Consider the following 144,179-nt stretch of genomic DNA (forward strand, 5'->3'; position numbering starts at 1 on the left):
ACTCAATGTAGCTCTAGAGCCGCGGTTTGCTGACCCCGATAAGGACAAATGCTCGATGACGTTTTTGTCACGCCTGTAAATCTGGTTTTATGTTTGATCATGTTTTGTTTTGTTTTCTGGACTCTTGTTCCGTTTTTTCACTTCCTGGTTTGTTTTTGTTACCATAGCTACTCATTAGTTTCCACCTGTTTCCCCAAATCACGCCCGATCATCAGCCTCTCACACCTGTTTCTAGTTACCACGGCCACTATTTATGTCACTTGCTTTCTGTTTATCGTTCTGGGACTTTTCTGTCATGCCGGAATTAGTAATAAATAAAATGTACTTACATTCATGCCTGACTCGTCCCACATCATCCTTGCATCGAGGAAGCACAAACAACCACAGTTCCGGCATGACAGTTTTGCTTTATGGCGGCCAAGTTTTTAAACCCAATCTCGCCCCAAATTTTACACAAACATGCTTATCAGTCCCCAAATTTGGTAAACATTATAAAGTTAAAAGCAGGGTGTTTTGGCTATGTGCCGCCATGTGGTACATTTGTCACAGACATTATTGAAACACAGTAAGGGTGCATGTTTTGGTGACATTTCACATTTTTGTGTGCACTTGTTCAGGAGTAGAACAGGGGTTTTTGGTTTTTTTACACAAACGCATAGAAACAAGTATTTAGAAAACTCCAACTTTTACTTTTGGGATATGATAGACTTTTATTTATCCTATAACGAAGAAATGATGTTGTTACAGTGCTGGTTGTCACGTTTTGTAACAGAAGTACAACGTAATGAAATACTACATACTGACATGTACAGATGAAAGATGAAATAAAACAAACACGAATATTTGTGTACATTTTTTGATACTGTTTTTTTATTTATTTTAATCTTTTTATTGACATCCAGGATCAGACATTTATATCCATTACATCATATTCACATACGTTTGTACATCATATAGCTGTAGTCTGCCCTAAATGTCAAAATATTTTTGTTTATATCCCAAACATACCACCCCCTGACCCCCCCTCCCCCACCAAAAAAAAGAAACAGCAAAAAAACAAAGTAGTATCTACAAATACATCAATTAAACAAAAAATAAATAATAATACATTGATTATAATAATAAACAGAAAAATATAAAAAATATAAACAGATGTACATATGTATATATATGTGTGTATATATATATATATATATATATATATATATATATATATATATATATACATATATACATGTATATACACATATATATATTAGAGCTGTGAATCTTTGAGTGTCCCACGATTTGATTCAATATCGATTCTTGGGGTCACGATTCGATAATATATCGATTTTTTTTCGATTCGATTCTCGATTCAAAAACGATATTTTTCCGATTCAAAACGATTCTGTATTCATTCAATACATAGGATTTCAGCAGGATCTACCCCAGTCTGCTGACATGCTAGCAGAGTAGTAGATTTTTTTTTTTTAAGCTTTTATAATTGTAAAGGACAATGTTTTATCAACTGATTTCAACAATGTAAATTTGTTTTAACTATTAAACTAACCAAAAATATGACTTATTTTATCTTTGTGAAAATATTGGACACAGTGTGTTGTCAAGCTTATGAGATGCGATGCAAGTGTAAGCCACTGTGACACTATTGTTCTTTTTTTTATTTTTATAAATGTCTAATGATAATGTCAGTGAGGGATTTTTAATCACTGCTATGCTGAAATTATAATTAATATTGATACTGTTGTTGATAATATTCATTTTTGTTTCATTAGTTTTGGTTTGTTCTGTGTCGTGTTTGTGTCTCTCAATTGCTCTGTTTATTGCAGTTCTGAGTGTTGCTGGGTCAGGTTTGGTTTTGGAATTGGATTGCATTGTTATGGTATTGCTGTGTAATGGTTTGTTGGATTGATTAAAAAAAATTTAAAAATTAAAAAAATTTAAATAAAAAAAAGATCAATTTAAAAAAAAAAAAGAGAATCAATTCTGAATCGCACAACGTAAACGATTCGATTCGTATTCGAATCGATTTTTTCCCAAACCCCTAATATATATACATATACACATATATACACTCATCCATATACACATATAGATAAATACACATATTTATATTAATTTATATATTTTTTACTATATGTAAAAATGTATACAAATTTTATATTTATTGATTTTTACCATTATTATAATTCTGTGTTGGTCAAAAGTACCAGAAAAAACACAATACATTTGAAGGTACAGATCCTGCTTTTTATTGAACAATATTTCCCATACTGACTCAAAAATAAGACAACCTTTGAAACACTTATCCAGCATCTCGAGTTGCCAGGCCACAGGTATGTGTGTGACAGGAAGAAAAGCTTGTTCGAGAAATCCATTGCTCTGCATGTATAGATTTCAGGACTACAAACTTCTTCTTTATGGTGAAAATAATTGTATTATATTTGGATTGTTGTATCAAGTTGTTTATCGCTAATGCTAATTATGCTAATTGTTTTTTCATCATCATAACAAAACATTCCAATATTTTTTGTTAACGCCACTTGTGTGCGTCTCTGCTCAGGTTGTACAAGCTGTGCCAGCCTCCGCCCCCTGATGGTGACCCATGATGCATTGCAGCCACAACCAAGTGCGTTGAAGATTCTCTTTGTAGTATTCATGAAGGAGCTACGTTTTTTTTAAACATATAAATATGTCCAGAGTAGGTGCCTCAAGTGTAAATAGAATTGTAGGTTTTTCAAAAAAAATATTTTACCACTGTACTGTGTTCTTGAATTACACTTAACGATGGAGGGACTCATTTAGGTATTGCATAATATTGGCTGACTTTGACATTTTATGGTATTTTCTGTCATACCGTGATACAAAAATGCTACATTCATGATTCCTCCAACATCTTCACTTCAAGTGTAAATATTTCTCTGTTATTTTTTTATTGTTTCTAGCAGTGTATCAGTATTCTTTTTTTGTTTTCTACACATAGCGTTGCGCAATTATTTTTACATTACTCAGGTGGTCTTCTTGTATTCCATAAATATTGGATATTACTGTATATGGTAGCTCATAACTATGCAAACTAAAAACAGTGTCAATAAGCTCCAGTATAACACATTAAAAATGGTTGGTTTACTTGGTAAACATGGAACGTGTGTAAAACTATATATATATAAATATATATATTCAAATATCAGCCAATGAATGGACACCCTTTCTGATTTTCGTTTTTGCATTAAACGAATGTAACAATGTTTATATTGTAGCTGACGTGTTCAAATATCACAAACAGCTCTCAGTATGACTGCAGCCATAACAATAATTAACATATAAAATGGAACCTTGATTTACAAACCTTTCTATTTGCAAACTTCAAGGTTAAGTCAATTGATGCATCCCTGTGTGTGAACCATGTCTCTGTGTACAAATGCTTCATTCATTCATTTTGAGTTCCACCTGCAGGCAAAAAGCAGGGCGTCACTTGCTGTGCGGACACTATAGTCACTTCTCACTGCTTCAGCGTGTGTACTTTTTCTGTCTTTTTTCGCCTTTTGACAAGATTTCTCCATTTGCTAACTCAACATGAGTCCCAAAAAAACCATACCAGGTCAGACAGAAGGAGGGAATCGCTTTGGAGTTAAAAAAAAAAAAAAGGGGGGGAATGCATTAAAGTTTAAAGTTAAAGGCCTACTGAAACCCACTACTACCGACCACGCAGTCTGATAGTTTATATATCAATGATGAAATATTAACTTTGCAACACATGCCAATACGGCCTTTTTAGTTTACTAAATTGCAATTTTAAATGATGACGCCTTTGATGACGCCTGTTTGTGACGTCTCGGGTTGGAGGGGACATATTATCCCAACACCACTTACGGCTAAAAGTAGTCTCTTTTCATCGCGCAATTACACAGTATTTTGGACATCTGTGTTGCGGAATCTTTTGCAATTTGTTCAATTAATAATGGAGACTATAAAGAACAATGCTGTTGGTGGAAAGCGGTGGAATGCAGCTGCCTTTAGCACCAAAAAACAGCCGGTGTTTCTATGTTTGTTGTGAAGCTTTAACACAGAGCGGTCAAGCAAACATGTTTCTCTACGTCAACCAGCAAGTTTTTGGATGGGAAAATTGTGATATTAAGTCGGCTCTTACCGGAGACTTGAGTGGATTACACAACCCCATCCTGCAGCTCAAAAAGGCAGCTGTGATCTTGGCTTCTCGGCTTCTCTTAGACACACTGGCGTTCACCGCAGCCATCTGACTTTCAGGTATGACTTTATAATCTCACTAAAATACTATTAACACAATAAACAGATAAGGGATTTTCTAGAATTATCCTAGTAAATGTGTCTAATCACATCTGAAACTCTCCCACTGCCGCCGTCTGGAGTCGTCACCTTTTCTTTTCTATATCTTTTTTTCCTTTTTTCTTTTTTATAGTGCTTCACTCGAACTTTCCTCATCCACGCTCAAATTAATGGGGAAATCGTCGCTTTCTCGATCCGAATTGCTCTTACTGCTGGTGGCTCACATTATAAACAATGTGAGGATGTGAGGAGCATTCACACCGGTGACGTCACGCGCACATCGTCTGCTACTTCCGGTACAGTTAAGGCTTTTTTATTAGCGACCAAAAGTTGCAAACTTTGTCGATTTTCTCTACTAAATCCTTTTAGCAAAAATATGGGAATATTGCGAAATGATCAAGTACGACACATAGAATGGACCTGCTATCCCCGTTTAAATAAGAAAATCTCATTTCAGTAGGCCTTTAAAGCAGTGGTCTCCAACCTTTTTGTATCCGCGGACCGGTCAACGCTTAATAATTTGTCCCGCGGCCCGGGGGGGGGTGTCCTTTTTTTTTGTTTTTCTTTTTTTTTTCTTCTTTGTCATGAAAAAGGGACGTTTTGTCATGAAAAAGGGAGTTTTTTGTGGTTGGTGCACTATTTGTAAGTGTATATTGTGTTTTTTATGTTGATTTAATATAAAAAAAATAAAAAAAACATTTTTTTTTTTTTTATAAAAAATTCTTCTGTGGCCCGGTACCAATCGGGCTACGGCCCGGTGGTTGGGAACCACTGCTTTAAAGTACCCATGATTGTCACACACATACGAGGTGTGGTGAAATTATGCTCTGCATTTGACCCATCACCCTTGATCACCCCCTGGAAGGTGAGGGGAGCAGTGAGCAGCAGCGGCGTCCGCACCCGGGAATCATTTTCGGTGATGTAACCCCCAATTCCAACCCTTGATGCTGAGTGCCAAGCAGGGAGGTAACGGGGCCCATTTTTATAGTCTTTGGTATGACTCGGCCGGGGTTTGAACTCAAGACCTACCGATCTCAGGGCGGACACTTTAACCACAAGGCCACTGAGCCGGATACTATATTGACGATATATTAAAGGCGCTCACAAGTATGGAAGAATCGACAAAGCAAGCTTAATAAATACCACAGGAAATTTTAATTGTGATTAGACCGGACTTGTCTGGGGGGAAAAAGTGCCAAAGCAGATTTTATTTAACAGCGGAGGAGAAGAGCTACCTCTCGTTCAGCAGTGCCTCTGCCAGAGCACACATACACACGCCACTTTCTGGCCAGCTCCTCCTTGGTTGATATTAATGTGAGTGGATTTTACTATTTTAAATGTTTATTATTGTAGCAATAAGGATTTTTTTTTCTGATTGTTTGTGAGTGCATCAAAGTGACTTCTGTGTGCGTGCGTGTTGGCAGAGCAGTGCATACAGCAGCGTGTTTTTGTTTTGGCTTGTTAATGAAGAGAAAGTTGATCCATCATTGTCTTATGTTTGTTTATCACGTTCAAAGTGTTCAAACCTTCACTAAAATGTATTTTTTAAGTGTGAAAGCTATTATGAGTGGCCCTGTGGTTAGAGTGTCTGCCCTGAGATCAGTAGGTTGTGAGTTCAAACCTCGGCCGAGTCATACCAAAGACTATAAAAATGGGACCCATTACCTCCCTGCTTGGCACTCAGCATCAAGGGTTGGAATTGGTTTTTAAATCACCAAAATGATTCCTGGCCACGGTTGCCGCTGCTGCTCACTGCTCCCCTCACCTGCCAGGAGGTGGAACAAGGGGATGGGTTAAATGCAGAGATTAAAGGCCTACTGAAACCCACTACTACCAACTACGCAGTCGGATAGTTTATATATCAATGATGAAATATTAACATTGGAACACATGCCAATACAGCCTTTTTAGTTTACTAAATTACAATTTTAAATTTCCCAGGAGTTTCGTCTTCGAAACGTCGTGTAATGATGACGTGTACGCAAGACGTCACAGGTTTTTAGGAAGTATGAGCGCTGCGCACACACGCAGCTAAAAGTAGTCTCCTTTAACGGCATAATTATACAGTTTTTTGGACATCTGTGTTGCTGAATCTTTTGCAATTTGTTCAATTAATAATGGAGAAGTCACAGTAGCAAGATGGAGTTGGAAAGCTTTAGCCTTTAGCCACATAAACACACGGTGATTTTATTGTTTAAAATTCCCGGAGGTGAAACTTTCCTATGGATCAGAGAGCGGTCAAGCCAACATGGATCCCTACCAAATGTCAACCAGCAGGTTTCGGTGAGAAAATTGTGGTTAAAAAGTCAGTTCTTACCGGAGAAAAGCTGAGCTTGTGCCGTCCATAGCTGCCGTCGACTCCCCTGAGACACTGCCCGTCAAGACACCTGTGCAGACACTTTCAACTATCAGGTATTATTTAACTCACTAAAACACTAGCAACACAATAGAAAGATAAGGGATTTCCCAGAATTATCCTAGTAAATGTGTCTAAAAATATCGGAATCCATCCCAATGCGATCGTGTTTTTTTTTTTTCTCTAGTCCTTCGCTATCAATATCCTCAAACACAAATCTTTCATCCTCGCTCAAATTAATGGGGACATTGTCGTTTTCTCGGTCCAAATAGCACTTTTTGTTGGGAGGCTCCCATTAAAAACAATGTGAATATGTGAGGGGCCATCACACGTGTGACGTCATCGTCTGCGACTTGCGGGAGAGGCAGGGCTTTTCTCTTAGCACCGAAAGTTGCGAACTTTATCGTGGATGTTCTCTACTAAATCGTTTCAGCAAAAATATGGCAATATCGTGAAATGATCAAGTATGACATATAGAATGGACCTGCTATCCCCGTTTAAATAAGAAAATCTCATTTCAGTAGGCCTTTAATTTCACCACACCTAGTGTGTGTGACTATCAGCGGTACTTTAACTTTAGCCATATTTACTCCCTCCCCCCAATCATTGTGGCGCCCCCTAAAACTGCCAGGGTTCACTTTCTGAAATGGTTGTTAAAAAAATTATTGAACTTTTTAATGATATTCTACTTTTGTTAAAATGTAATGGCTGTAATCATAATAATGACCAAAAAAAGTAAATGGATGTATTGACTTACATTGAGTATAATAAGCAATAATGATATGAATGAGTGGGGCTGCAGTGTGGATGCATTACTGGAGGGAGGGAAAGAGGGAGGGAGGGGCACCAGCCATCCACGGGGGGGCGGGAAGACTTGGAATCTCCGCCGCCTGTGAGCTTTCACTCCGCGGGAGAAAGCAAGCGAGCCAGCCGGCAGGCAGGAGGGGGTCCCGGGCCGACTGTCTACCGCCATGCGCCGGGCTGCTGTCAGTCTTTAGCAGGCAGCCGCTCTAAGGAGATGTGCGCAGGACGGAGGACATGTTCTTGTCACCATGTGAAGCGGCCTGAAGGACGAAGGACAGCGGCTCACTGGACCATCTCATCCCGCTGAAAGGTGTTCAGAGAGGGGGGCAGACCGCCTCCTCACTCCCCTCATCACTTTCCCCATGGCGTCTCCGCAACAGTCCAGGATTCAGTCTTACCTGGAGAAAAACAAAATTGGACCTTTATTCGAGGTGAGTAACTTCTGAGTGCACTATATTCATCTTGTGGTAGTTACTCTTATGTCACCGCTAATTGCTTATTGGCTGAAAAAACAACTAACTCCATTTGAAAAATCCTCGTCATCATCTCTGTTGAAAATGCGTCTGTGTGAACTTACTGTATGTGCACTTGTACTCAAGCAGGCTGGTGCCTTGCTCAAGAGCTTACTTTTACGAGCACCTGTACGACAGCCAAATTTAATTGCAAAATGCATTCAATATTGTTATCAATATTAGTAAATGTATTTCAGGTACATAGCTTCTTATACGTATATATACATAATGTATGTATATATATGTATGTATGTGTGTGTGTATATGTATGTGTCTGTATATATATGTATGTATGTATGTGTGTATATATATATTTGTATGTCTGTGTAAAAGTTTATATAAGTATGTGTGTGTATATATGTATGTGTGTATATATATATGGTGTATATATATATATGTATGTGCATATATGAATGTATATATACATATATATTTATGTATGTGTGTATATATGTATGTATGTGCATATATATACAGTATATATATGTGTGTGTATGTATATATATTGTATATATACATTATGTATGTATATATATATGTATATGTATGTACGTATACGTATGTATATATATGCATGTGTGTGTGTATATGTATGTCTATATAAATGTATGTATGTGTGTAAATGTGTATGTATGTGTACATATGTATGTTTGTATATACATATGTATATATGAATGTATATATATACATATATATTTCTGTATGTGTATATGTATGTATGTGCATATATATACAGTATAAATGTATGTGTGTATATATGTATATATACAGTATATATGTATGTATGTATATGTGTATGCATATACTGTATATATGTGTATGTATATGTGTGTGTATATATATATGTATATATATATACATGCACACATAATATAAATGTGTGTGTGTGTGTGTGTGTGTGTGTATATATATATATATATATATATATATATATATATATATATATATATATGTGTGTGTATATATATATATATACAGTGGGGCAAAAAAGTATTTAGTCAGCCACCGATTGTGCAAGTTCTCCCACTTAAAATGATGACAGAGGTCTGTAATTTTCATCATAGGTACACTTCAACTGTGAGAGACAGAATGTGAAAAAATTCCAGGAATTCACATTGTAGGAATTTTAAAGAATGTATTTGTAAATTATGGAGAAAAATAAGTATTTGGTCACTTCAAAGAAGGAAGATCTCTGGCTCTTACAGACCTGTAACTTCTTTAAGAAGCTCTTCTGTCCTCCACTCGTTACCTGTATTAATGGCACTTGTTTGAACTCGTTATCTGTATAAAAGACACCTGTCCACAGCCTCAAACCATCAGAATCCAAAATCCACTATGGCCAAGACCAAAGTGCTGTCGAAGGACACCAGGAGAAGTGTAGACCTGCACCAGACTGGGGAGAGTGAATCTACAATAGGCAAGCAGCTCGGTGTGAAAAAATCAACTGTGGGAGCAATTATCAGAAAATGGAAGACATACAAGACCACTGATAATCTCTCTCAATCTGGGGCTCCATGCAAGATCTCATCCCGTGGGGTCAAAATGATCATGAGAATGGTGTGCAAAAATCCCAGAACCACACGGGGGGACCTGGTGAATCACATGCAGAGAGCTGGGACCAAAGTAGCAAAGGTTACCATCAGTAACACACTACGCCGACAGGGAATCAAATCCTGCAGTGCCAGATGTGTCCCCCTGCTTAAGCCAGTGCATGTCCAGGCCCGTCTGAAGTTTGCCAGAGAGCACATGGATGATACAGCAGAGGATTGGGAGAATGTCATGTAGTCAGATGAAACCAAAATAGAACTTTTTGGTATAAACTCAACTTGTCGTGTTTGGAGGAAGAAGAATACTGAGTTGCATCCCATGAACACCATATCTACTGTGAAGCATGGGGGTGGGAACATCATGCTTTTGGGCTGTTTTTCGGCCAAGGGGACAGGACGATTGATCCGTGTTAAGGAAAGAATGAATGGGGCCATGTATCGTGAGATTTTGAGCCAAAACCTCCTTCCATCAGTGAGAGCTTTGAATGGTTGACCAAATACTTATTTTCCACCATGATTTACAAATACATTCTATATATATATATATATATATATATATATATATATATATATATATATACCCATTACCTCCCTGCTTGACCGCTGCTGCTCACTGCTCCCCTCACCTCTCAGGTGGTGATCGAGGATGATGGGTCAAATGCAGAGAAAAGCTTTGCCACACCTAGTGAGTGTGTGACAATCATTGGTACTTTAACTTTGACTTAATGTGTTTGTACAAACGTACATATATGTGTGTGTATATATATATATATGTATGTATGTATATGTATATAAACTTGTATAAGAAAAATAGCAATCCATTAAAATTGTATACATTATATAAACTATGTTATATTAATCATATTTGGGCCGTTTGACTGAAAATAATACATGTATTGTTTTGTTGGCCTTCTGGTCACGAGACTCTCACTCACGTGCATGCACAGTTTTATGAATATGACTAGCTGGATTTATTTGCTCGTATAAAATTTCCACACAAAAACATTAGGACCACTTGTGTGCCGACTCAGGAGTCCCACACTGCCTCTGCTTTTCTCTTTATGCTGCTTCAGGGACCGTTCTAGAGTTATTTACTCTTTTTTTTCGATCGTTGTGTGTTTTGATTTATTAAAAGTGATCAAACAGCTCCATCACGGTGACACACAAGCTGCAGCTGTGTGTGTGAAACCATCATCACACGACTCAAAGTGCTGACGTGACACTTTGCTGCATTTAGCTGGTAGCAGCACAACACAACACACAATACACACTACAGGAAGCGCATGCTAAGCAGATGTGAGAGGAGGGTGTTTTCAGCACCATGGACAGACACACACCCACACCCTGATGTTCATTTAATACTCATTACACACACACACACACATTAGCCCAGTGTTTGTTTTTCCCCCCTCCATCTTCATCGTCCACCTGTCCAACTTCTATCATTTATTTTAATCGTAAATGTGACGCAGGACATCCTTATAGTCAACTGTGAATACAAAGAGTGCACTTCCTGCCTGCAACCAGCAGAGGCACTGTAGAGTCTGCCTAAAATGGCCCACGGTGAGTTTTGTTTTATACTGTAGCCTTTAAAGGCCTACTGAAACCCACTACTACCGACCACGCAGTCTGATAGTTTATATATCATTGATGAAATATTAACCTTGCAACACATGCCAACACGGCCTTTTTAGTTTACTGAATTGCAATTTAAAATTTCCCGCGAGTTTCTTGTTGAAAACGTCGCGGAATGATGACGCGTACGCATGACGTCACAGACTGTAAGGAAATATTAGCGTTGCACCAAACACGGCTAAAAGTCGTGTCTGTTCATGGCGTAATTACACAGTATTTTGGACATCTGTGTTGCTGAATCTTTTGCAACTTGATCATTTAATAATGGAGACTATAAAGAACAATACTGTTGGTGGAAGGTGGTGGATTGCAGCTGTCTTTAGCACCGAGACACAGCCGGTGTTTCTTTGTTTGTTGTGAAGCTTTAACACAGAGCGGTCTAGCGAACATGTTTCTCTACATCAACCAGCAAGTTTTTGGATGGGGAAATTGTGATATATATCTTACCAGAGAAATCAATGGATTATTCGTCGTCCTGCAGCAGCTGCTGAAAAGGCAGCTGTGAGCTTGGCTCCTCGGCTTCTCTCTGAGACACTTCGTGTTCACCGCAGCCATCCGACCTCGAGGTATGTTGTTACAATCTTTTAAAATCTCACTAAAACACTATTAAAACAATAAGCAGATAAGGGATCTTCCAGAATTATCCTAGTAAATGTCTCTAATTACATCTGAAACGCTCACACTGCCGCCACCCGGAGCCGTCGCTTTTTTATTTATTTATTTATTTTTTTTTCTAGTCCTTTACTATCAATATCCTAATTGACGAATCTTTCATCTTCGCTCAAATTAATGGGGAAATTTCCGCTTTCTCGGTCCGAATTGCTCTTACTGCTGGTGGCTCCCATTAAAAACAATGTGAATATGTGTGGAGCCCTGCAACTCGTGACGTCAAGCGCACATAATTCCGGTAAAGGCAAGGCATTTCTGTTAGCAACTAAAAGTTGCGAACTTTATCGTGGATGTTCTCTACTAAATCCTTTCAGCAAAAATATGGCAATATCGCGAAATGTTTAAGTATGACACATAGAATGGACCTGCTATTCCCGTTTGAATAAGAAAATCTCATTTCAGTAGGCCTTTAACAGGGAAAACAACCAATTAAGTACCGCACGCCTGTATCGATTGGGGACATCTCTACGCTGCTGATCCGCCTCCGCTTGAGATGGTCTCCTGTGGACGGGACTCTCGCTGCTGTCTTGGATCCGCTTTGAACTGAACTCTCGCGGCTGTGTTGGAGCCACTATGGATTGAACTTTCACAGTATCATGTTAGACCCGCTCGACATCCATTGCTTTCGGTCCCCTAGAGGGGGGGGGGTTGCCCACATATGAGGTCCTCTCCAAGGTTTCTCATAGTCAGCATTGTCACTGGCGTCCCACTGGATGTGAATTCTCCCTGCCCAGTGGGTGTGAGTTTTCTTTGCCCTTTTGTGGGTTCTTCCGAGGATGTTGTAGTCGTAATGATTTGTGCAGTCCTTTGAGACATTTGTGATTTGGGGCTATATAAATAAACATTGATTGATTGATTGATTGATGAAGTATTGTTTTTCCATTTAAAAGGAGAATTCAATTTAAAAATGTCAGTCAATCAACCAACATTGGAAAATATTCAATCAAACTTAATTTATAGAGCGCTTGCCACCTCATCGCAGGGCCAACTAATTACATAAAAGTATAGTATGAATGACTTAAATTAAAATTAATAAATAATACTATGTAAAGCCACATCAGATAGGTGTGTCTTAATAAGCTTGCTCTTAAAAACATAACTTTCTGTGCATTCCTGAGGTCGTATGGCAAGCTGGGGGCCATAATGGTGGGAAGATGCTATCCCCTGTGACTCCGGCTTTTTTTACGCCGCACACCAAATCTGATTTTTTTTGGCCACCAAGTGACACAGATCTGATTATTTTTTGCCAGTGTAAACGCTCCAAAGTGCTTTAGAGCTGATTTTTAGCATCAGATCCAGGCCACATCAGGAGTTAGTATAAATCCTATTGGAATCTGATCTTTTTAAATGTGATTTGAGTCCAAACGCAATGTCACCCAAATGTAACTTTTTCGTTAGCTTTGGGCGAGCTACGCCAGCGGAAAATGATACGTTATCACAGCATCCAGTTTCGGTTAGAAAAGTATATTTAAGACTACCAACTTTTCGGTGCATCACTTGTCAATAGTGCACAAATAATAGACTATATGTAACATTTATTTTGTTTGGTAGTAGTAACGACTACCTTTGTTTTCACTCTATCGAAGTGCGTGTGTCGGGGCCACATTGGGGCCACGTTGGGTCCTGTGCGTGTTTACATTGGAGTCTGATAAAAATCACATTTTACTTGCAGGGTAAACAGTCAGCTGTAAAAAATCAGATCTAAAAAAAAAAATCTGATTTGGGCCACTTTGGCCTGCAGTGTAAACTTAATCTTTGTGTCCTGACTTTTGGAATAATCAGGAGACGAAACCCGCAGGATATCAGGGTCCGCGAAGGTTTATGAGGTCAACGCAAATCTGAAAGATGCTAGAGATGGGAATCTTTGGGCAGCTCATGATTCGATTACAATTCAGGAGCTACGATTAGACAAAAAATGTATTATTGATGCACATTTAATTTAGGTATGTTGATGGAGTTTTACATTTTGTTTTGTTTATTACTTGCAACTCTTAAAAACTGTGAATTTGTTATAAGAAAGAGTTAAATTAATTTCCATCACATTTATTAAATTACCGTTAATGCAAATGTGTGCAAATCTGGAACATAAGTGCCGTATAATAAAAGAGCAAGTTGGATTTCTTGGTGAGGTCTCGCTGCAGTCAGCCAAAAATTATAACTGTCAGCATTACTTAATTTACAATGAATAAATCGATTATTGACGTTTACTAAGGGATTTTATAATCGTCCATGTCCGAATTGCGATGCGTCTAAAAATGCATTTCCCCCACCTCTACCCAACACCATAACAAACCATAAGATTAACCCTAAAATCAACCCTGAAGCACACAATTAATTGACCTATAACAAATTACAAAGTTGGGTATCATCATTTTTGGAAATGTTTTATCGAGATTTTACCAACAGGAAGCTTGCACTTTGTTTAGGTTCAAACACTGATGACATCTATTAAACAAGACAAAAGGCAAGGAATCAAACAGAGACAGAACTCAATTCGGACTCAGATCTGAGGAGAGACATGGCCTCTGTACTTTCTGTACAGTCCTGCACCCCACTCTGACAAAAAAAGTTTACATCTTATTTTATTTAGATATTCAATGATTACGCAACAACACGTCACAACAGAAATGGGGATTATGTAAACAGTTATTGTTTTCGGTCACATTGAAGACAAAAGAAGAAGATGCCTCAGGCTTGGGCTCGTCCTGGATTCAGCTTCGGCAGGTGTTTGAGGACAATAGATAACTCCTCCCGTCTCATTCCAACGTACACAGCGGAATTTTACAAGACTTTGCTTGGTGCAACAAAGACATCTCTCATCTGTTCACTGGAAACTCAGAGTGGAAAGTTTTTTGATAATTTATACACAATTTTTCTAATACACTGGAATTGCATTATTGCATTGGTTCCTACACAGAGCCCTGTGGAACTCCGTGACTCTGCTTATACGGGGTGTTTTCAATCAAATATTTTGCTGCGTAGTAAACACAAGTAAGACCTCCAGATCTCTGCTTTGTCGAGCAGGGTCTGCAGGGTCTTCACAGGCTTTCTCTATTTTTTCTATGTGCGCTCTCTCGCTGCGATAAGAAGGCCATCAGGCAACATCATCGCAAAAAGAGCCGAGTGTATTCATTGTGGTTTGTGTATGTGTTTGTCTGTTTTATAGTTAATAAGATGAACGATGCCAATTAGCAGTAAACTGAGAATGATTTAGATGAGAAAGCCCTGCTCTCTTCCTAGTATTGATGTTAGGACTTTGTGCGTAAATCACTTTGCCTGTAGATTTATTTTAGGGCCTGATTAAGTTCTTTTTTTTAACAGTTTCTTTAAGTCTGGTTGACACTTTAAAAAATATGCAGGGAATTATTAGAAGTTTTATTTTCGTCTAATAAGAATGTACTTAATGCATACATATTTGGTTCTATCACATTATTGTTTATAATCCCCATGTCGTTGTACTGTTGTCCTCAGCAAGAGGTCATAATAGTTAGCTCTAAAACTGTGAATACATGTTAAATTAAAGGGAAGGGTGAACATTATTTTTTCATCCGTTATGTCCTTTAACTATGCCACCCATCCATCCATCCATCCATTTTTAACCGCAGATTAATGAAAATAAACATAACATTTTCATCAGGCGATATCATGGTCAGCTATATTTATTAGGACCCGTCTTCGTCTACATGGCTGTGTTGATTACAATAATAATCCACGAACAATAGTAAGTTTTATATTTTTTGATAATTTTGGACAAAAAGTTTAAATACTCCTATGATTATATGTTTAGGATATTTTTTTTTAAATAACAGTGACTTTAATTCAAGCGTTTTATTGAGGTTAAGGGGACAGCTAACAAGTTGCTACCTAGTAACTCGGACAAACCGACTCAGCGAGAAAGTATGTCAAGTACGTCATACAAAACTAATGCAATATAATTTGAGAACTTAATGATACTTGAGGGGCCGATTAAATGTTTGTAATAATTCTGTATGTATGACCTACACTTTTTTTTATGGTCACGTTCCCTGATACTCATACTGCATGTTTGGTATCAATTTGAAACCAGTTCAATACAGGTTCACATATTGTCGATACCGATACTTTAAAATGCTTATAATTTTGCCTTTAGTGTGTTAATCATAATCATTGAGTTTATTTAGAACATGAACACACTTACAATATGATATTATGGTGATTATGACGCAAAGATTTTAAGCACTCATATAGCTTGCCAACAAACTTATTCGCAAATCATTTATCAGTGTTCATAACAAAACAATGTCAACAATATTCACCCTTTGCCTTTTATTGCTTACAATATTCAGGGTGAAGTAAAATTGCAAAAAAAAAAATCTAACTAGATTTAATCATCTCAACAATGTAGTGTTGTCCCGATACCAATATCTTGGTACCGGTACTGCTACCGGCACCACAATGTATTCGTAAATAAAGGGGACCTCAAAAAATTGTATGAATAGCTTTATTTTAACAAAAAATCTTTTGGTACATTAAACATATGTTTCTTATTGCAAGTTTGTCCTTAAATAAAATAGTGAACATACGAGACAACTTGACCTTCACTAATAAATAAGCAAACAAAGGCTCCTAATTTAATCTGCTGACATATGCAGTAACATATTGTTATTTTCCCTTCTATTATTTTGTCAAAATTATTAAGGACATGGTGGTAGAAAATACATTATCAATCTGCTTGTTCATTTACTGTTAATATCTGCTTACTTTTTCTTTTAACATGTTCTATCTACACTTGTTAAAATGAAATTGTTTATTCTTTTGTTGTTTGATACTTTACATTAGTTTTGGATGATACCACAAATTTGGGTATCAATCTGATACCAAGTAGTTACAGGATCATACATTGGTCATATTCAAAGTCTTCATGTGTCCAGGGACGTATTTCCTGAGTTTATAAACATAATATACATTATTTCAAAACAAAAAAAGATGTTGTGATGCCAAAAAATATTGATTTAATCATTGTAGTATCGACTACATAAGCTCCTGTAATTGGTATCATTACATTGAATGTTCGGTGTAGAGCCACCAATGGCGTTTGTTTACATTGTGACGCCGGTGAGCTACGGTGTGTAGTGAAGCATGTCTAGCTATTCCTGGTCCTGCACGGATGATACTTGTGAAAAACTTAACTTTATTTGTCACCATGAAGGCGAGGATTAGTGATTTAGAAGTAGCTAAAACACTGCCAACCATGGCTGGACTTTAGCCACTAGCTAGCTAGCCATGTCTTAAAGCACCTCTTCATGATGGTGTTTCAATGTTATAATGTCACCTTTATCGTTAGTTTTTAAGCCAAAGTGCGCATGTTCTCCCTTTTCTGTCTATACACCTTGTCTGCTTGTAAGTACTCCGTGTGTGCGCGTGCTGCGGAACATGCTCGTCTGCCCGTAATCCAGAAATGACATGACGTGACGACGACGACGGGTAGAGGACGGTGTAGTACCGAATATGATTCATTAGTATTGTGGTACTATACTAATACCCGTATACCGTACAACCCTACAATGTAGCAATATGAACAACACAACCAAAAATTGAAATATATTCAGTAGGGCTGCGAATCTTTGGGTGTCCCACAATTCGATTCAAAATCGATTTTTTTTTTTCAATTCAACACGATTCTCGATTCAAAAACGATTTTTTTCCCAATTTAAAAAGGTTCTCTATTCATTCAATACATAGGATTTCAGCAGGATCTACCCCAGTCTGCTGACATGCAAGCAGAGTAGTAGATTTTTGTAAAAAGCTTTTATAATTGTAAAGGACAGTGTTTTATCAACTGATTGCAATAATGTAAATTTGTTTTAACTATTAAGCGAACCAAAAATATGACTTATTTTATCTTTGTGAAAATATTGGACACAGTGTGTTGTCAAACTTATGAGATGCGATGCAAGTGTAAGCCACTGTGACACTATTGTTCTTTTTTTTTTTTATTTATAAATGTCTAATGATAATGTCAATGAGGGGTTTTTAATCACTGCTATGCTGAAATTATAACTAATATTGATACTGTTGTTGATAATCATTTTTGTTTCACTACTTTTGGTTTGTTCTGTGTCGTGTTTGTGTCTTCTCTCAATTGCTCTGTTTATTGCAGTTCTGAGTGTTGCTGGGTCAGGTTTGGTTTTGGAATTGGATTGCATTGTTATGGTGCTGCTGTGTATTGTTTTGTTCGATTGATTAAAAAAACAACTAAAAAAACTAAAATAAAAAAATCGATTAAAAATAAAAGAGAATCGATTCTGAATCACACAACGTGACAATTGCGATTCAAATTCGAATCGATTTTTTTCCTACACCCCTAATATTCTGTATGGCTTGGACATTACTGACGTCAATTCTGGCTCACGCCCCGCCCATTAAATATGCCTTGTGGCCAAGCTGCCAGTGTTCTTAATGAGTACTAAGCGCATTTTGGAATTTCTGAAAGAAAAAAAGCCCTATGCTTTTGTTATTTTCGGCTGTACGAATCCTTCAAATTGCAAAAAGGATAAACGTTTCTTCACAGTTCCTCGTGAGGTAATTAACAAGGTAGGAAAATGGGTTATACTTGTACAGCGCTTTTCTACCTTTTTTATTTTTTTTAACTGAAAGCGCTTTGACACTATATCCACATTCACCCATTCACACACACATTCACACACTGATGGCGGGAGCTGCCATGCAAGTCGCTAACCAGGAGCCATCAGGAGCAAGATTGTGTCTTGCTCAAGGACACAACAGACATGACTAGGATGGTAGAAGGTGGGGATTGAACCAGGAACCCTCAGGTTGCTGGCACAGCCACTCTCCCAACGGCGCCACACCTCAAGATTTTATGAAGCCACGATAAAAAGCAGCTCACACTCCAAGCCAAGTGAGCAGAGTCGAAGAATGCATGAGTTTGCAGATACCACTTCATTAAAGGTTTGTTTGACGTATTTTTAACGTTTATTATTTCCCATTTAAGTATTATCTTGACATTTTTTGTATTTTCTAAACACGTTTGCTACAAGTGTTTCGAAAAGCACAAACTTGGTGTATCTAAATAAATGAAAGCAAATATCAGAATCAGAAATACTTTATTAATTCCAGAGGGGAAATTACAATTGAGCAAAACGTAAAATACTTAAGCATTTACCAAAGGCAATAATCATAAATGAAGCTTCCAGCACATACACAATGCTGACATATATAGTTACATTTTGATAAAGACAGGGAAAAACACACTACCCGTCAACGGCAACAGCAGCATCAGGAGACCTGAAGATTAATCCTTAAATGCAACCTTGCTTGAGCAAAAAACAGTGCATACTTATCCGAGATAGGTTTTATACCAATTTCCTTGACCCAGTCACACAGAAAGAAGTTGTAGACCTCCATGCTTTTCCAAGTTTGTATCTGTTTTGTCGTGTAGAATGGTAACTGGAGCACAATAGTTCGATATGTCTGAGAACGCGACCGATGTATAATCCTGGGGATTATTATAGGGCTCTTTGCCATTGCATAGTTAGATTTTTTGCTCGTATCTGCTTTCTGCAGGAAGATTTAGGCTTCCTTTGTACTCAGTTTGCGCACTGCTTGCTGTACAACAGCTATTTTCACTTCGTTGACCACCACTGGTTTTCACTTCCGAGAAGAAGTCACATGACTGAATACAAGCGATAGAACCAATATGTATGTATTGATACTATCGATATTTAGATCGATGTACCACATTTGTAAAGCTGGCCCATCTTATTATTGCAATTATTAAGATAAAACCTGTTTTTTTCTCCAAAAATACATTTTTTGACTAGTGACATCATCCAGCTCCCACATCTTGTAATAATCTCCAAAAACTTGTTGTAAATGTTGGTTCTGTGTCAATCAATCAATCAAAGTTTACTTATGTAGCCCTTAATCACAAATGTTTCAAAGGGCTGCACAAGCCACAACGACATCCTTGGCTCAGATCACACATCAGGGCAAGAAAAAACTCAACCCAATGGGAACAACGACAAACCTTTGAAGGGACCCCACCCTCTTTTGTTTAATTGTTTTCCTGTAAAAAGTTAAGGTGGTATTATTATTAAATAGGTGTTGGTGTCGAGCAGGACGGATAATCAGCAATTCCCTTTTCTTTGCGTTAAGATGAAAAAAGTTGCTGGACGTCTATTGTTTAATTTATTTAGACAGGCCCCGAGGTTACTACAATCTGGCGTGTTGGTCAGGTATAGGGGCATGTATAGTTGGGTGTCATCAGCATAACAGTGAAAGCTAACATCGTATTTGCGTATGATGTCACCTAGCGGCAGCATGTGGATGCTGAAGAGTGCAGGGCCAAGGACCGAACCCTGGGGAACTCCGCACGTTACCTTAATGTACTCTGTGGTCACGTTGTTATGGGAGACGCACTGTATCCTGTCAGTAAGATTGAACTTAAACCAAGAAAAGGCTAAGTCTACCATACCAATGCGGGTTTTGATACGTTCTAATAGAATGTTAATATCAACAGTATCGAAAGCAGTGCTAAGATTAAGTATCAGCAACATGGATAACGCATCAGCATCCATAGTTAGCAATATATCATTAGTCATTTTTGCGAGGACTGTCTCCGTAGAGTGATTTGCCCTGAAACCGGACTGAAAGGGTTCACAGAGATTGTTAGATGCTTAGTGTTCATTTTGCTGCTGTGCAACAATATTTTTCAAGGATTTTTGAGATAATGGAAAGTGGGACATTAGCCGAAGTTTACAATGAGGTCAGGATCGGGGTTAGGTCTTTTAAACAGAGGGTGAATGACCGCTTTTTTGAATGCTAGGGAACAGGAAAGTGATAAGTTAATATTTAGCACTGAAGGTTCTAATATTAATAAGTTTCCCATGTAGTTGGTCGAGTAAACATGTTGTTTGTTTTGTCCCATTTACAAGTCGCAAGAGTTCCCCTAATGTTATTCTTTCAAACAGAGAGATATTATTTTGGAGGGCAATATCCGTCGTACATACGTTCGTTCCTCCGTTAATAGAACCCAGTTGGAGCTGGGATGGGTTATCTTTAATCTCCTTTCTAATCAGTTAAATTTTCTTAGTAAAAAAAATCATACTGTACTAAACAAATATTTAGGATAGTTTTTATTGAGGCGGATGAGATTGGAGTAGTAATTAGTTTTAGCTAAAGTAAGTGGGTGCTTATAAGATATTAAATTGTCAATCCATGCTTGATGGAAATCCTCAAGTTTAGTCACACGCTATTTGCGTTCCAGCTTTCTACATGATAGTTTAAGAGGTCTGGTTTCTTCTGTAAATCAGGGGGTAAATTAGGGGCCTTTTTTGTCTTTAGCTGTGCTATACCATCAATGGCGTTGCGCAGGGCATAGTTAACGTTGTTAGTGAGGTTATCGATAGAGCCCACATCATTTTGGAATGGTGCCATTACCAAAGGCAGTAGGCCATCAAGAATCATATTTGTGACCACATTAATGTTGCGGATGCTAAAGCATTGGTTATTAGTAGCTTGTTGACAATGAGTCAGAACTTAAAATGTTATCAGGTAATGATCGGACATTACTTTAGTGTATGGGCGTGTCAAACCTTTGAAAGTGGTGATACTCCAGACAAGGACTAGGTCGATCGTATAACCATTGCGATACGTTTGTTCATTTATTATTTATATTAAGACCACAGCTATTAATTATAGTTTCGAGCACCATCCACGGAGGGTCTGACGGGGTATTCTTATTGATATTAAAATCCCATATTATAATTATGTTATCTGTGTGCATCACTAGATCACTGAAAATTCAGAAAATTCGCTGATAAAGTCGGAGTGGGCCCAGGGGTGGCGATAGATAACGATATAGAGAGGAACGGTTGTGACAGATCTCATAGTAAGCACCTCAAATGATTTATGTTTATTACTTAGGTTAGGACTAAGGTTAAGGTTTTCATTATATATTCGTGCGACCCCTTCACCCTTTTTAAGTGGACGGGCAATATGTGTACCCGTATAGTTTGGAGGAGATGCCTCGTTAAGCGGTAAAAATTAATCTAGCTTTAGCCAAGTTTCACTCAGACAAATGACGTTAAAATTGTTGTCTCTAATGCTCTCATTTACTAATGATGGGAGATAATGTTCTGATGTTTAAAATAGTGGGCTGTGTTGAGGCATTTTTGTTAATGGTATCTGTAAGTTTGATAATAATAACGTTACGTTTATTTCGTTTAGTGCGCCTTAAATAATTTCGATCACATCTAGGAATTGATATGATGGTGATCTTGAGATTATTTGCTTCGAGCTGCGATAGATTTAACGCATCATAATTTGCCACCTCAATAGAATGCATGTTCTCCTCTGGCACAGTCACTACAGAAAAGGATTATGTGAGTTATGTATTATTCCACGAGAAAAGCTGGTTATTATACCACAAGCCTGGCGCTGGTTAGATCTAGCTTAACTGACTCCTCACCTGGACTAACAGACACTGTAATTGTGTCCGAGCTTGCGTGTAGTTAGTCAAGCTTTACTCAGATAGTAGTTTATATTTCTGGTAAGAGTGATGGCGTCTTCCCGGTTAGGGTGAAGGTTGTCCCTCTTCAGCAAGCCCGGTATGCCCCATTAAAAAGGGACAATTATCTACCTTAGTCCCTGTTCTCTACAAAAGCTAGCCAGCGACTTGTTAAGCGAGACTAATCTGCTATACCTCTCATCATTGACTCTTGCAGGTCTGTGTTACAAATTTTTGTTGTGCAACTATGATATTTGTATTTTTATCAACGTGTTATTAATTATAACCAGCTCCTTCCACGTGGTCAAAATCTCCCCAAACTCGTTCCAAACGTTTATGCTACATTTCTGCCGGTTTGTGCTGCAAAACGCTTTCGTGTACCGATGTGGATCGGAGCCAGGTATCGATAGATATGTCACTATCCATCCACACATCATTATGAATGTGAATAATATTAAAACACTAAAACATTAAAACACTGTTAAAACTGTAATATTTGACAATACACTTTTGGTACACACAAGCACAAACCTAGCACCAACTAATAGGACACATTTTAGGAGATTTTGACAACGTGGGGGAGCTCGATGATGTCACTAGTCTGAAAATGTACTTTAGAATAACTTGAAAACTGTAATGGCTCAAACAAAAATGTTTACAGCACAAATGACTGGCAGTCTTATTTTTATATTTGCAATGGTAAGGGGGGCCATCTTCACATAGGTAGATCTGCCAGCACCTATTGTCTATCATTCTACAATTGCATGCAAATATTTTATTGCTGCATATGTTTTCATGCTGTTGTTTTTAATTAACATGTAACAGCCCTAGTTTAATGCCGGTGGCGTTTCAGTCCAAGTAGTTATTTTCCCCCACTTTTGCTGGATAAAATTTGGTCCTGGGGTAGGTTGTATCACTTTTTTTCGTAGGTGTGGGTCTGACAGCGACGCTAAAGAGTCATTACAAGCAGTCAAGGCAGCTGAGCACACAGCCGGAGGCCAGATGCATCATGGGAGAGTTTAGAGCGAGGATGGCGAAAGAGAGCCGGTCTAATCCGAGGAAGGCTACCAGTGGGACAGGAGGAGGTGATTTGTGGGAAACAGCCAGAGAGGACGGCGGCTGCATGCTAATACTTTTACGAATGACCTCAACACACCGACTGCTACGCAAACAAGGACCTATATTTGGTTTGTGTATATTTGACTATAGAGATATTTACTGCACTGTGATTCACAGGGTAAAGCTGTGACCATCATAAATGTTCAAAAGGTAACCTTTTTTGCAAAAAGCTAAAGCCAGTCCCAGCCTATTGCTTATATATCACCATAAGTGCTGTGTATGATAAATTACATTATTGTTGTATTTAAAAAAAAAAAAGGTTAAATTAGAATAACGGTCAGAAAAACAGTATTATTGGTGTTTTTGTGGTGCTTGCGTTGTAGTTTTATTACCCTCGCATGAATCTGAAAGGTATCACATTTTTCTTCTTCTAACGACCTTTCATCGTTTTTCCCCTCCACAAACGTCTTCATTGAAGTGCGTCTCAGATTAAAAAATGGCTGCTCTGACAAGCATCTATCATCCGGTGCGAATGAAAAGATTTGTCGTCTCCCTTTAAATAACCAACACGACCTGTCGCGATGTCGCTGCAATGACAAACAACAGGTAAAGAGACAATATAGTGGTGGCGGGAACGCTGATATCAGTTCTGTAAGCTGCGTTCATTTTTTCACACAAGGACGAGTCATGATGAGAGCATGTCTGCGTTTTATGGCTCTAGACTTTGTGCGCTCGTGACAAGAATAGAAATCAATCATTTCTATCAATCAAGAGGGCTACATAAAAGACAAGTGAACCACTACTACACTGCCAATGTTGAAGGGAGACTAACCTAATTGGGAGTTGTGAATAGAGCATTAAAAGTGGACATTTTCCCCCAATCCAACTGCATGTAAGTGAGCTCTGTGAACCACTACACTACCAGTGACCAATGTAGACTACACCCTGGACTGGGAGGATTGAGTGGCAGTACTCCCACGCCAGCTGTGTGAACCATTACACAACCAATGGCAAAGGTAGACCAGTGCAACTGCAATTTTTGGTGTTGGGTAAGTAAATAATAGTAGTTTAGGTGCTCCAAAAAATTCATTAACATCTGAATTGCAATTCTCATTATTCCGATTCCAAATTGATTCCTAATGTTTAAAAATGTATTTTATTTTTTTGACAAAACAATTTTAATATATTTTTCTAAACATTGTATCTATTTTTAAAAACATTGTATCTATTGTAAAAAAATGTTTTTAGGCCATCTCCCTGCTTACTATCCATGCATGTACGTCATATGTCAGCAACCAAAAAGTTCTGTAAGTTGTAACCTGTTTTGAAAAGGTTTCATTACAATTATAATACCAAATAATATATATTACGAGAATCTCTTTGAATCTAGAATCGATTTTGAATTGAATCCTCACTCTGATCGCAAGGGAGCCCAAAGATTCCCATTTCTCGAGAGTAGTGTGGTAAACACTGAACCGTTACACTACCCACGGGAAAGGTACACCAGTGCTACTTCAATTTGTCTCGTAGTAAATAAATGAGGGTAAATAAACAAGAACACAGTTTGGTTAAGACTGTAGACTACAACTTGGATTGATTAGGGCATTGAATCACTCCCATGGTTGCTGTCTTAAAGTCTGCTATGTGAACCACTGCACTACCAATAGTAGGTACAGTAGTTTAGTAGACCACGTCCAACTCTGGGTAGTGTGGAAATCAATCTCCAATTGGGTTTGTAAAAACTGAGCCCAGTCTATCTGTGCAAAAGTCAGCTATGTGAACCACTACACAATCAATTTGGACACCATCTTTCAGTATAATTAAGGAGAAATGAGTTGGTGAGTTGCTGTTCTGAATTCACACCCTTTGCTTGTCTTTTCCACCTCATTGCGGACTTACGAGGCAGCTATGTGGCGGGTCACGGCGTCATTGAGAGTCTTTGTCAACCACTGGGGGCTTCCAATACCTCTTGGCTGGCGGACAGATATTCAATTACGCCTCAAAAAATGTGTGTGCGTGTATCGCCTGAGGGACTGTGGCCGTAAAGCACACATCTTGGTAACCTAATGGCGGCTTCTGGAATCAAAATAATTGATTTTGGTCATGTCAGTTAAAGCATGTGATCATCACATAGCTACATGTTTATTATTGTATGGTATTTATTGTCTGCTCTCACGGTCCATGGTGAAGGACATGGATGTACTAAGGTGCATCGGCTTCCTCGGTCACACAGGATGTGCAATCAATGTACGCTGGCACGCAGAATCGTTCTCCTCTTACAGTACAGACGTGGGCAGCATTTAAATGACCGGCTTTTGCTGTTTTTAACCACTCCTTCTGGCGTTACTGTGTCACAGGGACAGTTCTTCCATCTTTAAGGAAGTTGCTTCAAATACAAGCTTCATCAAATTGTCTGGACTATGAGTGATGGTCTATTTGGTTTTATCAGAGGACTGACATTTCTCAATCCCCAGTGTTCTTCCGTCTTCGTTTTGTGTAAAATATGACAAGTACATCTATTTTCTATATGGCTGGTCCTCATAGGAGTCACGAGGGAGGAGGAGCCTAACCCGGCTGACTTTGGAAGCGAGGTAGGGTACGCCCTAGACTGGGGATGGGCGATAGGGTCTAAAATCTATATCGCAATATATATGGTAGCCTCCTTCGAAAATGATATATGACACGATATGTAATTTGGTATGTAAATGATGACAAAAGCATTTCCAAATGAGTTACAAAGTCTCCTAATCTAAGGCATGTGAAATATTCGCGGAAACTCAGAAATCAGCATTTTTAAGCAATCATTTACGTGTCAAAATATCTCTTCCGTGTTTTTAAAATAAAATATCAATAAAAAGACGATGTAAAGAAAATGTTGGTATTTTGGTTATTTTTCAAATTTTAACAAGCCCCGGGAGTGTTCAAATACAAGTAAGCTAGGAGCAAGCGAGGTTGTGAACTGAACGTAATAGTACAGACATGGTGACTATACTGTTCATTACACAGTTTTTACCTTCTGTACCATGAATTGATTAACATGGACCCCAACATAAACAAGTTTAAAAACTTATACAGGTGTTACCATTTAGTGGTCAATTATACGGAATATGTACTGTACTGTGCAATCTACTAACCAAAGTCTCAATATATCAATTAATCTATCTCAGGAAGTCTGTCCGTCGGTGACACTTGCTCTGCTGCCGCTCTGTTGTGTCAGTCGCGTTCTTTGTGGCTTTTATTCATCCTTTCGAGTTACTATGAAAATGTGACACTATGTGCCCTTTTTTTTGTTGCAAACTGTTTCTTAAGTCTGTACAACACTTTGGCCAACTAGGGTTGTTTTTAAATGTGCTATATCAATAAATAAACTGAACAAACTGAACTTAAAGTTGTGTTGCGGCTTTATATTATTGTGTTGTTGTCACGGCGCGGGCTTGAATCCACTTTTATTCGGCTGGTGCTGGTGGCACCTTCGCTGGCAGTGCACTCAGATATGCCCCTGCTCGTGCTGAGCGCAGCACGCCCACGCAGTGACAAACCTGCAGACAATCACAAATCAACGCACATGGTATTGATGAGAGGGAGCGGCATAAAGACCAGCGGACCCGAGGAACCTTTGCCAGAACGTTGATCATCTTCCCAGTAAGCATCACGTCTGGCATTCCCTCCCTTGTGCTTTTCTCGCCTTCTCTGTTCTCTCTCCGTATCTCCATTGTTCATGTCCCTTATGTCTTCAGCAGTGTCTTCCCCTTTATCCGTGATCGTGTTTTGCCTCTCAACATCCATCCGGATTTGTGACTGCCTTCCTTGATCCTCTACCCTTGCTCGGACACTGACTACGCTGCCTCCCTCCAACCCTCGACCCCTTGCCTTTTTATGGAATGTCTTTTCGCCTTGCTCCCTTGATTCGACGAAGGATACATCCAACATTCAGAGACAACAACCCCTGCTAACACTTACACAATTAATACTTCACATCGTCTATACACATTCACTTAGAGTAGCATACACACGCCACCTACTCATTAAAGGTTTAAATAAACCTTGTAAACCGCAGTTCTGCCTTGGTTGTCGCCTCCTTCCCTCCTCAGTACATAACAGTATGTTCTGGCCACAACATGTCGGAACCAGGCGACAATGGCAAGCCCCAGTCCCGGACCCCAGAACGTCTGACCTGGCTATCCTGAGCTCCGTTGTGAGCGAACACCAGGATTGTTTTTCTGCTCTTGATGACAACCTGGAGAGAGCATTCACCCGGCTGCATTCTAGGCTGGACAGCCTATGCCCTGAACCCAGTTCCGGACCCGTGGCACCCCCACATGCTTCCCCAGTTCAGGTTACCTGAGCACTGCACTTTGGAACAGGAACACAGGATTGCCAGCCCTAGACCCTTTGAGGAAGACTTTGAACTGTGTAGGGGTTTTCTGGTAAAGTGTGACTTAATTTTTCGTCACCAGCCCTCCCGCTATTCCACCGATGGAGCCAAAATTGCCTTCATTTTTGCATTGATTTTCGGACCGGCACTCAAGTGGGCTACTGCCGCTGTTGACAAGATCCTGGGTCTGAACTCCGACTACTCTGCGTTCCGTGCTGAATTCCGGGCCGTCTTCGACCACCCCAAGGATGGCGGGGACGTGGCTGGACATTTGCACTCCATCTCGCAGGGCTCACATTCCGTGACAGCCTACACTCTGGAGTTTCGGACCTTGGCGGCGGACCGCGGTTGGGGGGACCGGGCACTCCAGAGCGTGTTCCGTAGTGGCCTCTCTGAGGACATTAAAGACGGTCTGCCCACTTCCTGCAGGGACCTTATCGAGTTAGCCCTCGTATTCGACCAAAGGCTTTCTGAGCGTGCAGCAGAGCGAGTCCTGGGAGCCGCCAACATCCCTTCCAGGAGTCAACATCTGCCCACTTTCAAGACAGAGACTGAACCATACCGTACCCCAACTACCACAATGGCAACCCCTCAGCCCATGCAGTTGGGGAGGACACGGTTGCCCATAGAGGAAAGGTAGAGGATGTACAGGCAGCGCCTCTGCCTCTACTTTGGTCTTGCCGGTATAATTGTCTGGTATAATTGTCCGACGAGACCAAAAGATCAGGCTCACCAGGAGAGGGGATCCTGGTGAGCCATTCCTTATTTCCCTGTAAGGAAGAAAACCCCAACATTCTGCTACCCGCTACTCTGGCCTGGGACAATAGGAACATACAAGTGGAGGCATTTTTTAACTCAGGAGCAGACGAGAGTCTATTGGACTATGAGTTCGCCTGGCAGATGGGCATTCCCTTGGTCCCCCTGGACAAGACACTCCCTGCCCAAGCCCTGGATTGTCGCCTTTTGGGCTCCATCAAGTACCACACGGAGCCCCTTTCTAAGACTTTTTCTGGGAACCACTGGGAGACCATCAGTCTGTGTGTGCTGGAAACTCCCGTAGCCCCACTTGTCCTTGGAAGATCTTGGCTTCGTCACCACGACCCCCACATCTCTTGGACTTCCGGAAAGATCCTGGCACCCTGCCTGGCCAACTGTCTCAGGTCAGCGTCTCCTCCGGTCCACCATTCTGCTGCTATGATTCCCCAGACTGATCTATTCCTGATTTTTTATTCTATTTTATTTTAATTTTTATTTGTTTTCTCCCATTCCCCCCTCTTGTTTACCTGTATCTCACCTTTTTTGTAAGGGGCGCCGGAAGTTGGCAGACCCGTCAGCGATACTGTTCTGTCTCCCTGTAATGTTTGTCTGATCCTGAATGGGATTGTGCTGAAAATTTGAATTTCCCCTCGGGGATTAATAAAGTATGTCTGATTCTGATTCTGAAATTTAAATATGGATCCACCACCAAGTAGTTACAGTTTTTTAAACTGTGTGTTAAGCTAACAATTATTTATGGACTGTGGATGTTATTTTTGTTGAATACTTTGATGATTTTATTATAAATTCAGATGAAATTGCATCATATCGCTCTCTAATGTTTGTGGGCTGAAACATCCCGATGCTCTCCTAACTTGATTCATGTCTTATTCATTGCAGCGCGTCTGTTTTATTGATTATTTTTTATCTGCAGGCAAAGAGTGAGTCAGATGCTACATTTGAATGTAATTACATTTTATGGTAATTTTTTGTATTTTAATTTTTTTAACAGTGTAGTCCGTCCATGCCGACACATTTTATGACCGTGTACTCCACTAATGGACTTTGCTCAGGTATAATTTCTGCAGTCACTCCACTTCTTCTCAGCTTTACTTGGAGTTCGTTTTCACCACATAGAAGTCTTACACTTGAATGCATCTTTAAGGCAGCTGCTGAGGATTAGTACGCCCGCAAATAATAAAGCTGTTTATTTTTAGACGTATTAGTATAGTTTCTTAGCTATTAATGCTGACTTAGCTGACTGTTCTCTGCTTTATCGTAGGAGTTGATGACCAAACTGATAAGTGAGACTCCCGACCATCCAATTCCTTTCCTCATCGATCACTTGCAGACCAAACAGGACAGTCCAGGAAAGATGCACAGAGCTCTTTCGGGCTCGGCGGCACTTTGGGCTCAGAGCTCCCCGGGTTGGTGTACTAGGACACATAGGCTGTACGCATAAATGGTTGCATTGTGTGACTTATCTTTTGCCTCTTTAAAAGAAAGCAAAAACACTCGAAGGGAGCCGCGCCACTGTGAGAAACCGTGGCAAATTCACCCCAAGAAGCCCAAGAAGTCCAAAAGCGACCTCGCTGTGTCCAGTCTGTCGCCGCCCTCACCTGAATCCAAGTCGTGTAAGTTTTAAAGCAGCATCACTAGAAATGTACTGCAGTACTAAACTTATAACTTGTATCTCTGTCACACACCGCTGAATTTAATACCGTCCGTTAATTTGATTTGATTATTTTTAATTGAATTTGGTCAGTGTTTTATCAAGTGGAGCCTCACACGCTGAATCCAGACTCTTTTATTTCCCATTTTAATACTCCATATAATTATTTTCTCATATTTTACACATTTTAATGCATTTTAGTTGGAGATAACCTTTGCTTTGTTCCTTAACTACATTCACTGGCCACAATATTTGGTGCACCTAAGAGCCATGTCATAAAAGTAATTTACTTTATTACTTACTCAGATGCAGATTGTTTTGCACAAAAAGATGAAAATTATATTTTTTAAGGCCATTTCCTTCGGCGCACTTTTGTTTTTTTGATAAGTTTACCTTTATGAAGCACTTCTTTCGGTACTCTATGAAAGCTCTTTTCTATCTCTCTATTTAAACGACTGGAACACCCAAGAACAGAACAGCAATACTCAAACTCTACACTCACTCTTACATGTTTTAATGCAACGCTCAAGCTGCTTGACCATTGTGTAATTTAAGCCGCAAAGAAAAAAAAAATGGATGTGACGTTGCAATCCTATCAATGGATTCTTTTTCACTTTTTGAAAATTGCAGTTTTTAAAAATAGATATAAAGTAATTAACATTTATTTTAACATTGATAAGTTGAATAACTAACATAATACTGTGTTGATATAATGTGGCTCATTATATGTATATATCAAACTTATTCGAATATTTTATTGCATTTTGATGTATCATTCAGTTGATATAAGTAAAATAAGTATAAATAAATTTATATAATTAAAAATATTTATGAATTATTTTATGAAAATAATATTTACATTCAAATCACAGTTCTTATTTATTTGTTAACAAATTTTTTTAACACAAAAGTTTTTATTCTCTTTTGTTTAACAAATAATTTATAATCTGTTTGAATCACTCCAAGAACCGGAACCATATCGTAGGTTGTTGTAAGAAACAAATCGCTAACAATAAATCTAAATGTATATTAGTGCTTTCAAATGCATTTATTTTTATCAGATTAATCACAGTTTGTAATTCGGGTAATCATGATTAACTGATTATATGCATGCCTAATTAAAATTTGCTTAAAACAGAACCCAATATTTGTACACTAATGCAATTTTATGTATGAATGACATCTGGGATTGTTTTTAAATGTTTTACTTGAATGCATGTCATTTATTTGCTCAAAACTTGGTAACAGTTTTGTCCAAAGTTCTTTCAGGCTGTATTTTGCAAATTGGGAAAATTGCCAGCGAGCACGCCAATTTTCAGCAGTAGCCTCACTCATTTTTGTACTGACGTATGCATTGATCGTATAACGGTTAAGGCAAAAGAGCTTGTGCGGTCAAAATATAGTGCATGATTAATCTAATTGTGTGCATGATTAATTTGATATTTTTTTGTGATTAATCACATGAGTTAATTTGTGAATTTTGAGAGCCCTAATTTATATAATTTAAAAATTATGAATTAGAATTAGAAAAATATTGCTGAAAATAAACTTTGCTTGACATTGCAGGTGTACTTAGTACTGCGGCGACACTGCAGTGAGTGAAAACGCTTGAGACGATGAGGTTGGGTCAAATCTGGAGCAAGTAGCACGCATTTGAATAATTTAACATGAAGTCTATTTCAGACTGAGGTCAGTGCATCGCTCACTATCACAGACAGGAAATGAGGGTACAAAAAAAGTGAACATAAGAAGTAATGGACATGGAGACACGTTGAGGCACTTTTTTGCGGAATTCATCCTCACAGATCTACTTGATGTCAAACGCCATTAAAAATACATTTGATAGGTGTTTTGGTGCGTGGCGCTCATGAAAAATGGAAAGTGAAGCGATCATCAGTTTTCTGCATGACTGTATCAGCAACACATCAGCTGTGTGGTCATGAAGACGCCTCTTCTTTAAGTGTAAAAAGATTCTTCTTCAGGTGATGCTCTATAAACTTTATAGGGAATTAGTTCAGCAATTTTAAGGAACAAAACATATATCCTAGAAAATGCTGGCCAGGATGTAAAAAGACAAGCAGGATATTGTCTTGGCATCAACACTTAGAAAATACGTCTCATATTTCTATAGAAGAAACCGGCTGGTTCTTTTAATAGATCCAGCAGCTTATATAATGCAGATGGTTGAGAGGCTGAGCAAAGTCAGTACATAACCATATATGGGTCACTTCACGGCTCCTCTTTGACATGTCAATCAAAGAGGATGCCAGACAATGTTTACCTTGCTCGTGTAGGAGGTATTTGTACCGTTTTTGAAAAGATGCACATTTAACCTCTGCTTCCTCAGTGCCTCAGTGCCCATCCTGGGATTGGAGGGACAGCCGCGACTTTGACGAGCTCAACCACATTTTGCTGGAGAGCAAAAAGCTGGGCCGGGCCCTGGAGAGCCTTTCTCGCAGTGAGTGTCTTTTAATTCATCTTGATGCGCACCACTGAAGCAGCAGCAAATGTCAGTGTAAAGCAAATCCCACGGAGGGTTTAGCAGCTGAGCTCTACAAGATTGTTGGATTATTGTATCTGATGCTTCCCCTTTTAAAGCTTTCTCCTCCTTTTCTTGTAGGTATTGCTGTCTCTGATGACCTAGACCAGGTAAAACGCAACACAGCATCACAAGTTAGCGTCTGCATTTAAATTCCACTCATCTTCTACCATTTTAGAACCTGGGAAGCTTCAACTCTTTGCTACGCCCCAGAGTAGTGGGGGAGTGGATCGGTCGAGCCGATGAAGATGCCGACCCTTTGGCCGCAGAGATGCTGCACCCGCCTCTCCCTCGTAGCAAAAACAATGTCTGTTGGAGCGGAGACGGCCTTCCCATTAACAGGTCAGCAACAGAGACACAATCAATAAGAGCGGCTGTGGATTTCCTGTGTATACCAGTGTTGCTCAAATAGGTGAGGTATCGGAAGGGGCGCCAGCATCAGGGGAGATTTCCATTATTTGTGTCTACGCTTTAGTATTCATGTCAGCGATGCTCAAGCTCATCTACAAGCTCCCTGTTTTTCCCAGTAGAAGTAGTAAGTTGTACTTACTACTCAGTACAAGTAGTAAATACACGTGTACTTACTACATCTACTGTAGTCGTGCCCATAATTAATTAGTGTCCCCACAATATGTGTTTGACACAACATTCAACACCGACTCAGTTTTTTTTCGATCTAGTAAGCATGTGTACTTACTACTGAGTAGAAGTAGTAAGTACCGGCACACGTGTACTTACTACTTCTACCCAGCTGTGTAATAATTACTAGTGCAACCAGTTCAGGGTGTATCCGGCCTCTGGCCTGAAGTCAGCTGGGATAGGCTCAAGCTCACCTGTTACCCTAATGAGGACAAGCAGTATAGAAAGTAAAACAAGTTAACTTTATATGCTGAATTGTGTTTCATTGTATCTGTTAAACCCTATGTAATTGCATTTCTAATCCCCAAAGTATGTGAAAATACCATCTAAACATCACAAATTAGCGTTACGCAGTGGGCAGAGTGGCCGTGCGCAACCCGAGCTTCCCTGGTTCAATTCCCGCCTAGTACCAACCTCGTCACGTCCGTTGTGTCCTGAGCAAGACACTTCACCCTTGCTCCTGATGGGTGCTGGTTGGCGACTTGCATGGCAGCTCCCTCCATCAGTGTGTGAATGTGTGTGTGAATGGGTAAATGTGGAAGTAGTGTCAAAGCGCTTTGAGTACCTTGAAGGTAGAAAAGCGCTATACAAGTACAACCCATTTATTTATTTATTTATTTATACAATTTCAGACGGCCATTTTGAGTATTCCGCTCCGGATGTCGTTGGCATTTTCCGTAGGCTCGGGGTCGGAATACGCCACAAGGGGAGCAACTCTGCACTCTGACCTTATGAGCAGATCACTGACACTGGAAATACACAAACATTGGAAAGGAATGTGCTGTTTATCATTCACAATCTCTATGTAAGCCAAGAACACTAATGGTTTTCTCTTTTTTTATGCATTCATAATCATAAATAGATTTTTTTTTAAAAGTCAACTAACATCCATCCATCCATCATCTTCCGCTTATCCGAGGTCGGGTCGCGGGGGCAACAGCCTAAGTAGGGAAACCCAGACTTCCCTCTACCCAGCCACTTAACTAACAATTGAATCAAATGGGGGCTCCTCTATTTCGCCCAAAAGGCCTCTAAATACCCACCCAAAAAATGCCAACAATTACATATTGTTACCTGAATATTAACCAAATATAGGTGACATTGTTCTTATAAGCGGAAATGCAGACAAACTATTTTTAGTGGTGCATTGATCATATTTTCTTTTAGCCCTTTGGGATGATTGTGAGTCATTCTTTATCTAAACGTGAAGTAACAAAATCTTATCATTCGACATCCTTGTGAGAGCAGACATTGTAGTCGTATTATGTTCGTACTTTGTATTTTTTTTTTTAGCACTTGGCAATACTGCTGTATGATGTTTGTGTTTCACTAAAGCTGGATCTGAAGCACACAGCTTTAAAACATGTAGCTCATCTTCCTTATATTTCAGGCTCAAAAATATCAGGTTCTGGATCATTATTGTTCCCAAAGGAAAACATTGTTGGCTCTCATGAAGTCTGCAAGATTAGCAGTGTTGTTGTTGATGAAGGGAAAGGGGGTCTCCCTAGGTACAACATGGATCACAAGACTGGCATGCTCATTATCTCTCAAACTTGCTCTGGAATCTTTTATTTTGTTCATATCTACAAAACCCAAAACCAGTGAAGTTAGCACGTTGTGTAATTCATAAATAAAAACAGAATACAATGATTTGAAAATCATTTTCCACTTATATTCAAATGAATAGACTGCAAAGAAAATATATTTCATGTTCGAACTGAGAAACTTAATATTTTTTTGCAAATAATCATAAAATTTAATGGCAGCAACACATTACAAAAAAGTTGTCACAGGCGCATTTTTACTACTGTGTTACATGGCCTTTTCTTTTAACTACACTCAGTAAACGTTTGGGAATTAAGGGGACAATTTTTGAAGATTTTCAGGTGGAATTCTTCCCCATTCTTGTTTGATGTACAGCTTAAGTTGCAGTCCGGGGTCTCAGTTTTAGGCTTCATAATTCGCTACACATTTTCAATGGGAGACAGGTCTGGCCTACAGGCAGGCCAGTGTAGTACCCACACTCTTTTACTATGAAACCACGCTGTTGTAACATGTGGCTTGGCATTGTCTTGCTGAAATAAGCAGGGGCGTCCATGATAACGTTGCTCGGATGGCGACATAATTTGCTCCAAAACCTGTATGTACCTTTCAGCATTAATGGTGCCTTCACAGATGTGTAAGTTACCCATGCGTTGGGCACTAATACACCCCCATACCATTACAGTGGTGGCTTTTGAACTTTGCACCTATAACAATCCGGCTGGTTATTTACTTCTTTTGGTCTGGAGGACACAACGTCCACAGTTTCCAAAAACTATTTGAAATGTGGACTCGTCAGACCACATAACACTTTTTCACTTTGCATCAGTCCATCTTAGATGAGCTCAGGCCCAGCGAAGCCGACAGCGTTTCTGGGTGTTGTTGATAAATGGCTTTCTCTTTGCATAATATAGTTTTAACTTGCACTTACACATTTAGCGACCAACATTAGTTACTGACAGTGGTTTTCTGAAGTGTTCCTGAGCTCATGTGGTGATGTCCTTTACACACTGATGTCGCTTTTTGATGCAGTTTTGCCTGAGGGATCAAAGGTCTGTTATATCATCGCTTACGTCCAGTGATTTCTCCAGATTCTCTGAACCTTTTGATGATATTACAGACCGTAGATGGTGAAATCCCTAAATTCCTCAATAGCTTGTTGATAAAAGTTGTTCTTAAACTGTTTGAAAATTTGCTCACACATTTGTTCACAAAGTGGTGACCCTCGCCCCGTCCTTTGTGAATGACTGAGCATTTCATGGAAGCTGCTTTATACCCAATCATGGCACCCACCTGTTCCCAATTGGCCTGTTCACCTGTGGGATGTTCCAAATAAGTTTCTGATGAGCTTTCCTCAACTTTTTCAGTCTTTTTTGCCAATTGTGCCAGCTTTTTTGAAACATGTTGCAGGCATCAAATTTCAAATTAGCCAATATTTGCAAAAAAATAACAAAGTTTTCCAATTTGAACATTAAATATCTTGTCTTTGTAGTCTATTCAATTGAATATAAGTTTGAAAAGGATTTGCAAATCATTGTATTCTGTTTTTATTTACAATTTACACAACGTGCCAACTTCACTGGTTTTGGGGCTTGTAAGACCGCCCACAAAACAGCGCATCCTGACTAGGTTAGAAAGCAGCTTGAAAATGGTTTGTAAAACTTAAACCATGTCACATTTTGACCAAATAGCCACCATTACATGTTATGTAGACCACAAGGAAGTGTTATAAATGTGAAAAAAAATCATAATATGACCCCTTTAAGCAGACTTTTGAATGTGACTGACATCTGCTGCCTGAGGAACTGAATGACTGATTCGGTTATCACATTTCAATAGCTCCATCCAAAATGCTCGCCGCGCCGCCTCTTCTTGCTAATTTTGAATAAAAAACAGTGTCAGTTCATTTCTCCGTTGCTCAAGGCTGAACGAAATGCGCAGCTTTCTATCTAAATATTTCTTCGACCTCTCTCCAGGCATTTTTTGTGCTTTATGTGTGCTAAACATTTAGCTTCCAAATGACGTGTGTGTGCTTGAGAGATATAATTTGTACTCGAGTGTCTGAGTTGACTAATTAGAGGACTATGGGCTATGAGAGCATAAATCATGTGGAAGCCTGAGCTGACGTACATACACTGTTAATCTCATTATCTTCCTTATAATAAGAGGGAGGGTGATGCAGAGAAATCACTTTGTTAGCAGCCTGAGTGAGAAGTTCCCACATTTAAAAACGGCATAGGAATAGCACCCTAATATAGATAATGATCCATTTCATACCTTTTATTATTGTGGCGGATGTTTGGTGTTTCTTACTGTACAGCATATTGTCTCCGAAGAATCATTAGCTGAGATAAAGTTAATACCCTTCTGCCGCTAATCCACATACTCAGCTGGAGGGATCAGGAAATTGATTTCTCTAATAAAGAGTTAATGCACAAGTCAGCCTCCTTAATTGTGTCTGTACGCTACGTCTGATTTTATATTAGATTAAATGAGAGGGAGATAATTCACCTGAAAAGATAGACTCCTGTGGGTAGTGTAAGCTCATTTGTTGTATTACCTTTGATCATTTGCATTTAATTAAAAGCAGACTGATATCGTGCTGTAATGGGTTATAATGGGTTGTTTCTCGTGTGAATAGTAATGGTGCAAGTACAGAGCCTTGTGGTACTCACCTGCCCCACCTTGAACACAAGCTCTAATAACTGCCCTCTCTGTGCTTTTTCTTCCCTGTCCCGGCAGCCTAAAGATAAAGGCCAAGAGCAAAGGGCTAAAAGAGCAGCAGCAGCATCACAAAAAGCTCCTGGCCGCTATGTTGTCTCAGGACTCGTTCAATTCGCTACACAGTCCGACGCCTTTTATCACAGAGGAGGAAATGGAAGATGAGGACGAGGCCATGGAGCTTTTGGGTAATTTGGTTTAACTTTCATGCAGCATTTTCTTGATTTATACTTTCGCCATATTGTACTTAGCAGCCACGACAGATATATAAACCGATTTCTTGGGTTACAAAAGCCTTATTTAGTTATTTATAAGTTCCATTGCTTTTTTTTGTTTTGTTGTTTTCGTCACACCTTTCTCCTTTGTCATCACTGGTACATGCAAATTAAAGCCTTTGATGAAGGCTTTCAAGATCTTTAATTACCGGTATTTTGTCAGTATCTTATCATATGACGACACATTAACCAACAAACTTTTTTTTTGCCTTCAAATGTCACCAATCTCCATTCGGCGGTCCTCTTTTCCGTATCGACCGCCACTCTCAGGACTATAAACCTGATTAAAGTGGGTCCGGCATTTGGCGTGTGGCAGGACACCCACTGGAGGATTTGCAGGCCTCATTTATAAAAAAGGTTCGGCTGAATGTGTGCCACGGATGACTGATGGCCACCGACAGGGAGGGCGATATTTGTGATACTCTATTGATCCTCGAAGGGGAGATTGATGCGCTCTTCGCTGCTATCCTCTTGAGTGCTGCAAGAACATGCATGCTCACTGGCTATGTTTCCTTGCAATGTGTTGACTCACTCTTTTTATTGTATGTGCTAGATTGTTTGTTATTTGCACCTCACTATTTATTTATGTACAGTTACATTTAAATTCCTTGCACAAGATTGCTGGAATTGCAAGTTTTAAAGCGTTTGCACTGGTTGCCCTCTAGTGATGTAAAAGTGCCATTGCAGTTGAGGTGACTAAAGTTTTAATGTATACTTTTAAAGTTGTTAAAATTATACAAAGTATCTATTTAGGATAAAAATAGGTATTTTCAATCTTTTTATAAAGTATTTGTATAATGAATAACCGTCTGAATACATTTTTCAACATTTTCAGGCCTTTTAGATATGAAATAACAACAATCAGTCACCTTTACACTCCTGATATCATATAGTAATGCTGTCTGAGGCTGAGCCAATCAGTGGCCATGATACTAAACAGCATGATCTGATTGGTTTGGTCTCATCTAACAGTACTCTACTGGAGTACTGTTATTTTTGCTTTTTTTTTTTTTGCCATTTTTATGTTTGAACGTGCTTGATTAAGGACCAAAAATTCTAAAATGTGCTTTAAAAGGTTGTAAAAGTATCATAAATAAATCTGTGATGTGGTGAAGCCGCAATATTTTAAATGCAATGGGGTGAGGGATGACTACATTATGTTTTTATTTAATTTATTTGTTTAATTACTAATTTGAATTACATACTGTATTTATTTATTTATGATATTTTGTGCAAATATCAAAAATATGGGATCTTCATAAGTAATACTATACTATATTATAATGTATAATATATAATATATTATTATTATTATATAATAATGTTAAATAAATAAAATAAACATTTATTTGAAATAAAATAAATTTATAATTCTAAAATAAATCTGAATTGAACAGGACAGTTCTTTTTATATAATTTTAGTTTCATCAAATATTGATAATGTGATAAAAAAAAAGATGTAAACAAATTGAATACTACTTATATTTAGTATATGTACAATTTACAAATTACAGTATAAGAAAATTCTCCTCAGGAATTGGTTACCTTGGAAACAGTATCACCAAACAACATCAGTCATATCACCGTGGTACATAAAGAGACAACAGCTGTGGGCTAGTTAGTTTCTCCAGCGTTAAATCTTTCATTCCATTGTTTTAAAAGGCCTGTGATAGATTTCATTGCTGGGCTGAGCGTGAAAGAAATTTCCCTTGTAAAAAAAAAAAAATCTTAACCATGTCTAATTTGACACCCACAAAAGTTGCAGCAGTGCGGATTGATCTGTTGATCAAAGGGTTGCTGGAGTGTCACTCTAAGCAAGTACCTGTAGGCCCCAGAAAGACTGCTGGGACTACACATTCTGCACAGGCCAGTATGTTCTCCTGGCACTGTGCAGTCACCCTACATACAGTAGAAGATGTTAAATAGCACACAAGATGACATCATGTGACTGGTAACACTGGAAGCATTGTGTTAAGTTGCTACAAATAGTGCAGTTAAAGGCATGCATGATAATTAAAACGAACATACACACTATCAGTAACTGCTTAAATCAGGTCAACTTCTACCTACTCCCTTTCGGACACGTTGAATTGTGCGAGTGGCATGTGATTTACTTCATGAAGATTATATTGGTGTCAAATATTTTGATGATTTGTATCGTCTTTTTTATACCCTAATAGGTATTATTTACTCAAAATATTAGCTTCTTTTAATTGTGGTCGCTTATGGTGATACTTTTTTAGTTATGTGATGTTGTGTTTTCATTGCATTGGTTTGACAGTAAAAACAGGAGAAAATAGAATCTAAATAGGTTGAATCATCACAATCATACAGTGGTTTTCCAGGTTTTCCCTCAGACAGCTTTGGTAGAAGAGAACCGTTGTATGTTTACCTATAACCAAACTCATTTATACCTTCATTGGTATTGAACGCCTTTCATTAGCTGCACAGTTTTTTTAGCCGCTACAGTAAAAAAAGAACTGAAAATCTCAAAGGGTCTTAAATAGTCAAAATCCTCATGAATTGGATTTATAAGGTGTTTATCACTGTGATTACCACCACAGGATTTTTTTTCTTTTTAATGTATTTTGAATTTGATGCTATCTTTTGATTGTACACATCAAAAGTAAAAAGGCAAAAACAGTATAAAATCGGTCATTATCCATTGTCGATTCCCTCCGGGTACTCCAGCTTCCTCCCACTTCCAAAGACATGCACCTGGGGATAGGTTGATTGGCAACACTATATTGGCCCTAATGTGTGAATGTGAATGTGAATGTTGTCTGTCTATCTGTGTTGGCCCTGCGATGAGGTGGTGACTTGTCCAGGGTGTACACCGCCTTCCGCCCGATTGTAGCTGAGATAGGTACCAGCGACTCACGTGACCCCAAAGGGACAAGCGGTAGAAAATGGATGGATGGATTATTATTACATATATTTTATAATGTTTATTGATTATACATTTTTATACATAAAAAAGTCACTTAAGATAACTTATTAAAAAAAAAATTATATTTATAGATTGACCCAAAGAGGGAAAAGCGGTAGAAATGGATGGATGCTCTTTTATGTACAGTAGGTGTATCTACTTTTGACCAGTAGAGGGCAGCCTTGTTCCTGTCAGCCAATAATGATGTATTTCTGCTACTTAGTTTTGTTTTGTTTTATTCCCAAAACGCAAGAACCACCGCTCATGTCACTTGACCCAAGTGCGATGACTAATGCGTTGTGATGTCAAACTCTTTCTGTGGCGCCCTCATCTGTGCGGTTAAAGTCATTAAAAAGCTTTTCACCAACTTCAATAAAACTTTCCATAATCTTCTGAGCTGTGATGTGCATCGTCGCCATCTGATTCCCATCACGGCGGCAGACTTGTGCGGGATTAGGGACGTGTCTTTGTGGGCCCCCGTGTGTGACTGTGTGCTGGTGTGTGGTGGAGGGGGGTTGTCATATAAAAGGCTGAGACATAATTAGGTAATATACAGTATTTTGTGATATTGTTTTTATTATAAAGCCAAACAAACGTGTCCGCCGCAACATCGCACATCAAAGTGAGCGTCTGAGTGAGTGGCGGCTGTGTGCTGCAGGCTTGATGAAACACACATGTCGTCTGTACATGTGAGGGCAATTGAAGTGTGATGTATGTACCACTTAGTTGCACAAGCATGTTATCCTGTGTGTGATTGAGGCCCCGCGTTCGCTATACGCTCAATTATTTCCCATAGGTGAGGCGTCCATGCTCCACATGTGAGGTAGATGTCTGACAACGCATCATTATAGAAGGTGTGCATGAAGTTATTTGTGTAGGCTAATTTTGTGAATTGTATGAATTCCATGGAAACTTCCAGTCAGAGAGTAAGATTGATTTGGCTGAGTGATTGCAGTGCAGAATTCCTCAATGCACGGGCCTTTTGTGGGCACTGCATCGCTAGAAAAGTTTCCATTTCTCTAACCCCCCCTGTTTCATTTACCTGCTTTGTCTCATGAGTTGACAAAAGGAGCACGCATGACTGCCATCCTCTTACCTTCACTCCCCCCGTTGCAGTATCCACAGATATTTGTTGTGTCTAGTCCATGTAGCGTTATGGCCGTCACCGTAACTCACTCTTCAACATTCATAAATCCTTAGAAAACATCTCAAATGAACTGTTTAGCAGATGCACTAACATACACTATATCGCTAAATTATTTGGCCACATGCCTTGACTCACAAATGAACTTGAACTGCCATCCCATTCCTAACCCTTAGGGTTCAACATGATGTGGGTCCACATTTAGCAGCTATTACAGCTTCAACTCTTCTGGGAAGGCTGTCCACAAGGTTGCAGATTGTGTTTATAGGAATTTTCGACCATTCTTCCAAAAGCGCATTGGTGAGGTCACTCACTGATGTTGGTTGAGAAGGCTTGGCTTTCAATCTCCGTTTTAATTCATCCCAAAGGTGCTCATTCAGGTTCAGGTCAGGACTATGTCCAGGCCAGTCAAGTTCATCCACACCAGACTCTGTCATCCATGTCTTTATAGACCTTGCTTTGTGCACTGGGGCGCAGTCATGTTGGAAAGGGAAGGGGCCCGCTCCAAACTGTTCCCACAAGGTTGGGAGCATGGAATTGCCTACATTTTGGTATCCTGGAGCATTCAAAGTTCCTTTCACTGGAACTAAGGGGCCAGCCCAACTCCTGAAAAACAACCTCAGATCATAATTCCTTCTCCACCAAATTTCACACTCGGCACAATGCAGTCTGAAATGTAGCGTTCTCTTGGCAACCTCCAATCCCAGACTCGTCCATCAGATTGCCAGATGGAAAAGCGTGATTCATCACTCTAGAGAAGGCTTCTCCACTGCTCTAGAGTCCAGTGGCAGCGTGCTTTACACCCATGAATCCCACGCTGAGTTGGGGTGGGGGGGTTGGTGGTAGCGGGGGTGTATATAATAGCGTCCCGGAAGAGTTAGTGCTGCAAGGGGATCTGGGTATTTGTTCTGTTGTGTTTGTTGTGTTACGGTGCGGATGTTTCCCTGAAAGGTGTTTGTCATTCTTTTTTAATGTGGGTTCACAGTGTGGCGCATATTTGTCACCGTGTTAAAGTTGCTTATACGGCCACCCTCAGTGTATGGCTGTTGATCAAATATGCCTTGAATTCACTCCTGTGTGTATAAAAGCCGCACATGTTGTGTGACTCAACCGGCACGCTGTTTGTGTGTAGGAAACGGCGGACGTGACAACAGTTTATAGAAGACGCTAAAGGCAGCGCCTTTAAGGCACGCCTCCAAAATTGTTGTCCGGGCGGAAATCGGGAGAAATTCGGGTCAATGGTTGCCCCGGGAGATTATCGGGAGGGGCACTGAAATTCATGAGTCTCCCGGGAAAATCGGGAGGGTTGGCAAGTATGAGTATGACGCGTAGTGACTAAAAATGGGCAAAACTAATTGTGACCATTTGGTCAGATTTGCACATTTCATTTCTAACATCTTAAACTTTTAACAATCCGTAAAGAAAAAAAAACACGCCAACTAAAGTCAACATGATTATTTTTATGACAATTGAGTCATCATGTGATCATACTCAGCTATCACAATAGTGGGTGTGCGTGTAAAAACATTATTTAACGACCCCTGAGGCATAAATCACTTGTGTATAGACTGCAACCCGGTATCTTGTATTCTCATGTTGTCTGAAATTGCTCATCTGTAAATAAAAAGAGCAGTCAGCAGGAACACGGTGTTGTATTTCACATGAGATGTCAGCGCAGGACATGTACCCGGTGACCTCTTGAGCGTCTGACATCAGCTTTCGCTTTCCTTCACGCATTTTGTCCCACCGACAAAACGTCTCAGCTGACATGCAGCCGTGTCGACTGTTTGTTTTTCTATATTTCATGTGCCTTTTTTTTGCATTAACGCAGCGACAATCTGGCCCGGCGTGTTTGTTCTTGGCCAAAGATGCGGACACGAGGTTCAAAAGAGATGATGAAAGTGGTCGTGTTGAAAGTTCCCATGACCGGTTAACTACTCACTTTCTCTGGTTCTGCCTCCTTTGGAATGGGGATTGTGACCTCCTGTTTGCCATATGGTGATGTACCTCAGCATATAAAATACTCTTTTTTTTTTTTTTAGGGCCGAAATAATCTTTAATATTCCTGAAATAACAACCGGTAGATCTTTAGACCCGGAATATGACACATGGAATATTACTATAAACATCTTATGTTTGGGTCAACACAGTAATTATAAAGGACAACAATAATTGTTTCATTAATCTTTTATTTTTTTGTCCCCTTCCCCCCCTTTGTTTACCTGTATCTCACCTTTTTTGTAGGGGGCGCCGGAAGTCGGCAGACTCGTCAGCGATCCTGTTCTGTCTCCCTGTAATGTTTGTTTGATCTTGAATGAGATTGTGCTGAAAATGTTAATTTTCCTGAAGGAACTCTCCTGAAGGAATAAATAAAGTACTATCTATCTATCTATCTATCTATCTATCTATCTATCTATCTATCTATCTATCTATCTATCTATCTATCTATCTATCTATCTATCTATCTATCTATCTATCTATCTATCTATCTATCTATCTATCCATCCATCCATCCAACTGTTTATTACTGATCAGATTGAAACATTTTCCTCTGTTAAGTTAACCTTAAGAGTGACCATACACACTTACTCTTAGGATCCAAAAAATATCTACTCATAAGTCAGCAATAAATGTATTTTTCTTTTTACTTTCCAACGCTTGAAGTCTTTTAACAACTTCAGCTGTATCTATTGATATAACGTTTTTATTATTGGTCATGTTTATTATCTTTTATAGCCTTTTTGTCAAAAATTATGTGTTTTTTTTATATGGGGAAAATGCAAAATATGCAATATTTCAAAAAAATAAATAAAAAATAAATAGGTTGCACAGTGGAATATTTGAGGTTAGGTAATTGCAGCTTCGAAAAAGTGACAACATTGATTTTGATACAGTGGCCAAGACAAAAAATATTTTTACTATGCCTCCCGAGCTAAAAATGAAAAAGCTGGCAGGACTTGGTTGAGTTATAGAGTTCCCCCAAGTCTTTTATATATTTCGGCAATATTATATATACCGTATTTCCTTGAATAGCCGCCCGGGCGCTAATTAATTTAAAACGTCTTCTCACTCCTGCTGCTTATTCAAGGCATGCAGTAAAAGTAAGCAGGCAAGTAAGCAGGCGCTAATAATTTTAAAACCTCTTCTCACCCCTGGGCTTACCAATGGCATGCAGTTAAAAATTGAATATGATTAAAAAAAATAAAGTTAAGAAATTATTCTGCGGCCGCGGCACTGTGGTTGGGGACCGTTGTTCTACATCATGTCATTGCCCCCACCTTTACTCCATGCTATCTGCGTGCCAGCAGGACGGAAGCATTTCGCTGCTTTTAATACAATATTGCAATACAAACTTGTTCAGCAGCCATGCCTTTTACACTGAGGGTAGTGATGTGAACAGCTTTGGCACTCTTGCTGGTGTGCGCCCCACTCTGTGGGCCCGCGCCGGGCGGGAGTGGCAGGCGCGTTTCTGGAGAGCATTGGCTCTGCGGCACGTTGTAGGCGCAGCATGGGAATTGCCCGGAGTTCCAATGCATCGGTGACTCTTGGCTATATTATACACGCGCCCCTAACCCCGCCCACCTCAACCAACGCACGGAGAGGGGGGGTTTGTTGCTAGCGGGTGTGTAGTGTGGCCGGGAGTCATGGATGCATGGCATGCTGGGTAGTTGTTGTGATGTGTTGCAGAGCTGATGTTCTCCGAGGGTGTGTTTGTCGTTCTTGTTTGGTGTGGGTTCGCGGTGTGTGGCGTGTGTTGGTGGGAGTGTTGAAGTTGTTTTGTGTTGCAACCATCAGTGTACTCTGTGTGGCTGTGGAACAAGACACCTGGTATACACATGGTTGAAAAATAACCTCCTCCGCCATCTTAAAAATCACGACAGGGGAATCGCTCTCCGTGACGTCATGAATTTGATCCGGCGGTAAAAATAAGCATGCGCTTATAAATTGGGGGAGCGAGTTATACCCGGCAGTATCTCAATGCAGGTGTATGTTACATGCCCGACGACTATTCAATGAAATAAGGAAGCTGCTAAAGATCGTTTTCATTTAATTTCAGTGGTCAGATGGCAGTTTAACTCTTTTACGCTTGTCAATGCTCTGATATTATCTGGCACCATCCGGCGGTTAAGGGATGCATTTACACCAAAACAAACTGTTCTTGTTTTTTAATCGGCAAAAATTTGATTCATTTGGTTTTCACGGAAAAAACATTTTAATATACCAGGTTTATAGTCTGTTTTAAAGAGGAACTTCAATTTTTTTTTAGATTTTGCCTATCCTTAACAATCATGAGAGCCAAGAAGACAATAGTTTTTTGAAGTATTTTTGTATTTTAACTTGTAAAAATCATCTCGTTCTTGATGGTTAGCAATGCTACTAACTGGAGCAATCAATTATATCGCTAAATCACTTAAAAAATGCATTTGAAACCGTCAACAATACTTAATTTATTTTCTGTAACCTGTATAATAACTAAACTGTAGCGACATTGTTATTGTAAGAGCGAACTTTGAGGAACTCTTTTTATCGAGTAATAACACATCGGCGTGCTACGGTATTAGGTGTAAAAGCTATCTACGGCAAGAGATAAGCAAGCTTCTATGTTAGCACTAAACATGTTTGAGTTTGTAATGCGCAACACTGCGATAGGACACCAATCTTTGTACAGAAAAACATGAACAACAGTATGTGTAAAGTTTTAGCCCACGTTCCATATTTTGTTTGTATACAGCTTTTTAGTATGCTGTCTGTCATGATTCACCCATAACATCCTGCGTGTGTCATGCATACTTGCCAACCTTGAGTCCTCCGAATTCGGGAAATGGGGCCGGGGGTGCAGGGTTTAGGTGTGTGTGTGTTGCAGGGGCTGGGTTTGGGAGTAGCGGGGATGTATATTGTAGCGTCCCGGAAGAGTTAATGCTGCAAGAGGTTCTGGGTATTTGTTCTGTTGTGTTTATGTTGTGTTACGGTGCGGCTGTTCTCCCGAAATGTGTTTGTCATTCTTGTTTGGTGTGAGTTCACAGTGTGGCGCATATTTGTAAGAGTGTTAAAGTTGTTTATACAGCCACTCTCAGTGTGACCTGTATGGCTGTTGATAAAGTATGCCTTGCATTCACTTATGTGTGTGTTAAAGCTGCATATATTATGTGACTGGGCTGACACGCTGTTTGTATGGAGGAAAAGCAGACGTAACGACAGGTTGTAGAGGACGCTAAAGGCAGTGCCTTTAGGCACACCCCCAATATTGTTGTCCAGGTGGAAATTGGGAGAAATTCGGGGGAATGGTTGCCGCGGGAGATTGTCGGGAGGGGCACTGAAATTCGGGAGTCTCCCGGGGAAATTGGGAGGGTTTGCAAGTATGGTGTCATGATCTATATGACTTACTCAATAGACAGTTGCATGTTTGTTTTAGCTGGCTGGCAACGTTTTTTCCTGTTTCATTTGGGTAAGGACTCCATTTATGCCAAAATAGCTTGTCTCCAAATTCCACATTTTGTAGTTTCGAGTAACTTTCCCCTCACTCTATCGGCTTACGTCTGCTCCAACGTCTCACTCTTCCTTTGTGCTGGCTTCTAGAAACAGTAGTTCATCCTCTGTTCATTCAGCTTTAAAAAGATAAGCTTGTGAATCCTCATTTGTCCGAAGATAGTAATCTTTGTTGTTTGTTACAGAATCTGCAGTGATTAGAACAGAGGTCTTGGTTTTCGTAGATAGAACACAACGTTGTTGTCAGAAGTCGGAAGTGCGCTGCTATGAAAACGGAACTAAATACGCAGAGGAATTCGTTCTGTCAATTATTAAAATGACCAAAAATATGGTAAATATTACACATAATACATATTGTTAGGAACCTGTCTGTTACTACATTATATATAAACTTGAGTGAGTATGTAAAACGTCAATAGACAGATTTGAAGTTGTTTTAGAGGGCTTTGAAGACTACATACAACGGTGACTCCCATTACACGCATCTTCCAACCATTTATCATCTTTAAAATTCTTTAAAAAAAACAAAACATGTGTCTCTCATGATTGTCAACAATTGGCAAAATTACAAAAAAGTGCAGTTAAGCTTTAAGAGAAAGTGTGTGTACTTTATGTTTGTATCCTATTGTAACAATATTGCAATTATAAACATACTGCAGTTTTTGTAAAAATAAAACAAACCAAAAAAAAACTTGTAGAAACTCTGGGCAAAATTTCAGACATCTAACCTTCAAACTGAACAATCTTATCATATGAGTAACACATGCTGGTTTTGGGAACTACAGGTGTACAGGGGTTAATAGGCTTCAAAACGTATCTTTGTTAATGCCAGGACTTTATTTTTAACAAAAAAAAAAGGCAATGTCTTGATTAGTGACAGACAAACTTCACACTTGAATAAAATATGTTTTTTTTTAAGAGAGAACAAGATTCAGACAAAAAACTAACGTATTCTTTTTCTTTTGCGCTTCTTGTCTTATGTAGAGGACCTGGATGACCTGCGGATGGAAGGCGTGAGCGGCTTGGCACCATCAGGCTGTAAGTTCAGTCAGGGACGCAGCTCCTATCATACAGAACCTCAGGCCAAAGTGACGCTGAACATCTGCTCTCGATGTGCCAGGTACGAAGTGAACACCTGGATGAGCCATTATTACAATTTCAGCCATTTTAGGGTCTGGAGCTACATTTGGGAAACCCTGCAAGTGCAGGCATGGCTTGTTCTCTCGATGCCAGTCTGAGATAAACTGGTATCTGCTGGAAGCGACGCCATGCCGTCATGTGCCTGCACTGCTCGCGTTGTTTGGGGTTCACACTTGTTTGTTTCCTTCTCGGCTTTCTTGCTGGATGCTTATCAGTTAGCTTCCGTGCGCACGCACGCACACACACACTGCAATGTTTTCACAAGTCCCGCAGGAGGATGAATGCTATCTCAAGATTGTTTGTTGGTTGTTTATCAACTTGGGGTTTTTTAGGTTCATCGTTTATGTTTGCTATTGCTGACTATTACAGCTGGATAAAGGTTCAGCTGTATTGTCGTTTCTTTTCTTGTTTGGTTACTCCATTTTGGTCACTCTTTAGTTTGACCACAGAGACAGGTGAAGGGGTCATTTTCTGTGTGTCAGGGCCATTCATGAACACGGGTTTGCATTTTTGTTGCACTTTTGATTTGATTTAGTTTTATTGCATGAATATGTAATAGTTGTTTTAGATGTCACTACAGAAACTATTTACAAAAATAAGCACTATATTATACAATATGATATAAATAAATTGTCACACCCAGGATATCATGTTTTGTTTTGGTCATGTTATGTTTTGTTTTTTGGACATTCAGTTCTTGCGTTTGCACTTCCTTGTTTTCTTGGTTTCCATAGTAACTCATTAGTTTCCACCTTGTCTCCAAGTCATGCCCCGGTCCTCAGTTCTCACACCTGCTAATCATTATCATAGTCATTATTTAAGCCATTCTGTTTCTGTCTTCGTCCTGGCAACTTTACCTTACCTACCGATGTAACTCCACATACTGTATGCATCTGCTTCATGCCTTGCTGTTCGTTTTAGTCCACGCCACGTAAGTTTTGTATTTTTGCCTCAGTGCAAGTTTTGTTTTTTCATGCCACACTGCAAGTGTTTTTGTTTCATGTTTGTAGTTTGTAGCATTTATGCTAGTCTTTTGTTTTTTCATTAGCCAAGTTTGTTTTCCGCCCTCATGCACGCCCTTTGTTTGCCTTTGTATAGTTTTGTTAGAATATTAATAAATATGTACTCACGTTCACGCCTGGCTCGTGCTAACAAAATATCCCATAATCCAAGTCCATGTTTGACATAAATGAAACCATGACATATAATAACTTTAGATTTTTCAAAAAATGAATTACTAAAATTTGATTGGTCACACTTTTTACTTGCTTGCAACATTTGATTTACTCTTAAAAATACCACAATACTTTGACACAAATTCAATTTTATTGTCAGAATGTCATATAGGAGGACATTTTAAAAGTTTTTTACTTGAATGCATGTAATTTATTTGTTTATATTTTGCAAACACTTTTGTCTTTTATCTACCATGAATTGATTTACATGGACTTAAACTCGTTAAAAACGTATTCGGGTGTTACCATTTAGTGGTCAATTGTACGAAATATGTACTGTACTGTTCAATCTATTAAAACAAGTTTCAATCAACCAATCAATCTAAAGTCCTTATCAGGGTGTATTTTGTGGTGACATTAGTCACAGAGACATACCTTCTTATAACATAACAGTGCATAGCTGCGCGCACTGACTTATTTTGTGCACAAGGACGTGGTTTTACATGTTAATGCAATCATTTTTTGTGATTAATTGCATAAGTTAAACAGCCCTAAATTGAACTAAATACATTTAAAAAAATGTCATTAAGTGAAATATATATATATACTGCTAATGGCTAGTGCACAATTTTTTTATTTCACATTATTAAAAATATTGCGTATGAAAACTGAAAAATATTTTTTTTCTCGGTAAAATTCTGAACTATAAGATGCCACTCTTTACTTTGCTTTGAATCATGCGCCTTATAAAAAATTGCGGATAATTTATAGATTTTTTTTCCCTGACGGCCATAATGTTTTTTGTTTAATAGTTTTCATTAAACACAAGCAAACACACTGAAATTGTGTGTTATTGTTTGTGCTATGGCGCTATCTCTTGGACGAGTTCGCTCACTGCTGGTGTTGTGGGTTGAAAATGCACTTTATCGCTGCGTGGAAACATATTCTCATTTTTTATTTAGTGGGTGCAGTTTATACCCGAGCTCTCTGGAATAATTTAGTCATTTATTTATTTTTGTTTTTAATCACACTTTTGCAGATGCAGGTTTAAGAAAATACTTTTAAAAGTACTTGTGCTTTAAGGGTTTACAGTCTCAAACTGAGGAGGTGTTTGTTCAGCCTCTTCTTAAATACTGCTTGATGTGATGTCTCCAACAACCACAGGGGGAATGCTGTCCCATATTGTAATAGCATAGTGGAGAACGCTCCTGTCGAGGCCTTTAGTGTTTGACTTGAGGATTTTGGTAGTACCCTCCAGTTGATGCGACCTGAGATGTGGGCTGGGGGTAGCTGTGATTTAAGATCTGCAGCACAGCTGGGAGTGTGCATTTTATGAAGGGCAGTTATTGCTGCAACTGCTCGTCGATGACACAGCTTGCTGATGGGGATTGAATGACGAAATCACATTAATTTTTTGACTCAATGATATTAAAAATAGTACCTTCTTCATTTAACTGCATGTTTTTAATAATATATATGTGAGATAGGCTCCAATACCCCCCGCAACCCTAAAAGGGACAAGCAGTGGAAAATGGATGGATGGATGTATTTTTATATATTATACTGTATATCATGTGCATGTGCCTCACAATACGAAGGTCCTGAGTTCAAACCCAGGCTCGGGATCTTTCTGTGTGGAGTTTGCATGTTCTCCCCGTGACTACGTGGGTTTCCTCCGTGTACTCCGGCTTCCTCCCACTTCCAAAGACATGCACCTGGGGATAAGTTGATTGGCAACACTAAAGTGGCCCTAGTGTGTGAATGTGAGTGTGAATGTTGTCTGTCTATCTGTGTTAGCCCTGTGATGAGGTGGCGACTTGTCCAGGGGGTACGCCGCCTTCCGCCCGAATGCAGCTGAGATAGGCTCCACTGACCCCCCCGCAACCCTAAAAGGGACAAACGGTAGAAAACGGATAGATGGATGGATGGATGTATATCATTTTTACTCTAAATGACAGATATAACTTCTGTTTTAATATTTTTGATGTCTCTTAAATATTTTTTGTGAAGTTATAAGAACGTTTTACTGGTCAAAAAGACCATTAAGAAGACTAAGAGACAAGGTGGGAGGATTTTAAAGAAGAAAATGTATTTGTAAAGCTTTTTCTGTTTTTATCTTCATGGTAGAGTTAGGAGCCAAGATGGAGGCCTGCAGTGTTGACACTAGGTAGCCACGCCGTAAAATGAATGATTGCTATCCTTTGTCTTCACCTGAAGGCTGCACGGACCTCAAATTTGGGTGCAGGGAAAGAATTTGGAGCAGCGTGATTTACAGTCATGAGAAATCTGCTGCTTTTATCCCTCTCTGGTGTCTGAGCTCAAATTTGTCGGGCCAAAGAAACACAGCTAGAACTTTATTGTTTGTCTTTTGACTCTCTGTATATTCTGCTGTCTTTCACTTTCTAAATCTCTGCATTACAGCTTTAATTTCAGGCCAAACATATCTTTTGTGGACAAAAAAACAAAGGAAAATTCCAAGACAAAAGAGGGGGGAATCTGACTGCAATTGGCGAAGTTTAGTTGTATTTAATTGATTTATTTACAGACTACAGTACATAAAACAGAAATATTCGTCAGTTGCTAGAAACAATGGCTAATAAATATTTACAGCATCATCTTTACAAACACAAATGCCCCCTAGTGGCTGCGGGCATTTAAGAGACATTCATAAAGACCTCCGCCAAGGCATTGTTTGTTATTTAATGCCCCAAAATCGATCCAAAGTTCTTGGAAACACCCTTTACAAGCAAACTAAGCCTACATCTCAGCTCTGTATCATGATAATTTCTTATCTGAAAAACATTCTTTTTTTGTGTGGTCCTAATCCCCCTTGTAGGCCAGATTTAGTTTATTTTCATTGGCCATACTCATCTCGATGATTCAGGACAACTGTTAGTTTGCCATAACTGCAAGGTAGCCATATATCAGTGTCATGTAAACAGACTGATTTTATCTCAGTCAGATGAGGGAAAAATATTTTCTTGACCCTCATCCATCATGTTCCTCCTCGTTTGTTTACGTTCTGTTATTCTGTCTCCAAACATGCAGTCAATGCTTTCAAAGATGCGTGTATTGTGTCTCTTTAGGTTGCAGGGAGACAGTTTACCAGACAGAAGGTCCGCATCTGAACAAGCCGTACCTGACATCACATGTGAGTCACAGACCTTCCACTGAATTCCCTCTCATGCGTCTCATCTTTCTCATGCGTGCGTGTTGTGTCGTCTGTCACCAGCCCCACTGCCCGGGGCGGACATGGCAGCGGCGGGACGGTTGCAGCAGGAATGCGAGGCCACGTCTCAAGTTTTGGGTTCTGTAAGTGCACCGACTACATCACAGCATTAAGATCACTTTACAAGCCATCAATAACTGAGTTAGAATCCCTCATCTCACCCCCCTAAAAAACAACCACGTCAGGGTATTGTTAATTGAGTGAGAGCCAAGCGAAATGATCCCATCTTTTCTGCAATAAGTCATACGTTAATGATATCACTGCTGGGGCGACGTTTTACACAATAGGCCCGCATATTCTTGGGCCATGGGAGTACATGCACCTTTGTTGAAAAGCTCCAGGCATGTAAGTTACACTCAGGGGCCACAACATTAGGTACACATGCACAGTGCGAATAAATCTGTTCCAATGCCAAACATTTTCACATGTTTACTTTCCCTATTCCTGCAATAACCAGTAAATATTAAATTTTAATGACAGCATCACATTAAAGTTATTTTCACACATTTTTACTCTTTAAAGGGGATCTGTACTTTTCGAGGGAATTTGGTCCATCATTCACAATCTACATGTAGAACAGGGACACATATGTTGTTGTTTTTTTAATGGATCCTAACTTGTAAATAAACATTAGTGGCGCCAATTGGAGTTGCTCTATTCTGTCTATCAAGCGCTCTAAAAAAAAACTCCATTATCGTTTTATATACTGTACACGCTTTAAAGGCCTACTGAAATGAGATTTTCTTATTTAAATGGGGATAGCAGGTCCATTCTACGTGTCATACTTGATCATTTCGCGATATTACCATATTTTTGCTAAAAGGATTTAGTAGAGAACATACACGATAAAGTTTGCAACTTTTGGTCACTAACAGAAAAGCCCTGCCTTTACCGGAAGTCGCAGACGATGACGTCACCCGTTGATGGCTCCTCACATCCTCACATTGTTTTTAATGGGAGCCTCCAATAAAAAGAGCTATTCGGACCGAGAAAATTACCATTTTTGCCAATTAATTTGAGCGAGGATGAAAGACTCGTGTATGAGGATATTGATAGCGACGGACTAGAAAAAAATAAATAAATAAAAAAAAGTTTAAAAAAAAACACGATTGCTTTGGGACGGATTCAGATGTTTTTAGACACATTTACTAGGATAATTCTGGGAAATCCCTTATCTTTCTATTGTGTTGCTAGTGTTTTAGTGAGTTTAACAGTACCTGATAGTCGGAGTTGTGTGTCCACAGGTGTTTTGATGCCAGTGTCTCAGGGAAGTCGACGGCAGCTTTATGGACGGCGCAAGCACAGCTGATCTCCGGTAAGAAGCGACTTTTTACCACAATTTTCTCACCAAAACCTGCTGGTTGACATTCGGTCGGGATCCATGTTCGCTGTGATCCATAGTAAAGTTTCACCTCAGTGAATTTTAAACAAGGAATCACCGTGTGTTTGTGTGGCTAAAGGCTAAAGCTTCCCAACTCCATCTTTCTACTTTGACTTCTCCATTATTAATTGAACAAATTGCAAAAGATTCAGCAACACAGATCTCCAAAATACTGTGTAATTATGCAGTTAAAGCAGACGACTTTTAGCTGTGTGTGTGTGCAGCGCTCATATTTCCTAACAGTCCGTGACGTCACGCGTACACGTCATCATTACGCGACGTTTTCAAGAAGAAACTCCCAGGAAATTTAAAATTGCAATTTAATAACTAAAAAGGCCGTATTGGCATGTGTTGCAATGTTAATATTTCATCATTGATATATAAACTATCAGACTGCGTGGTGGGTAGTAGTGGGTTTCAGTAGGCCTTTAAGTATATATGTAATGGAATAACATGCACATTCTTAATAAAATTTAATGTTTCCATATTTTGCTCATTTTAAGCATACATATTAATTGCACAGAGGCATCACAATGTCCACTTTTTCTTTCAACAACAACACTACTATTCATGGCAGACCATAAGAGCCATCAAACACTACTTTCCAATATCTTATGTTTCTGAGCATGATTATAAGGAGGATGACCTAAAAAATTAAGAAGCTGTGTGCTAAACAGATCCAGCTTTAGTGAAACATTAAGCATCATGTTGCAGTATTGCTAAGTGCTGAATAAGAAATAGAAACTGCGAATGTAATAGAACAATTACTTACTGTACAAAATCTGCTCTCACTGGTATGCCTACTGATGGGATGTTCATATCTTCTTATTTAGATGAAGAATTTATCATTATCTTCTCGGATGTTAAAAAAGGTAACCGCAAACGAGCGTTTTTTGTGTGTGTGTGTTGTGTTTGGTATTTGTGTGTGTGTGCGTGCGTTTGTGCGGACTTGTCCCAAAAAAGCAAAGCACTCAAGAAAACTATAAGCACAGCAACATTTCTGTGCCACGCCATACATGCCTTTGCAGCATTTCCACTCTTGTATTAGATTGTACAGGTCTACCTAGGTCCGCGCGACTCACATGCTGCTAATCAAGGCCGTCGCCCTTCAGTTTAATTAACCCCTACAAAAAGCCAGTATTTCTCTCTTTTGTTTTATAATAGGCTGATCTAAGTGTTAGACAAAGCCTTTTATAGCAGTTTTAAACAATAATTTAAAAAAAGAGCCAGCCGAGACGTTACTCCGTGTGCGCAGCAGATGCAGAGAGGCTCCAGACTAACTGGGAGCAGACCGAAAAGCGTCATCGAATCAAAGCGCCAGTCGTCAGAAGTCTGGTTTGGACTTGGCCAGAATCCATCCAGAAATGAGAGCAATACTTTGATTCTTGCACTTCTAATGGCCACATTCTGTAGCTTGAATAGGTTATCACATGTTAGTAGGTTTGCTTACACACAAGGATGCAAACCATCTCCATGTCCTCTGGCCCTCCATAGTATGAGCGCTAATGTGTCCCACATAGAAAACGCAAGTGCAAAGGTCTTCTGTCACCTACTGCAGTGAATGTGGTAGTTCGGACTTTAATTGTGCGTGTAGGCCTCTTTTATTTTGAGTTTAACTGCTGTATAGGGAGTGTGGAAACCATAAAGTGGAGCAATGCCTAATGCGTAGCTATTTTTTAGTAGGGATGTCCCAAGCAACATTATTTTGGCCTCTGATTTTTTTGGCTTCAGATCTGATCAGATTTTGAGTCCTGTTCCAATACTTTGACAATAGATTATAGAAGTGAAAATGTTTCATAGCAAATAACTAAAGTCAACCCAATTACACATTTTTATAAAGCTTATCTTTTTACATTTAGATTTTGCTAGTATTTTGTATAAATCAATAACATATTGCAGTGGTTCTCAACCTTTTTTGAGTGATGTACCCCCTGGGAACATTTTTTTAATTAAAGTACCCCCTAATCAGAGCTAAGCATTTTTGGTTGAAAAAAAGAGATAAAGAAGTAAAATACAGCACTATGTCATCAGCTTCTGATTTATTAAATTGTATAACAGTGCAAAATAGTGCTCATTTATTGTGGTCTTTCTTGAACTATTTGGAAAAAAAGATATAAAAATAACTAAAAACTTGTTGAAAAATAAACAAGTGATTCAATTATAAATAAAGATTTCTACACATAGAAGTAATCATCAACTTAAAGTCCCCTCTTTGGGGATTGTAATAGAGATCCATCTGGATTCATCAACTTAATTCTAAACATTTCTTCACAAAAAAAGAAATCTTTAACATCATTTATGGAACATGTCCACAAAAAAATCTAGCTGTCAACACTGAATATTGCATTGTTGCATTTCTTTTCACAGTTTATGAACTTACATTCATATTTTGTGAAGTATTATTCAATAAATATATTTATAAAGGATTTTTGAATTGTTGCTATTCTTAGAATATTTAAAAAAAATCTCACGTACCCCTTAGCATACCTTCAAGTACCCCCAGGGGTACGCGTTCCCCCATTTGAGAACCACTGACATATTGGACGTATGGTTTCTAATGCTGCATATCATTTTTGTAACAAAATATAGTGACTAGTAGCGATGTTTATCGTTAAAATTGTATTTATCCATCCATCCAATTTCTACCGCTTGTCTTTTTTAGTCGATACCAGAAAAAAAAAAGTGAGTCAGTACTTATTGCATTATACTGTGAGGCTAGACACAACTATGAGCATGAGGGGTGTTGTGATACAACGTTTCCACTTCAGATACGATACTGATATCGGAGCTTTGTGTATTGGCCGATACCGCTATTGATCCTATACAATATCGGCACAAAACAGACGTTCTTTTATTATCTTGACAATATCAATATTCCGTATCGATATCGGTACTCTTGTCGGCACTACAGTATATGCAGTTGGTGTAAATAAAGATGTGTAAGAAATCATTTTCATTACCATTTTTATTCGCACAAGAGATTGTACGCCACCAACATCATGTAACATTTTGCAGCAGGGAAGTCTTTTACATCATATATAATATATATAAAATAAACCAATACAATAAATCAGCATGTTAGGTGGGTGTGCATTTAAGCAAGGTGATGAAATGACATCAGACGACGACTACAGTTTTGTCAGCGCATGCTATCTTGCTTCAGATCAACTTTAGGGATTATTATATTACTTCCATTTTAAAAAAAATTATGAGTATTAATGTTGACCAAATCCTACCTGTGCCTTTTTTTTATTAGATTAGATTAGATTAGATAGTACTTTATTTATTCCGTCAGGAGAGTTCCTTCAGGAAAATTAACATTTTCAGCACAATACCATTCAAGATCAGACAAACATTACAGGGAGACAGAACAGGATGGCTGACGAGTCTGCCGGGTCTGCCGGCTTCCAGCGCCCCTTACAAAAAAGGTGAGATACAGGTAAACAAGGGGTGGGGAGTGGGAGAAAAAAATAGAAGATTAAAATAAAATTAAAAAATGCGTCGCAGCGGCGCTTGTATGAAGAATGACAGCGTGTCATAATTACGAAGGTCAGCTAGTTAAAAAAATACAGATCAATTAAAGGCCTGCTGAAACCCACTACTACCGACCACGCAGTCTGATAGTTTATATATCAATGATGAAATATTAACACTGCAACACATGCCAATAAGGCCGGTTTAGTTTACTAATTTACAATATTTCAAATTTCCCGCGAAGTTTCCCGTTGAAAACGTCTCGGAATGATGACGCCTATGATGTCTTTGTGACGTTATTGGTTGGAGGGGACATATTAGCGCAGCACCACTTGCGGCTAAAAGTCGTCTCTTTTCATCGCGCAATTACACGGTATTTTGGATATCAGTGTTGCTGAATCTTTTGCAATTTGTTCAATTAATAATGGAGAAGTCAAAGTAGAAAGATGAAGGTGGGAAGCTTTAGCCTTTAACCACACAAACACACGGTGTTTCCTTGTTTAAAATTCCCGGAGGTGAAGCTTTACTATGGATCAAAGCGGTCAAGCGAACATGGTTCCCGACCAATTGTCAACCGTCAGGTTTTGGTGAGAAAATTGTGGTAAAAAGTCGCCTCATACTGGAGATCAGCGGAGCTTGCGCCGTCCATGCAGCTGCTGTGACTTCCCTCAGAGACTGGCGTCAACACACCTGTGGACACACCCCTCCGACTATCAGGTACTATTTAACTCACTAAAACACTAGCAAAACAATAGAAAGATAAGGGATTTCCCAGAATTATCATAGTAAATGTCTCTAAAAACATCTGAATTGCTCCTAATGCAATCGCCTTTTTTTTGTACTTTTTTTTTTTTTTTCTAGTCCTTCACTATCAATATCCTCATCCACGAATCTTTCGTCCTCGCTCAAATTAATGAGGAACTTGTCGCTTTCTCGGTCCGAATAGCTCTTGATGCTGGAGGCTCACATTATAAACAATGTGAGGATGTGCGGAGCCCTCACACCGGTGACGTCATCGTTTGCTACTTCAGGTAAAGGCAGGGCTTTTTTATTAGCGACCAAAAGTTGCGGACTTTATCGTGGATGTTCTCTACTAAATCCTTTCAGCAAAAATATGGTAATATCGCAAAATGATCAAGTATGACACATAGAATGGACCTGCTATCCCCGTTTGAATTAGAAAATCTCATTTCAGTAGGCCTTCAATCAATCAATCAATAAATGTTTATTTATATAGCCCTACATCACAAGTGTGTCAAAGGGCTGCACGAGCCACAATGACATCCTCGGTTCAGAGCCCACAAAAGGGCAAGGAAAAACTCACAATCCAGTGGGACGTCAATGTGAGTGACTATGAAAAAACCTTGGAGAGGAACGCAGATGTAGGTGACCCCCCGCCCCCACCCCTCTGGGGGAGACCAAATGGAATGGACGTCAAGTGGGTCTAACATAATATTGTGAAAGTCCAGTCCATAGTGGATCTAACATAATAGTGAGAGTCCAGTCTTTGGTTGGGCAAGCAGGAGACCATCCCGAGCGGAGACAGGTCAGCAGCGCAGCGATGTCCCCAACCGATGCACAGGCCTGGGTCCCGACTCTGCACAACCATCACTTCATCCATGGCCACCGGACCTGTGGGTGTGCGTAGTAGTATCACTAGTCATTCAGTGATAATGCTACTTGGAAGAAGCATAGTTTGTTTTCTGGATTAGTATCTTACACTCCCCCCTCCACTTTATCTCACACTGTGGATAGACAATGTTTCTATTGCAGCTTGTGCTCAAAATCAAGCCGTTGTTCTGCCAAGACATGCACCCTTCTGAAATTCATGAAACTCTGCATGTGTAACAAGAAATCCAGAAATGTAATTGTGTTTCCCTGAGCGTGCATCGCTTTTGAAGGAATCTTTTACATTAGTAAAATCTTTAGTCATGTAAATAAAGACTGGAACCCAGCTGCGCTAAGATCGGTCGGACTAGGAAGCTCCTCAGCCAATCACCGATCAGTTAAAAAAGGCCGATACCTGATGCGATCCAGGACATCTCTAGTATAAAATATTGGTATTAATTGTTTTTAAATAATTTTCTACCTTTATTGCTAAAAACTCCATTCTACATTTTTTGTTTTGAGAAAATGTTATATTGTTTGTTTAAAGAGTAATGTAGTATTAAAAACAAATATTTTTTAATAAGAACAATTTAAATATTAATCTAATAATTTTGAGCATGAAGACCACAGTAAAAAGTAAAAAATAAAAAAACCCACTTTTAATAGTTTTTAAAATGTTTATTTACCTGTATTTTTTATTGTTTTATTTTTCCCCCATTTTATATTTATTTAAAATTTTTGTTTTTTTTATTTAATTGAATTAGTATTGTTTTGTATTTGTATATTTGTATTTGAGTATTTGTACTCAACAAAAAAAAGTTGTTGTTTTTTTTCAATTAGAAGCATATTTTTATTAGTTACTTTTAAAATGTTTTTTTTTATTTGTTCCCAATGAAAAAAAATGCTTCATTTTTCTTAAATGTCTTTTTTAATTGCCTTGCTTTTGAATGACGCTAAGTTCAAAAGGTGTCCTCTATTATATGAGCACATTCAATCATGTGTTTGGAAGTGTAGCGTGCACATTTCCTCGATTTAGGCTGTGAATACTCGGCCGTGTTGGAAAGTAAATACTGTTAATGGTCATTATTATTAGTCTGGCAAGCTCCTTTCCTCTGCAAGTTTCTTTAAGGTGATAAATACCCCATAGACAAATATTTTCCGTAACTAAAAGCCTGACAAATGTATGCTTTTTATCTTTTTGGTGTTAAGTGATGTATTTTAATCTACATTGTTGCCTGACAGATGTAAATAAAGCTTGCCAGGGGAAACTGTTCATTTGCAAAGCAAAAGTGGGAAAAGGAGAGTGAGGCAATGCCTTGTGAATGATAGAAGGCAGACGTTGTCACGCTTTATGTTCAGTTTCCAGGGCAATTTGGCGATACACTGCGTGGCCTTTTTTAAATGTATTTTAAAGTTTGGCACTCGTTTACAATCCACAGAACCACAGCTCGACATGCATGCTGACTCAAGATGCCGTCATAGATTTGTAGGAGCTGTGTTTAAAACATACACAACGCCGTCCATACTGCTTACTGTGCGTGACGCAATGATTGACACATTGGCTTTAATTAAAAGAGTCGCTTTTGTATTGAAGCTGAATTTACTCCTATTACAAGATGACAATCTAGCTAGAGGAACATCAATACAGTAGGAATATTGACAAGAGGGAGAACCCTTCATGTCGCCCCCTCTTGTCACACGCAATGCCACACACGGAGAAGTCAAGAAATATCCCAAGTTAACGCAAAAGAACGGACAGAAACCGCATTAAATGCATTCTGAAGTACTTCATGTCTAATGCAGCAATAACAACAATGGAGTGCACTACTTGGCTCCAACCAGCAGAGGAGCTGTTGGTTCAGTCTCGATAAGATTACTGTCTGAAGAAGTCCAACATGACTTCTGTTTATGCTACAGCTCACACTTGGATGTAATCAGGCATGCAGAACATATACAGATTGATTAAGCCATTCCCTTAAAAGGGAACTGCACTTTAAAAAAGTGTTGTATGTCATTTTTAATCCTCATGTAAGACAAAACACATGTTTTTTTAATGCATTCTAACTAACGGTAGCAAATGTCAGATAACAATGGAGCCAATGAGAGTTGCTCTATTCTGCATACAAAGTGCTCTAAAAATATCCAAAAGCATCATTATTTAATATACATGCTGTAAGTATATATGTTATGTAATAACAGGCACATTCATAATAAAGAACATGTAATATTTACGTATTTTGCTCATTTTAAGCATACTGCGGCGCAATAATTTCACAAATCCATCACAACATTCGCTTTTCCTTTCAACAACAACACTACTACTCCATGGCAGACTTCCTGAGAGACAACAAAGACCACTTTGTGACAAATTGTGGTCCAAAACCTTATCATTTTGAGATCCAAATACCACGCGCTAAACAGCGTATTGCAATCTTTAAAATAACTTGTACCATTAGGGGGCGTGTTGCGTGTGAATACTAATATTGTGTGTACAATTAAAAAGTGGCGCAGACCACCTTATTTAAAGGAATTTTTTGCTTGTACAATCACCACGGAGACACTGAACGTCCATGTTATCATGAATATGCTGTGTTTTCAAACATGCTGCAGACATGTACTACTTTTTATGGGAATTTTATAAGCACTTTTTTTAATTTGTTTTTTTATCTTTATCTTTTTTTTTTACTGCTGAAGGTGCACGAGAGGGAGGCTGTGCTACTGTGCACAAGACACAAAAAATGCATATTGATTGATTGATTGATTGAAACTTTTATTAGTAGATTGCACAGTTCAGTACATATTCCGTACAATTGACCACTAAATGGTAACACCTGAAAAATCGATCGTCATTAAAAAAAATGCTGAAGGACACAAATGCATCAGTGGAATTTGTTTTAAACAGCCCCCCATCGAACTGCTATTATAAAAGAATATTGCTGAATAGACAATATGTGTAATTAATTTTTTGGGGATATTTCAAACATGTTGAGACACACATGTAGGACGGTGTCCATCCTCTGTCTTTGCAGCGCAAGCACCAATCCCTGTGTGCAACTGTCAGTTTGCACTTCCTTTTCACACGTGCTAAACCAAACGCTTTCAAAGTGTTGATGAGCGATGATGGATCACATTGTGTGTGCTGTATAATATATTTGCATTATGTCCTCTCAGTATTGCGGACGCTTTGATGATCAGCATATATTCTGCATATTAATGAAGACCGAGACGCAAAATGGATTGCATGCCTAATTCAGCTCACTTAAGAGACACAATCCACTTTGCACATGTAGATCAGTTTTACGTATGCTATCAAGTTCGCACGTGTTTTAGTACACGCAAACCTTTAGTAAATCAGGCCCAAAGCATCATGTAGCAGTATTGCTAAGTGCTGAACAAGAAATACAAACTATGGACGTATGAACTATGAACAACACCATTGACTGGACTCTCACTATTATGTTAGATCCACTATGGACTGCACTTTCACAGTATTATGTTAGACCCACTCGACGTCCATTGTATCCGTTCTCCCCAGGGCGGACGGGGGTCACCCATATCTGTGGTCCTCTCCAAGGTTTCTCATAGTCATCCTCATTGACGTCCCACTGGGTTGTGAGTTTTTCCTTGCTCTTTTGTGGGCTCTGAACCGAGGACGTCGTTTTGGCTTGTGCAGCCCTTTGAGGCACTTGTGAGTTAGGGCTATATAAATAAACATTGATTGATTGATTGATTGATTGATGAACATAAAAAAACAAGCACTTACTGTGCAATGGCTGCTCTCACTGAGATGCAGACTGATGGGATAGCTTTCCGTTTAGATGAAGAATTATTCAGAATCTTCATGCAGGTTTAAAAAAAAGTGCCGCAAATAAGGTTCTTTTTGTCGGGGTATAAGTTGAATGTCAAAGTTGACCAACTTCTTGGTTTATGGGCACATCCTCAATTATCAAGGTCAGAGGCATGATTCAGAATCTATAATTAACTTTCACCAGCTCAGAGGTGATGCAGCAGCTCACAGGCTCTATATGTCAATATATCAGCATAAGCAAGTTAGCGCTCTGTGATCACGCCGCCGCTGAAAATATCAGTCTGTGTTACCGCTTTTAATAACCGTTTTGCTAATACTTAGTTAATATTCAGATTATGACATTTAAATGGGGTAATGTTGGTATTTTTTGGATGTTTTTAGAGGGTTTTGTAGGCACAATAGAGTACTCTCCCATTACCTCCATTGTTAGCTATCGTTTGCTAGCGTTTTTTTACGACTTAAAACGCATTTGAAAAACATGTGTTCTTGTCTAACATAGAGATTGTAAATGTTAGGCAAGTAAAAGACAAGTATCGATCATTAACTGTAAATCAGTGACATTTTGACCTCGCTGCTGTAATTGTGTAACTGACAGCCTCCAAAGATAAATAAACTAAAGCTATAACATTTATCAAAACACTCATTTTTCCTACTGGCATGACTCCTTGAAATAAATACTCTGCTAGAGTTGATCCCAGGTTGGACGACTGCATGGTACTGCATGTATCTCATCAGAAGTTCAGGTTTAAACGTTGGCATCAGCGCTCTGCCTATTCTGTCTCTTATTAAAGGCTTTGAATGATGTAAGAACTGGGTTCCAGAAGCAGCAGCATGTATCTCATCACAACTTTTATTTCCTACCTGGGCTTGAAGCTCTCACGCGCACTTTCATCTATTGGCTCTAACTGACCCAAAGAATTTTAGGATTAGCGCTGGCTCACATACTCCAGCTCTTCCTGACAATTTCTTGGCAAAGCTAAATGAACTGTGCTGACCTGCATATAAGACGACTCGTTTTTGCGAGACTTCTGTCTTGGGAAATCATAATAACCCATTATATATTCATACCGATGCTTCCCACAGGATAGTCATCTAGTCGTGTTGGTGGGTTGATATAATCATTGAATTGCATAATTCTGGCCATGATGTATTTGCGAAAAGTTTTTGTCTTTTGTTGCTTCTTTTTGTCTGATTTTTTGTGTCACCACTCACAAATAATGATGTCTTAATCAAATAATATTTTTGACTTCCGTTATAATCCAATACTTTGAGTGAAAGGTTAAACACATGATATTTAAAGGCCTACTGAAACCCACTACTACCGACCACGCAGTCTGATAGTTTATATATCAATGATGAAATATTAACATTGCAACACATGCCAATACGGCCTTTTTAGTTTACTAAATTGCAATTTTAAATTTCCCGGGAGTTTTTTCTTGAAAACGTCGCGTAATGATGACGTGTAGGCTTGACGTCACGGGCTGTTAGGAAATATGAGCGCTGCGCACACACACAGCTAAAAGTCGTCTGCTTTAACCGCATAATTACACAGTATTTTGGAGATCTGTCTTGCTGAATCTTTTGCAATTTGTTCAATTAATATTGGAGAAGTCAAAGTAGAAAGATGGAGTTGGGAAGCTTTAGCCTTTAGCCACACAAACACACGGTGATTCCTTGTTTAAAATTCACGGAGGTGAAACTTTACTATGGATCACAGCGAACATGTCAACCAACAGGTTTCGGTGAGAAAATTGTGGTAAAAAGTCGCTTCTTACCGGAGATCAGCTGAGTTTGTGCCGCCCATAAAGCTGCCATCGACTTCCCTGAGACACTGCGCGTCAACACACTCGTAGACACACCCCTCCGACTATCAGGTACTGTTAAACTCACTAAAACACTAGCAACACAATAGAAAGATAAGGGATTTCCCAGAATTATCCTAGTAAATGTGTCTAAAAACATCTGAGTCCGTCTCAATGCAATCGCGTTTTTTTTTTTTCTAGTCCGTCGCTATCAATATCCTCAAACAAATTGTCGTATTCTCGGTCAGAATAGCTGTTTTTGTTGAAGGCTCCCATTCAAAACAATGTGAAGATGTGAGGAGCCATCAACATGTGACGTCATCGTCTGCGACTTCCGGTAGAGGCAGGGCTTTTCTGTTAGCTAGCAAAATTTGCGAACTTTATCGTGGATGTTCTCTACTAAATCCTTTCAGCAAAAATATGGCAATATCGCGAAATGATCAAGTATGACACATAGAATGAACCTGCTATCCCCGTTTAAATAAGAACATCTCATTTCAGTAGGCCTTTAAAGCTTAGCTTATTAAATTAAATTTTACAAAATGAAGTGGCGATTGCAGACAAGGTTCATTATAATATGTTTATGAGGGATGTGCAACTAGGTAGAGCCAAATTTGTTTGTGGCTAGCTGCCTGTTAACATTAAATTGAGTTAATAATAAATGTAGTACATGTGAAATATACCGAGTGACAATTAGGGAATCAATGAAATCAAAATAAGCACATAACATTTTATTGTACAATACAATCAAATGGTTATGAGTATGACCTGTCAGTCCTGGGTTAATCTATCTCTAGCATAGCTTGAGGTCAAATGTTTCATAGAAAATCATCTAAAGTTAAACAAAAACAATGTTAAACAATGTGAAAGCTCAGGTTAGCAAGTATTTTGCTTTTTTTTTCCAGCTTTTTTGAACATTTGCTCCCAAAAGAATAGGAGTATATAAGTCGAAAAGTGTTGTAAAAGTGTTGACAAATTCTATCAAAAATGTTAAGATTGTGTTTATTACTTTATTGCATGTTTTGCTGTTAGCTATTGATGTTTAACTTCTTGATACATGAGTAGGAATGACATTGTGCGTTACAACTTTGTCATTCACAACTAAAGTAAAGTGTTTTATTGGTTTCATGTTTTAATATTAACAGTTATTAACTTATTTTACCAATCAGAATGAAGAAGTTGATCAAGGTTTCATAATGTTTATAGTTTGACCCTGAAACAGATTATTTCTGCGGTGGAGATCGACTTTATTGGTTCCACCAGTGTGCATGTGTTTTTTATAATTCAGGCTTCAATCTTGTGCAGCGTGTGCGGGTGTTGTCTTTGCATGATAACAGCGTCAGATGTGGAGAGACAGCAGTCAGAGCCACATTTACTGCCGTCAGGCTTGTCTCCTAACACCCCGAGCCGCTTTAGGACGAGTCGGTGAAAAGAAAGCCAAAAAAAAAAAGAGCCGAAAGAACTGCTGACAGTCGAGCATCCCGCATTCACCAAACAATCTGCCCTGCGTGCTCCACACTTTCATCTCCGCTCGCTGCGGTTTCTTGTGTTTTTCTAAATCCCATAAAATAATAATAGCCTCCTTTTTTTTCTCGCCCTCAGCAGATACGGCTCAGATATTTCCAGTAATGGCTGAAAATTATATAAAAGGGGGTTAATTGAAGGGTTTCTCTCGCTTTCTTTTTAAAAATATCACTTTCTCTCTTTTCTGCTCCCCTCGCCCGCTAGCGTCAGCCTGTCTGGGAGGCTGATCTCAAGGCTGTGAGGGGTGGGAGCTCCATGGGCCTGCTGCTGGGAGACCCCCTCTTTTCCAAAGAGCTGGAGAACATGGGCAAGCAGCTGGCTGGTAGGCACCACTGTGTGTGGGTGTTTGTGTTTATGTGAGTGTGTGTGCTTCTTACACTGTGGTTTATATTCAATGCCTTCATTTTTTTGTACCTCCAGTTTGAGCTGTGTTTGCATCCAAGGTGATTAATGAAGCCAAGACCAAAGGTCAATCTGGTTTCATGTCGATGTGCTACCAGCAGGAACACTCTTAGTTTTTTGCTTCTGAACAATATCCAACACATAGTTGAGGACAAAGGGCCTTTTGGTTGGAACAGTCCTTGTCAGTGATCACATTTTCAGGAATAAATGACTGTAATGACAAAACTTTTTAACATTATCCTATTCATAGTAATTGAAGTAGGTTAAAGATCACAGATTAATACTAATTTCGTTTTTGGCTACCACGATTAGATGCGGGTGATCGTCGTCTGCATATGAAATCAAGCACTTTCACAGCCCCTGGCGGCATGAAAGCAACAGCGATTCCCCCGCATGTCAGAGGATATTGTGTATGTTGGCTGGCATTAACAAAGATTGCTGCAGCTTGTCGCTTTGTTTCTCTGCCCCGACATCCGTAAACACCAAAAGACTGCAACAGTTGTGGACGCCTATACGACACGCTTTTCTCTGCTTGTCCGCGCACTAGCAGGACTATCTGTGTCTACTATGCTGCATCTTTCTCTCATTAAGAGCCCCCAGTGTTGTCTTAAATTGTGAAGATCGCTGTGCGTGGGTATATCGCGTTTGTATTAAACTATGTCCACAGCTCCAGACAACCCAGTTTGTATGTCTGGTGTTATTGTGTATGTCAGTGTGTTATGCTGGTCATTTTTCCCATGGTCTGTGAACACATCGTGTTGACTAAGAATGAACAAGTGTTGTGTTTCTAGAAGTGAAGCACGTAGGCACACGTGTGTGCACGGAGGAAATAACTGTACGAATTGGGCCCGTGGCTAACATAAAATTGGCCATAAAAGCTAAAAAGAGCGTCAGACTTTGTTTTCTCCTGGACGCTACAATACATTATATTAATTTATTTTGTTAGGTGTGGTGGCTAATATGGAGCTGTACATTAGGGAGAAACCCTAAACATTGTCAAACCGGATGTATAGCGTAGCGCTTTCATTTTGAAGCTGTAAAAATGTGTGATTGGTTTGAGAAAGTGTCTTGATAAGTTTTAATATCGGATCAACTGTTTACAATGAAAAAGTCTCCTTTTGACTTCCTGCCTACTGTTGAGCTTTTATGTTGTCTTTCTACTAAAGCAGTCACAGTAACAATCTTAATTTTATGTTATCACTGCACCGTAATCTGAACACAGAAGTGAAGCACCGCCCACTGCTGATCGACGTGCACAGCAGTCGTTTGCTGCAGTGATGACGCTCATCTCATGGCGAAAAATAGTCTTTTCTTGTCGGCAGAACGACTTGCCATGGCTTTGAACCTGATATTTCCATTAGGTAGCCTTCCTTTGTCCATTTCTGCTTGCTTGAGGCTCATCAGTAACAAGTGAACTGCAGCCAAGTTCCCTCCACTACGGCACGGCACGTGGGTCAAAGAGGACGCGTGTGTGTTAATCACCTGTTTAAAAAAATGGTGCCGTTATGGAAATTTATAGTTAACATGTTATTATTGCGTTAACAATAGCAAACAAAAGCAAACCTTTCCTAATTGCAGCCCAAAAATGTGACGGATTGTCCACATCACAGCAGACTTTGACCAATTTGTTTACCTTTAGTTCACCTTTTTTTGAAAGGGGCGCCGTAAATTGGCAGACCCATCAGGGATCCTGTTCTGTCTCCCTGTAATGTTTCATCCAGTTCTGTCTCCTTGTAATGTTTGTCTGGTCTTGAATGGGATTATGCTGAAAATTAATTTTCCCTTTATTAATCCCGTCGGGGATTAATAAAGTATTTCTGATTCTGATTCTGAGTCTGATCCCCTCTAAATTTGAGTAAGGTTCCAATTCAAGAAGCAGGAGGTAGCTGAGGTCAAAGGTTATTTGTGTTGCTCCATCAATTAGTTTTGCAATGACTGATGTCAAATTGCTGCACGTTCAGCCAATTTTTAGCTCATTGTCAAAGTTCTAGGAGCACAAGAACTCTATTGCTATTGAATGATGTTCTGTGGAAAGGGTATCCTGTGATAGCATGCTTCAAAAGCCATTCGGGTCCACCATGACTCTTCTTCGTAAAATATGTTCAGCAAAGAGAGAACAAACAGTCGTTAGCAATGCAGCACATATTTATCACATGAAAGTCTGCACAGGAATCCAGTGGGAATGTCGCCAAGTGTCCCTCTCACTCTTCCCCCATATTGTTACAAAGAGCTTTTTTGCTCTCTCATATTTCAAGCACTTTGGTGCTATGGATGACAACAGTGACAAAGTGGACTGTTACTTTTCTCCCCAAAGTACTTCTTTCGAACAATAGATGTGGTAATACAACATATTTGGCCATACATACAACTTCCTCACATGGAACTGATTTCTGGGTCTTTGACTCGGGGATCCCAACAGGCATTTTTACGAGCTAATTGGGCTCTTTCAAGCCTTTATTAGCTGCTAATACTTTCCATGTTTGGAGCTGTTTTATCTTGTATTGTTGCCATAGTTCAAGTGTCAAAGTCGCCCTTTGTCTGTGTGCGTTTTGCCGTAAATTAAATTATCTGCAGGACACCTGCCGTCGTCAAACTTGCACAGTATTGTAATAGAAGCTTTGTAATGTATTTGCCATGGATTCACATTGTGGCTGGCGGTGTTACCCCAAGATGCAGAGAAGGCAGGAGACATTCAAGTAAACATTCCTTTTATTGGGAACAACCCTGGGGTCACCAGCAGGATGGCAGCAGTGGACCACGAGTGAAAAACAAGGCAAAAAGGAAATAAAAGAACAGAAAAGTGCAGCATACAGCAAACACAATACTGACAATGCTGGGCATAAGAAGCCTTCTGATTGACAACCAAGGACAAATGTTTCCCCTGATTGTCAATAATGAGCAGGTGAAGGACACAGCACTCAGGCAGCACATATCAGGCTGGAGGTAAAATGGAGACTGTGAAAGTCGCCCTATGTAGGTAGGGTTCTCCTGAGGTCAATGGATCTTCTCCAGCCCGGGTAGCGGATTTGAACAAGTCTTTTATTTTCATATACACTCGTGTGCAGGACTTTTGAGTCTCCTGTGATAGTGGTCGGTTGTTCTTTCTGTCGTCGGGTGTGCGCGCTCTGGTCTAATCCGCCCTCCTCGCTCATGGCCGCGGCCCCAGCTGATAAAGGCGAGAGGTGATTAGATCATTAGTCCCAGCTGGGCAATCTACTCACCTGTCAGCTGGGCTTCGAAGCCGGACCATACACACTCCATTCCCGCAGCAGGCGTGCCGACCACGCCCCCGTCCACAGAGACAAACAGGAAGTGGAACAAAAATAGGTGCTCAGGACATTCAAAGAAAAAAAAACTAAGGAAAAGGACAAACATAAGTCCATTACATAAGGATCATGACTGTATGAGGTCATTTTATTTTGCCATATTGGATTCAACTGAAAAATTAACCATATTGCATGAAAATACAATTCGGTTTTTGAAAGTATTATTCCTAATTTTGGAGGAATTATACATTTTGAACATTTAAAACATATTTCTGTTGAAACCGTTTATAGGATGATCATTGGAATAAAATAAATATAAATATAAACTTTTTTTTTTTTTTTTTTTTAAGTTTTAGGACTTTTTCCAAATTAGTTGTGTTTTAAACAACCAGCATATTTAGAGCATAATTCTCCATTAGATTTAATTAGACATTTATTATTCTTTTCTAATCCGTTGAACACAATCACATTATTGTACTGTCCAAAAGTAGTTTAGGTTACCAAAAATGGTTACTAGAAATGAGCTAACATTTAGATGACATTATGAATATTTATATATAAAAATGTATTAGATTTTGCAATCAATTTCATCCTATTTAATATAAGTATACACTGGTATTATCAGACCAAATATGTTTATCACTTACAGTAAGAGAGGGGAAGGAATTTCTTACGGTAAAGTTACTGTAGTTAATTATCTATTTATGGATAAATGTAATGTTTATCAAATACCCGTAAGTATAAACCTGCAGGAAACACATCCCTAATGAACATATCCTGTTTATGATACATGACAGCTATTGTGTGGGTGGTCAAGTGACCATTATTTATCAAACTTTTTACACATAATACATTGCTCAGTGTCTCATGCTTGCTACAAAGCGAGTCATTTATTAGCCTCATAACAATAATGTTTTTTGGGGGTTTTATCAGTGCCCTTCACTCGTAGAGCAAATCATTTTCCGGCTTAGAGAGGGCGAGTTGAAGCCTGTACATGCAGATTTCCTTCAGTTTATGCAGAGAAGTAACATGCATGGCATGTTGGAGAATACAGCAACACAGACTGACTGTCTGCCAGAATACATGCAGTTCAGTAGTAAGAGCAGGCAGCATGTGCTCTGCATTGCATCTACAATAAAGTCCAACCTTCATTCCATCACTGCTGATTACTTGCAGAAACAGGCAAGGAATTAAATGTAGCCTTAGATTCCAAACAAAACTGCACTATAGTAAGGTTTCCTTTTGTACTGTAAAACAAATATATGTGTGTGAAGTACATCTGTTTCCCATGTTTGCAGGGAAGGTTGTTTTTTAGGGAGAATTAAGCATCCATTTCCTCCCAAATCCATGATGTCAGTCGCTTTTTGGTGTTTATTTAACATCACACATATACACTTTCCCAAGGAATAATCACCCCCAGTGAGTCATTCCCATCCCAAAATGATCCTCTTATATTAGAACTGCATTGTTGAATACCAAGAGCCAAGATCTTGAACAAAAGCATAAAATATCAGGGAAAAAATGAATGAATTTGGCTGAGTCACTCTTTGCACAAACAAAAACTGTTTTTGAGAGCACCAGTAAAGGCAAACATATGCGTTAACTTCCAATCCAGTGCTCATTTGTATCATCATCATTGGAACATTTTCTATCAGATTAAGCTTAATTCACCATGATTTACTCTGTGGATAAATATTATCATCACCAATGCCCAGAAGAAGCCTTAAAGTAAACTTGATGAATGGATGAATCATCAGGCTCATCCTCAGTCTTTGAATAGACTCTAACATTTACTCTATTGCCAATTTCTAGCGCTCATATTTTGCATGGGGAAATGCTTTGCTCCAAATTTGATACAGTGGAATCTTAAAGGTCAAACAGGCTCCTTTCCGAGAAGCTGTGTAACTTCCTTATTTTTCTTCACAGGAAACAACGCAAATAGAAATATCGGTAGTCTGTTCCACAGTGAGAGCAATGGTGAACCTTATTTGTTTACATTATTTTTTTCATTTTAGCAGTGTGAGTGTAAATAAAATACTACATTATATATCACAGGCTTACAACTTTGTTGTGTATTTTTTTAAAGGGAAACTGCCCTCATTTTAAGCATATTGCATTAAATGCACAAACGCATCACAATGTTCAATATTTCCTTCAACAACAACAACAGTACTAATCATGGCAGACTTAAATCAAAGCCCACGACTACTACTTTGGGACAAGTAATAATCCAGAACCTTATATGTATGAACCTGAATATAATGTTTTAGAAGCTGAGTGATAAGCAGACCCAGCAAGTAGCAGTATTGCTAAGTGCTAAACAAGAAATACAAACTATAAACATAATAAAACAATCACTTACTGTACAATGTCTGCTCTCACTGGCATGTTGAGTGATGGGATGTTCATATCTTTTTGTTTAGATGAAGAATTAACCATACTACTCATGCAAACTCATTGTGTCTTTTTCGCCATCTCTGTGTCTGAGTTGAATGTCACAGTTCACCAACTTCTCGGTTTATAACCACAACCTTCTACTTTACAAGTGTGAGGCATTATTCCTAATTTAGAATTAGCTTTTTACCAACTCAGAGACGATGCAGCAGTTTACTATGTCAATAACTGCATAAGATAGCTTCCTGTATGTAATCATGGCACCGCTAAAAGTAGTTCCTCTGAGTTTGCGTTAGTACTTGGTCAATATTCAGGTGACCAGATGTAAATAGAGTATTGTTGTAGATTATTGTGAGTTTTTTTATAGGGCTTTATGGGCGGAATAGATTAATTCCATTAGCTTCATTGTTAGCCACTTCGTACTTAGAATTAGAATTAGAATGCAGAAAAAAACAAAGACACACTGTATTTGTTCATTATGATTGTGAACATAAGGGCACATTTTTAAAAGTGAAGTTTCCCTTTAAGTGTTACGTTTTGGCTTGGGGTTATTGGTGTGACTCCAGGATGCAAAGACAGCAGATAAAAGAATGCTAAAATATATCTTAACGGACCAAAAACAAAAGAGCACCATGGATCACGGTGACTAAACAAAAACAAACCAATGTAGGAAAAACTGGTGGAGGAAAAAGTTCTATAGGGATGTAACAGTATTGTAGATACCTCAGTATCACTGTTTCAAAGTTTTAACAATAATGTCATGATGCATGACGGTATCAAACAAAACCTTGTTGTGTAGTTTTTTTTCTGGCGCTTTAGCGTTGACCGGGTCTGAAAATAAACTAAATCTCCCAAAATCCTCTGCGCAGCACGGGGCCACAAGCTGGGTGGCGTGGAACACCATAAGCAGGAAATGAAGTGTGTTTGTAGTAGATGAGATGAAAGGGTTTTTTTTTTGGTATATTTCCTGAAAAAATGATCAAAATCCCATCTATTCTTAACACACACAAACAAACACTGGCGAAAACATAACCTCTTTGACGGAGGCAAAAAAAAGTCTGCGTTTCCAAACCAACACAGAGACACGTCGCAATGCATGGAGGAAATAACCCCAAAAAACTGTACATTGTGGGAAATCCAAATAAAATGAAAAAGTACTTGATAAATCCTCAATCAACCATCCATTTTTCGACTGCGTGTCTCTCGATGTCGCGGGGGGGCTGGAGTCTATCCAGCTGCACTCAGCCGGAAGTCGCCAGCTTATAAACCGTCAACCAGATAAGACATTTGAAGCCAGTGAATCTACACATCATTTTATGAGGTAAATACATTATTAAAAGTTTAAATTGGTAGTCGATTTACGTTCCCATCCTCACCTATGGTCATGAGCTTTAGGTCATGACCGAAAGGATAAGATCACGGGTACAAGCGGCCGAAATGAGTTTCCTCCGACGGGTGGCGGGGCTCTCCCTTAGAGATAGGGTGAGAAGCTCTGCCATCCGGGAGGAACTCAAAGTAAAGCCGCTGTTCCTTCACATCGAGAGGAGGCAGATGAGGTGGTTCGGGCATCTGGTCAGGATGCCACCCGAACGCCTCCCTAGGGAGGTGTTTAGGGCACGTCCAACCGGTAGGAGGCCACGGGGAAGACCCAGGACACGTTGGGAAGACTATGTCTCCCGGCTGGCCTGGGAACGCCCCGGGATCCCCCGGGAAGAGCTAGACGAAGTGGCTGGGGAGAGGGAAGTCTGGGTTTCCCTGCTTAAGCTGTTGCCCCCGCGACCCGACCTCGGATAAGCGGAAGATGATGGATGGATGGATAAATTGGTAGTCAACATTTTTGAGAAACATTACATTCCAGACTGATATAAAAGAGTTATAAAGTTGAAGACACTAAAGTTAGCAATATTGTGTTACACTGGATGTTTACAGTGTCTCTTTAAGGACACTCAACTGTAAGTTTTTTTAATATTTTCTTGAAACAGAGGATGTCCCTGCGCAAACATTAAAACATGTTTGTAGTAAACACATATGATCAGAATAAATTAGCTTTACATTTATGTTCAATTACAGTAAGCGTGTTTATCCTGCCACTTCATTTTACACACTATGGAATTTTTAAGTCTTTTTTAAAAAAATGTATCTGGATTACAATAATATCGTACAGTGAGATTTTTATATTTTTACATCCCTACAACATGGAAGACCACAAAAGATAAAGCACAATATAGTCAATGGCACAGCAAAGTGTAATCTGTCTGGTTTATTCCATGCTTCTGTTGCACCCGGGACTCGAACCTGGGTTGTTCGGCATAAGAGACGTATGTGTGTGAGACTTTGTGAAGGAGTAAGGTTTGTCAACGTACACATGGCCCAGCCACACTTGCTGGCCTCTGTTACAAAAGCAATGATCCAGCCCTGTCTTACTGACAAGGCTGGCTAAAGAGACCCCCTAATTGGCAATTAGGGACAGGTGTTTTCTTGATTGCCAATCAGGTGAAGGAGCCAGTGCTTGACCGAGGAGTTGTGCTGGCAAATGGAGACAAACAGGAAGTGGAAACACATATAAGAGCACTGGACAAGAAACACAAAATGTCCAAACTTGTCATGACAATAAGTATAGTAATGCATGTCTTACATAAAATGCCACGCAAGTATGAAAGTAAGTGTACCCATCATGTAAAACAGTTAAAAAAAAAAAAATTTGATAGGTGACATCATGTATCACAGCCAGCCAGTTTGTCGGCTATAACTAGCAGTTATGTTAGCATCATGCCCGCTTACTGCTTCTTCTTTACCCAATTGTCGTCTCATCTCATGGTTTTCCTTCTCCAAACAACCCTTGTTGCGGTTGGTCCTCATTTTTGAATAAAAAAACGGTCAAAGGAAAATACTTTATATTATCTTTTGACGCTCACCAAGCCATGTTCTTGTGAGTTCAAGTTGATATATTGTCGTCCCCTCCCACACACACAAAATATTGTGAAATTATGCCGCTGTCTAGGTGAAGTTTGAATGCCTAGGTTCCAAGTATGACCTGTTACATGTTCTCCATTGTTCTTCCAGAGGTGGAGAAGGACTTGGCCAAGCTGGCAGAAGTAGGAAAGATGACCTCTCGCAGCTCCAGTAACCCGCACAGCAGTCTCCTCCATAGTCCCCTCCACAACAGAACCCTCCCCGACACGCTCCCTCTCCCCAGTCTGGCCATCAGGCCCCAGTCGCCGGCCGGCGGCCTCTCAGGCAAGGCCTGCGGCGTGGGCCTCCCACTGCTCAGCCCCAAGTCCACCTCCTTGGTCTTCGGTCGGACTCTCAGCAACCCGGGGAGCAGGACTCAAACACCGAGAACCCCCAGCAGCAGGCCTCTCACCCCAAATAGTTTACTGACACGCTCCGGCTTCAACCCGGGGCCTCATAAAGAGGTGAGCTTCAGGAGGTCGCGCAGCCGACCGGTGACACCCACGAGGCAGCCCATGCTTCCAAGAAAGCTGCTCACGCCTCCTGGACTCAGCACCACTGACAGCCTGGGAGCCAGCCTGAGGGCGTATCTGTCTGAGGTAGGAAGACTTTCACAATCACATTCAACATTCTTCTTTGCTCAGGTCATGACAACCTTTTTAATTTGCAGAAGCACTGACAAGAGCTCCCCGTTTAAGTATCGAATGATATTGTATTGCATCTGAAATCTCCGATACAAGTAGTCCTGCAGCGTGTTTACTTGTGTAAAGCTGGACAGCCAGTTCACACCTAAATGTCATCCAATAAGCGCACAAAACTGGGCTTTTCTTGTATTTTAATTAAGTAATTTACAACAAGTTAACTTGGCAGGCTCCAAGGAGCTGGTTCTCAAACTTTTTTCACCAAGTACCACCTCAGAAAAAACTCTCCAGTAGCGTAGTCGGCCTAAGTATTCATAAAAAGAAGGATAGTTAACATGCATGTTTAACATCTTTGGCCACTGTAACATTGCACACAGTTTAAATATAGGAAAATAAAACAATTGATTATTTGGTATACAACTAAGTAGTACCAATGATTGTCACAGACACAGTGGGTGTGGTGAAATTTGTCCTCTGCATTCGACCCATCCCCTTGATCACCCCCTGGGAAGTGAGGGGAGCAGTGGGCAGCAGCGGTGCCGCACCCGGGAATCATTTATGGCGATTTAACCCCCAATTCCAACCCTTGATGCTGAGTGCCAAGCAGGGAGGCAATGGGTCCCATTTTTTTATAGTCTTTGGTATAGCGGGGCGGTTTAGCTTGGTTGGTAGAGTGGCCGTGCCAGCAACTTGAGGGTTGCAAGTTCGATTCCCTCTTCCGCCATCTTAGTCACTGCCGTTGTGTCCTTGGGCAAGACACTTTACCCACCTGCTTCCAGTGCCACCCACACTGGTTTGAATGTAACTTGAATATTGGGTTTCACTATGTAAAGCGCTTTGAGTCACTAGAGAAAAAGCGCTATATAAATATAATTCACTTCACTTCACTATGACTCCCAACCTACCGACCTCAGGGCGGACACTCTGACATCCGACCAGAACATCATCAAAAACTGATAAACGTCATAATTATTCGCCATAATAGATTGTTACAAAATAAATAGTTGACAAATGAGCAGAAAATTAGTGAAAATAAATTGTTTTAAAAACTCACGTGAAAGTTCCACCACTCCTGCCTCCGGCTGCTCGCCAACGCGTTCTTAAAGTAAATATCCAAGCAATAACCTGACTCTCGCCAGATCCTTGTAGTCCGCTGAGCTCCACACAAGGATCTGGGACTTCTCAATAGGAGGTGTCTTTCAGAAAGCGGGGCTTTGTAAAAATAAAAATTAAAAACCACTTGTCCGTTGTCTTGAATGACATGCCACTTCAACCACTCACATCCAAATTAACCCGTGACGCTGATGAGAGCGACGCTGGGAAATCCAGAACAGACCAACCGACATATTGCATAACAACAGTGCGAAAAGTTCTCTGTTCATCTTTTAAATAATTAATATTTTCGATAGATTCAGCAAAACAGTTGCAAAAGCAGAATCAACGTCAGCACACAGTCGCTTCAGCGCTACGTCACATTTATGAAATCCCGCCCGGCGATCTTGATTGTTTGATTATTTTTTCTATCCCAGATCCTTGTGTGGAGCTCATCGAAATACAAGGATCTGGCGAGAGTCAGGTAATCAAGCAAACTATCCCGTAAAATTGCGGGAGCCAAAATACTTGTCCTCTTGTTCTTAATCTTTTACCTGCAATAATTCAATTCAGAAAATGTTGACTTTAATAGCACAAAACTGTTGAAATTGCCACAAATGAGCCGGTACTGAGACCTACTAGAGTTGAAGCCATTTTTACTTCTGTAAACACTGCAGTTTGTGCAACGTCATGACATCATGTCTGCATGCGGGTCAGATTGCATTCCATTAAAAATCACATTTTTTTTAAAATGTGAACAGCCACTAATAAGATTGGATTTGACTAAAAAATCTGAATTGGACAGCAGACCTTGCAGTGTGAATGTAGCCTAAGTGTTGTCAAAAAACAATTACCCCTCAACTTTAAATTAAAGATAGCATGAGTCCATTCCTGATGATTAGTAATAAATTGTTTGGTGTTTGTTCTATTGTTCTCTGATTGACTAATTTCACTTGATCAAACCTTTTCCATCATTCCATACAACAGCACAATGAAAGTACGTACTATGAGTCGTACTGATATCATATTTAGGGTTGCAAAATTCCGGGAATATTCAAAGTTGGAAACTTTCCATGGGAATTAACGAGAATATTTGGGAATTAATGGCAAATTAATGGGAATAAACATTGAATGCTAGATCTTGCAGCATGATTATTAGCTAAAACAACCGGATTTAATGCAAATTCAGTTGAATTTCAACCCTGGACTGTGCATTCCTCCATCACATGTGCAGTGCATTCTTCCATCACATGCACAGATAATTCCCAGCATGCTACACACTACAGCAGGGCTATTGAGGCCAAGGAGTTCATCCAGTCAGATAAGTGTTGATGATATTACTGGAGTAAATATATTTGATGTATGGTATTTAAGTTTAATAGAGGTGTAATTGCTTGTTACTGTATGATTGTAGACTACTCCAGCAGACTTCCACTCAAACTAGCTAGCTGTTCCTGTACTTGTTAAATGATTTTGGGGCCGATATCTCTAGCTAGCTAGCTTTACGTACCACCACAGTCTCATAATGAACCTAAAATATTTCTCCATTAGCCGTGATGCTAATTTTCTCTATGTTAAATCCCATTCATTTATGCTAACAATGTCAGCAATCCCAATTTACCTTTTTTGTGATCTGTAAAGTTCAACTAGAAAATAGTAAATCAACACTTGTAGTTTCCTCTGCCTTCTGTTCTGCTCGCCATTCTGTTGTCATACAAGAATGTAGGTTATAGTTTGATTTAGCATACTGAGTGTTCATTTATTCATCTAGCCTATTTCTATTCATGTTTCCATCAGTAAAACATTTTTAAAGATTACTCAAATTGTTTAGTTGACTATTTACAATATATGTGTGTGGGGCATTGCATTAGTGTTTTACAAGCTTCTCATCTTATTCCACAGAATAAGATGGAAGGTGTCCAACTTTGAATAATCAAAAAATGGTCAAAATTTCCAAATTCCCCGAGCTTAACTTCCTGTGGTAAATTTTCACCCCTTTGAAACCCTAATCATATCGAATTAAAACTTATCGGCCAGTACTCAAGGCTCCAATATCGTTATCGGAAGTTGTATTTGGACACCCCTAATTATTAAATATTATCCTTCTGTTTTTACACACATGATAGTGTTTATACTGTACACACAATATAGTGTTCTTTTCATGAGGACACTGACCAAAATGAAGAACATTTACATATTTACTCTACCTTTTCGTGCTAAGTACTCCTCCAGATGCATGTACATATTCTCAAAACCATTAATAATATTTTGTACACATCGTATCTATTACCAAAAAAACCTCTTATAACAGGTGTTTTACCTAATTTGTGTACTCACATCTAGTGCGTTCATACTTGTAAGTCTGTTATCCCTTTCTCAGCTAACCAAGCTAAGACGTATGAAATGAACGTTTCCATCCAGTATTTTGAATATTGAACAGCCTATGTCTGGATTGGCTCAGTCAGGCCCATCTCGGCTGAGTCTGACTCCTGTAGGTGGCCTGAATAAAAGCAGACTTGGGGTGCACTTTTTGCTGCTCCACATCATCTCACATGCGTGTCAACTTGTGTAACTGTCAAGAGAGTGCAAAATTCCTACTTGCCATTATCAAACCCCTTCAAAAGGAGTTCTCATATTTAATAGCGCTGCTGGTAAGTAGATGATGAAAGGAATATATGTGAGCAAGTTCTCCTTCTATGCCAGAATCACTTTTCCACTGCGATATTGACGTCCTACTGTACTGTACGCAGGACCTCCGGGACTTGCCGTGGAAACCCCACACGAAGCGTGTGAGGGTGTGCACATGTGTGATATTGCTCGCTCATAATTCGCCTCTGTAGTGGGTGCCATGTTCCAGCGCCAGCTGTAACTCAGGCATGGAGCCTGTTGGACGACACGCTCCGACTCTTCCAAAACATTACAAGGATACGCCCCATTTTATACACATCGGGTGTCCCCGTTGAGCCTTTTTACTGCTAAACGTGCTGCGATATGCAGCATATATTGGCCAACATTTCACAACATTTCAGCAAACAATTGACCATATCTTGACATGGGACAGTAATATGAAAATATATATAACTTAGAGGGCTTCACGGTGGCAGAGGGGTTAGTGCGTCTGCCTCACAATACGAAGGTCCTGCAGTCCTGGGTTCAAATCCAGGCTCGGGATCTTTCTGTGTGGAGTTTGCATGTTCTCCCCGTGAATGCGTGGGTTCCCTCCGGGTACTCCGGCTTCCTCCCACTTCCAAAGACATGCACCTGGGGATAGGTTGATTGGCAACACTAAATTGGCCCTAGTGTGTGAATGTGAGTGTGAATGTTGTCTGTCCATTTGTGTTGGCCCTGCGATGAGGTGGCGACTTGTCCAGGGTGTACGATGCCTTCTGCCCGATTGTAGCTGAGATAGGCGCCAGCGCCCCCCGCGACCCCGAAAGGGAATAAGCGGTAGAAAATGGATGGATGGATATAACTTAGAGTAGTCAGTGTGCAGCAGGATGATTCACTATCCACTGAAAATATGTCAAAAACATCCGTTAATCTCACAGTGAACATGACCAAACTGTATCCAAAGTGTGAATATTTAGTGTAAGCACCATTTTTATCAAGCACTGCCTTAGTCCTCTTTGGAACAGTTTTCAAACTCAAGGCATAGGGCCAGATTTGGCCCACTACTTTATTTAATTTGGCCCATGAAAGCCTGGACACAATGTGTCAATAAAAAGTTAATCTACAGTATATTACTAAATGTATGTTCAGTTCAGTTCAGTTTCAGTTTATTTCAAACATGCGTATGATACAATGTAATGCACCACATATTTCCAGTTGTTTCATTACAGCACTTTCAAAAAGGAGTCGGAAGAAGCAGATTTTGTTTAATCCTACCCCCTTTCATACCATAGCAATTCTATCCAATTTCCTGTGTACTTTCAATTTTGACAGAAAAACAAGTTGTATGCAGTTGCATATAGTTGTCCCTTCGCTGCATCACGCTTCAAATATTGACCATGTCGCAGAGTTTTGTTAGATTTTTTTATAAAGCCTATTCTATAGGTTTTTAATTATTTTCAAGCATACAAATGGCTAAAAACAACCTTACAGATATCAATACTACAGTGGTTGTGTCCAGTAGAGGAGACCAAATCAATCTGAGCATGCTGTTTAGTATCGTGCATGGCCACTGATTGGTTCAGCCTCAGGCAACATGAATATATTGGAATAAAAGAGTGTAAAGTTGATTAGAGGGTCTTTTAATGTTGAAAACATTATAAGACCCTTGAAGGTCTTGGACATATTTGTATGCTTTAAAAATATTTGATACATGATTAATGAGTCATTGTGGAATTCATTTATGGAATGGATTAACCAAAGAAATCAAACAAAGCACCAATGTGATCCAGTTTAAGAGACTGTTCAAACTACAAGTGGTCACAAATACTATGAACATCTTGAACCCTTTTTTTTTTTTTTTGAGATAATGATTATTTGTATATTTATTATTTGTTTACTTACTATAGCATATTAATTATATATTATTTATTTATTCACTGTTCTGTCACAGAGCACGAAGAAATGGGATAAAATTGCTATGATATAAAAAGGGGTAGGATTAGATAAGCTCTGCTTCTTCCTACTCCTTTTCGAATGAGCTGTAATGAAACAACTGGAAATTTGCGCTGCATTACAGGGTATGGTATGCATGTTCGAAATAAATTGAAACTGAACTACATGGCAGAAATTATTTACCGCGGGTATATCCTAAATCAATTAACAGCAATAAACGACAACTGCATCCTGAAATATATAATTTATATATATAGAAATAAATTAGTGGTGTTCTGATACAAACTCTTCACATTCGATACAATACTGATATTGGAGCCTTGAGTATTAGCTGATACCAACATTAGTGTTGTGATCCGATGGTCGGATCATCACCGTATTGTTATTTTTGTTCCATTTTTATATCAGTTCCTGTTTCGTTCGTTTCCATGGTCACTCATTAGTTTCAGCTGCTACTCTCTTTTCCAGCACACCTGTCTTTACTAATCACCACCTGTTTATAAGCCAGCGTTTTCTGTTCACTGATTGTCGGATCTTAGTTTTGTTCACATACATCTGTTTACGACTTGTCTCTCACTCTCGTTTTCGCTAGCTCTCACGCTAAGCTTTATTTTTATTCCTAGCTTTCACGCTAGTTGTTTTGTATTTCTTTTTGGTGCCCTTGTGCTTCGGTTTGTTTGTCCTAGCTTTCCATGCTAGCGCTTTTATTTGCCTTTTCTATTTGTATCAGTATTTTTGTTCATAGCTCCTTTTGTTTAATAAATCCCTTAGTTCTTACCTTTTTGCTGTGTTCTTGCTGACGCATCCACGGAGGACCGAATCCGGCATTACAATGCCACACAAGCGTAACAGTAAGATCCGACCAAAGAATGGTTCCTTCGCGTCTGGCAACCACGAGGACGCCTTCGATGAAGGTACATGGATTATGTTTCGGGCGATGGAGGCAGAGACTCTCCGATGCAACCCGGATGAAAGTATCATGTGGGGTCCGGATGGAACCCTGATCCCCATCGATGTTTCCCGGTCCGGTGAGTTTCCCTCCCGCAGCGCTCGCGCTCGTCCGCGTAGGCGGAAGCCGCGAACGATGGCTTCGTCCCGTGACAGTGACTTTCCCACTCCATGCCTCCCTCCTCATAAACACAGCAACCTACAGTCCGCATACAAAACCCCTACACCATTGTTTGGGGACCCAATAACACACTTTGCTAACAGTTTTACCGACTGGGCAAATTCTCAACTTGTGTCCCGCGCAGATGACGTCATTTCGTCGACGCCTCCCGGTAACGCAAACCCGTCCTCCGTTGATGACATCATCAATGAGGAATTTTTTTTGGAAGATTCTCTTTCTCATCCATTTTCAAATGACAATAACATTAATAATAAAATACAGAATTTCCAGGACATTTTTGCTTTTTATTATTCTGGTAAATCCCAACCATCTGCTTTTTCAACTCCACCTGTAAAACCTCATTCCCAGCCCAAGTCCAAGGTTTTTTCTCCCTTTTCAAAGGGACACTCTGGACAATATAGAGGGGAGGAGTCTGCCCGCCTCCAAACCTCCCACCACCCTCCCTTATGGTCAGTCCCTGACCACAGGGAACGGGTCTGGGATTCCCGTCTGGAGGGGGGGGCTATGGCCTATAGCTGTGTTGCGGAGGTAGCGCAGACGCTACCATTTCTTAAAACTGTCAAACCGCAACCTCCTATGAGGCCACCCTTACCTGTTTTTCGGCCCGTTAAACCGCTAGCTCCTCCTAGGCCGCCGCCACCTGTATTCCGCTTAGCTCTTCCTCGTAGACCTCCTCCACCTGTGTTTCCCCCGGCCAAGTCTCAACGGCCTTGTAGACCTCCTCCACCTGTTTTTCCCCCGGCCAAGTCTCAACGGCCTTGTAGACCTCCTCCACCTGTGTTTCCCCCGGTCAAATCACAACGACCAAGTAGACCTCCTCCACCGGTGTTCAGACTTGCGAGGTCATTACCTCCAGCACGTCCTCCACCACCGATGTTCGGCACTGTCCCTAACCTGGTTTTTACACCAAAAGTAGACTCTCGCCTGGTTTTCACACCAGAAGAGGTTCCTAACCTTGTTCCCACACCAGCTTCGGTCTCTCGCCTGGTTCACACACCAGCACCGAATCCTAGTCTGGTTCTCACGCCAGCAATCGACTCTTTCCTGGTCCTCGCACCAGCACCTGTTCCTAAGCTGGAACCCACTCCAGCACCAGCCTTAAAGCTGGAACCCAGTCCAGCATTAGCTCCAAAGCTGGAGCACACTCTATCACCAGCTCCAGAGCTGGAGCCCACTCCAGCACCAGCTCCAAAGCTGGAGTTCGCACCAGCTCTTAAGTTGGAACCCACTCCAACACCTGCGTCGACAACTGCGGTTTCCACGCCGACTACTACGCCTTCTTCCACGACGCCGACTACTACGCCTTCTTCCACGACGGCGACGACTACGCCGACCTCCACGACGGCGACGACTACGCCATACTCCACGACGCCGCCTTCTTCGGCTGCAGCACCTGCACCTCGGCTACAGCCAACGCCTCCTCCTCGGCTGAAGCCAACGCCTCCTCCTCGGCTGAAGCCAGCGCCTGCTCCTCGGCTGAAGCCAGCGCCTGCTCCTCGGCTGAAGCCAGCGCCTGCTCCTCGGCTGAAGCCAGCGCCTGCTCCTCGGCTGAAGCCAGCGCCTGCTCCTCGGCTGAAGCCAGCGCCTGCTCCTCGGCTGAAGCCAGCGCCTGCTCCTCGGCTGAAGCCAGCGCCTGCTCCTCGGCTGAAGCCAGCGCCTGCTCCTCGGCTGAAGCCAGCGCCTGCTCCTCGGCTGAAGCCTGCGCCTGCTCCTCGGCTGAAGCCTGCGCCTGCTCCTCCGCCGGCCTCTGCGCCTGCTCCTCGGCTGAAGCCTGCGCCTGCTCCTCCGCCGGCCTCTGCACCTGCTTCGGCTGCAGCCCCCGCACCTTCGTCTGCTGCTGCCAAGCCTCCTCCACGTCTGCCACAGGTGTGGCCTCTGCGAGGTCGTCCGCCTCGCCGTGCACCTCATCCTGCAAGGCGGCCACTGATGTGGCCTTTTCAAGGTCGGCCGCCAAAACTTTTTCGGCAGCGGCGTTCCATCCGCCGCCGCCACATTGCTATTCCTCGGTGGATTCGGGGACACGCGACCTGGTGACCCTCCGCCCTCCCTTCTTCTGCGGATTTTCTTGTTGTGGGGAGGGGGTTCTAGTTTTTCTTTGCATTCTTTGTTGTATTTTTTTTTTTGGACATCTGGTATCTGTCTCTTTTGGGGGGGGATACTGTTGTGATCCGATGGTCGGATCATCACCGTATTGTTATTTTTGTTCCATTTTTATATCAGTTCCTGTTTCGTTCGTTTCCATGGTCACTCATTAGTTTCAGCTGCTACTCTCTTTTCCAGCACACCTGTCTTTACTAATCACCACCTGTTTATAAGCCAGCGTTTTCTGTTCACTGATTGTCGGATCTTAGTTTTGTTCACATACATCTGTTTACGACTTGTCTCTCACTCTCGTTTTCGCTAGCTCTCACGCTAAGCTTTATTTTTATTCCTAGCTTTCACGCTAGTTGTTTTGTATTTCTTTTTGGTGCCCTTGTGCTTCGGTTTGTTTGTCCTAGCTTTCCATGCTAGCGCTTTTATTTGCCTTTTCTATTTGTATCAGTATTTTTGTTCATAGCTCCTTTTGTTTAATAAATCCCTTAGTTCTTACCTTTTTGCTGTGTTCTTGCTGACGCATCCACGGAGGACCGAATCCGGCATTACAATGCCACACAAGCGTAACAATTAGTCTGATACATTATCTGCTTGAATCATCACACACTTGTATAATTTTGTAATGTAGAATGTTAGAAAATATTTGATTAAGGGAAATTAGTAAAAACAGATAACAATAAAGTAAAAGTACCAATGATTGTCACACACACTAGGTGTGGCGAAATTATTCTCTGCATTTGACCCATCACCCTTGAACCGCGCCCGGGAATCATTTTTGGTGATTTAACCCCCAATTCCAACCCTTGATGCTGAGTGTCAAGCAGGGAGGTAATGGTCCCATTTTTACAGTCTTTGGTATGACTTGGTATGAAAAACATTAGCCTACTTATTATTACCTTTATGACAGACTTTGTTTTGCTAACACACTAGTGGACTGCTTTTATAAAAGCTTATTTTTGACATTTTACATGCAAACTGATATTATCGGATACTTGTTTTTATAGGCTGATTTCTAAAGTTGAGTGGTAATGTGTTTTAGAGACACCTAGTGGCATCAATAATTCATTAAGTCAAGCTCATGTACAGCTGCCCTCAATTAAAACAACTTGTCACTCCCCGCTCCCAGCTTATGGATGTTACCATTCATGTTTCTCTTCAATGAATTGCAGCTTCCTTGCCGCACTCATGTAGTCCGTACTATTCAGACAATGAGTGTGTGTTGATTCATTTTCAGTGGATAGTAAATCAATAATGCTATTCCAACTGTACACTGACTACTCTAAAGCAGGTTATTCAACTAGAAACCCCTAAACCAGTGAAGTTGGCACGTTGTGTAAACCGTAAAGAAAAACAGAAAACAATGATTTGCAAATCCTTTTCAACTTATTTTCAATTGAAAAGACACTTAACTTAACACTTAACGTTCAAACTGGAAAATTAAATTTTTTGCAAATATTAGCTCATTTGGAATTTGATGCCTGCAACATGTTTAAAAAAAGCTGGCATATGTGGCAAACAAGACTGAGAAAGTTGAGGAAAGCTCATCTAGCACTTATTTGTAAAATCCCACAGGTGAACAGGCTAATTTGAGAACAGGTGGGTGCAATGATTTGTAATAAAAGCAGCTTCCATAAAATGCTCGGTCATTCAAAAACAAGGATGGGGTGAGGGTCACCACTTTTCGAACAAATGCATGAGCAAAATGTCGAACAGTTTAAGAACAACATTTCTCAACAAGGTATTGCAAGGAATTTAGGGATTTCACCATCCACGGTCTTTGATATCATCAAAAGGTTCAGAGAATCTGAAAAAATATCTGCATGCAACATTGAATGCCCGTGACCTTGGATCCCTCAGGCGGTACTGCACCACACAGCGACATCAGTGTGTTAAGGATATCACCACATGGGCTCAGGAACACTTTAGAAAAACATTGTCAGTAACTACAGCTTGTTACTACATCTGTAAGTGCAATTTAAAGCTCTACTATGCAAAGCGAAAGCCATTTATCAACAACACCCATCTAAGAGGGACTGATGCAAAGTGGATAAGTGTTCCGTGGTCTGACAAGTCCACATTTCAAATAGTTTTTGGAAACTGTGGACGTTGTGTCGTCCGGAACAAAGACGGAAAGAACCATCTGGATTGTTCTAGGCGCAAAGTTCAAAAGCCAGCATCCGTGATGGAATGGGGGTGTAATAGCCCCCAAGGCATGGGTAACTTACAAATCTGTGAAGGCACCATTAATGCTGAAAGGTATATACAGGTTATGGAGCATTACTGTATATGTTGTCATCCAAGCAACGTTATCATGGATGCCCCTGCTTATTTCAGAAAGACAATGCCAAGCCACGTATTACAACAGCGTGGCTTCATAGTAAAAGAGTGCGGGTACTCGACTGGCCTGCCTGTAATCCAAACGTGTCTCCCATTGAAAATGTGTGCCACATTATGAAGCGTAAAATACGACAACAGAAACCCCGGACTGTTGAACAACTTAAACTGTACATCAAGCAAGAATGGGAAAGATTTCCGACTGAAAAGGTTAAAATAAATGGTCTCCTCAGTTCTTAATCGTTTACTGAGTGTTGTTAAAAGGAAAGGCCATGTAACACAGTGGTAAAAATGCCCCTGTGCCAACTTTTTTGCAATTTGTTTCTACCATTAAATTCTAAGTTAATGATTATTTGCAAAAAAAATGTACTTTCTCAGTTCGAACATTAAATATCTTGTCTTTGCAGTCTATTCAGGATTTGCAAATCATTGTACTCTGTTTTTATTCACGATTTACACAACGTGCCAACTTCACTGGTTTTGGGTTTTGTACATAATGAAGAGGGCCGGGGCTTCAAGATCCCAAGGGCTCAGGGGCTTTACATCGAAATAGGGATATTTCGTCAGAAAGTTCCTCCGCAGGTTATATTTCTTTAAGACTCTGTTTCCCTAATTGCAAAGTAAACACATCGGCTTTCACACTGCGCTTCATTATTCTGCCCCCGCTAATCGTTTCCAGGATGTGCAAATACTTAAAAGCCTAAAGAAAAAGAAGCTTCAGTTTTTGTTCAGGATTCATGTTCCTTCTTTTGAAAAATGTTTCTTCATTAGTTTTATTTCCTTACACTTCTTGCTTCACTAAGGTTTGTACGACTGAAAACATAAACATAAAATAAACATTTAAAAAAAGTTTAACGTCCATTGTGTATTTTACATAAATGAAATAGGTTTAGTGTTAATGTTTTCAAACAATAAATTATAAATGTTTACACTTTTAGAAATTACATAACATTTACACACAAAACATCGCAGACAACGGATGTGAAAAATATCGCAAGTAGCGTAGTCCCCCTCTACTGGTCAAATTTAGCGCTGCATGTATTAAACAAGGTTTTCTCGGCAGAGTTACTCTCAGACAAAAAAAACAACACAACCACAAATCAAAAGACATCACAAAGTCATCAATTTCAATACAAAACAGACTAAATATCTGTATGCACAATATCTACTTACAAATGTTTGTCCAAGTTTCGTGATGAAGCTTACACGCTGGGATTTCTACCATTGTTGCTGTTTATCTGGATCAATGTGTCTGTCACTGAAAAGGTCAGCCAGAAAACAATGACTCAAGCCTTGCTCGGGGCAGAACATTCATACTTTGTTGTACAGTCGTTGTTAAAAGTCCCATTTTTGCAATTTATATGGACTTTTTTCCAGGGTTGAATGGGTAGTCTTCTGATGATGATGGATTAGATTTATATCGCACTTTTCTATTGTTAGATACTCAAAGCGCTCACAGAGAAGTGGGAACCCATCATTCATTCACACCTGGTGGTGGTAAGCTACATCTGTAGCCACAGCTGCCCTGGGGTAGACTGACGGAAGCCTGGCTGCCAGTTTGCGCCTACGGCCCCTCCGACCACCACCTATCATTCATTCATCATTCATTCACCAGGGTGAGCGGCACCGGGGGCAAGGGTAAAGTGTCCTGCCCAAGGACACAACGGCAGCGATTTGGATGTCAATAGGCGGGGAGCGAACCTGCAACCCTCAGGTTTCTGGTACGGCTGCTCTATCACTACGCCATGCCGCCTACGCCTTCTTCTACTCACCCCACTGCAGCTTCATTTTGACATATATTATTTGCTGTTTCTTCCTGTGGGGTGGCTGGAGTACTGCATACCTGATCAACCCTAGTTTTAAAGGCCTACTGAAACCCACTACTACCGACCACGAAGTCTGATAGTATATACATCAATGATGAAATCTTAACTTTGCAACACATGCCAATACGGTCGGTTTAGTTTACTAAATTGTCATTTTAAATTTCCCGCAAAGTGTCCTGTTGAAAACGTCGCGGAAGGATGACGCTTATATTGACGCGTGCTTGTGACGTTATTGGTTGTAGCGGACATTTTATCGCAGCACCACTTATGGCTAAAAGTCGTCCGATTTAATCGCATAATTACACAGTATTCTGGACATCTGTGTCGTTAAATCTTTTGCAATTTGTTCAATTAATAATGTATATCACAAAGAAGAATGCATTTGGTGGAAAGCGGTGGATTTCGGCCGGCTGTAGCAACACAAACACAGCCGGTGTTTCCTTGTTTGTTGCGAAGCTTTAATATGGAACAGAGCGGTCAAGCGAACACGTTTCTCTACCACATGTCAACCGGCAGGTTTCGGTGAGAAAATTGAGGTAACAAGTTGGTTCTTACCGTAAACAACGGGGTGTATAATATAGCCAGCAAGAGTCATGGATGCAAAGGACTCTGGGCATTTGTTTTGTTTGTTTACGCTGTGTTACTGTGAGGATGCTCTCCCGAAACGTGCCCACCACCCCCGCCCAGTGTGTGCCCACAGTGTGTTGCACACCAGCAAGAGTATTAAAGTTGCCAACATCACAACCTCCAGTGCGACCCGCATGGCTGCCGAACAACCACGCCCCGCAGTTGTGCACGTGTATCTGCGGAAGCCACATACAACATGTTACAGTGCTGGCAAGCTGTTTGTACATGTTGTAGAAGGCGTCAAAGGCAATGGCCTCATAGCACGCCCCCAGTATTGTTATCCGGGTGACCATCAGCAGATATTCGCGAGAATGGTTGCGGCTCCGATTGTCTTCTTTATTTTGTGAAACGGGTCAAAATGGCTCTTTCTGTGGTAAAGGTTGCCAAACCCTGCCCTACACCATGACTATATAATCTCACTAAAACACTAGTAACACAATAACCAGAAAAGGGATTTTCCAGAATTATCCTAGTAAATGTGTCTGATAACATCTGAATCCTGCCCTCGTCTTTTTTTTCTTTTTTGTTCCAATCCCTCACTCTCACTATCCTCATCCACAAATCTTTCATCCTCGCTCCAATTAATGGGGAAATTGTCGCTTTCTCGGTCAGAATCGCTCGCGCTGCTAGTGTCTACAATTGTAAACAATGTGCGGATGTGAGGAGCCCTCACACCGGTGACGTCACGCGCACATGGGATTCTACTTCCGGTACAGGCAAGGCTTTTTTATCAGCGACCAAAAGTAGCGAACTTTATCGTCGAAGTTCTCTACTAAATCCTTTCAGCAAAAATATGGCAATATCAAGAAATGATCAAGTATGACACATAGAATGGACCTGCTATCCCCGTTTAAATAAGAAAATCTCATTTCAGTAGGCCTTTAATTGTTTCATCAAGCCTATTTGGGTGGTATTCGGCAGGCCAAAAGAAAAGATTTGGGCGGGCCGGATGTGGCCCACGGACTGCTAGTTGAATAGTCCTGCTCTAAAGTATATCCAAGTTTGTTTTTCTAGAATGGTATTCCTTGAGAAGACAAACTGCACAACAAACTACTTACCAATATGTATACATGATTTGACACACACTGTAAGGTATCATGTATTATTACAATATACATTTGTGCAAGTATTTTGTCAGTTTTTCCACCATTTTTTTTTGCCATCACATCTTCTTTTTTTAAATTCCTTTGATTCAGGATGAGTTCTACCAGCAGTTACAGGCCATCCGACAACCTTGGCACATACCCAGTGACACTGACAGCGACATCATGGAGCCTCCTGAGCAGGACAAAAGTGAGTCATTCCTTCATTCATGTCTAGCTGGCATTTGTTTTTGTCCTCTTTAGTTGAATATTCTCCGTTATTTTACCTTCTGGCATGTTTGTGAGATGACTCTAACCCAGCATCAAAAGGCATTAGAAAAAATGTAGCTTTGAGAAGCTTAGGATGGCACAGTGGCTTCCTGCAAAGGTTCACCTGAGGAAACCCTCATATGTAAAACTTCATCGTCTGTTTCATGCAAGAGGCATTTTTCCATCACATTCCAGTTTATAGAGGTGAATGGAACTTTCTTTGACGTCGTAAATCCCATTCTTACCGTGGTCTGGCAGGGGCCGCCATCCATTATTTTGCCTTTGAACATGAATGAAAATGAATCAAACCTAATTCAGTGCTCTGCTTCGTAAATCTTTCAGGCAGTATTATGTATGTGACGGGCTGCCAAAAATAAAAAAGTACTGTACTTTTAATTTTCATTGAGGTTATGGACTCCACATTGGCTAACATATGGTGGCCAAAGGTCTCTCTGATTGGATACTAAAATGACTCATAGTGATGACCAACATTGCATTAACAAGTTCTCAATGTATTTTTTGCTCCTGAAAGTAATTATGAAAGTAATTTCCCATAATATCAATTAATTTTTCAGATTCAAATTCACCTTTACTGTCATTGTACTGAGGGTGACAACAAACCTTCTGTCCTCAACTGTGGAGCCTGAATACCACGCTCCCAGACTATATGTCAGGACGCTCGCCACAGAGGAGTGGTAGAAGACCTTATGTTGCAGCTCTGTGTCCAAGTTGTGCTTCCTGAGGACGCGCAGGAAGTACAGCCGCTGCTGTGCCTTTTTCACCAAGTCCCTGACGTTAATGGTCCAGGGCCAGTTGGAGGAGATGTGGGTGCCCAGGAACCAAAGGTAGTGACAGTTTCCACCCGTTCCCCATTTATGAGGAGGGGGGTATGGTCCAGTCGTTTTTTTCCTGAAGTCCATAACGAGTTCCTTAGTCTTTTGGATGTCCAGGGTCAGGTTGTTGTCTGAACACCAGACAGACAATTTATCTACCTCGGCCCTGTACGCTGTCTCGTCCTCACCACTTGGAACGTACTTGGAACGTTCCATTGCTATACTCAATATGCTGCCCGCCATTGGTGTGACGTCATTTACAGAACTGGAGCCTGGAGCCTATTTCCCCGCATAGACAGTGTGGATAAACTAATGCAAAACTATTATTTTAATCATGTTTTTGTCGCCATGATCCATGATTGCTTTTAAAACTGACATGTTTTAACATTATGAGCAAAAGAAAAAATATACAAGAATTGGCATTTCCAGACTTCACTGCTGCTTCATCTCCTCTTCTATGGACGCCAAAGCCTGTGTTTCCTCATGCTCTTTCAGCATTTTTGAGGAAAACATCAGTAGTAGAGAACACAGTGTCACGACTTGAACAGGACTCTGGACACAGATGCAGGAGTTTAAAAACAAAGACTTATTTCGAACAAGGGAAAGGGTCCAAAAGGGGAGAAACTTAACAGGCTATCAAATGCCGAGCTTACATAACCTAAAAACTAACAAAATCTCAATGAACTCAAAACGCTCCAGCAGCAAAGGGAAAAATGGTGCAAAGAGAACAATATGCAAAATATAACAAAAGGCGCTCTAAGGGAGGCAATGCTAAATGACTAATGTTCTGACAAAAAGGGTACATAAAACGTGGTAATGGCTGTGAACATGGATCGCTGGAGGTTTGCACAAAAGGTACGAAAACACTCTAGCACAGGACAGAAGGAGGATAATACCTTTCTACACATGAGGGTGGGTGACACAGGAGGACACAATCAGGCAATCAGTAAATTCGTCAGACCAGTGAAACAGGAGGAAGGGCAAGTGATCTGAAACGAGAGGGATAGTCAGTATTTTGAAATACAACAGGAAATGACAAAACATGAAACCAGACGAAACCCAGACCAAAAATCACCCGGGTGTGACACAGTACTAAACATACAGGTTGGTGGAATTTCCTGCTTGGCATCTCTGCCTGCTGCACCCCCTCCAGTGCCCATCGGTCTACTTCAGGGTCATCAGCCTGGAACCACCAATCCTCAGTGTATTGCCCCTTTCATCCTCGGACATCTCCTGTTGGCGAACCAATGACATTGACTTCTCCCTGTCACTCCCTGCAGCTAATAGATTTTGGGGTTAGGTGTTCTTTCTCCAGCACTTGTCTTTCATCCTCAGCAACAGCAAAGTCTTCCTTTTTCTGCTTCTTCCCCCAGTTCTTTTGCTGCTCTCCTCATCTTCCCTTGCGTCACTCCCGTGTGCCTCAAGAGACGTGTGGTTGCCATTCCTACAAAGCCTCGTCATCCAACCTCAACCTTTTTGCGCACGAATGCAGCCTCAATTCTTCCTCCTGTGGAGTTGTCAATTCAGTGAGGTTCTCCGACTTTGCATCAATGGACCAAACAACAATATCGGGACGAAGAGATGTAGTAGTGATCTCTGTAGAAAAAGCAATGTTGTCTACCGAGGACAACATTAATGTCCCACTCATGGTCAGGGGAAAATGGATATTGGGGTGTCCCTTAATCTGGTGTATCTCAGTTCCCCATCATCCATGACAAAGTTGGTGTGGTTCTTTACTGGTGGTGACTTCTTGTTGTTTTGGCGCTTAGACTAAACAAGACCTGAACATAGATTCATATCACAAATTTTTATTTGAGATGCATTAATCCTTCACTCAATGCCTTTGAAGCATTAGGGAAGATGCTCCTTATTTGAGTCAGACATTCAGCAAGTTGAGCTTTTGTATGAGCTCTTTAACACTGCTCATTTCCAACGTAAGTATTTTCTCTATGCCCTGATTTTTGGATCTTTGTATATTAAACAGTGAATTATTGTCAGTGACACAGATCACACAAGGAGCATTACGGGGAAGTTTTTTTAAGTTGATTTTGGGTAAACACACCATATATGTCCGCACAGCTTGGCTCCAACTTTCACATTTATACTCGCAAATCATGCTGACCTCACACTCTCGGCTTCGGTCTGCTCTAATGTTTCAACCTCTGTTCGTGCTCGCTTCTATAACCAACAGTTCATCCTCTGTATATTTGGGTTAAAAAAGAAAAGGATATTATACATTGTTATGAACGTGCCTGTTAGGACATTATAAATATATGCAGTGTAAAATGTTGATGGAGGGTTTTGAAGTTGATTTAGAGGGCTTTGAAGGCTACAACAGTAGTGTTTTTATCATCTTTAGGATCCTAAAAAAGAAAGACTTGTGCTTGTCTTTCATAATGATTGTGAATGATGGGCAAAATTCCCAAAAAATGTGCAGTTCCCCTTTAGGGGTAACCTTTTCTGACTTTACTTTACAGATTACTTTGTTGACATCATAAATGGATTGCACAGTGGCATTTTTCAAACTGGATGCCAGAATGCAAGTGTCAAACATAACTTCAGGCCTGGTCTTCTCGGCTATCCATCGGATCTGCCCTAGTTTGTTCTTAGCTGCTCCATTTCAGCCTCTTTCAGATATGAATTTCTCTGTACAGCCCTCACTGCATCTACCGGTATGTTAAAGGGTTGCAGATGATTAATATAGTTGTGCTGATGGATCTGAACCCCACCATCCACAGTCGAAAATCCATGCCAACACAGTAGAAGTTTTCACGTTCCTCACACCCAACATGAAAAGCTGACATCAAATTGGAAATCACATTTGTTATAAACGTATTCGACCCTGCCCGAAATCATTCATCATCATGGCATGCCAGCACTCCAGTAACTTTTGAGTGTTCATGTTCATTTACCCAATAAAAGATTGCTGGGTCTACCTGTGAAACTAGCACATGTGCTGAGCCATTGTGCGTTCCCTTTGTTGTACCAATACAATGATGCATCAGCAAGAGCATAAACACATTTTTTTACTTCCAAAGAATGCCTTTGCATCCTGCCTCAGGTGGTGGGCGCACATAATTGTCTGTAGACAGTTCCATGCCTTGCAAAATGCAAATGTTATGTCCACAGAGTGGACTTTGCGTTCACTCCGGCAGATTACTGCTAACATCCTTGTAAGAGATTCTGAGATACAGGTTGGAGAATATTTGGGCAGGTCATAAATATTGAGTTCTTCAAAGCCTCTGGCAACAAGTTGTGCTTTTAGGATGATGCCATTAGGTGTTTCTTTAAGACTACAGATACCACTGGTGGAGACATACTTTTCACCTGCATCTTCAACTTCTTCAAAGACTTGATTATAACACCAATTAATTATTTCTGCCTGCCTGTTTGACTGCATCAAATGAGATATTTTGTTATAAATACATAATTTTAGTTTTTCTGTTTCAATGCTGAGGCTCCTACACGTGACATGTCAATTGCTTCTTTTCGCTTATCAGGTTTAAAATATTGTAAGTAAAACCAGATTTTGTCCTTTCCTTTGGCTTTACCAGCTCTGCTAAAAAAATCTTAGCTTTATACAGAGCACCATCCTCTTTAACCTTGAAGGTCACTGTCTGTCCTGGTTGCAACTGTACATCTACATACGATCCAGCACTTACATCGACATTGTTTTCTTTTTCAGTTTGTCTTACTCATGTGTATTTTATAATGGGGCGTAGAACATTGTCTGTATTCATAACCTTATCACTAATGTTGACTATTTCATCATGTGCATTGTGTTCATTGTCTGAGTTATTTTCTACACCATCTGCCGCCGCTTCCTCACGTTCTACCTTTTGTCTAAGATCATCTTGCTAAGTCTGACTCTTCATTCTGTGTGTTGTATTTACAAAGCCTTGAGTGATGAACTCTAACAAGAAGTCTGCCATGTCTCACAAAAACAACTGCTCCATCCTGACCAATAACAACCCCTAGACCCTTATACTCTTTACAGTCAGCCTGTTCGTAATACACTTTGTCTCTGTGGGTCTAAGTTGCTTGTGCAGAGTCCTCCTAATTCCCTGTGAATATTCAGCTTCCATAAATGCTTTTCTGGATGCATGGAGAGCAGATTTATGTTCTACTACCCTGGCACTCACAGTGGTACCTTCTAGAGGAGGTACTTTATCTACCAGCACAGATGGGAAATTGGTAAATGAGCTGTACCCATGCACATTATGCATACTATTCTTTGCCATGAGGGCCCAGTCAAGGGCAAAATGCCGGTCACAGTCTTTTTCTTATTTTACCTTCTGGAGGATTTCGGTGAGTGTCTGATTGTGTCTTTCCAGCAGTCCATTACTGCTGGAGAAAACTTCATGCTGTGATTTGTATTTTAAAGTTAAAGTTCTCTGCCATATCCCGGACTTCTACATTTGTTTAATAATCCACTATTGTCACTTTAGAGCTTTGTGGAGGACCGTGGACACTTATCCATATGTCAATGATGGCGTTGACTATTTCAGAGGATTTCTTTGTTTTCACAAAGACTCCTGGACTGAAACATGCGAAATGGTTGGTGATTTAAAGATACCAAAGGCCTGTTTCCAACTCATGTAGATCCACTGCAATGGTTGCATTATACTCCGAGGCTAAAGATTAACCGACAGCATGTTTTGGCTTTGTCTTGCTGAATATCTTGCATATGTTATATTCATTTACTATCTATAGCAAAATAGTGAAATATTATTTGTCATTCAGTACGTATCCATGCACTAAATTAGTCTGACTTCCTCAAATAGTTCGGTTCTAAATGGGCCTCCCACAGCCCATGGATACACCTTAATCCGATTTTGTTCGGTTTTTGAAAAGTCAGACTAACACACCCGGGTTATGCGATTGAAAACCAGATCTCTCGAGGGAGTGTGTGTCGGAGGGGGACCCTTCACATCGTGAATGCGCCCGTTTCAACGCGTGGGATACAACCCGGTAGCGGATATTTTTCAATAAAAACAACAACAATTGCAATGAAGAGGATACTTTTATTTAAACACAAATTAATAAAACCCAACATTTTGAAGTACATCGATGGTAGAAAAAAAGAAACAGATTTATTTAACAAGGTAACTAAGGAAATGTTGAATGCTGGCTTAATGGAAACTCCTGAAGGAATTATGAAAGAGAATGACGCACATATTACAAATTAGAAGGAGAATAATAAAGCATACACAAAGTTCTTCATGCAGCTTTCCAAACTGATTAACAGTAACTCTGTATTCCACACAACTGGCAAGATAGTCCAAAAAAATAGCAACCAAGTTCATCTGGATCAGTATCCAGTCGGGTCACGAACGCTCTTTTCCTTCAGGCTCAAAACTCCTTCCATCAATCCATAGAGCCTTTGCTGCCTTATGAATGAACTCCTAGACTTTGAAAAGTTTTGTTTACATGATTCTCGGTCCAAAAATTTCTTGAACAAAACTCTGCCGTTGGTCTTTCTTGACTTCGTACCTGCCTCCGCTCCGATATATTCTTGGTAGTATACAGCGGACATTACAACATAGCTAGGCTCTTAGCTTGTTAGAGGCCACAAACGCCTAGTGTGACTTCATATAGGTCAACCGGAAAATTAATAAATCAACCGCGCTAAAAGGAAATAAGCCTCTCCCAGTGTACGGGAGGCACACTGCATAAGACCAATAGTCAAATTAGAGAAAGTCCATGGACACTTGGACTTCACACGTAGATGTGAAATACAAAAAAATTGGAACTATTTGAGAAATCAGACTAATTTAGTGCATGGAAATGTAGTAAATGTTTCCAGACCTGTGAAAAGGCTTCTGCAACTGATCTGCCGATGCATGTCCAAACTGTTTGTGGAGTTTCAAAAGAACTTTCTGTTTCTCAGCTTGAGACATGTTGTCAGTTATTGCAAGAACTTCATCTTCATTTAAATTATATTTATCTCTGATGTCCACACAAACTGGTGAACTCCAGAGGTACATTCTGCTTGAACATTATAACTCTGTCTTTTTTCATGTCCACAACAGTTCCTGCTATTTTCAATGAGGTCTTGCTCAGCAGTAATGGGATGTCTGCTTCAACCAACTCAGTTTCTATATGGCAGATTTTTTGTTTCCTATTTTGCCTGGTCCTCTCACTAGTGTATGTTTCCATCTTCAAATTTAAATGGTCTGCAACATGTAACGTCCGTCAGAAGTAGCTTCATCACTTCATTTTGGCTCTGTTCATTCAAGTAGTTCGTCAGCCATTTTCCCCGCAGACGGTGCGAGTACATACGGTATCAATGATGACTGACCCAAAGGATTCAGTCAGAAAAATCTCTGTCTCAGACGTTGAAGGGGATTAGTTTCCCGGTAGCGGTGTCCTTTGTTGACTGCTCTGTGACGTCATGTGACAACCGCCTCATCCTTGTGTTCTTAGGTCTTTAAAGAATGCAATATCCTGGTTCACTTGTATTGCATTGCATTGCATTGTATTGAATAAGTAAACTAAGTCTTGCCTGTAGAAATGTTGAACAAATCCGACCCTCTGTTGGTATCTGGCTCCCAGGTTGTCTAGCTTCCTTTCGGATAGATAAAATAAAATAAACAGAATACTAGCCACTTACGTCCTTTGTCTCTCGTTTTTAGCTGCTCTTTCTCCATTTTCCACAGGTTCTGACTCAGTCTTTCTCCCCTTGAGGGTGCTCCTGATTTTCAGGATCGTATTTGGCTTGAGTTTTTTTTTTAATTACTTCCATCCAAACGCCGACCCTTCTTCTTTGAAGTCATAATCAATTTTTAAAAGCTGCTTTAAGTTACACTACGTTCATTTGGTCTGTTCCATTTTGTGCCAGGCGATTAACTGGAGAGGTCCATACTTTCCTCATATTCCCATCATTTTAAATGTATGCAGGCAGACCCATTCTTTAGTTGTATTGCTACGACCTGGTAGCCACATTTGCTAAATCCTTCAAATTCTGCGTGAAAGTATTGTAGTATTGCGTAAGTGTTCTGGGATGAAGATGCAACCAAAACACATACTACGCAATAGGAAATTGCCTACAGTCTTCTGCAGGTGACACCAGCAATTAAAAGTGGATGTTCCAAATTGTGCTGAAACTTGTTGAAAAACAAGCCTAAAGTCACTAACATGCCTATTTTGGGGGGAATTTTAAGTGGAGACATCATTCCTGGGTCCAGAACTATGAAATATGTGTCATTTTTGTCAGCATTAGAGGGGTCCTTTAAATTAGAGTGTCATACAGGCATCAGTGTCCAAAGAGCGGCAAAAGCTGAGAAAGTAGAATGAAAGTGAGCGTGTTGATAGAAGATGTCAATGCGGATTAATCCATCGTCATTACTAAACTGATGAAAAATGTTAAGGCAATTAACACATCTGCATCGGAGAATGACTAAAAATGTATAAAACTTCCTAGCATATACATGGGTGGTTCAGGCCTGTTAATAAAGTCCAAAATGTCAAAATGACCCCCTCCCCCACCCATCTTTTGGTGTTTCAATACACGGGCCCTCTGTGAAAAAAGCTTGGAAACGCCCGCATTATGACTTCTAGTCATTAAATGATGATAAAATGTAAGTTTGCAGTGTTACGGTATCTTTATGAAAAGGTGAAAAAATGCCGATATTGTACCGGAGCACTTGGTAAGGACACACTGATTACGTCACAAAGTTTGAAGAAAAATGAGCAGGGCCGCCAGCCAGAACTGCCCTTAAAATTGTCGTCCTTCTCATTTCTCCTTTCTCAGGAAACGCAAGCTTTAAAACTAAATGGGATTCAAAATGTTTCATGACGTTATAAAATAGGAATTCCTGTCCAACGAAAGAGCGAGCAAGCAAATGGTTGTCACATGGAAACATATTGTAACGAAAGTAAGTTCACCGAGAGCACGGTCACTTTATCAAAATGTGTGTCTTACTTAATGACTCTTGGTACAGTAAGCTTAGAGCCACATTGAATTATTAACACCGCCGCGGACACAATGGGGGAAGCTGACAGACCTCAGCAGCCACAAACTGTGAAAAAAAGCAAAGTTGTGAACGTTTGTGGTCATTTGATTTATGTGTGTTTGTACACATGGAAAATGCATGACAACAAGCCTCGTACCACCATTGATCAACAAAAGATATTCTTATAGTGTACACATTAAGTATCATCCAATGACCTTAAATAACCTAACAGTTTATTTAAGGCTAATTATCGGACACAAGTTCAACCTTTATTCAAGTTCCAGGGCTAAAAAGTTGAAAATCACTCTCAGTAAGAGTACCCCTAAAAAAAAAAACTGGTGCTCAATGATTATACTATATGTATACTATAAATACTCACATTGTTTTCAGTAGATGCGAACCACAGTGCATTTGAATTCAACAAATGCCAATGTAAGAGGGGTGCTGAAAAAAATCAATCGACATCAAAAATGCAATTCTTATTTTGATTCATAATTTTTTCAAATCGATTTAAAGAATGTGTTTTTTAGTTCATTCCCGTTTTTATTCGCTATGGATATACATCAGGGGTCCCCAAACTACGGCCCGCCAGTGTCCAAGTTAAAAAATAAAATGTTTTTTTTAATCTGTCCTTTCTAATCCATTTTTTGCGGCTTGTTACTCTCGGTGTCTCGTAGCCGCTGAGGCAAATCATATTGTCTAAAAATGCATTTTCCCATCGATAACTTCAATCAATCAATCAATGTTTACTTATATAGCCCTAAATCACTAGTGTCTCAAAGGGCTGCACAAACCACTACGACATCCTCGGTAGGCCCACATAAGGCCAAGGAAAACTCACACCCAGTGGGACATCGGTGACAATAATGACCCAGTGGGACGTCGGTGACAATGATGACTATGAGAACCTTGGAGAGGAGGAAAGCAATGGATGTCGAGCGGGTCTAACATGATACTGTGAAAGTTCAATCCATAATGGATCCAACACAGTCGCGAGAGTCCAGTCCAAAGCGGATCCAACACAGCAGCGAGAGTCCCGTTCACAGCGGAGCCAGCAGGAAACCATCCCAAGCGGAGGCGGATCAGCAGCGCAGAGATGTCCCCAGCCGATACACAGGCAAGCAGTACATGGCCACCGGATCGGACCGGACCCCCTCCACAAGGGAGAGTGGGACATAGAAGAAAAAGAAAAGAAACGGCAGATCAACTGGTCTAAAAAGGGAGTCTATTTAAAGGCTAGAGTATACAAATGAGTTTTAAGGTGAGACTTAAATGCTTCTACTGAGGTGGCATCTCGAACTGTTACCGGGAGGGCATTCCAGAGTACTGGAGCCCGAACGGAAAACGCTCTATAGCCCGCAGACTTTTTTTGGGCTTTGGGAATCACTAATAAGCCGGAGTCCTTTGAACGCAGATTTCTTGCCGGGACATATGGTACAATACAATCGGCAAGATAGGATGGAGCTAGACCGTGTAGTATTTTATACGTAAGTAGTAAAACCTTAAAGTCACATCTTAAGTGCATAGGAAGCCAGTGCAGGTGAGCCAGTACAGGCGTAATGTGATCAAACTTTCTTGTTCTTGTCAAAAGTCTAGCAGCCGCATTTTGTACCAACTGTAATCTTTTAATGCTAGACATGGGGAGACCCGAAAATAATACGTTACAGTAGTCGAGGTGAGACGTAACAAACGCATGGATAATGATCTCAGCGTCTTTAGTGGACAGAATGGAGCGAATTTTAGCGATATTACGGAGATGAAAGAAGGCCGTTTTAGTAACGCTTTTAATGTGTGCCTCAAAGGAGAGAGTTGAGTCGAAGATAATACCCAGATTCTTTACTGTGTCGCCTTGTTTAATTGTTTAGTTCTCAAATGTTAGAGTTGTATTATTAAATAGAGTTCGGTGTCCAGCAGGACCGATAATCAGCATTTCCGTTTTTTTTGGCGTTGAGTTGCAAAAAGTTAGCGGACATCCATTGTTTAATTTCATAAAGACACGCCTCCAGCTGACTACAATCCGGCGTGTTGGTCAGCTTTAGGGGCATGTAGAGTTGGGTGTCATCAGCATAACAGTGAAAGCTAACACCGTATTTGCGTATGATGTCACCTAGCGGCAGCATGTAGATGCTGAAGAGTGCATGGCCAAGGACCGAACCCTGGGGAACTCCACACGTTACCTTAACGTAGTCCGAGGTCACATTGTTATGGAACTTGACATCATTATGCTCTGAATATGTATATATACTGTGTCATAATGGGGGATTCGCAGCTTGCTGCGGGGTCGTTCTCCCAGGAAGGCAGACAGACTACTCGGGACATGGCGTTTAGGTAAAAACATAATTTAATTTTAACTAAAAAAAGTTACAAACAAAAAGCACTTACAGCGGAGGCACAACTTGGCTGAGGAACAAAACTAACACATAAACAGACTATGAACATAAAACAAACACTTACTATGGCTTGACAAGAGCAGCATGGACTTTGGCATGAAAAAACTAGCATGGACAGAGCATGAAAAGAACACAATGACGCCAGGCCGACTGACCGGCAATGGCAGGCTTAAATAATGCCTCTGATTAGTGCTCGGGTAGCAGGTGAGCAGCCGAACACTAATCAGAGACAAGTGAACATAATTTGCAACCATAGCAACCAAAACAAACTCAGGGAGGTGCACAAACAGGAACTAAAGGAGTCTTAAACAAAACAGAACATAACTAAAACTAAACAAGACATGATCACAAGACATGACATACTGTGTGTGTGTGTGTGTGTGTGTGTGTGTGTGTGTGTGTGTGTGTGTGTGTGTGTGTGTGTGTGTGTGTACAGTATATATATATATATATATATATATATATATATATATATATATATATATTAGGGCTGTGAATCTTTGGGTGTCCCACGATTCGATTCAATATCGATTCTTGGGGTCACGATTCCATAATATATCGATTTTTTTGATTCGATTCGATTCTCGATTCAAAAACGATATTTTTCCAATTCAAAACGATTCTGTATTCATTCAACACATAGGATTTCAGCAGGATCTACCCCAGTCTGCTGACATGCTAGCAGAGTAGTAGATTTAAAAAAAAAAAAAAGCTTTTATAATTGTAAAGGACAATGTTTTATCAACTGATTACACTAATGTAAATTTGATTTAACTATTAAAAAAAATAAAAATATGACTTATTTATCTTTGTGAAAACATTGGACACAGTGTGTTGTCAAGCTTATGAGATGCGATGCAAGTGTAAGCCACTGTGACACTATTGTTCTTTTTTATTATTTTTATAATTGTCTAATGATAATGTCAATGAGGGATTTTTAATCACTGCTACGCTGAAATTATAACTAATATTGATGCTGTTGTTGATAATATTCATTTTTGTTTCACTACTTTTGGTTTGTTCTGTGTCGTGTTTGTGTCTCCTCTCAATTGCTCTGTTTATTGCAGTTCTGAGTGTTGCTGGGTTAGGTTTGGTTTTGGAATTGGATTGCATTGTTATGGTAGTGCTGTGTAGTGGTTTGTTGGATTGATAAAAATAAAAATAAAAATCGATTTTTTTAAAATGAGAATCGATTCTGAATCGCACAACGTAAACGATTCGATTCGTATTTGAATCGATTTTTTCCCACACCCCTAATTTGTGTATATATATATATATATGTATATATATATATATGTATATATATATATATATATATATATATATATATATATATATATATATATATATATATATATATATATATATATATATATATATACATACATACAGCACGGCCCATGGCCAAATTCTTTTTAACCCAACGCAGCAGCCCCTGAGTCCAAAAGTTTTGGGACCCCATGTATACATCATACACGAGTAGCCAAGAGGCACTTTGTGACCTGTAACCTGTTTTTAAAAGGCTTTATTATTATTTTTGTACCAAAAAATATAAATTGCAATAATCGGTTTGAATCGAGAATTGTCTTGAATCGAGAATCAATTGTGAATTGAATCGTAACACCAACAATCGGAATCAAATCGTAACTCCCATCCCTAAAATGTAAAAGAAATAAATAAAAATTAAAAATCCTAAGAATACAATACAGCAACATCATGTATGAAAACCAACACTTCCCATCCAACCTGATGGCGCTTGAGAGAGGCTGCAAAGAGGAATGAGTGAAACTGCCTAAAGATAGGTGTGCCAAGATTGTGGCATTGTATTAAAAAAGACTTGAGGCTGTAATTGCTGCCAAAGGTGCATCAACCAAGTATTGAGCAAATGCTGTTTATACTAATGTGCATGTGATTGTTTAGTTTTTTGTTTTAAAAAAAAATAAAAAAAAATTAAATTTCACATTGTCATTATGGGTTATTGTCTTTAGATTTTTGAGGACACAAATGAATGTATTCCTCTTTGGAATAAGGCTGTAAAATTAAAAAATGTGGAATAAGATCAGTCTTTTCAGGTAAGGCTTCACGGTGGGAGAGGGGTTAGTGCGTCTGCCTCACAATACGAAGTTCCTGTAGTCCTGGGTTCAAATCCATGCTCGGGATCTTTCTGTGTGGAGTTTGCATGTTCTCCCCGTGAATGCGTGGGTTCCCTCCGGTTACTCCGGCTTCCTCCCACTTCCAAAGACATGCACCTGGGGATAGGTTGATTGGCAACACTAAATTGGCCCTAGTGTGTGAATGTGAGTGTGAATGTTGTCTGTCTGTGTTGGCCCTGCGACGAGGTGGCGACTTGTCCAGGGTGTACCCTGCCTTCCGCCCGATTGTAGCTGAGATAGGCGCCAGCGCCCCCCGCGACCCCGAAAGGGAATAAGCGGTAGAAAATGGATGGATGAATGGAATAAGTAAATCATACTTGCCAACCTTGAGACCTCCGAATTTCGGGAGATTGGGAGGGTGGGAGTATATTTATAGCTAGAATTCAATGTAATTTAAGTATTTGTACTTATATATGTATTTATATATATATATATGTAAATGTATATATATATATATATATATATATATATATATATATATATATATATATATATATATATATATATATATATATATAAATAAGAAATACTTGAATTTCAGTGTTCATTTATTTACACAGATACACACACATAACACTCCTCCCTACTCATTGTTGTATTTGAAAGTACAATGCTTTGCAGCCAGTAGCAAAGCCTTTGAGGGAGCATAGGTATGGACAGCATCTGTGACATTTAATTTGCAGGAAAGGAGAAAGGAGTGAGTTTAGGGTTGAATTGCCCATCCTCGTTCTATTCTCTGTCACTATCTTTTTTTGGACATTACTACTTGCTGTAGTTTTGAGGCAATGCATAATGGGAATCCGGTTGTTGTGTGTCAGTGTATTAATGTGCCGGCTGGAATTAACACACGCTGAGAAATAGGTCCGTGCCTGCCTACTTTATGGGTTATAGATAAACCTATGGATGACGGAGACATATATAATAGTCTCCTTCTTGTTGTGTGTGCAGTTGTGCACTCTCCAAAAGCCGTAGATGTTATAACCTGACTGGGCCGGCACGCTGATCTATGGAGGAAAAGTGGACGTGACGACAGGCTGTCCTCACTCAGGTCCGCCTGGAAATCGGGAGAAATACGGTAGAATGGTTGTCCCGGTAGATTTTCAGGAGAGGCACTGAATTTTGGGAGTCTCCCGGAAAATCTGGGAGGGTTGGCAAGTATGAAGTAAATCGCTGTGAATACTTTCCAGATGCACTGTATTTACAGTATAATGTTTCTCGTGCTAAAGCTAATGTTTTTGACCAGTGAATCCACTACAGTTGTGGTTCATGTAATTGAATGTGATTGTTTGATGCCTTTTGTGCCCCAGGTGGTGCCCGAGATGCCAGCAAGAGATCAGTCTTTTCAGGTAAGAATCAGCGGAACTAATAACAGATTTTCCTCATGATCGTAAACCGTTCTTAAGAGCACTTTGGCAAGCAGCTCACGTTGTGAGAGCAGATGACCTCGCTTCTTGTTTCAAAATAATGACCAATGGTTGCCTTGCCTTGGAAGCCACCAAAGTTTGAATTCAATTATCCTTACAAGCTAAATGGTGAGTGGAGTCTATGCATGTGGAGAGACAGAAACATCAGTCCTGTGAAGTCACGAGGTGCCTCGAGCGTTTACAACGTTTGGGAAGGGAGAGCGTCTGTCTGCGGTTCTTCTCTTGTGGCTGCCGAGGTGCCCGCAGTTCCCAGCGTCAGTGTGCCAGGCTGGAACAAGATGTGAGAGCGGGCTGCTACTTGGCTATCACAGAGGCCCCGCCATCGCTACGGCAACTCGCTCAAAGCTCTCCTCTGTGAAATATGGTTGTTGGAAGTTTGACTGGACAGTGCCAGGCCTCATTTTCCAGCCCTCGTTCAAATCTGATGTTCAAACTGCTTCTCAAAGTCACAATTATTATTTTGGTGAATGGTTTCTAGGAGACTAAAGTTTTAATCTGTCACACCCACAGGCCTTTGAAGACCAAGACCAGCGTTTTTGATCCAATCCAACAAACTAATTATGCAAGCCGCTGGACATTTTAAATGTGAGACATTATTTTTTATAAATCCTATGAATGAAACAATATTGTATACTTTTTTTTTTCCACCAAAATTTCATAGACAATATACTGTTAAGACAATGAATATTTTTGTTGGCGCTTTAGCATGCCTTTTTTTGTGACAACCTATCTTAGTCACATTCTGACGGCAGGTGAAATTTGTTGCTGATCTGAACAAGCTAATGCCTCCATTAGTTCACACTCCACACCAACAGGGGGCACTCTGATGTTGCTGGGTATGGTACTCTGCAAATATACAGCCTAGAAGTTAAGGTATGTATTATCCAAAAGTAACACAATTAGGCATTAGCTTGTTCATGCGCATTCAAATTGCAGAAGGATTTTAATGATATGCACTATGAATATGCAGAGGAAGTGATGATTATGATAATAAAATGATTTGGTGCTGTTCTATTTTCTGCACATATTTTTGCCATAAGGCTTTTTTATATTTAAAAACTATGGGTTTACTGCACATTGTTCGGAAAATGTTGTCCATCATCCACAATCCTAATGTGAGACACAAACACAATTGTTTCCTTTTCTGTGCGTTCGAAATAAGTGAAATTAATAAAACTGTTAGCAAGAGGCAGTTAGCAATTGAAGTAAAGGGGATACATGCTTTTCCACCTAAAGAGCACTTTCAAAACTCTAAACACCGTTTTATATACATGCTTTCAGTATATAGTGTATGTAATCTCATAAGAGACACATTCAAGGTAACAGGTTATATTTACAGTATTTTGCTCATTTTAAGCATTACTCTTAACTCTTTTTCATTGCTATGCGGTCCAAGAAAATGTTAAAATTAAAGTAAAATAACACTTTTTTACTGTAATGTAATTGATTTCAGTTAATTTTATTTTACATAATGTAGGAAGTGTGGCCCATTACGCATAAAAAAAGTAAAATATAACTATATATACTAATAACAATAATAATGGTAATAATGATAATTAAACACAAGTAATCAGAATGTGACTAAATTTCATGTAAGGTCATTTTATTATTGAATGTTTACACAATGTAGTGGGTGTGGACAATTAAGTATTTCAATTTTAAAAATATAATTTAAAACTATAATTTCATATACTCAGTGGCCTAGTGGATAAAGTGTCCGCCCTGAGATTGGTAGGTTGTGAGTTCAAACTCCGGCTGAGTCATACCAAAGGCTATAAAAATTGGACCCATTACCTCCCTGCTTGACACTCAGCATCAAGGGTTGGAATTGGGGGTTAAATCACCAAAAATCATTCCCGAGCGTGGTCACCGGTGGTGCTCACTGCTCCCTTCACCTACCAGGGGGTGATCAAGGGTGATGGGTCAAATGCAGAGAATAATTTTGCCACACCTAGTGTGTGTGTGTGACAATCATTGGTACTTTAACTTAGTAATTATTATGATACAGAAACACAAAGTTACAAAGGGGCTATTTGTTGCTAGGCCAGGGGTCGGGAACCTTTTTGGCTGAGAGAGCCAAGGAGCCAAATATTTTAAAGTGTATTTACGTAAGAGCCGTATAATATATTTTTAACACTGCACACAACTAAAAGTGTGCATTTTTAATTAAGACCAACATTTCTAGAGTATAATAGGTCTCTTATTCTTTGTAATAACGTTGTTATTCTGAAGCTAACTTAGGAGGGGGCGTGGCCTGCGGGTCTGCAGCGAAGCGGGGTGTTGCCAGGACCGGCCTCGAAATCAGCGACAGGTGTGTAAAAGGCCCACCTGGGCCTTGTTGAAGAACCCCCAAGAGGGCTAGCCCTAGACTAACCAATAATAAATAAATTATTTCTTACCTTTAAGGCAACTTCTTGAACAGGTGCAGTAGAAAAAAGGATGGATGGATTCAAATGCATGAGCATTTTTATATTTTTAACGTTATTTTTTACACTGTGATTACAAGTGGAATTATTCGTTGCTTATTGTGTTAAGTAGTGTCAGCTCAGATTTATCCGAGAGCCAGATGCAGTCATCAAAAGAGCCACATCTGGCTTGCGAGCCATAGGTTCCCTACCCCTGTGCTAGGCAGACCTTAGTAGGACAGAACTGTTGCTGCTCGACACAACACAACATTATTAACAACATTATAAGACAGGTATATGTTTATTATTTTGTTATTTAATCACAAAGACTACAGGCTTTTTTCACAACAGCACCATCTGCTGGATGCGTTGGGTCGTTGTGCTACTGGTCTTACTGATTCAATCTCCTAATGTGTGGTCCTGTGTGGTTTTCTACGTGTAAGACCATGGACACCATGACGACCCATCCATCCATGTGAACCCGACTAGAGTTCTTTGGCCCGCATGTCCTCGTTTTGTGACTCCATCTCTGAGGATGCGGTCAACAACGTTGTCACATGTCCAGTGAGTGATTCGTGAGAACGCTAAAAACCTCACACAGCATGCGGATTCATATCCATATTTCAACACGTCATGTGAACGGGATGTGGTTTTTAAAGGTTAAAAAGACAAACTGATGACATTCACATAAAATAATCCTAATGGTCTTTTTAATAGCCCTCGTCCTCCCTATAAATTGTTTATTTTCTCAACAAAAAAAAGGTCAAGTATTTACAAAATGTTTTTTTTTTTTCTTCAATTTTCACATTCCACATTGAGCAGTAGATTCTGATCCCATATGCTGCACATGCTCTCTGTTTATCCTGACTCGCTTTTTCTCTGACTTCATATTTCTGCACCGCTCTGGCGTTGAATGTCGGCAGGAAGAAAAGAAAAAAAATCAAAGCGTACGCAGACTTGGAACGCAGCTGAGCAGCTTGAAAGATGAAGACTTGAGTTACCGCCGCAGATGTCTCTTAAAGATGTTGCTTTATCTCCATCTGCTCATGTTTGTGTATTACAACCTATCAAGATCAACTGCCGGACTTAATGCTGATCTCTTATTCACCACTAAATAAGAAAGGCAAGTTTATGTTTAGAGCACTATTTGTAAATAGAAAATTACATGATGGAAAAAATGAAAATATAAAATGGTCATAAAATAATCATAATTAAAATTAAAACCGGATAATAAAATCATCATGAAAACAATCATAACTCAAATCAACCAACTACAGTGTGGATAATGCGGCTCAGTGGCAGCCCTGAGATCGGTAGGTCGTAAGTTCAAACCCCGGCCGAGTCATACTGAAGACTATAAAAATGGGACCCATTCCTTCCTTGCTTGGCACTCAGCATCAAGGGTTGGAATTGGGGGTTAAATCACCAAAATGATTCCTGAGCGCGGCCACCGCTCCCCTCACCTCCCAGGGTTTGAAACAAGGGCATGGATCGAATGCAGAGGGTAATTTCACCAGACCTAGTGTGTGTGTGACTATCAGTGGTACTTTGACTTTAAATACCTTCAGTTGATATACACCATTAAATAAAATAGTTTTCAGCCTGGATTTGAACATTGCCAACGTTGAGGGCCGTCTCACATCTTCTGGAAGACTTTCAGATTTTAGCAGCATAAAAATTAAACGCAATCTCACCGTGTTTGGTACTGACTCTAGACACCAGCAGGAGACTGAGATGGTTCTGACTAACTCTTCCGGGACGCAACAATAACATCTTTGAAGAAGGAGACGAAGCAGAAGAACGAGGAAGAGACATGGCGACGACGAGTAAGAAGAAGAAATACGCTTGCTAGTTCCAAAATGATTGGAAAAAATAATTTCATTTCATCCAGAAAAGCTCGTATGCTTCGTACCGCGGTACTTTTTTTAGTACCAGTATACCGTACAACGCTACTGGAGACAAAGGCATGGATTAGTCTTTCTCAGTCTGATTGAGACAATATTTATCTGATTTTGGCAATGTTTTTTCAAGTGGCAAAAAGCTGATAATGGCATAGACTTAATGTGGCTGTTAAAGTTCAAGTCTGAGTCCATTATTACCCCTAGATTTCGAACTTAATCATTACATTCAGGGAGAGGGTCTCAAGGTGAGTAAGAATAGTTTTTTGTATAGTTTCTCTTTGCTTGTGTTGGCCACATACAATGATTTCGGTTTTGTCTGAATTTAGCTGAAGACAATTGTTTTGCTGACCTGTTTGATGCAGCCACAAGGTGAGTCAACAAGCCGACGTTAACCGACATGTAGAAACCCTGTTTCCATATGAGTTGGGAAATTGTGTTAGATGTAAATATCAATCAGTGTTTACTTATATAGCCCTAAATCACTAGTGTCTCAAAGGGCTGCACAAACCACTACGACATCCTCGGTAGGCCCACATAAGGGCAAGGAAAACTCACACCCAGTGGGACGTCGGTGACAATGATGACTATGAGAACCTTGGAGAGGAGGAAAGCAATGGATGTCGAGCGGGTCCAACATGATACTGTGAAAGTTCAATCCATAATGGATCCAACACAGTCGCGAGAGTCCAGTCCAAAGCGGATCCAACACAGCAGCGAGAGTCCCGTTCACAGCGGAGCCAGCAGGAAACCATCCCAAGCGGAGGCGAATATAAACGGAATACAATAATTTGCAAATCCTTTTCAACCCATATTCAGTTGAATGCACTACAAAGACAATATATTTGATGTTCGAACTCATAAACTATATATTTTTTTGCAAATAATAATTAACTTAGAATTTCATGGCTGCAACACGTGCCAAAGTAGTTGGGAAAGGGTATGCTTACCACTGTGTTACATAACCTTTTGTTTTAACAACACTCAATAAACGTTTGGGAACTGAGCAATCAATCAATCAATCAATCAATGTTTATTTATATAGCCCCAAATCACAAATGTCTCGAGGGACTGCACAAACCATTACGACTACAACATCCTCGGAAGAACCCACAAAAGGGCAAGGAAAACTCACACCCAGTGGGCAGGGAGAATTCACATCCAGTGGGACGCCAGTGACAATTCTGACTATGAGAAACCTTGGAGAGGACCTCAGATGTGGGCAACCCCCCCCCTCTAGGGGACCGAAAGCAATGGATGTTGAGCGGGTCTAACATGATACTGTGAAAGTTCAATCCATAGTGGCTCCAACACAGCCGCGAGAGTTCAGTTCAAGCGGATCCAAGACAGCAGCGAGAGTCCCGTCCACAGGAAACCATCTCAAGCGGATCAGCAGCGTAGAGATGTCCCCAACCGATACAGGCGAGCGGTCCATCCTGGGTCCCGACGAGCGGTCCATCCTGGGTCTCGACTCTGGACAGCCAGTACTTCATCCATGGTCATCGGACCGGACCCCCTCCACAAGGGAGGGGGGGACATAGGAGAAAGAAAAGAAGCGGCAGATCAACTGGTCTAAAAAGGAGGTCTATTTAAAGGCTACAGTATACAGATGAGTTTTAAGGTGAGACTTAAATGCTTCTACTGAGCAAAATAATTGTTGAAGCTTTGAAAGTGGAATTCTTTCTCATTCATGTTTTATGTAGAGCTTTAGTCGTTCAACAGTCTGGGATTTCTGCTGCCGTATTTTACGCTTCATAATACGCCACACATTTTTGATGGAAGACACAACTGGACTGCAGGCGGGCCAGGAAAGTACCCACACTCTTTTACTATGAAACCACGCTGTTGTAACACGTGGCTTGGCCTTGTCTTGCTGAAATAATCAGGGGTGTCCATGATAACGTTGCTTGGATGACAACATAAGTTGCTCCAAAACCTGTATGAACCATTCAGCAATAATGGTGCCTTCACATATGGACACCCTTATGTTTGAACATGGTGTTTGTTATGGACAATCTGTGACGAGCACAAAAGTCCAATAACAAAACACCACTCGAGTTCAGATCCGGGCGGCCATTCTTCCCAATCACGCCTCTCTAGGTTTCACTGTCGTTGCCAACATAAGCGTTGAAGTCCCCCAGTAGGACAAGGGAATCACCCGGGGGAGCACTTTCCAGTACTCCCTCAAGTGTATCCAAAAAGGGTGGGTACTCTGAACTGCTGTTTGGTGCATAAGCACAAACAACAGTCAGGACCCGTCCCCCCACCCGAAGGTGGAGAGAGGCTACCCTCTCGTCCACCGGGTTGAACTCAAACGTACAGGCTTTGAGCCGGGGGGCAACAAAAATTGCTACCCCAGCTTGTCGCCTTTCACTGCGTGCAACACCAGTGTAGAAGAGAGTCCGGTCCCTCTCGAGAGAACTGGTTCCAGAGCCCTTGTTGTGTGTCGAGGTGAGTCCGACTATATCCAGCCAGAACGTCTCTACCTCGCACACTAGCTCAGGCTGAATCCCCCCAGTGAGGTGACGTTCCACGTCCCAAGAGCTAGCTTCTGTAGCCGAGGATCAGACCGCCATGTGCCCTGCCTTCGGCTTCCGCCCAGCTCACAATGCAACCGACCTCTATGCCCCGCCCCCTATGAGTGGTGAGCCCATTGGCGGGGTGACCCACGTTGCCTCTTCGGGCTGTGCCTGGCCGGGCCCCATGGGGACAGGCCCGGCCACCAGGCGCTCGCCATCGTGCCCCAATTTCGGGCCTGGCTCCAGAGGGGGACCCTGGTGACCTGCGTCGGGCGAGGGAAATCTGAGTCCATTTTTTTGTCTATCCATAGAAGTCTATGAGCTGCTCTTTGTCTGATCACTCACCTAGGACCTGTTTGTCTTGGGAGACCCTACCAGCGGGCATGAAAGCCCCCGGACAACATAGCTCCTAGGATCATTGGGACACGCAAACTCCTCCACCATGGTAAGGTTGCAGCTCAGAGAGGAGGTGCTCCAATAACTCTATAAAAAAAAAAAAAAGTTGTAGATATTATTGGAAACTCAAGACAGCCATGACATTATGTCATTCACAAGTGTATGTAAACTTTCGACCACGACTGTATTTCCCCCGTTAACCTATGTGTCGATGTGTCATTGACCGGGCTAGTATGCTAAAAGCATTACACTACTGTGATGGTGGTTCATGGCACGAACATACTAGCTTTGTTAGACAAGGTCATATAGACTGTATTGGACAATATAGTTTACATACGAAATGTCCATTTCCAAGTAATAAGAAAACGTAAATGCCTGATTTACCTATCATGTAGGAAATTAGCAAGTTTGGCATCATATGAAAAAATCTTCTCTGCCTTCAATCGTCTCCATTTTTCAAAGGCATCCTCGATACAAATTTTTGTTTTGTTCCTGGCTTTGAATGAATAAGAAAATTTTGAAAATTGTAACAACACCTTTTAGATTTACTAAGGTCTGACATGTTTAGTAACTTTACCAGTAGCAGTAGCTCGACAGACTCACGGACTTTCTAATTGGTGAAACAGTGGAGGGTGGGCATCGAAATGAAAACAATAACAAGATTTCGGGGCAGTAAATCAAATTTTGAAATGAGCATATTTCGGCTGAACTACCGTGATCAGTTATTGAGGTATTCAAAAAGAAAAATATTTATTAATGCTTTTTGACATATCAGGGCCAATTAATGATGACTTGACATGAAATTATTACAAATGGCACCTTTTAACGAGATGACAGAATCGGGGTAACAAACTATTTAGCAGAGACTTTAGAAATCCAGTGGGTAACTCGTTCAGGCAGCATGTTGATGGACTTAAAGAGTGTGGATGATTTCTTCAACTTTTAGTGACAGGAGGAAAATGTGCCAGCTGTAGTTGTCTGGCTGGCTGCAGAGTAGCTATTTGTTTCCCAGGAATTATTGCATTTGTATTGCGTGGAACTTTATCATGAAAAATGTGTTCATCTGTTTACTGTAGCTAACAGGACACGAGAGTTTTACCACAGTTTGTGATGATTTCAGAAAAATATTTGTCCTTGTTCTACGCAAAGGTTGGTTGAACACTTTTCTTTGTAAATCTCATTATAAGTTTGGACCTTTCGGCTCTGCGGAACTCCAATTTCTGTGTCCAGACCGAGTCTTCATTTCTCCATGGTGCCTTTTGCCTACTTTTAACCATTCTAACCTAGACAGGAGCAATGTTATTCAAAACATTTCCAACACTTTGTCATTATCTGTGGTCTGGATTATGTTTTTGTTATTTTCTGTTAGTTTGAAGACTCCAATTAGTTCCTGTTTTTGTGCACCCTTGTTTGTTCGGGTTACCATGCCAACTTATTAGTTTCACCTGCCTTTGGTGTTTGGGACACGCACTTGCTCTAATCAAAAGACCTAATCAAGACCCTTATTGTCTTTGCCAGTCAGTCGGCCTGGCGTCATTGCTTGTTTTCACGCGATACCATAGTTCCTGTTGTCCGCTTCATGCGTGTCCAAGTAAGTTTTGTTTATTCCAAGCTATAGTTTATGCTGTTTGTTTCATGCCACAAGTTTTGTGTTTGTTCCACGCCACAGTTTATGTTTGTTTACCTCATGCCCTGCCAAGATTTCTTCAGTTAATGAATAATTAAATATGTTCCTACCTGCTACCCTTGTCCGGAAAAGTCATTTTGCATCCCGGAAGAACAAACCCCCCCGTCATGACACACTTGTTGTATAAGCATTCAACAGATCCTCAACATTAGCATACCGAATCATTTCACAAACTACTGTAAACATTGCTGCCATCTTATTGCTTTTGTTGGGTATTTAATATATTTTTTATTGTTTTATTTTTCACAAAGTGGGCTTGGAATACAGTACAAAACTGTTATATATGAATTATAAATTTCCAATCAAATATTTATATTGTTTTACCTTCATCTAATATAATTTTTGTTTTAGTTTACTCTATTTTTCACAATGTGGTGGAGTATGTGGCTTATAATGCATTTATATTTTAAATGTACCAGTAATAATGAAATAATTTAATTTAAGTGCAATAAATGATAATATTGCCGTACATATCTGTTTTCTATCGATTTTACATCCACTTATTACGGGCCAGCAAAGACTCATCCCTGCCACTTATGATTTATTTTTTAAAATCTATATAATTGTTTTTATTTTTTTAAATACCGTTTATCTATTGTTAGTATATTGTAAGTTTATTTATTTATATTTACATTATGTTTCTCAATCTAATAGAGTGCGGGGATTTAAATACATTTATATTTTAAAAATATATTCAAGCTAGAGATGTCCGATAAGGGCTCTTTTGCAGATATCCGATATTCCGATATTGTCCAACTCTTAATTACCGATTCCGATATCAACCGATACCGATATATACAGTCGTGGAATTAACACACTATTATGCCTAATTTTGTGATGCCCCGTTGGATGCATTAAACAATGTAACAAGGTTTTCCAAAATAAATCAACTGAAGTTATGGAAAGAAATGCCAACATGGCACTGACATATTTATAATTGAAGTCACAAAGTGCATTATTTTTTTAAACATGCCTCAAAACAGCATCTTGGAATTGGGACATGCTCTCCTTGAGAGAGCATGAGGAGGTTGAGATGGGCGGGGCAGGAGAGGGGGGGTAGGGGTATTTGTTCTGTTGTGTTTAAGTTGTGTTACGGTGCGGATGTTTTCCCGAAATGTGTTTGTCATTCTTGTTTGGTGTGGGTTCACAGTGTGGCGCATATTTGTAACAGTGTTAAAGTTGTTTATACGGCCACCCTCAGTGTGATATGTATGGCCTTGAAGTTACGCCCTCAATATTGTTGCCTGGGTGGAAATCGGGAAAAATTCAGTAGAATGGTTACCCTGAGAGATTTTCGGGAGGGGCACTGAAATTCAAGAGTCTCCCTTGAGGGATGGCAAGTATGACTGGGAGACGCAACTGCTCTGAATTTCTCCGTAGAGCGCCGTTTTAAAAAGTTGTAAATTTTACTTTTTGAAACCGATACCGATAATTTCTGATATTACATTTTATAGCATTTATCGGCCTCTAATTTAAACATAATTAAATCATGTATTGGAATTGCAAGAAACAAGAATTAATGTGAAAATATTGGCACACATAACAGTTTACTATCAATTTTACAGCTATTTTATTTTTACCATTATGGGCCAGCAAAGATTCACTCCTGTCAATTATGACAATTTTTTTCGTCAATTTATATAATTGTTTATTATATTATAAATGATTCATCAATCAATTAATGTCAACACAGGAAGTGAACAAACAATAAGTAATGTGCTGTGATTGGAGAGTGGGTAGAGTTAACTCCACTCTGTTTGTAAATGTTTAAGCAAACCATAATATTAATAATCTACAAACCCCGTTTCCATATGAGTTGGGAAGTTGTGTTAGATGTAAATATAAACGGAATACAATGATTTGCAAATCCTTTTCAACCCATATAATTAATTGAATGCTCTACAAAGACAACCTATTTGATGTTCAAACTCATAAACTTTTATTCTTTATTGCAAAAAATAATTAACATAGAATTTCATGGCTGCAACATGTGCCAAAGTAGTTGGGAAAGGGCATGTTCACCACTGTGTTACATCACCTTTTCTTTTAACAACACTCAATAAATGTTTGGGAACTGAGGAAACTAATTGTTGAAGCTTTGAAAGTGGAATTATTTCTCATTCTTATTTTATGTAGAGCTTCAGTTGTTTAACAGTCCGGGGTTTCCGCTGTCTTATTTTACGCTTCATAATGCGCCACACATTTTCGATGGGAGACATGTCTGGACTGCAGGCGGGCTAGGAAAGTACCTGCACTCTTTTACTACGAAACCACGCTGTTGTAACACGTGGCTTGGAATTGTTTTGCTGCAATAAGCAGGGGCGTCCATGATAATGTTGCTTGGATGACAACATATGTTGTTCCAAAACCTGTATGTACCTTTCAGCATTAATGGTGCCTTCACAGATGTGTAAGTTACCCATGCCTTGGGCACTAATACACCCCCATACCATCCCAGATGCTGGCTTTTGAACTTTCCACTTATAACAATCCGGATGGTTATTTTCCTCTTTGTTACGGAGGACACCACGTCCACAGTTTCAAAATATAATTTGAAATGTGGACTCGCAGACCACAGAACACATTTCCACTTTGCATCAGTCCATCTTAGATGAGCTCGGGCCCAGTGAAGCCAGCGGCGTTCCTTGGTGTTGTTGATAAATGGGTTTTGCTTCGCATAGCAGAGTTTTAACTTGCACTTACAGATGTAGCAACCAACTGTAGTTACTGACAGTGGTTTTATGAAGTTTTCCTGAGCCCATGTGGTGATATCCTTTACACACAGATGTCAGTTTTTGATGCAGTACCGCCTGAGGGGTCTAAAGTCCAAAATATAATCGCTTACGTGCAGTGATTTCTACAGATTCTCTGAACCCTTTGATGATTTTACGGACCGTAGATGGTAAAATCCCAAAATTCCTTGCAATAGCTCGTTGAGAAATGTTGTTCTAAAACTGTTCAACAATTTGCTTACCAATTGGTGACCCACACCCCATCCTTGTTTGTGAATTACTTAGCATTTCATGGAAGCTGTTTTTATACCCAATCATGCCCAATTAGCCTGCACACCTGTGGGATGTTCCAAATAAGTGTTTGATGAGTATTTCTCAACTTTATTAGTATTTATTGCCACCTTTCCCAACTTCTTTGTCACGTGTTGCTGGAATCAAATTCTAAAGTTAATGATTATTTGCGGAAAAAAAAATGTTTATCAGTTTGAACATCAAATATGTTGTCTTTGCAGCATATTCAACTTAATATGGGTTGAAAAGGATTTGCAAATCATTGTATTCCCTTCATATTTACATCTAACACAATGTCCCAACTCATATGGAAACGGGGTTTGTACATCATGCTTATTCTTCCTGTTTGAACAACGGCTTCCTCTGCACTTCTTGGCTGTGTGCAGCACATTTCCATGCAGCGTTGAGTATGAGATTATTGTTGATACTGTGCGGATGAACCAAATCCTGTTGTTTTCCCAAAAATAATTTCAAGTGTCTATCTCAGTTTGATTGTTGGGTTTGAATGAATCATACTGTTTTAGGGAGATGCACACAAAAAAACAAGTATTGTTGTTGTAAATCCAGGAGGATTACTTGGTGCATGAGTGGGCAAAAATCCCGTGTGATTGCCTGAATGCCGGAGTACTGCATACTTTCAAATCTGAGGCCTCATTATGGAGGAGTTGTGTGTTTGTATCTCTTTCACTTTCGCACTAATACACACTTCTTGTTCCCGACCGCAGTGTGGTTGCCTTTCCAGACATGTGGGGATCATTTCAAAGACTTGGCGGGTCCTCTCTTGGGTGAGGCGGAAGACCTGGGTCCAATGACTCATCCTAAATCACTGCATGTCTCATCATCTCGGGAGGCTTCTTGCTGGTAGTATTTGCTTCTAATACACCCCCCTCTCTGAAGCACCAATACAGTATGTTATCACCAGCAAAAGATCATCTATATGTGACAGGAGATTCTTTATTCAATCAAAGATCCTCCATTTGACAAGAGCCCTCTTAAGGAAGTACAACAGAATAAATGCGAGCCAAAGATCCTGTATATGAAAATAGAAAAATGCTGTTTTTACTGAACTACTGCAAGACACTTTATTTACCAGTAGTGCTCAAGGGTTTTAGAAAATTACAGTAAAATTGCTGGTCAAATATCCTCTATACATTTTTTGAAGCACCCTTCTGTTATGAATTATCTACTCAAAAAACACTAATCAAAGATCTTCCACTCGACACCTGCGCTCTGGTGGTTTAAGGAACTACAGCGAAAATGCTAGTCAAAGATCATCTCTATGACACGAGCACACCTGTGTCTTTAATGATCTTCTCCTGTAAATCAGAAACTCTATAATAGAGCTTCTGTTACAGGAGCACTCTGGTTTAAAGGAAACACTTTGAAAACCCTATCAAAGATCATCTGTATTGTATGAAGAGAGCAGTACTGTTTTTTACAACCGACTGCAAAAACATTAATCAAAGATCCTCTCTTTGACAGGAATACCTGTCTCTTTGACGTATCCACCCATCCATTTACTACCGCTTATCCCTTTCGGGGTTGCGGGGGTTGCTGGAGCCTATCTCAGCTACAAAATATTCTGTAAAAACACATATCAAAAATCCTTTCCTTTAGCAGAAGTGCTCCAGGGGTTTATGAAACTACAGCAGAAATGCCAGTCAAAGATCCGCTAAATTGACAGGAGAACATTTCTGTTATGATCTACTGCAAAAATACTAATCAAAGATCTTGTATTTGACAGGAGTGCTTTGGTGGTTCAAAGAACTACAGTCAAATATATTGCATATGACAGGCACACTCTACTGAGGACTGCAAAAACACTAATCAAAGATCCTTTATTGGACAGGAGTTCTTTAGGGGTTTTGGAAACGATAGCAAAAATGCTGGTCAAATATTGACAACAGCACCTTTTTGTTATAAAAGAACCTACTGCAAAAAAACAATCAAAGCGCTGGTTGTTTTTAAGGAAGTACATCCAAAATGCTAGTCAAAGATTGTCTTTATGACAGAAGCACACTGCTGTTTTAATAAACTACATTAAAAAAAAATCTATAGTCAAAGATCTCTATGCGACAGAAGCACTCTGGTTTCAAGGAACGACTTCAAAAACACTACTTAAAGATCCTCCTCATGAAGGGGGAGTACTCTGATGTTTTAAAGAACCTACTGCAAAGAACCCTAATCAAAGATCCTCTTTTTGACGGTGGTAGCTTTCTGTTTTGACATTATATACTGCAAAAACATGAATCAAAGATCCTCTGTTTGACAGGAGCGCTGTAGTATTTTAATGAGCTATGGCAATCATGCTGGTCAAAGATTCTCTATATGTGACAAGAGCAAACTACAGCAATGGAGGTGAAGGTACATACTGGGACCTCGAGGTAAAATACCATAAAAAGAAGTCAGTGTACAGCTTGTGCAGCAGTAGCAGGTTAGCCTCATTTTGGTTTTTGGGCTTGCTGTTGCTTTATTGATAGAAAAGCAGCTCAGTTTGTTCTTCTGTCCATGTTGGGAAACATGTTTCCATATCGGTGAGCGGCAGCACTCGTGCAGCATCAGACCATGGCATCAGTGAACCGCAGCCCTCCTGTGCTGGCGGCACTCGTGCAGCTCCAGACCATGGCATCAGTGAACCGCAGCCCTCCTGTGCCGGCGGCACTCGTGGAGCTCCAGACCATGGCATCAGTGAACCGCAGTCCTCCTGTGCCGGCGGCACTGGTGCAGCTCTAGACCATGGCATCAGTGAACCGCAGCCCTCCAGTGCCGGCGGAACTCGTGCAGCTCCAGACCATGGCATCAGTGAACCGCAGCCCTCCTGTGCCGGAGGCACTCATGCAGCACCAGACCATGGCATCAGTGAACCGAAGCCCTCCTGTGCCGGCGGCACTCGTGCAGCTCCAGACCATGGCATCAGTCAACCACAGCTCCATTGTGCCGGCAACACCCCAGACCTTAAACTTAGTGAACTGCAGCTCCCCTGTGCAAATGGCACTCGTGCAGCTCCAGACCGTGACACTATATATATGATGACCTTGCGACTCACGTTCAGTGGATAGCGACTCCATACTGCTGCCTCAAGTTGTACACTGACTATTCTAAAGTCTATGTCAGGGGCCACCAACGCGGTGCCCGCGGGCACCGGGTAGCCCGTAGGGACCAGATGAGTCGCCCGCTGGTCTGTTCTAAAAATAGCTCAAATAGCAGCACTTACCAGTCAGCTGCCTCTATTTTTTTTAATTTTATTTATTTATTAGCAAGCTGGTCTCGCTTTGCTTGACATTTTTAATTCTAGGAGAGACAAAACTCACATAGAATTTGAAAATCCAAGAAAATATTTTAAAGACTTGGTCTTCACTTGTTTAAATAAATTCAAATTTTTTTTTTTACTTTGCTTCTTATAACTTTTAGAAAGACAATTTTAGAAAAAAAATACAACCTTAAAAATTATTTTAGGATTTTTAAACACATATACCTTTTTACCTTTTAAATTCCTTCCTTTCCTGACAATTTAAATCAATGTTCAAGTATTTTTTTTATTGTAAAGAATAATAAATACATTTTAATTTAATTCTTCATTTTAGCTTCTGTTTTTTCAACGAAGAATATTTGTGAAATATTTCTTCAAACTTTTTATGATTAAAATTCAAAAAAATTATCTGGCAAATATAGAAAATCTGTAGAATCAAATTTAAATCTTATTTCAAAGTCTTTTGAATTTCTTTTTTTAAAAAAATTCTGGAAAATCTAGAAGAAATAATGATTCGTCTTTGTTAGACATACAGCTTGGTCCAATTTGTTATATATTCCAACAAAGTGCAGATTGAATTTTAACCTATTTAAAACATGTCATAAAAATTCTAAAATTCATCTTAATCAGGAAAAATTCCAAAGTATGTTCCATAAATTATTTTTTTTATTTTTTCAGAAAAAATTTAATTACCTAGATTTTCTCCTCATTTTTTTCGGTTGAATTTTGAATTTTAGAGATTCGAAATTTAAAACAAAGTATGTTTCAAAATTGTATTTTCATTTTTTTCGTGTTTTCTCCTCTTTTAAACCTTTCAATTAAGTGTATTTTTCATCATTTATTATCTACAAAAAACCTTCGGTAAAAGGAAAAAAAATGTACGACGGAATGACAGACAGAAATACACATTTTATATATATACACATGTATTTATTAAAGGTAAATTGAGCAAATTGGCTATTTCTGGCAATTCATTTTAGTGTGTATCAAACTGGTAGCCCTTCGCATTAATCAGTACCCAAGAAGTAGCTCTTGGTTTCAAAAAGGTTGGTGACCCCTGGTCTATGTATTTTTCTAGTACGGGCCCTTGATGACATACAGTAGAACACGCTGACTGTCGACAGCTATTAGTTATGCAATGCTGCCTCGTTCATTTCAGGGAAAGCGGCAGGTTTCACGGTTGCTAAGGAACACCCGACGTTGCCAGAAGCCTGATGTGAGTTCCCCCCCTGAATGGGATCGCTCAGCAGTCACAATGCGTTCCTCTCAGAATGTTTGAACCTAAACATTGACAAACATTATCGTGGCCTATCAGGGCGCCAGATGTGCTGACTAGAAAGGTTTTTCGTCGTCGTTGCCAGTCGTCTTACCATAACCATGATGGGGGGGGGTCTCATGTAATCATATTTAATACCCCTGTCCACTCCATTAAACAAATCACTCACAGCCCAAAGGAGATTTAATTATTTCTTCCTCCAAATGCTTTTTTCAAGCATCCTTGCGTCATATTTGGTCCGAGGCGGCCTGGAAACCCCCCATTGGAATTGATATTTTAGCCACACGTTGGCTCCAAGACAATGAAGACAAATGGATGATAATTAATAATATTATGGTTTCGCTGCCACAAAGGATGAATTAATGTTGCAGTCGGTTTTGTGGCCGACCTGGAAGACATTTCCTTGAAAATGACTTAGCAGGGGTGCAAAAAAACAATATGAATGAGATTACATTTCAAGTTGTGCAATGCCTTTTTGTTGTACGGGATTTGTGAAAAGTAATTCACACACTTAAATAAATAAGATAATAACTGAGTGATAAATCCAACACTAGGTGATAAAACCCACAATAAATTGCCAGCAGCAACACAGGAACAAAGAAAATGTGCTAAAAACAACAACATGCATTTCTCTGGTAGTGTGATGATGAATTCCGGGGTTCCTGAACGCACCTGGCTCTCCGTGACTGTGATTGGTGCATACTGAGGAAGTGTCGCTGTGGATGTTGGAGCCAAGACATGAGGACTGCTGTCGGTGTGTTAAGGTCGGTAATTAACTTTGAAAAAAGAGCCTTCAGACTTACCCACGAGACATTAATATGTACAAAAATATTACACATAAGTTGCTATGAAGGAGTTGAACTGTGTGAGGTCTCCACAAGATGCCACAGGTGGTGTGCATGTAACCTAATTAGATAAACACTGTCGAGCTCGCTCATGTTGAAGGAAAGTAGTCTTTAGTATGTTCCCTTTTATTTTAATTAAACTAAACATTTATAGTTTATGTACTTAATTCCAGTATAATGCCCCGTTTACACGAAGCCAGATAAGGTTATCCAGGGTAAATCCCACCTAACCTTATCCGTGTCCACACACAACAATACCTCGTTTAAAACCCCCTCCAGGCGCCGGCGCAACGCGACCTAACACGCATGCGCAGAAAATGCGCACGTCATAGTCACATCCAATGTTGCTGTGTGTGCAAGTTCTTTAAATGTAACTTATCTGAACAATATCCAGTGTTGTGGTATTTTAATTAACGTGTTTCCTTGAATTGCCGCCGGGGCGCTAATTAATTTAAAACCTCTTGTCATTCCAAAGGCACGCGGTAAAAGTAAGCATGCGCTAAATATTTTAAAACCTCTTCTCATTCCGGCACTTACCAAAGGTATGCAGTAAAAATTTGAGTGTGATGTAAGCTTGGACCTTAAATCCTACTGAATAGCTCTTAATCGTCTTTCCTTTATGTCAGGCGTCTCAAACATGCGGCCCGCGGGCCAATTGCGGCCCGCGAGACGTTATTATGCGGCCTGTGCTTTGATATGACAATTTAATGTTGGTGCGGCCTGCGCTTTGATATGACAATTTAATGTTGGTGCGGCCCGCGAGTTTAATATGAACGGCGCTTGACAGCGTCATACTTGCAACGTCCCCAATTTTCCCGGGAGACCCCTGAATTTCAGGGCACCAATTCTCTCGAAGCCCCTGTCAATTTTTACTAGATCAACAATATTCAGGGAGTGCCACTGCCTTTGGCGCCCACTACATCCTGAATTGACAGTGTGCAAGCCCAGTTGTATGTTGCATCTGGCCATGTGAGACGCACGTGTGTTATTGCAAGATATATTTGATCAACAGCTACACACATCACACTAAGAGTGGCTGTAAAAAGAACTTTTAACACTGTTACAAATATGTGCCAGACTGTGAACCCACACCAAACAAGAATGACAAACACATTTCGGGAGAACATCCGCATCGTAACACAACATAAACACACCAGGACAATTACCCAGAATCTCATGCAGACTTAACTCTTCCGGGCTACAATATACAAACCCCTGCTACCACCAACCCCCCACTCCCCCACCCTCCCTACTTGCGTTGGTTGAGGTGTTGTATATTGTATCCCTGCAATGTGTTCTGGGTATTTGTTCTCTTGTTTGAGTTGTGTTAGGGTGTGGAAATTCTCCCAAAAAGGGTCTGTCATTCTTGTTTGGTGTGGGTTTACAGTGTGGCGCATATTTGTAGCAGTGTTAAAACCATTTTTATGGCCCCCCTCAGTGTGACATGTATGGCTGTTGAACAAGTACGTATTGCAGCCACTGACGATGTTCTGCACAAGTCTCACACAACATGATACAGAGTCGGCACACCGGTTGTGTGATGTAGAGCGTGCGCGATGACATGTAGTGGAGCAGTAGTCTTCTTTTGGGGGTGCGTGGACCCCTGGAGGTATGCCAAGGAACAAGTGAGATTTATTAAAAACATTTTTAAAATACAGCAGCAATTCATAAATCCTTTATACATATGTTTATTGAATAATACTTCAATAAAGTATGAATGTAAGTTCATAAACTGTGGAAAAATAATACAACAATCTAACATTCAGTGTTGACAGCTAGACTTTTTGTGAACATGTTCCATAAATATTGATGTTTAAGATTTCTTTTTTTGTGAAGAAATGTTTAGAATCAAGTTGATGAATCCAGATGGATCTCTATTACAATCCCCAAAGAGGGCACTCTCCTGAAGGAATCAATAAAGTACTATCTATCTATCTATCCATCTATCTATCTATCTATCTATCTATCTATCTATCTATCTATCTATCTATCTATCCATCTATCCATCTATCCATCTATCCATCTATCCATCTATCTATCTATCTATCTATCTATCTATCTATCTATCTATCTATCTATCTATCTATCTATCTATCTTTAAGTTGGTGATTACTTCTATGTGTAGAAATCTTAATTTATAATTGAATCACTTGTTTATTTTTCAACAAGTTTTTTAGTTATTTTTATATCTTTTTTTCCAAATAGTTCAAGAAAGACCACTACAAATGAGCAATATTTTGCACTGCTATACAATTTAATGATTCAGAAACTGATGACATAGTGCTGTATTTTACTTCTTTATCTCTTTTTTTCAATCAAAAATGCTATGCTCTGATTAGGGGGTACTTGAATTAAAAAAATGTTCACAGGGGGTACATCAGTGAAAAAAGGTTGAGAACCACTGTTGTAGAGGACGTTAAAGGCAGTGCAGTCACGGCAGCCCTTAATAATGTCGGCCGGTTGAAAATTGGGAAAGATTCGGGAGAATGGTTGCACCGGTAGATTGTCGGGAGGTGCACTGAAATTCAGGAATCACCCGGAAAAATCGTGAGGATTGGCAAGTTTGCTGCTAGGACGGGAAAGTCATTCATAGAAGGTGAAATCATTAAAAAGTGCATGTTAGATCTTTTAAAGACATTTTTTCTTGCGCCCCAGCCTCACCCAGTTTCTGCATCCAGTGGCCCCCAGGTAAATTGAGTTTGAGACCCCTGCTTTATACAATTTCAAATTACCGGTATTGAAATCAGCCTCCTCGGCTTCACGGTGGCAGAGTGGTTAGTGCGTCTGCCTCACAATACGAAGGTCCTGCAGTCCTGGGTTCAAATCCAGGCTCGGGATCTTTCTGTGTGGAGTTTGCATGTTCTCCCCGTGAATGCGTGGGTTCCCTCCGGGTACTCCGGCTTCGTCCCACTTCCAAAGACATGCACCTGGGGATAGGTTGATTGGCAACACTAAATTGGCCCTAGTGTGTGAATGTGAGTGTAAATGTTGTCTGTCCATCTGTGTTGGCCCTGCGATGAGGTGGCGACTTGTCCAGGGTGTACCCCGCCTTCCGCCCGATTGTAGCTGAGATAGGCGCCAGCGCCCCCCGCGACCCCAAAAAGGGAATAAGCGGTAGAAAATGGATGGATGGAAATCAGCCTCCTCCATTTTGAAAATGATGACAGGGGAAGTGTCACTCGTGACGTCGCGAGTTTGACCAGGCAGTAATACTAAGCATGCACTAATTATTTTGGGAAGCGAGTTTGACCTGGCAGTAATTCAAGGCAGGTGCATACTATATGCCCTGCGGCAATTCAAGGAAATACGGTAACTGGAATCCAGTGTTCCACGTCCCAAGAGCTAGCTTATGTAGCTGAGGATCGGACCGCCAAGTGCCCTGCCTTCGGCTGCCGCCCAGCTCTCATCGCACCTGACCTCTATGGCCGCTGCTATGGCTGGTGAGCCCATTGGAGGAGGGAACCACGTTGCCTCTTCTGGCTGTGCCTGGCCGGGCCCCATGGGAACAGGCCCGGCCACCAGGCGCTCGCCATCGTGCCCCACCTATGGGCCTGGTTCCAGAGGGGGGCCCCGGTGACCCGCGTCCGGGCGAGGGAAATCTGGGTCCTCGATTTGTGTTCTTCATAAAGGTCTTTCAGCTTCGCGGAGGAGTTCAAGTACCCCGGAGTCTTGTTCACGAGTGAGGGAAGAGTGGATCGTGAGATCGACAGGCGGATTGGTGCAGCGTCTTCAGTAATATGGACACTATATTAGGGATGTTACGATCCAGGTTTTTGCACTTCCGATCCGATACCGATATTGTTTTTGCACTTCCGATCTGATACCGATACTGGCCGATACTGGCCTATCCGAGCATGTATTAAAGTTTAAAGGTATTTAGCCTATTTAGTTGTCAGATTCATGCTGAAAAGGATTTTAGTACTCTTGATAACAACTAGCCAGCTGAATTAGGTGAATCTTTTTCATTTTGTAGGATAAAATAATCCCACACAGCTGACATTTTTACCGTAACTTTTTATTCACACGGCCGTCAGAACAGTTAGAAGGCAGACCTGTGGATGTTTTGAAGGTGTTCTGGAAAATGCGGAACGGAGTTTAGGGAGCAGCAGAAGGGTGGAATGTATTATTTAAATCGGTGTGTTGGAAAACACGGACCGGAGTTTTTTTTTAAAACTGGATCTGGATCGGCATTTTTCCATGCCTTGGCGATACGCATTTTTTGGCAAATATCGGCGGCCGATCCGATCCAAATATCGGATCGGGACAACCTTATGCTGTATCGATCCATTGCGGTGAAGAAGGAGCTAAGCCGGAAGGCATAGCTCTCAATTTTATCGGTTGATCTACATTCCCTTCCTCACCGGTTGTCATGAGCTTTGGGTTATGACCGAAAGGACGAAATCACGGTTACCACTGGCCGAAATTAGTTTCCTCCGCTGGGTGGCGGGGCTCTCCCTTACAGATAGGGTGAGAAGCTCTGCCATCCGGGAGGAGCTCAAAGTAAAGCCGGTGCTCCTCCACATCGAGAGGAGTAAGATGAGGTGGTTCGGGCATCTGGCCAAGATGCCACCCGAAAGCCTCTCTAGGGAGGTGTTTCGGGCACGTCCGACCAGTAGGAGGCCACGGGGAAGACCCAGGACACGTTGGGAAGACTATGTCTCCCGGCTGGCCTGGGAACGCCTCGGGATTCACCGGGAAGAGCTGGACGAAGTGGCTGGGGAGAGGAGAGTCTGGGCTTCCCTGCTTAGGCTGCTGGCCCCGCGACCCGACCTCGGATAAGTGGAAGAAGATGGATGGATGAATGGATGGATGGAATCCTGTGTGCCGTGGGGCCTAGTGAATCAGACCTGAGACATCATATATTCATACTTGCCAACCCTCCCGAATTTTCCAGGAGACTCCCGGATTTCAGTGCCTCTCCCGAAAATCTCCCGGGACAACCATTCTCCCGATTTCCAGCCGGATAACAATTTTGAGGGCATGCCTTAAAGGTACTGCCTTTAGCGTCTTCTCTCACCTGAAAAGAAGACTATTATATATGTCTCCGTTATCCATGGGTTTAGCTATAACCCATAAAGTAGGCAGGCACGGAGCTATTTCTCAGCGTGTGTTTATTCCAGCCGGCACGTTAATACACTGACACACAACATCCGGATTCCCATCATGCATTGCTTCAAAATTACGGCAAGTAGTAATGTCCAAAAATTTCCAGCCGGACAAACAATATTGGGAGCGTCTTCTCTCACCTGAAAAGGAGACTATTATATATGTCTCCGTTATCCATAGGTTTAGCTATAGCTATAAATATACTCCTCCTCCCTTAACCCCGCCCCCCGGTGTCCCCAATCTCCAGAATTCTGAGGTCTCAAGGTTGGCAAGTATGCATAAATTAATCAAATCTTTAATGGACACGTAAAGAATGTGATGAAGAACATATTACATCAATCAAACTAGGGATCTAGATAGCTGGTCAGGACACTCCTCACTCTTTTGCCTTCACCTTCATTGTCCATTCCTTTTTGGTGATTTTATATACTCTGGATCGAGACGTTGAGTCCGCGACATGCATTGCGGACAATAACTGATACAGTCTGCTTTGCCAGTCCAAATGCATTTTCCGTATTCCGTAGTTAGTCTTCCCTCGACAGCCAGGTTTTACAAAGCACATGCTACCTTTTTTATCGTCATCCACGGGAGCTTGCGTTCTTGTTGACTCTCCTTCGACAATTGGACAAAGTTTTTCGCTAAGGAGACTCACAGTTGACTTGGACTTTGGAAAGTTTTCTTGCTGTCTGAGAAGTGTTGTATCCAAAATAGCTGTAATCGCTTTCTCTTAAGATATCCATGTGTGATTTACACAAGCGTCTGTACATGTAGAAGAATGAGACACACGAGCATGTCTAGATGACTCGCCTTCATATTTCCAGTGGTTCGCTCCGGGTTACAAAACCGCCTAATTATGAAGCTGGCTGTGGCGTGTTTTTTCTGATATCACTTCCTGTGTGAGGCACGTTGTTTCTGGCGTCACTTCCTCTCCGAACTCATTTTTTTAATGATCAATGAGTCCATACAAAGCTAGGAACCGGAGATTCAAGAAATACACAGCTATCTTACCCTTGTAAAAAATTGTCAAAGGAGGGGGGGACCTTAAATGATAGTTTACTGTGGTTGAAATGGAGCTTAGGCTAAATAATTATGTGTTTAAGGGGTTATCCGCTGTAGTGTAGACATTGCCTAAATGAGGACACTCCAATATATGTGTTTGTGTCCTGCTTATAAACCGCTGTAGACAAAAGAGTGAAAATATATCAACAAATGCTAAGTCTTTTATCGAATCAACTTAACATTACTCACAGCTCTACAAAACACCTATCTGTAACTTATGGGTGTTGATGAAATCATTGTAAAATTTGGTACACACCTTTAACATACTTATGAGTGTAAAATCTTAGTAAGATTGGTTGAAAACCATGTCCACTATCAATCCAAACATCTCTGCAGAAAAGGTCACAGTCAAGGTTATTGTGACCAAAATTTATCACAGTTATTCTTGTCACTGCATTGTTGAATATGCCCTAAAACAGGGATGTCAAACTTACGAACAGGTTTTATCCGACCCACAGGATGAGTTAGTTAAGTATAAAAATGAACCGAAATTTTTGAATGAAAGAAACTGCTGTTCTAAATGTGTCCACTAGATGTTGCAATAACAACTATTTGTATATTTGAAGATGATGCTACATATGTGAAAAAACAAACAAACATGTGATGTTAGTGGCAGCACGGTGGAACAGGGGTTAGTGCATGTGCCGGCAGCACGGTGGAACAGTGATGCCACCAGGATGCCACCAGAATGTCTCCCAAGGGGGTTGTTTAGGGCACGTCCGACCGGTAGGAGGCCACAGGGAAGACCCAGGACACGTTGGTTAGATTATGTCTCCCGGCTGGTCTGGGAACACCTCCGGATACCCCGGGAAGAGCTGGACAAAGTGGCTGGGGACAGGAAAGTTTGGCCTTCTCTGCTTAGGCTGCTGCCCCCGCGACCCGACCTCGGATAAGTGGAAGAAGTTGGATGGATGGATGGATGGATGGATGGATGGATTTTTATTGTAATATTTTCAGAAAGTGTTTGTTCTATTTTTGGACAAATTAAGACAAACAAAACAATCTGAAGTTGTCCTTATTTATTTTTTTTTAATGCCATGATTTTAACAGTCGGGCCTGCGTGTGCACAGATTTTCCTCCATGTGGCTCCTGAGATAAAATGATTTTGACACCCCTGCACGGTATCACCAAGAGTTTTGAAATGATCACGGTTTTTCGATAACATTTTGAATTGATCATACTCACCGGCGGAAATTTTATTGCAGTTTATTATCATACCGTTAATTGTTACATCCCTACTTAACTTTGAGGATATCTACATTACAGGTATGCTAGTATATCTTACAAAGCATTTTGACCTCAACCGATAGAGGGCGCCACAAATGTCCATCCATTTTTATGGGCGATTTTTTTATGTTAGTTGTGTTTTTATGTTTTTTCTTTATTTTTTCTTTGTGATCTTCACCTGGCCTTTGGTGCTGCGTGTCAGATTCCGACGCAAATGAACAGCAGTTTGATTTACAGCGACATGTGGTTTGGGCTGCTTTTGTGTCCTTGCAGTTGGTGTGCCATTACGGTTCTCTAGATGGCCCCATATGGCGCAGAAGACATCTGCGGCTCTTTAAGAGTGACATTAAAATAGTTATTGGATCCTACAGGGGAGTCTTTGCTGTGGTATTTGCGTACTTTCCATTAAATTTTCTCGCCACCTTTCATTCGTAGAGTTATGAAAAGAAATGTTGTGTGAAAAAAATGCAATGTAGCCTGCATGTGCTATTTTATTAGCCGCTTTTCCCCCCCATAAATGTAATTGATAGCTCAGGTTAGTCGTGGAGTGAAGACAGACAGACAACTGCTGAGACACCCCTGCGTCTTGGACCAAGTCCCTAATGTAGTCCCGTTTGGACCGCCCCCTCCCTCCTTTGCTCCCTCTGTGGCTGTCAGAGCTGAACAGAGGCGTGGAGACGACCACACAAAAGAAATATTTGTCCAATCTGTCCAAGCAAACTCCCTGATTGAGCGCTGAACTTTCCCATCACGCTCACTCTTTATGCTCCGTGTGATGTGACGTGGAACTGAACCAGCTGACAGATTATAAACATCAGTAACAGTAAAAGTGCACTTGTGAAAACGTGATATAAAAATGTTTTTCTTTTACCAAATATCGAAAGCGATGAGAGGGATATTGAAAGTTGAAATAAATATGGTGGCGCCTCAGCAGAAATTTCACCCAAAAAGCAGAATATTCCTAACTTTTGTACGTACAGTCATCCCTTGCCTTGCTCTTATTGCAGATTTGTGGTATTTTCAAAGCTAATTTTATAACAAAAAAAAAATATATATCTAATTAAGTATTTACAAGCATGAATAATGGCTAAATAATCTAAAAATAGCAATACTACAGTAGTATTGAGATGAACGCAATCAAAACCTGCTGTTCAGTATTATGTCCACTGATTGTCTCAGTCTCAGGAAGCATTACTATATCGGATTCAACCAGTTTAAGGGTGATTTATGTGGGATTTATTTCATGTTTGGAAGGCTCTCATATTGTTAAAATTTCTATTTAGTTGAGATGCTCAAAAAATCGATTTACATATTGATCGCAAGTCGTATGTGTGCCAATTCTTAATCGATTCATCGTTTCAAAAAATTATATAAAAAAAAAATGCTAAGAATGAAAGTAGATTTTTTGTTTGTTTGTATTTATTTATTTATGTAAAAGTAATAATTCTATATAGAAAAACATACATTCAAAAATAAATCTATTATAAAGTTTTTATTCAGGCCATGTCTTGTTTTGAAAATGTTTTATCATTGTATCCCAAATAATAAATCAAGAATTGTGTTAATCGAAAATGTATTCAAAAATTAATCGTCACCTCAAGAATCAGAATCAAATCGGGAGTTATTTATATTTCAAACTGGGCTTTTGTGCTCTAGCTATGAAAAGATTTGTTAATTCCTCCTTTGCTGAATTTTTTTTTTCTGCAGTCAGTCTTGGAACAAATTAAAAGTGATAAGGAAAAAGTTTACTGTAGTGTATTACAGAGTTTACCTAACAAATTGTTGCTTTGTCAACTACAACACAATCTAAGATGTTTTTTTTAAATAGCCTGGCGAATATATTTATCTACACCAGACTCAAAGTGGTCTCCTGGATTTTAATTTTTCTTTTAAGGCAAACAGTTTGAACCTGCTTTGAACATGTTTACAGTTTCACACAAAAATACTTTAATTCAGCAAATTTCAAAGTACTATCATTTTAACAAATGAATGTCGAGATACACTTGTATGATAAAGCTTGTACTTATGGCGACAATGAATGATTTTATAATCACCATTTGAGATAGGCGCCAGCGGCCCCAAAAGGGAATAAGCGGTAGAAAATGGATGATTGGATGGATGGATGTTTTCTAAATACTTACTTTTATTTGGGTTTTGCTTTGTGACAGCTTTGTGAATCGGCAGGATGTCCCTTCTAAAAAAAGTTTGTTTCGCAGCGGATGTTACCATCGGAGGACCGTCGTGTGTGCGTGTGTGTGTTTGCCAGTGTCAAGTGAAAAGGGTTGCCATGGGTGGTGAAAGCTTGTTGTTTGCTCATGTCCAGACCTGTAGAATGGATGAGGACACAGATGGGATTTCTCTCCGGCGGACATGGGCCCTCATGTGTGTTTGGGGGAGACATGGTAACGTCGTAGGGAATGGACAGGCATCTGATTGAACGGGGAAGACCGAATAGCAAGCGAAAGTTGGGGGGGCTTCCAGTGATGAGGTCAGTATCAAATCCCTAAAAACAATTTTGCGGCTCCCAATGAATGAACTGCATCTAATCAGGAAGCAACGTGGTAGGTCGGATCAGACTACAGCGTACTTGTCCAATACAGTTCAGACCTTTCTTTGCCCTGACCTCTGAGGCTCCACCGAGCAATAAAACTTCAAAGCCCCGACTCAACAAATCATCTCCCTTTGTGTCCCTTCATATTCGCTTCTGGTGGGAACCTCCACCAACATTCTCCAAGAAACAGCCAACAGTTTGTTCAAACAATTTTGCAAAATTAGATGGTTTCAGTGATTAAAACACTAGACCTGGGCCGACATTTAATAAGTCAATTAACCGAATGATAAATAAAAGTGAACTCGATAAGTTTGTCAGCTTCGATAATCGCCGTGTGCACGCCTTATCCAAGAGGCAGAGCGGTAACTCTTTGCAGCGACTGCGGGAGTTTGTACTACATGCACATGAACTGTAGTCATGATAACTACTGTAAAACTCCCAAGGTTAGTATTAAAGGTTAGTAGTGTTAGTGTTAAATAAAAATGATCAAAAACCTGTGATTGATGACCACAAGTTGAAGAAAAGAACAGCAGTGGACTATGACCACCCAGTATATCATAACAAACAATTATGTGCTTAATAAAACACTTAACTATTTTACGTAAAAACAGTAGTGGCATGGCGCTTTCTGGATATGATTTGTAATAAAATAAGCTAATAAAAAGGCTAAAACATATTTGAAGAAAAATATTTGTTTTTATTAGAGCTGTCAAACGATTAAAATATTTAATCACACTTTGCTCATTGTTAACTCAAAATTAATCGTGATTAATCGCAGATAAATATTGTTTTTCGTCATTAGTAAGTGGAACCTATAAGGATAATTTACAAGTTTTTGTTACCATGACTGGACAATTAGTATGCTTTGATGAAATATCTTTCAAACATTAAGGCTTTTTTAAAAAAGCTCAACACAAAGAGGACATGGGCGGTATAGCTCGGCTGGTAGAGTGGCCGTGCCAGCAACTTGAGGGTTCCAGGTTCGATCCCCGCTTCCGCCATCCTAGTCACTGCCGTTGTGTCCTTGGGCAAGACACTGTACCTAAATTCTCCCAGTGCCACCCACACCAGTTTAAATGCAACTTAGATACTGGGTTTCACTATGTAAAAGTGCTTTGAGTCACTAGAGAAAAGCGCTATATGAATATAATTCACCTCACTTCACTAAACGTCCTTTTAAAGAGAGTTAAAAAAAACAAACTGCAGTGCATTGGTGTCTTGTGAGATTTTGTACTTTGTAGCAATACAGTATTTGTATTCCTACTGTAGGAGCCCTTTGAATCAGAGGGGAGGGGAGGAGTCCACTTCCATGTTTAGACACCTACATCACACAATAATAACACAAAATCATCATGGTTTGATTGTCAAAGATGTTTGGTATTGTAATCTGTAATATTTCTACCTGAATGGATGCTTCTGATACTCTATACATTACATGTTTTACAAGTTAATAGTTTTAATATCTCTGCATGACAATGTTTCAACCCTCTCTATTAATAAAATGTAATATTCAGCTTGCTAAACATTCTGTAATTGCGGACTACCAATCCAGACAGGTTATAAAATAATATACACTTTATTTCAATCTGTCATAAAACATTAGGTAAAAATAGGTAGAAATATCGCAGATTAAAAAACATCTTTGACAAAGCATGATCGTAACGTAAGCCGATGCTTCATTGTTAGACCAGATGTGAAGATTAGCGGTAATATTGTTATGCCGGAAGTACGTGATTGGTAGGGAAAGATGTTTTGACAAAAATCTACAATAAAAGTGACTCTAGACTACCGCTCTACTGTCTTTCTGATGAGCTTTTATTCCAGTTTACATTTCTACATTTTATGTTAGTAATGCACTCAACTGTAATGTAAATACAGGTGTGAAGGTTCTCCTCTCTACAAAGCGCGCAAGCAGCGTTTTGCTCCAATGATTTCGTCTCACGACGGATGAAGATAAAATTGTTTTCTCAACGTGCCATGGCTTTAGATTTAAGATTTTCCTAATGTCCCCCTCGCTATTTTGGAGCTTGTGGCTCAACAGCAACTGGACGCCATTACATTTCCCCACGCTACTGAATGGTTCAAGGGTCAAAAGGGAGTCAGGATGCATGTGCGTTATTTGCGCGTTAAAAAATAAATAGACTTTAAAGGGACTTATAGTTAACACGTTATTGCATTAACTTTGTCAGCCTTACTTTTTAATTCATTACTAGTATCAACATTTCAACTTTTTCTCATTACGTTTAGCCTTTTTGCTCCATTTTTGCTGTTTTTGTGTGTTTGTTTTGTTTAATAAAAAAATCCAAGTATTTCATTTTTACAATGTGCCTCTCAGGTCCATAAAAAAGAGCTATGTCCCACTATTAGCCCCTGGCTTTGAACACCACTGGTTTACATTTAATGATACAGAGTCTTTACAGATAATGATTATTTAGGGCAGCACGGTGGAAGAGAAGTTAGTGCATCTGCCTCACAATATGAAGTTCCTGAGTAGTCCTGAGTTCAATCCCGGGCTCGGGATCTTTCTGTGTGGAGTTTGCATGTTCTCCCCGTGACTGCGTGGATTCCCTCTGGGTACACCGGCTTCCTCCCACCTCCAAAAACATGCACCTGGGGATAGGTTGATTGGCCACACTTAATTGGCCCTAGTGTGTGAATGTGAGTGTGAATGTTGTCTGTCTATCTGTGTTGGCCCTGTGATAAGGTGGCGACTTGTCCAGGGGGTACACCGCCTACTGCCCGAATGCAGCTGACATAGGCTCCAGCGACCCCTCCGCGACAATAAAAAGGGACAAGTAGTAGAAAATGGATGGATGGTTTACATATTTCACTTGGAAGGCATCGGGCTACCAAATGACAGAAGAGTGTCTCTAAGCTTTGTCATTTAAGCAATGTGATAAAGTTTGTGTTGCAACAAATTTGTGTTCTGCACTCATTGCACACATTAGTAACACTCCCTGCCGGGCTTGTGTAGGTGGCTCTCCGCTCTTATTCGTGCAGCGAATATCTCAACTGACCGCTTGTAGTTGATTACCGAATAAATGCATGATGCAGGACGCTTTTCTCTTTCACTTCATCTCGTTTTCGCTTTTAATGCATTGCTAATCGCCAACAAAATTCCCTTCTGTTACGAAGCATACCGCCAAAGTTTCATTATAATTTTTTTATAAGCCAGGGCTAAAATGGATGCGCCGAATCCGCATTTGTGGCAAAATGACTAAAATAAATAAATACATGAGAAAAACAGGCTCATTTTTTAAGACAGCGGGCGCTGGCTGCCCAGAGCTCACACGCCAAAAAGAGACATGGCTGTCCAAGGGAAAAAGTGTCTTCTGTATTAATTTTCCAGAAAAAGCTAGTATCCAATTTTTTACGTATTGGCATCAAAGTATCGAAACTTTTGACAACCACAAATTCAAAACAAGTACAAAATCCTTATTTAATTGCTTATTTAAAGGCCTACTGAAACCCACTACTACCGACTACGCAGTCTGATAGTTTATATATCAATGATGAAATACTAACATTGCAACACATGCCAATACGGCCTTTTTATTTTACTAAATTGCAATTTTAAATTTTCCGCAAACCGTCCTGTTGAAAACGTCGCGGAATGCTGACGCGATTGCGTGACGTCACGGACTGTTAGGAAATTTTAGCGCTGCGCACACACACAGCTAAAAGTCGTCTGCTTTAACCGCATAATTACAAAGTATTTTGGACATCAGTGTTATTGAATCTTTTGCAATTTGTTCAATTAATAATGGAGAAGTCAAAGTAGAAAGATGGAGTTGGGAAGCTTTAGCCACACAAACACACGGTGATTCCTTGTTTAAAATTCCCGGAGGTGAAACCTTACTATGGATCAGAGCGGTCAAGCGAACATGGATCCCGACCACTTGTCAACCAGCAGTTTTCGGTGAGAAAATTGTGGTAAAAAGTCGCCACTTACCGGAGATCAGCTGAGCTTGTGCCGTCCCTACAGCTGCCGTCGACTGCCCTCAGACACTGGCGTCAACATACCCGTGGATACACCCTGCTGACTATCAGGTAATATTAAACTCACTAAAACACTAGGAACAGAATAGAAAGATAAGGGATTTTTCAGAATCATCCTAGTAAATGTGTCTAAAAACATCTGAATCTGTCCCAATGCAATCACGTTTTTTTTTTCTAGTCCGTCGCTATCAATATCCTCAAACACAAATCTTTCATCCTCGCTCAAATTAATGGGGAAATTGTCGTTTTCTCGGTCCGAATAGCTCTTTTTGTTGGAGGTTCCCATTAAAAACAATGTGAGGATGTGAGAAGCCATCATGGGTGACGTCATCGTCTGCGACTTCCGGTAAGGGCAGGGCTTTTCTGTTAGCGACCAAAAGTTGTGAACTTTATTGTCGATGTTCTCTACTAAATCCTTTCAGCAAAAATATGGCAATATCGCGAAATGATCAAGTATGACACATAAAATGGACCTGCTATCCCCGTTTAAATAAGAAAATCTAGTTTCAGTAGGCCTTTAACCCATATCAAATGAATGTTGCGTTGAGTTGTTGCACCAGGTGACAGCAGTTCATGTTTCCTAAGTGTCTCTTGTTTAGGGAGGGGGCAGTGGGGGCAGGGATCCCACAGTGCAGTTGTGACTTGTTGACAGGTGTAGCACGACGTAAGGTGAAAGGTCAGCAAAGTTGCCACGGTGATCTACAAGTCTGGAACTGCTTCTGGCCCAAAAGGAAGGAGAGAGTCATTCCTCCTGTCATTTCTGTCATGTCATGTGACGCTGCTACAAAATATTCCACCTGGCTGTTTATGTCAACTTCTAGAGTTTACAAAAGTTATCGAAAGCCTAAACACTCTCCAGGATAGCCGCGACGTTTGCTAATTCATGTTTTTCCGTCGCAGCGAGTCAAAACATGCACGACATACTGCATGTGCGTCAGTTATTTTTTTTTCCAAGATGGTCTCTGACCTGACGGCTGGGTTGACGGCAGCGGAGTTGAACGGAACTTTTTTTCAGACCTCTCCAAACAGGCCGATCAAGTTAAACCAATATTAGGGATGGGAGGATCATTAGCGACGGGGCCGGGGGTGTCAGGCTACATGGTGTACACCTCCAGACCTGCGCTGAACCTCTCTGATTGGCTGGAAGAGACTAGTGACGGGGACACTCAATCATTAACTAGGTTGTTGCCAACCTACTGTAGTTGATCAAAATAGCTCCCACTTCCTCAACCTTTATTGAGCTCAAGGCACATATTTTACATGAAAAAATACAAATAAAACAAAAAGTATACACAAAAATAATGATTAGGTTGGTTATTAATCTTCTGCTATATATGGATGAACAATATGAGTTATTTGTAGTTAATCAATGCTCATCTCGCCCATTGTGATGATATTCTTGTGGTGGCGAACAGCCGACAGTTTCGTAAATTTTTTATTTTTTTTATTAATTTTGCCCTTAAAACTTAACTGAAGACGGCTGAAAGTTTGGAAAAAGTTTTTCTTTTATTATTATTGTCAAGCTGCTTTAGCTCACACTGAGACAGACAACATAGCATCATTTACCTGTCAGGCAAGTGTGGAAAGAAATTAACACTTTTCTTTTTGCGTTCGCCTTCCAGAATGACCACCATTCTTGATCCCTATTCCAGACACTCTTTAGCTGAAATCTTGCGAGATTTGCTGAAATCTCATGTGATGTCATGTGCAGTGGCACTTCAGACTGCAGGTATGAAATTTAGTTACAAAAAATATTGTTGTTCCAGCGTACGGCTTAATTTTAGTACGTTACCTTATCCAGGCGACTTTAAACAGTCAAGCCTTATCTTTTCTTGATCCTGTGATTTTATAACCAAAAAAGTGACTGTGACATTCATTAATTGACATAAAATGTAAGCGCCAAAAAGGTACATTTTCATGAATAATCCGTCAGTTTATTATGATGTGTGTTTTAGTGTCAACTTCCTTATAAGCGCTAAGCAGCGGTATGATTACACAGCATTGTGCACACAGTTACTTCCTGTTCAGTGCAAAGTCAGCTTTAAAATAACAGCATTGCATTATGAAATATTCTACCACAGCATCTAACCCAAAAAATGTAAAAATGTGTTATTCACCGGAAGAAAGATTTGTGCATTTACAAAAGCTTTTTTGTTATTGTGGTCAAAACATACAACGAAAAATCTAATGTGAAAACAGTTCAGTTCAGTTTCAGTTTATTTCGAACACGCATACAATACAATGTTATGCATCACACAGTTCCAGTCGTTTCATTACAGCACATCCGAAAAGGAGTCGGAAGAAGAAGAGTTTATTTACTCCTACCCCTTTTTCATACCATAACAATTTTATCCAATTTCCTTGTTCTCTGTAACAGAAGAGTGAACAGATAAATAATAAATAAATGATGTACCATAGTAAACATACAATTATTAAATACATAAATGTAATCTTTGTCTCAATAAAAAAAAGGGGAGGGGGGTTCAAGATGTTCATCATAATTCTTGTTCTGTGTACTTTGTGAACAATTGTAGTTTGAACAGTCTCTTAAACTGAATCATATCAGTGCTTTGTTTGATTTCTTTGGTTAATCCGTACCATAATTGAATTCCGCATATTGATATACTAAAAGTTTTAAGTGTTGTTATCGTTTTTGTAACACAGTTACTGATAGAAGCGCACATTTGTAGTTGTTTCCCATATTTCTACACAATAACTCGGATATGGTAACACTAACAAACAGTAAAGAATATGAAGGGATTTTTGGTCTAGAACTTGTTTGCTTTATTCATTGTTGAATCTGTTTCTTGCTACTTTATGTTGTATATTTTTTACATGAGATTTCCAATTCATTTTATCATCTATTATTACACGCAAAAATGTGTTTTCTTTTACCTTTCAATATTTACTCCATCTATTTGTATTTGTGTTTGATTTTCTCTTTTACTGTTACCAAATAGCATTATTTTAGTCCTACGGAGATTCAAAGATAGTGTTTTTGTTAAACCATCTTTTTACTTTTTTAATTTATTCTAGTATTATTTGTATTAGCTTCTTTGTGTTCTCTCCTGAATAAAATGCTGTTGTGTCATCTGCAAATAATACTAACTTTAAGTCCTTTGTAACTTTACAAATGTCATTTATATAGAGATTGAACAATTTTGGTCTGAGTGTTGGTCCCTGAGGTACACTAGAAGATATTTTTAGCTCTGTGGAAGTGTGTTCGCCTATCTTCACGTATTGCTTCCTGTTGGTTAAGTAACAGAAGAATAGACAGAGAATAAAATATGCGGAAATAGAGGAAACACAAACCCTATTGAATGGATTTGAATGACGTCAGGTCCGGCTCACGTCCGGTCCATTAAATATGCGTTGTGGTCGAGCAGCATCTGTTCTAAATGGGTACTAGGTGCCATTTCCATCCATTTTCTACCACTTGTCCCTTACGGGGTCGCGGGGGGTGCTGGAGCCTGTCCCACCCGAATGCAGCTGATAGAGGCTCCAGCACCCCCCACTACCCCAAAAGGGACAAGCGGTAGGAAATAGATGGATGAAAAATGGAATTTATATTACTAGTCTTCAATTCGAATATCACAAAATTCCATAGTTTTTTTTTTTTTTTTTTAACAAAAAGTAGCATTTTTAAAGTAGTATCGGTTAAAATGTTTTCGATACCCATCCCTCCTGCAGTGATGAACTGTGGTTTGTCACACTTAGCAGAGAGTAATGTTTGCCGCATTTTGTGACACCTAACGACATCATTATAGTGCATAGGACGAAGTTAAGACAGTTGAGGGTAACATGCTGCTTCCTCCTCATTCTACTCCACCACCTCCTCCAGCTGGCCTGGAGATAGAGGACCTGTCGGCCAAGGAGGAGAGAATGGGAACAAGGAAGAAGCAGGCTGATAGTAAATGATATTGAGTGATATGCAAACTGCCGCTGATGATTTGAATTTAGATAGCAGTGAGTGTGCGCGTGTGTGTGTGTGTGTGTGTGTGTGTGTGTGTGTGTGTGTGTGTAGGGGTGACACATGGTGTTGGTGCATTTTGTTTACATGCCTCGCAAAGTGCGGGAAAACAGACTGTGCGGGGGAAGATGATGAGGATGTCGGAGGATGGGCATGAAGGGTTGCTCAGATGTGTGTGTGTGTGTTAAGTCACACTGATCCTTGCCTTTGCTTTTGTTTACCTTCATTTTTTTGGAGAGCCTTCATAGAGGAAGCCGGACGGGTGTGTTGAGTTCAACAGGCACTCGTCCTCCACGATTTATATTGAATTGAATTGAATTGAAATATTTATTTCAAACCTGCACAGTACAACTAAACACAGTTTTTGTTTTTTTTACATGTTGGCAAAGATATTTATGCAAGGCTTGAAAAAGGGTTGGATGAAGCAGCTGCTTATAATAGCCCAACCCCTCTCGCTCATTCCACATTTGACATAAACAATATAATACAAAAACAATACTCTATAAACAAAACAAGAAAAACTCCTGTACACTAACAATACCATGAGACAAGACAAGACAAGACAAAACACACATGCACACACACACACACACACACACACGGGCCCAAACACTCTCCGACCATACACCTCTCTTCCATCGCTCTGTGCTGAGGGCATCACTCTCATTCCTCATCGTACTTCTTCAGTACTTCTTTTTTAAACAGTGTTTTAAATTGAATCATGCTAGAACACGTTTTTAACTCGTCCCCTAAGTTGTTCCACAGACCGACTCCACGCACTGAAATGCACATTGATTTTAAAGTGGTTCTAAATTTAGGCAAATATAGTTTGTTGTTTCCTCTTAAACTGTAACTATGGTGATCATCTCTGTCATGGAATAGGTTCTGTATATTGGATGGTAGAGAGTTTTGGGAAGCTCTAAACATAATTTGAGCAGTTTTATAATTGATCACATCGTTCAGTTAAGTTGCTTTAAGTTCATAAATAGTGGATTTGAATGATGTCCGTAGTGAACATTGGAAACAATCCTGATGGCCTTTTTCTGCAGAGTGACTAAAGGTTGTAGATGTGATTTATAACAATTTCCTCAGACTTCAACACAATAGGTTAAATATGACATGATAAATGAATGATATAATAACAGCAGAGCATTGGTGTTCAATAAATGACATGATCTCCTCATCATTCCAATACATTTAGCAACTTTTTTCCTCAGGTAACTTATATGAGGCTTCCATAAGATATTTTCATCTATTACTACTCCTAAGAAAGAATTTTGATGAACATATTCTATTGGTGTATCATCAATAACAATCCTGTTCGGTATATTACTTTTGCGATTGCTAAAGAGCATTATTTTGGTCTTCTTTAAATTCAAAGACAATTTATATTAACACAGTTTCCTCAGAGAGGGTTTCTCTTGCTGTGTGGGTGTGTATGTGAATGTGTAAGTGTGTGCAAACGTGTAACAGTTGTATGCACAAGGACTGTCGAGAAGTCAAGTCACCCTTAAACTGCTCTTTTAGGAGGGATTGTTTTCAAAATATACACCTAAAGAAGTTTCTTAAAGGTCTCCTATTATGCAAAATGTGACTTTTTAATGATGTTCTAACAGTAATTTGGATACCTAGAGCCTGTTTACAAGCACCAAACTGGGGAAAAATCTATCTCTTGTAGGGCTGGACGATATGGCCTTTTTTTAATCTTTCGATATTATTAGCCCATATCGCGATACACGATATAAATCTCAATATTTTGCCTAAGCCTAGAATTAACACTTGATGCATATATTCACAGCAGTATGATGATTCCATGTGTCTATGCTCATTTTAAACTTTCATGTAGAGAGGGAAATCACTACTAAGTCAATTGACCAGAACTGTATTTATTAAACAGTTATTAAGCAGTGGCACAAACATTCATGTCATTTCAAAACAGAAACATTGTCAGAGACATTTTAAAACAAGCTATTAGTGCATTTTTGTGCAAGATGTCACGAAGATGACATATCAAAACAACACTAAATTAAAGTGCAGTTTTTGCACAGAACGCCACTACAATAGTTCAAAACAAACAAAGCACACTTTTGTGCATGATTTTGTGGCATATGGCATATGGGTATATTGACATGCGGAGTAAAAACTCTTCATTCTCTAGCGGGTGACAATTCAAATGATGCTACTTATTAGCAGTAAAGCTACTTTTGGTAGCAACGCTTTAGCATCACACTTGACAAATTACGGTTATTTGTTCGACATATTCCCGCTTGAAGCCAAACCACCGCCAGACGATGGATGTTTTTCTTCGGGAAATAATTATTCCTTCATTTGTTACCAGATTCGCACCTTCTTTCTCTCGTATTATCGCTAGCATCACAGCTAACGTTACCCATGCTTTTACCTCTCTGCTCCGCGAGGGCGTATACGTATGTGACGTATGACGTGACAGTATGTGACATGTGTAAGAAGGTGCGCTTGTCTGTGAGAAGGAGAGACAACAGAGTGAGAAGAGCCTGCAGTGTAATGCCCGCAGCTAAAAGCAACTGCCTGAGAACGTATACTCGAATATCACGATATAGTCATTTTCTATAACGCACAGACAAACCCGCGATATATATTGCATACATCGATATATCGCCCAGCCCTAATCTCTTGTATTTTAACTCTCATGGACGAGGCACCCAAACGATTGCCTTTTTCCCAGGTTTTTATGACGTCATGAAGGACAACCCACCTTCCTCATGGGCAAGACCCCCTGTGACCCGCTCCAAAGTCTTCGCTACACATCTTAAAGCCTGGAGCTCAGCCAACATTCCGTCAACTACAGACAAGGGAGCTGTGAGTTTGATTATTTTGTTGTTCAGCAAATGAGGTTTCTGCAAAATAATGAGTATAACGTTAGCATTGTAATTATGCTACTGTTG

At 40.1% G+C, this 144,179-nt stretch overlaps 3 protein-coding genes across 12 annotated transcripts in view; all 3 read left to right on the forward strand.

Annotated features, from left to right (window-relative positions):
- prex2 (phosphatidylinositol-3,4,5-trisphosphate-dependent Rac exchange factor 2) overlaps positions 1-3,190 on the forward strand; it is a 247,564-nt gene extending 244,374 nt beyond the window's left edge. For all 4 annotated transcript variants that reach the window (XM_061921850.1, XM_061921851.1, XM_061921852.1 and 1 more), the window contains one exon: positions 2,564-3,190. In XM_061921850.1, coding sequence (XP_061777834.1) covers positions 2,564-2,609 — 46 coding nt within the window. In that variant the 3' untranslated portion in view covers positions 2,610-3,190. The remainder of the gene's footprint in view (positions 1-2,563) is intronic.
- Positions 3,191-7,582: 4,392 nt separating this feature from the next.
- Positions 7,583-107,044, forward strand: lg15h8orf34 (linkage group 15 C8orf34 homolog). The gene is made up of 15 exons (XM_061921854.1): positions 7,583-7,896; positions 29,808-29,952; positions 30,028-30,159; positions 32,545-32,655; positions 32,818-32,846; positions 32,915-33,078; positions 37,660-37,826; positions 48,458-48,593; positions 52,875-52,939; positions 53,021-53,100; positions 66,822-66,939; positions 75,743-76,230; positions 91,134-91,230; positions 105,928-105,966; positions 106,555-107,044. Exons 1-15 carry the CDS (start codon positions 7,828-7,830, stop codon positions 106,560-106,562), a joined length of 1,848 nt encoding a protein of 615 aa, XP_061777838.1. The 5' UTR covers positions 7,583-7,827; the 3' UTR covers positions 106,563-107,044.
- Positions 107,045-123,138: 16,094 nt separating this feature from the next.
- Positions 123,139-144,179, forward strand: part of sulf1 (sulfatase 1) — a 161,087-nt gene continuing 140,046 nt past the window's right edge. For 6 of the 7 annotated variants that reach the window (XM_061921856.1, XM_061921855.1, XM_061921858.1 and 3 more), the window contains exons 1-2: positions 123,139-123,262; positions 143,960-144,093. The gene's annotated coding sequence lies outside the window, so the exon portion shown is untranslated. The remainder of the gene's footprint in view (positions 123,263-143,959; positions 144,094-144,179) is intronic. The other variant, XM_061921857.1, reaches the window with a different exon arrangement.

The sequence above is a fragment of the Nerophis ophidion genome, linkage group LG15, assembly GCF_033978795.1.
Source record: "Nerophis ophidion isolate RoL-2023_Sa linkage group LG15, RoL_Noph_v1.0, whole genome shotgun sequence".
In the NCBI taxonomy this organism is placed as follows: Eukaryota; Metazoa; Chordata; class Actinopteri; order Syngnathiformes; family Syngnathidae; genus Nerophis; species Nerophis ophidion.

What these genes read in the sequence shown, in the direction of transcription:
- lg15h8orf34 (XM_061921854.1), top strand. Translation starts at nt 7,828, where the DNA reads ATGGCGTCTCCGCAACAGTCCAGGATTCAGTCTTACCTGGAGAAAAAC. An exon ending in CCTGGAGAGCCTTTCTCGCA is followed by an intron (nt 32,656 to 32,817) that starts GTGAGTGTCTTT and finishes CTTTTCTTGTAG; the next exon opens with GTATTGCTGTCTCTGATGAC. An exon ending in GACGGCCTTCCCATTAACAG is followed by an intron (nt 33,079 to 37,659) that starts GTCAGCAACAGA and finishes CTGTCCCGGCAG; the next exon opens with CCTAAAGATAAAGGCCAAGA.